Source organism: Pinus tabuliformis, chromosome 7 (assembly GCF_031772625.1).
Source record: "Pinus tabuliformis cultivar Carrire ecotype Pingquan chromosome 7, CPIR1, whole genome shotgun sequence".
In the NCBI taxonomy this organism is placed as follows: Eukaryota; Viridiplantae; Streptophyta; class Pinopsida; order Pinales; family Pinaceae; genus Pinus; species Pinus tabuliformis.
The window spans coordinates 1430074835-1430198983 of record NC_142293.1 but is presented as its reverse complement, the minus strand read 5'-3'; the positions used below and the strand labels follow the sequence as shown (position 1 = coordinate 1430198983).

Sequence of the window (124149 nt, the reverse complement as noted above, 5' to 3'; positions counted from 1 at the left end):
AATATGGCATAATACATTACTATTTTTGTGCCTTACACTTGGTTTGCAGTTAATTGCAGTTACAATCGGCATTGAAGCACACTGATAATAGGTCTTTGAAGCACAAATAACAAGTGTTTTAATATTCACCAAAAACTTGATAAAAATATTCACCAAAGACTTGATAAAAAGTGTTTTGATATTCAATGCTTTGTAGTTAAAATCTGCGCTTTGTGCCTTACACTTTGTTTGCAGTTAATTGCAGTTACAATCGGCATTGAAGCACACTGATAATAGGTCTTTGAAGCACAAATAACAAGTGTTTTAATATTCACCAAAAACTTGATAAAAATATTCACCAAAGACTTGATAAAAAGTGTTTTGATATTCAATGCTTTGTAGTTAAAATCTGTGCTGAAGCACATTGATAACCAGTGTTTTGATATTTTTGTGTGTATTAAGCCTTTTGTGATCACTTTTAACTTTGGAGTGTTGGAGTGTTAGTGTATTGATAACAAGTGTTTTGATATTGTGTCTATCGAGGGTTAGTGCATGGATAACAAGTGTTTTGATATTGGTGTTTATTAAACAAAATTAACTTTGGAGTGTTAGTACATTGATAACAAGTGTATTAAACAAAATTTAAACAAAATTAACTTTGGAGTGTTAGTGCATTGATAACAAGTGTTTTAATATTGTGTCTACGGAATGTTAGTGGATTGATAACAAGTGTTTTGATATTGGTGTCTATTATTAAACAAAGTTAACTTTGGAGTGTTAATGCAATGATAACAAGTGTATTAAACAAAATTAACTTTGGAGTGTTAGTGCATTCATAACAAGTGTATTAAACAAAATTAACTTTGGAGTGTTAGTGCATTGATAACAAGTGTTTTGATATTGGTGTCTATTAAGCTTTTTGCTGATCACTATTTAGTGGATATTAACTTGCTTAGAAATATTAAAGTTTTTTGTTAATTACTAAACTTTAGAAACTTTGGAGTGTTTAGAAATATTAAAGCTTTTTATTTAGAAACTTTGGGGTGTTTAGAAATATTAAAGCTTTTTGTTAATTATTTCTAAAGCCTTTTGTTAATTTATATTTACATTGCATGACATGAACTTCGGAATGTAAATAAGATGTTCATTGTCATGATTAATATCTGATATGGTCATTGTCATCATTAATCTTTGATATTAGAAATGTTAATTACTATCCATTGGAGATAGCTATATGGTTTTTAGCCACTTTCTCTGTTTATTTTGGCAGGATATGAAGTGTTCAATTTTTCAATGTGATATTGAAATAAAAATTTACCTTAATACATTATTTTCATACAATCACCTTCCTTAGTTTTACAAGTTTAATTTGTTTATAATTGCCAACGACAATTTATCAGAAGAGTGCAACTACCCATATATTTTATACCATGGGATTGAGTTTTATATGTCAAAATTTGAGTCACTGTGTCTGCTAAGAAGGTTAAAGGCCTGCGTTTGTAGAATAACAAATCAATGAACTGTCTTCTGGCTCTTCCAGTGTTCAAACTATTACATAATAGTATGTTCTTTTGTTTGATGGTTTGTTTAATTTAATTTCACTTAGATGTTGCAATTCTTTTGTTTGGTTAGTCTTCAGTTTAAGTTTGCAGGATTCGTTTGGTTAACCTTCAATTTAAGTTTGCAGGATTCGTTTGGTTAACCTTCAATTTAAGTTTGCAGCGTAGTATTTACAAATTCAAGGGTTGTTCTCTTTTGAATACTTGAGTGAATGTATTGGCATTTGCAAGATCAATACTTGAGTTGGGTAAATGTATTTGCATTTGCGAGATCTGGATATTCAAGAAATGTTTATACTAAAGTTTTGGGGAAATGTATTTAGTTATGGGTATTTTTAGCCTCACATCCATGTTATAAAATTTAATAACAACGCCTTATGTTTTAATGTGATTCAATAACCATGATTTTAACTCCTCGTGTGAATCTTTTAAAGCCATTGTTCAGCGTAGCTATCCGATTTGCTTAATTTAACTGTGGTAAGTTGTGGTCTTTTTAACTCGCTGTTCTAAGTTTGTAAAAAAACTTAAAACAACTTTCCAATTTTGAAATCAAACTGTGAGTGTACCTGTCATGGCATGGACATGCAACCCATCGATAAGTATGCCTTGCCTAGCGCATTGATAAGCGGGCGAGCCTAGGCAAGGGCATGTCTCATTCATATTTTTATTATGGTTTTTGATCACAGTGTCTGGACATGGTAAGAGAGTGAACATTTACTACAGAGCAGTTTGCCAACAAGAGTCAAGTATAAACACCAGTCAAACAATTCATTAGTCCCAACACACGGATCAGGATTGGCCAGGCGCCTCGATAGAAAGGTTTCTGTAAACGAATCAATGCGGCAACCATGTTCCAATTCCACTTGGATGTTGCACTAAAAAGTTTCTGTAAACGAATTAATGCGGCAACCATGTTCCAACTCCACCTAGATGTTGCACTGGAGCGTTAATTTAGAGTGATGACACTCTTTAGAGGACTTTAATTTCCTTCTGAACAAAAAACATGACAATTTTAGTTCTACATATCACTGATCCAAAGTTCAGGTGCAGCGTTGTGTGAATAAACTGTGAACAAACATGTTGGCCATCGTTCATTATTCCGACCATCTGCGCATAAACTACAGTGATGACTCCACATGCTATTATCCCACATTGTTAATACAAATATTTTGTACCACTTTATAAACAATCACACCCAACACTGATGTGTTCCCAGAGAAGAGGGTTCCAATGTTGCCAAGTGGCGCTCGCGCGTTGGATCTGGCCAATCAAGTGATTAACATGTGGCATCTTAGCAGTCGTCGGATCTAGGCGTCAGATGATTGACACGTGGCATCTTAGTCGCTGTCGGATTTGGGTGTCAAATGATTGACACATGGCATCTTAGCAGCGATCAGATCTGGCCGTCGATATTGACACGTGGCATCTTAGCAACCATCAAATCTAGCCGTCATATATTGATACGTGGCATCTTAGTAGCAATCGGATTTGGGCGTTGATGATTGACATGTGGCATCTTAGCAGCCGTCGGATGATTGACACGTGGCATCTTAGTGGCCGTCGGATCTGGCTGTCATATGTTGACACGTGGCATCTTAGCAGTTGCCAGAGCTGGCTGTCATATGCTGACACGTGGCATCTTAGCAGTTGTCGGATCAGAGAGTTGAGAGGCTGCCAAGTGGATCCCAAGCCAGGGCGTTAGCTCGCTGCCACTTGGCATCTTCTCAGAGCTCGGATCTGGGCGTCAAATCGCTGCCACTTGGCATCTTCTCAGCGCTCGAATCTAGGCGTCAGATGATTGACACGTGACAGCCTCTCAACCCTCGGATTTGGGCATCAGATGGCCGCCACTTGGCAGCCTCTCAACGCTCAGATCTAGGCACCAGATGACTGCCACTTGGCAGCCTCTCAGCCCTCGGATCTGGGAGCCAGATGACTAACATGTGGAAGCCTCTCAGCCCTCAGAGTTGGGGTTGAATGATTGGCACATGGCATCTGCTCAGCGCTCGGATCTGGGCACCAGATGACTGACACATGGCAGCCTCTCAATGCTCGGATCTGGGCTCCAGATGACTAACACGTGGGAGCCTCTCAATGCTCGGATCTGGGCTCCAGATGACTAACACGTGGGAGCCTCTCTGCCCTCGGATCTGGGCGTTAAATAAATTGATAAGTTTACCTACTTATAAAGTGATACTCTTACATGATTATAATATGATAAGTTTTACCTTCTCCGAACAAGATTTCTGAAGTCACTCCGAGCTAGATTGACTAGGGTTCTTCCTTTAGTCCCCATCCTTTCCAACTAATAATCTACATAATAGAAAGGAGACGTAACCAAATGTAAAAGCAGTGGGTTTACCAGCGAATTCAATTCATGGGATACACGCGTTCTAGCTTTGAAGGTGAAATTATCTAAAATCTTCAATTATTTTAAATCCCACTATTTACTTGATAGCCGCATTGAGGAATTTAATTTCAATGGAATGTCAATCTCTGAGAAATAAATTTCATAGTAAGTCGCATTTTAAGGTTGAATAACAATGAAAAAGAAAAAGCCATATGGCAAACAAAATAGAACAAAAAAAACATGTATAGCAAAAACCTGAAACCATTCAGATGGATGATTATCCATGGAGGCCTTGACGTTAAAGAGGCTATTACTTGTTAAATACTACATATATGATTTTGTAGTGGAAAAGCTAAGCATTTAAAGACAAAAGTATCCTTGCACAAATCGATTACAATGAACACAGATGATGAAGATACAGACGTCACAGTGCAATAACTCCTTATTTCGGAACCGAACCGTAAACCTGTAATGGCTTGCCAAGAGGGATATAGGGTATCCAGAATTGCCAAAGCCGGGCCGGTTGCAGAGATTAAACCATTCCGCAAAAGAAGAGGTTGGGGAAGGGTATTGCTCGCTTTCTTTCTCACATAATAATTCCTTCAAAGCTTAAGGCCGTGACTGGCACTGCCGGACCTCCTCGAGTGGCAGGGAAGAATAGCCGTATTTCAGCCTTCGTATATATCCCACATCTATCCATCGACACACTAAATATCAACATTTGACTTCAAACAGACAAAGTTCTAGCGACCTGCCACGTGCGAGATTTAAACGGTCCAGATTTGACTGCTACGTGGCGCAATATGGAAGGCTTAGATCTGGCCGTCAGATGCCTGCCACGTGGATAAATATGGACGCCAAGATCTGGCCGTCAGATGCCTGCCACGTGGATAAATATGGACGCCAAGATCTGGCCGTCAGATATTAGCCAAGTGGCGCAATATGGACAGCCAAGATTTAACTGTTGGATGCCCGCCACCTGGCGCAATATGGACGGCCGAGATATAACTGTTGGAAGACCACCACGTGGCACAATATGGATGGCCGAGATATAACTGTTGGAAGAGATATAACTGTTGGAAGACCGCCACCTGGCGCAATATGGATGGCCGAGATATAACTGTTGGAAGACCGCCACGTGGCGAAATATCCACGGCCGAGATCTGACCGTCAGATGTTTACCAGGTGGCGAGCTCTGCACGGTTGAGATCTAACCGTCAGATGCAAGACACGTGGCGATCTCTGGACGGACAGATATGGCTCTCGTATTCCTGCCACGTGACGCAATAGGGACGGTTCAGATCTGGCCGTTCATATGCCTGCCACGTGGCTTAATATGGATGGCTCAGATCTCACTTGTCGCGCCTACAATGGCCCAGATCTAGCCAACGGATGGGCCCCACTTGTCGCGCTTACAACGGCCCAGATCTGGCCACCAGAGGGGCGCCACTTGTCGAGCTTACAACGGCGCAGATCTGGGCATCGGATGGGCACCACTTGTCACTTCCAAAATGGTCCAGATCTCCCCATCGGATGGTCGCCACGTGTCACGCCTTCAACGGCCCAGATCTGGCCATCGGATGGTCGCCACTTGTCACGCCTCCAACCGCCCAGATCTCCACATCGGATGGTCGCCACTTGTCACACCTCCAACGGCCCAGATTTCCCCATCGGATGGTCGCCACGTGTCACGCCTTCAACGTCCTAGATCTCCCCATCGGATGGTCGCCACGTGTCATCCCTCCAATGGCCCAGATCTCTCCTTTGGATGGTCGCCACGTGTCACGTCTTCAACGGCCCAGATATGGCCATCGGATGGGCGCCACGTGTCACACCTTCAACGGGCCAGATCTGGCCATCGGATGGGCGCCATGTGTCATGCCTTCAACGGCCTAGATCTGGTTATCGGATGGGTGCCACGTGTCATCCCTTCAACGGCCCAGATCTGGCCATCGGATGGGTGCCACGTGGCATCCTTTAACGGCCCAGATCTGGCCACCGGATGGGTGCCACGTGTCATGCCTTCAACGGCCTAGATCTGGCCATCAGATGGGCGCCACGTGTCACGCCTTCAACGGCCCAGATCTGTCCATCGGATGGGCACCACATGTCATGCCTTCAACGGCCCAGATCTGGCCATCGGATGGGCGCCACTTGTCACGCCTACAACGGCCCAGAGCTAGCCATCGGATGGGCACCACTTGTCCTGCTTACAACGACCCAGATCTAGCCATCGGATGGGCGCCACTTGTCACGCTTACAACGGCTCAGATCTAGTCACCGGATGGGCGCCACTTGTCGCACCTACAACGGCCCAGATCTAGCCACTGGATAAGCGCCACTTGTCGCGCCTACAACGGCCCAGATCTAGCCACCGGATGGGCGCCACTTGTCGCGCCTACAACGGCCTAGATCTAGCCACCGGATGGGGGCCACTTGTCACGCTTACAAGGGCCCAGAGCTCGCCATTGGATGGGCGCCACTTGTCGCGCTTACAACGGCCCAGATCTGGGCATCGGATGGGCGCCACTTGTCGTGCTTACAACGGACCAGATCTAGCCACCGGATGGGCGCCACGTGTCATCCCTTCAACGGCCCAGATCTGGCCCTCGGATGGGTGCCACGTGGCATAACTTTAACGGCCCAGATCTGGCCACCGGATGGGTGCCACGTGTCATGCCTTCAACGGCCCAGATCTGTCCATCGGATGGGCGCCACGTGTCACGCCTTCAACGGCCCAGATCTGTCCATCGGATGGGCGCCACATGTCATCCCTTCAACGGTCGAGATCTGGCCATCGGATGGGCGCCACGTGTCACGCCTTCAACGGCGCAGATCTGGCCATCGGATGGGTGCCACTTGTCACGCCTACAACGGCCCAGAGCTAGCCATCGGATGGGCGCCACTTGTCCTGCTTACAACGGCCCAGATCTGGGCATCGGATGGGCGCCACTTGTCGCGCTTACAACGGTCCAGATCTAGCCATCGGATGGGCGCCACTTGTCGTGCTTACAACGGCCTAGATCTAGCCACCGGATGAGCGCCACTTGTCGTGCCTCTAATGGCCCAAATCTAGCCAGTGGATAAGCGCCACTTGTCGCACCTACAACGGCCCAGATCTAGCCACCGGATGGGCGCGTTGCGCCTACAACGGCCCAGATCTAGCCATAGGATGGGCGCGTCGCGCCTACAATGGCCCAGATCTAGCCACCAGATGGGCGCCACTTGTTGTGCCTACAACGGTCCAGATCTAGCCACCGGATGGGCGCCACTTGTCGCGCCTACAACGGCCCAGATCTAGCCACCGGATGGGTGCCACTTGTCGCGCCTACAACGGCCCAGATCTAGCCACTGGATGGGCGCCACTTGTCGCGCTTACAATGGCCCAGAGCTCGCCACCGGATGGGCGCCACTTGTCGCGCTTACAATGGCCCAGAGCTCGCCACCGGATGGGGGCCACTTGTCGCGCTTACAACGGCCCAGATCTGGGCATCGGATGGGCGCCACTTGTCGCGCTTACAACGGACCAGATCTAGCCATCGGATGGGTGCCACTTTTCGCGCTTACAACGGCTCAGATCTAGCCACCGGCTGGGCGCCACTTGTCGCGCCTACAATGGCCCAGATCTAGCCAAAGGATAAGTGCCACTTGTCGCGCCTACAACGGCCCAGATCTAGCCACCGGATGGGCGCCACTTGTCGCGCCTACAACGGCCCAGATCTAGCCAGTGGATAAGCGCCACTTGTCACGCTTACAACTGCCCAGATCTGGCCACCGGATGGTCGCCACTTGTCGCGCTTACAACGGCCTAGATCTGGCCACTGGATGGGCGCCACTTGTCGCGCTTACAACAATGCAGCTCTAGGCATCGGATGGGCGCCACTTGTCACGCCCTCAACGGCCAGATCGGGCCATCAGATGGGCGCCACTTGTCATGCACTCAATGGCCCAGATCGGGCCATCGGATGGGCGCCACTTCTCACGCCCTCAATGGGCCAGATCTGTTCATAGGAGGGCCACCACTTGTCACGCCCACAATAGCCCAGTTCTGGCCCATTGAGGACGTGACAAGTGGAGGCCGTCCGATGGGGAGATCTGTGCCGTAGAGGGCGTGACAAGTGGCGGCCTCTCGTGCCCGATCTATGACAAGTGGCAGCCTGTGAGACGTCGGATCTGGTTATCAGATCTGCGGCAAGTGGCGGCTAATATGGCCATCAGGTCTATGACAAGTGGCAGTCTCTCTGGCTCCGGATCTGGCCAACCGATTTGTGACAAGCGGCGCTCTCAGAGTCACTTGATTTGGCCAACAGATCTTCGACAAATGTTGGCTTCTAACCCGCCCGATCTGGTAATCGGATGGCTGAAAAGTGTTAGCCTCTCCGACAAATTAACGCAAAACACTATATTTTCATTGCACCGACGATTTATAAAGAGTCGTTAATCATATAGTAATTCTCATGTGGGATATATCATCTGCATGGTTAATTTCATTATTCTCCTGCAACAACGTAACGTATATCGACGTATTTATTTGTTGATTTGTTGTTCCAATAGATGCATCAGGAGATGAATCCACTGGGGTTTTGGAATGGCAAGGACGTAGATATGCTACTCTACAACTACCCCCATACAGCATTGGTAGTTGTTGATCGTTGTCGCGGTTAACTTGTAACGCATACGCAATTCATCCGCAGGAGTGTGAAAATAAAACTTGGGAAAATATAGAGTGCAATTTGAGTCCACGCCCTCAGTTAAGGAGCAAAACTGGATGACCACAACTCAAGTCTGGTGACTTACCCTCAATCGAAGGATCCAGAGTTTAGCGCCTTAACCGTTTGAAGAGAATAATGCACGAGAAATCAACTTTGGCCACTCGACCATATTAACTGAAAATTAAATTATAACTCAACTCTGGCAACATAGAGCACTGAGGTGGATGTGTAGTAAAATGGAATTGTTTTATATCTGTAAATTTAATAATCTCTTGCAACTTGAGCACTAAGGTGGATGTGCAGTAATGTGGAATTGCTTTATGTTTGAAAATGTAATAAAAACAATGGCTATATATTAGTTAGTATTCGCAGCTTTTTAATGGATAATAAAAATAAATATTTCATTTTATTAATATATATAATGGTATATAGTTAAATTTACTAAAATATGTTTTTAATATAATAATAAATCATATTAAAGTGAAAATAGGTGAAAAAATTATAATTCATGAAAATAAAAAAATAGAAAAAAATAAAAAAAAATAAATAGATAAAACTAAAAATAACTTGTCTTGACGATGAACCACATTTGTAGGTTCGAAACGCGTTGACAAATGTTTTATTATGTGATTCCACCAAAGGCTCTTCTAAAAAAAACTTACATGGATCACAAAAGCCTAAATTCAATAAACAAAAATTAGTAACTAACAGAAATGGAAATTACTAAACAACCAATAATAAGAGCTCAACCAATCACCTTACAAATAAATAAATTTCACTAATAATAAAATTTGAATTTCTAATGTTAAACTATGGATAAGCGTCTTAATTTTTTGGTCAAAGACAAACTAATACCTAGTCGAATGTGTTATACTAAGAAAAAACAATGCCGAATGCGTTGTACTACGAAAAAACAATGCCAGGAGTGGATTGAACCTGTGCCCTCCGTCTAGGAATATCGGACGCCTGAGAGGTCAACACTTGTCACAGATCGGGCACTTGAGAGGCCAACACTTGTCAGCGATCTGATGGTTAGATCAGGCTCCTGAGATGCCGCCACTTGGCACAAATTTGATGGTTTGATTCAGAGCTTGAGAGGCCACCACTTGTCACACATCCGATGGCCAAATTGGCCACCTGAGAAGCCGCCACTTGTCACACATCTGATGGCCAGATTAGGTGCCTGAGAGGCCGCCACTTGTCACAGATTTGATGGCCAGATCCAATGCCTAATAGGCCACCACTTGTCATTGATCGGATGTCCAGATCGGGTCACTGAGACACCGCCACTTGTCACAAATATGAGAGGCCAACACTTGCCATAGATCGGCCCCTGAGAGACCGACACTTGTCACAGATCGGGCCCCTGAGACGCCAAGACTTGTCACAGATCGGAATCGAGCGCCTGAGAAGCTACCACTTGTCAGCAATCGGTGGACCAAATCAAGTGCCTAAGAGGCCACCACTTGTCAGCGATCGGTCAGCCAGATCAAGGCGCTGAGAGGCCACCACTTGTCACAAATCTAATGGCTAGATCAGACGGTTGAGAGGTCCCCACTTGTCAGCCATCAGTGGGCCAAATCAGGTCAAGTCGTTGAGTGGGGCCACTAGTCACAAATCTGATGGCCAGATCCGACAGTTGAGTGTCAACGATTGGTCATCCAAATCGAGTGCCTGAGAAGCCACCACTTGTCACAAATATGATGGCCAGATCCAGATCTTGAGAGTCTGCCACTTGTCACAGATCCATCAACTTGATCGGGCGCTTGAGAGGTCGCCACTTGTCACAAATTCGAAGTCAAATTGGGTGCCCAAGAGGTTGCCACTTGTCACAAATCTGTCAGCGAAATCAGGGGCCTCTCAAACTGCCACTTGTCACAGATTTATCGGCTAGATCGGGCGCCACTTGTCACAAATTTGATGGCCAAATTAGGCGCCTCTTAGAGCACCACTTGTCACAAATCTAATGGTCAAATATGGCGCCTCTTAGAGCGCCACTTGTCACAAATCTGATGGCCAAATATGGCACTTCTCATAGCGCCACTTGTCACAAATCTGATGGCCAAATCTGGCACCTCAGAGCGCCACTTGTCACAAATAGCGCATAGGAGGCCGCCACTTGTCATGCATCAGAAATTTAGATCCGTTGCCTGAGAGGTCGCCACTTGTCATGCATCGGGTGTTTAGATCAATTGCCTGAGAAGCTGTCACTTGTCACCGACTCATTGGTTGAAACTTGTCGTTGAGAGGTCACCACTTGGCACAGATCCGTTGGCACTGAAAAGCGGCCACTTGGTACGATTTTGATGGCCATATCTTACGTCAAAGAGACCGCCACTTGGCAGAAATCAAGTGGTTGGATCTACGTAGATTAGCTAGACACCATCGGATGCTTTACTCCATGGCCAAAGTTGCAGGTTCTACGTAGAATAGCTAGACACCATCAGATGCTTTACTCCATGGACAAAGTTGCAGGGTCGTCAATGAGAAGGGGGATTCCAAAGGACAATACTTTGCTTCGTAAGTGACGCCTTTTCCATCATCCCCTCGATCATCCTCAACTCATTATTACAACACTCAAATGGTCAATTGGCCAATGTAATACTTGATCTATAATAATAAAATAATAATAATAATAATAATTGTTTAATAAATTTTATTTTATTATATAATATCATTTTTATATGATTTTTCTACATGTTTTATTCGTTTAGGGCTTAAACCCGTGTCAAAAAATTCAAATGTCAAAAGCTTGACCAATCCTGTTTACCCTAAAAACCATTATTCCAGTTTATCCATAGTAAAAAAAATAAATATATTAAAAATCAATAAAATAAATTAAATTACATTACATTACATATATTTCACAGTAAAAAAATAAATAAATCTATTAAAAATCAATAAAATTACATATAGATTCATTATATATTGAATAATTTGAAATTTAATATATTTAAAACTATATTTCTAATAATTTTGATTATTCCATAATTTTTTACATACAACATTGGATTTTCTTATAATTTTGATATGATGAATTTTCTATAATTTTAATATGATTATTCCATTATTTTCTAAATACAACATTAGGTTTTCTTATAATTTTGATATCATAAATTTTCCTATAATTTTGATACATAGATAATTAAATGTGTGTAAATTTAATGACTAGAACAGATCTATTTCAAGTTCAAATTTAATGAATTTGAAAAAGTAATTATTACCGAGCCAAAATCTACTTTTTTTTTTTTTCTTTTTTTTCACATGTGGTTCACGGATACCCATGGTCAATGGGCAGCCGCTACGTCCACGGTAAGAACTGGGTAGCTCATACCCCGAAGGGGAGCACACCCTCGGCCTATGCTGACCTGACCCCAAGAGCTTTCGGGAATTGACCCTGTGACCTCCCGATTGGCGAGGCATGATTTGACCGATTGAGCTAACTCTTGGGGCTCAAAATCTACTTTTTATACATCTTTTCTTATAGAAATCATGAATTTTTTATAATTTTGAAACTTAGATATCAATTCTACTTTTTACACATCTTTTCTTATAATTTTGACATCATTAATTTTTCTATAATTTCGAAACCTAGATATCAATTAAATGTGTGTAAATTTAATGACTAGAACAGATCGATCGATTTTAAATTTAATGAATTTGACATCATGAATTTTTCTATAATTTCAAAACCTAGATATCAATTACATGTGTGTAAATTTAATGACTAGAACAGATTGATTTTAAATTTAATGAATTTGAAAAAATAATTAATCACTAGCAAAAGTCTACTCTTTACACATCTCCAAACCTAAAAAATATAACAAAGTTTCAAAGGTTTATTTTTACATATAGATACATATAAAAAAGAAACCACCAATCATCAATACAAATAATTTTTTACATGATTTTTTTTCAATAATAATATGCCTTTCATTGAAGAAAAAAAAAACAATAGAACAAAGTTTCGAAGATTTATTTTTACATATAGATACATATAAAAAAAATAAACCATCAATCTTGAATACAAATCATTTTTTACATGATTTTATTTCCATAATAATATGCCTTTCATTAAAGAAAAAAAACAAACCAAATGCTCTGCTCTTCCAAGTGCCCAGGTCACCTAACCACACGTTACATATATCAAAGTTTCAGAATTTTTATAAATAAAAAGGTGTGCAGACAAAACAAATCATTTTTTACATGATTTTATTTCCATAATAATATGCCTTTCATTAAAGAAAAAAAAACAGACCAAATGCTCTGCTCTTCCAAGTGCCCAGGTCACCTAACCACATGTTACATATATCAAAGTTTCAAAATTTTTATAAATAAAAAAGTGTGCAGACAAAACAAACAATACACATACACTATCTTCTTCTGAACTAGGTAGACAGAAAAAAACACACTTTAAATCATTCAAATTCAGGAGACTATAACACAGTATAAATTTTCACATCTCTGCCACTGCCCTGGAAGTGTTGAAAAGAATCTGCAGAGTAATAATTTACTGTTTGCAGACGCTACAATAGTATAGTTTTAAAATTCGGCCGATTCGAAACGGAAACGACCGAGTTGATCCGTTTCAATGCCCAGAATTGTGACTCAGTGGAGGAAACAGTTCATAACCTGCGGCCCGTAACCCCATCAAAACAACGATTTGTCATTTTTTTTAATGAAATTTTGAAGTGTTTGTTGATTGGTTTGGACTCCAAGGTGTTTTCTAAATTAGTTAAATGCTATTTGGGGTCCATTCCCCTCTCCTAGTATAGATATGCTATTCAAATTTCATGGTAATGTTAAATTCTTAAAGTAAAAGGATATCTTTTTACTTAAATTTTTAACATTACCATGAAATGACTCAGGATGTTTGAGAGTGGTTCCGGCCTCATTGGATTTCATATGGAGAAAGTAGAATTTTAGATTTCATTCAAAATCCAACATACTTATCAGAGTTTCAAGATTGGAGGATTGCAATGTTTCCATTGAATTTTGTCATGTATTAAGGTATGGAACTCGTATATAATCAAGAGCACCAATCCCTCTATGTACCTTGATGTTAGTGACATTGGTTGTTGAACTCCTCTGGGATTCGCTCCCAAACCAGAAGCTTCTAAAAATGTCGCTCCCGCTCCCGTTTTCGCTCTCGCTCCCGCTCCCAAGTAATACTGAGCCAGATGATGTTGGCAACTCTAGCAGTAGCCAGTAGTACTGGTCACAGACTTTTGTTGTAGAGGCCATTTATAGCCTCCTTGGTTATGTGTTTTTGTTTTGATCTCTATATCATCATCGTGTATGTATTGGACAGTGCACTATATTCATGAGCCTACTTTGATCATATGTTGTCTTTTATCTATATTCTAATGCTGTGTGTTCAGAAACATGAATGACAATCTTTAAAATTATTTGTTTTTATAAAAAATAAATATTTAATGTATTTTTTACAATGACCGAGTCATTGAAATTGAGCCGGCTGAGTCGATACGGAGTCGGAGTTTTAAAACATTGTACAATACATGACCATAAAATCAAAAGAATAAAACATTGTACAATACATGACCATGAAATCAAAAGAATGAACGAATCACTGTGTACCCAAAAGCAGCATACAATAATATATATTGTATGACCATAAAATCAAAAAGAATGACCGAATGACTGTGTACCCAAAAACAGCATACAGTAATAGTAATATATTGTATTGTATAGTTATTATATGATATCATGTATGAGGGTTTTATACATGTGAGTCACAAAACCAAAAAAATCTAACATTATCAAATGATAAAATTTAAAACTATTAAACCCGAAATTAAATAATAATAAACCCAGAATTCAATTTAAGTTGAAGATAGTACCCAATCTGATCAACGAGAAGTGGAACCTCTCTTTCCTCCAATTTAGTTCATTCATAATACAATTTTAAATGAATATGAAGTTGAGTTCAAGACGAAAGATTCATTGTTAGGCATGGTAATTGATCACCCCATAGCATTCATCTGTGATCTTTTTGAAATCACAGTTTTTATAGCCTCCAATTTAGTTCATACAATTTTAAACGAATATGAAGTTGAGTTCAAGAGGAAAGATTCATTGGTAGGCATGGCAATTGATCACCTCATAGCATTCATCTTTGATCTTTTTGAAATCACAGTTTTTATAGCAAATAAGGGGAAAATATCAGTATCCTTTATAGGAAATAAGGAAAAAACTACTCAGCTAAACCAATTGCATTATTACATGTTACATTTCTTGCTGTTAATCAATCAATTTGTTAATACTTTGAATGTAGCGATGTTAAAGCATAATCCATTTTTTCTAATTATTGTTGCTATGATATCATACGTCCTATATCTACTGCTGTGGAGTGACAAAATTCAGGTTTTATTTCCTCCAGCTGATGCACAACCTCATCCATATCTGGCCTTGGCCTTGCAAAAGGTGCAGGGTCCACACAATGCATAGCCAGTTGCAAAGCGTTAACTCATCTCCATAATTGGAAAAAAATTTCATCAATTCCAGGTCAAAAGCTTCAATAGTCCACTCTTCTTTCACAATGGAAGCAACCCAATCAGGAAGGTCCATCTCACTGTCTGCGGTCATGGGTTCTCGTGGTGCCTCGCCAGCCAGAAGCTCCAGCAAGACAATCCTAAAGCTGTATACATCTGTCTCGGTGGTGGCTTTCTTCAGTTTTGTGAGTTCAGGAGCCCCTGCTGTGGTAATCACATTAGAATTGGCAGCAGTTGTCATCAACCTAGACAAGCCAAAATCTGCAATCTTGGCAATCAAGTTTGCATCAAACAGGATGTTGCTGGAAGTGACATTTCCATGAATGATGTTCTCATTGCTGTGTAGATAAGCAAGTCCTTGCGCCGCACGAATTGTAATTTCCATTCTGGTGTGCCAATTCAAAGGTATCTCTGTGCCTCTTGCTGCCAAGGAGAAGAAATCATTATTTCTGAGTAATTTTGAGTGATATAAGATCCAAATCGTTTACGGTGCATTTCCTCAGTATTGGGCCATATACCGATAAAAGGTGAACTGATTTCATTTACATAAACCACATTTTAATGTAAACCTAAGTTTATCAAACTGTGCTCTTATTTGGGTAAGAAAAATACCATGAAGGAATGCTGCAAGGTTTCCACTAGGCATGAAGTCAAATTAAGATGCCTGATCTTCCCAAGAGCATTAGCTTCTGTCTCAAATTTTCTTTGATTCTTTGCTATTCGCTCCCTCAGCTTCTTCACTGCCACTTGATTCCTGTCCTCCAAAGTAGCCTTTTACACAGTTCCATAAGTGCTCTTGCCCATTACTTCTGCAGTTGCACAAAGTCAGTCATCCGCTGTGGTATTGCTGTGAATACCAGAAAACCATCTGTTGTGGCAACTACATTGGAATTGGCAGCAGTTGTCATCAACCTAGACGAGCCAAAATCTGCAATCTTGTCATTCATGATTGCATCAAGCAGGATGTTGCTGGAAGTGAGATTTCCATGAATGATGTTCTCATTGCTGCGTAGATAAGCAAGTCCTTGCCATGCACCAATTGCAATTTCCATGAATGATGTTCTCATTGCGGCGTAGATAAGCAAGTCCTCGCCATGCACCAATTGCAATTTCCATGAATAATTTTCTCATTGCTGCGTAGATAAGCAAGTCCTTGCCATGCACCAATTGCAATTTCCATGAATGATGTTCTCATTGCTGCGTAGATAAGCAAGTCCTTGCCATGCACCAATTGTAATTTCCATCTTGGTGTGCCAATTCAAAGGTGTCTTGTCCGTGAGCCTCTTGCTGCCAAGGAGAAGAAAACAGTATCAATCAGAGATTTCTGAGTAATTTTGAGTGATATAAGACCAAATTCGTTTCGGGTGCATTTCTCTGGATTGGGCCATATACCAATAAAAAGTGAACTAATTTCATTTACATAAACCACATTTTAATGCAAGCCTAAGTTTATCAAACTGTGCTCTTATTTGGGTAAGAAAAATACCATGAAGGAATGCTGCAAGATTTTCACCAGACATGAAGTCAAAGACCAAGAGTTTTTCATCTTTAGGTCCCCAGTCATAAGCTCTCAGAAGCAAGCTAATTAAGATGCCTGATCCTCCCAAGAGCATTAGCTTCTGTCTCAAATTCTCTTTGACTCTTTGTTATTCGCTCCCTCAGCTTCTTCACTGCAACTTGATTTCCCGTCCTCCAAAGTAGCCTTATACACAGTTCCATAAGTGCTCTTGCCCATTACTTCTGCAGTTGCGTAAAGTAGGTCATCTGCTGTGAATACCAGACAACCATCTGCTGTGGCAATCACATTGGAATTGGAAGCAATTGTCATCAACCTAGACAAGCCGAAATCTGCAATCTTGGCATTCAATGCAATCACATTGGAATTAGCAGCAATTGTCATCAACCTAGACAAGCCAAAATCTGCAATCTTGGCATTCATGTTTGTATCAAGCAGGATGTTACTGGAAGTGACATTTCCATGAATGATGTTCTCATTGCTGCGTAGATAAGCTAGTCCTCGCCCTGCACCAAATGCAATTTCCATCCTTCTGTGCCAATTCAAAGGTGTCTCTGAGCCTCTTGCTGCCAAGGAGAAGAAAACAAGAAAATAGTATCCATCAGAGATTCCCAAGTAATTTTGAGTGATATAAAACACAATTCGTTCGGGGTGCATTTCCTCAGGATTGGGCCATATATCAATAAAAAGTGAACTAATTTCATTTACATAAACCACATTTTAATGCAAACCTAAGTTTATCAAACTGTGCTCTTATTTGAGTAAGAAAAATACCATGAAGGAATGTTGCAAGGCTTCCACCAGGCATGAAGTCAAAGACCAAGAGTTTTTCATCTTTAGGTCTCCAGTAATAAGCTCCCAGAAGCAAGCAAATTAAGATGCCCGATCTTCCCAAGAAGCTAATTTGCCTGATCTTCCCAAGAGCATTAGCTTCTGTCTCAAATTCTCTTTGACTCTTTGCTATTCGCTCCCTCAGCTTCTTCACTGCAACTTGATTCCTGTCCTCCAAAGCATCCTTTTACACAGTTCCATAAGTGCTCTTGCCCATTACGCATGTAGTTTCACAAAGAAGGTCATCTGCTGTGAATACCAGACAACCATCAAAGTGTATAAGCTTTCCTCCTTCGACCACAGCAGCAGTGCCCTTCTCTCCCGCAGCTTTGCCAATAGATTTCCGACCCAAGAAACAGAAGAGGAGAACTAAACCAATGATCATCATCAAGCCAAGAATGCTCCCAGTAATAATTAAAATGAGCCATATAGTTTTAAGTATTCTTCCCTTCTTTCACGGTTAGTTCGATTGAGATACTGCTGGAGACCCACTTGGTGATAAGGACTGATTACAAGGGGTTGTAATATTGTATCCACACAGACCCAAATTCCCTGCAAAAGAGGTAGCATTGGATTTTCTTGCCAAGTACGATGGGGCAGGACCATGAAGCCGGTTGTCAGAGACATTGAAGCTCTTAAGATTGCTCAGCCTTACTAGAGTAGATGGAATGACGCCATTCAGCTTGTTAATTGATAAATCAAGTAATGACAGGCCAGTGATATCTCAGACACAGGGGTTACCATTTTCTGAAGATTTCCTATTTTGCTGGGAATGGTATCGCTAATTATATTGTGACCTAAATCTAATTGGTTAAGAGAAGTAGGATTGTTGAGGTGTTCACTGAAACTTCCATTCAATCTATTATAGGATAGGTCAAGGGCTTGGAACTCTTTAAGATTGCCAAGCTCATTCGGAATGTGTCCTTGAAGTTGATTGTGACTCGGGTTAAGTTGCTGAAGCTTTCTCAGATTTGTCGGTGAGGGGGAATGCTTCCAGCAAATGCATTGTTCTCGATATTCAAGTACTGGGGCTGGTACTCCTGCTTTCCTTCACCCTGTGTATTAGGCAATGAGCTCTCGAGATCGTTATTCTGGAGGTTTCGAAATGTCAGAGAAGGATTATGGGCCAGGTCTGTAGGAAATGATCCAGTGAGGTTGTTGATGCTCAAGTTAACTCTATATAGGTTGCTTGAACTTCCAATCCCAAGAGGAATAGCCCCACTGAATAAATTGTTACTCAGATCCAGATCTTGAAGGGAAGGAGAATTACAAATCCCTCGTGGAATGGTACCAGAGAGCTTGTTGTTAAAGAGTTACACCCGCTTAGGTTCCTCATAACAACCAGGGAACTTGGCACTGCACCGACTAAGACATTGTCATGCAGATTCAACTTTCTCTGTGTAGTGAGCTAACCCACTTGCTCAGTAATACGACCTCCCAAACCCATAGTGAGCTAACCCACTTGCTCAGCAATACGACCTCCCAAACCCCTCCATGGAATCTGTATAGAGATCACTTGGCCATTAACACATTTGATTCCAAGCCATCCTTCAGAGCATGCTCCAATCCCACTGTCACTCCAGCTCTTCAAAACACCTCGAGGATCATCAAGGGCATGCTTGAAGGCCCCAAGAGCCTGATGATCCTGTTGTGTGACAATCATCCCATCATAATGCCATCATCCCATCATCAGATTTCCCGGTGAGGGGGAACGCTTCCAGCAAATGCATTGTTCTCGACATTCAAGTACTGGAGCTGGTACTCCTGCTTTCCTTCACCCCATGTATTAGGCAATGAGCCCTGGAGATTGTTATTCTGGAGGTTTAGAAATGTCAGAGAAGGATTCTGAGCTAGGTCTGCAGGAAATGATCCAGTGAGGTTGTTGATGCTCAAGTTAAGTCTATATAGGTTGCTTGAACTTCCAATCCCAAGAGGAATAGCCCCACTAAATAAATCGTTACTCAGATCCAAAGCTTGAAGGGGAGGAGAATTACCAATCCCTCGTGGAATGGTACCAGAGAGCTTGTTGTTAAAGAGTTACACTCCCCTTAGGTTCCTCGGAACAACCATGGAACTTGACACTGCACCGGCTAAGACATTGTCATCAAGATTCAACTTTCTCAGTGTAGTGAGCTAACCCACTTGCTTAGTAATACGATCTCCCAAACCCCTCCATGGAATCTGTATAGAGATCACTTGGCCATTAACACATTTGATTCCAAGTCATCCTTCAGAGCATGCTCCAATCCCACTGTCATTCCAGCTCTTCTAAACACCTTGAGGATCATCAAGGGCACGCTTGAAGACCCGAAATGCCTGATTATCCTGTTGTGTGACAATCATCCCATTATAATGCCCTGAAACACTCGGCAAGCCTGATTATCCTGCTGTGTGACAATCATCCCATTATAATGCCCTGAAACACTCAGCAAGCCTGATTATCCTGCTGTGTGACAATCATCCCATCATAATGCCCTGAAACACTCGGCAAAAGTGCGAGGAACCAACATCACCAGCCTACCACTGCTAGTTTCTTCCTCTCTTTTCCCATAGTCCTCCCAAAAGAGCTTCAAGCACTATAGCTCCACTAGACCCTTCAGGGACAATATGCAAACCTACAAGCACAGATTAAGAAATTCACAGCTCCAACCTGCTTTACAAAAACAATTCAAAACATGAGATCAGCTTTATAGCAACACCAACAATAACAGCTAATATAGTAATATGTTGTCTCTGTTAATCCCTCCATATCCAAAATAAATCAAAATGAGCAATGCATTTTCCTGTCTTCAGAAAGATATTGCTTGAGCATTAAATACATATACATTGCTTCTGCAATACATTGATCACAAAAACTAAATCATGTACTGCTTCTGCAATACCAATCTAGTCATTCTATACCAAAAATCAAAACACCATTTCTTTTAACCGAAGATTTGAAACTTCTTGGGCATGTGGATTAGGTGATTCTCAGGTTAACCCCCAAACCCATATAGCAATGCGCTGAGGATAGAACCTGGGCCAGTTGTGATAAACTCCCACGCTCTCAAATTTGGACTAGATGTGGTAAACTACAGATCTAGCCATTGGTTGGTGGGTGAACGATCTTGGAATAATGTACGTTGAAAGTATTTGTCGTGTTTACATTCTTGAGATTGCCTAGAAATAGTATTGGGCAGATTTCAAGTTTCTTGAAAGATCATTGAACAAATTATTTTCAGCAACAAGGATTAAAAAATCTACTAGAACCATGACCTCATAGAGGTGAGGTGTACATTTTAGATTGGTAAAATTCAATAAATTTCAACATATTTGAAAACAAACACTGCTTTAACAACTTTACATATTGCGCACAGGCCGAATTTTCAGATTTGATACTCTGGAAAGCTTCTCTAACTAGTATAATATTGATGCTCCTCTAAGTTTCCACAAGTTTAGTAAGTATTTCAGAGTGAGATTGTTACTCCTATTAGTGATCCTGGAACCCCAGGCGTTAATGATCTTGGTGCACAACTTTCATAAGCATTAGGCACTGTTTATATTCTTTAAAGTTGCAGCAATTTGGCATTATCTGAGATATATGTTCATAAGTTCACTTTACATTCTAAGCAAGTGCATTTGTAGTTGAAGCATTATTGTCAAATGGATTGAATTGATGATGCATTAAAGTTATTGAATACTCTAATTTATTCCACTATTGATGGGATGGTAAAAGTCAGTTAGGGAACTCTTTTTGACATCAAAAATTGTCTACAAAATGCACAAGAAAACATTGATTTTTTGCAGCTGGAGTCTCAGCTTCAACGAGATGAGTTATAGTAGAAAAGGCATCCTTGTGAACTTGTTTTTGTTCAGAACAATCCCCTATTTGACTTCGAAACAGGATACTATCAGCAACAACCAAGTCATCAAGTTAGTAAAGTTGAGGTTGATTTAGATCAAGTGCCCATTTTAGAAGCAGATTTGCATACAGGTGTGGATATTCAATGTTCACTTCCCAAGCCAATCATCAGTCCTTGGAAAGAGCTTGTACATAACAAGCACAAAATTGGTCTTGGATATCACAAGGATGTGTCCTTTCATATTCCAGATTACTCAAAGCCCATCCAGTTCCATAGTGCTGGGTTTATTCATGACAGTTCACCTTCAGTTGTTCCAGGTTTTGGTCCTCTTCCACAATAGCCACAACAGATTGTTAAATGTCAACATTGTGATAGAGTTGGCCATATGAAATATCATTGTTTTGATCTTCATCCATGTGAGCACTATCATAAAACCACTCATTCTTCAAACAGATGCTTCAAAAACAAGCCTCTTGCAAGAACAAAAATTCATCTTGGATGGATCGCTTCTTGGCAATGGGCTTCAACAACCAAGAAGATATTTCAGTCATATGTCAGAACTTGTTCTAGAGTATTGAACAGTCTTGCAGTTGAGTTTTCTCCATATTCTCACCTTGTCTCTGACAGGGGGGAGTGATGGTCATATACAAGCTTCAAAGCCACATCAAGCGAGCATGAGCCACAACTTTCCATACCATATTCAGAGTTGTAGCCAGAGACAAAGATGCCCTTGAGCATACCTTTGGTTGGTGGTTAGCCTTAAACCATCTATGCGGGGTTGACACCTCCCTTCTTCCAAGTTGAAAGTCTCCCTCTCCAAAGCATTAGGGACACTTCAAGTTGAGACCTCCCTTTTCAAGTTGAGCTTCTCCCTCTTCAAATAATTGGGGACACTTCCTCTAGCATAAGACTTCAGCTTCTTTCCATTTCTGGAAGAGTTTCATGAATTGCATTAAGCATTCTAGAGTTGGTGGTCATCCTTAAACCATCGCGGGTTGTAGACCTCCCTTCTTCCAAGTTGAAGGTCTCCCTCTCCAAAGCATTAGGGACACTTCCTCTAGTAGAACACTTCAGCTCTAAGTTGCATGAAGCGCCAAAATGTTTCAAAGTTTCCAAAATGGGTATGTTTAGAAACGTCACCACCCAAAAATGGAAACATTGGCTGAAACGCCATATATATATATATATAAAGTGAATAACATAATATTTTGCAAGAAAAAAGGGAATAAGACCCATAGATGGCAATCTAAAAGGAAAACCAAGTCTATATTGATTCTCATATATGATTAAATTATGGTCGAGTTTCAGAGCTTCAAGTACGGGTATGTCTCAAGAGTCAAAACGTCGGGTTCCTAGAAGTTTTGTGCAACATAGCTTCAACTTCTTGCCAGATTTGGAAGAGTTCCAGGAACTGCACTAAGTGTTCCAATGTTGGTGGTCATCTTTAAACCATCACCTTATGCCAACATTTCAGAGAGCACATTCAGCCTAATGTTGCCATACATTTTTGCACATTTTGTATTACAACTCTCTTCTTGGACTCATACATACCCCTTCAGATTAAGGGGGGGAAATGTTGGATACGTAATCTTCTAAGGGTTGGTGTGGAAGTTGAACAGTTAACGGGAGTCCAAGAGACCACTTGGAATGTGAAATCAAGGGTCACTAGACTTGTATAAATATGTATCATTGTGAATAATAATGCATTCAAGGCTGATTCTTCATATCTTTTGTCTTCGCCACTGTTGTGTTTAACAAGATCAAGTGGAGGGAAAGGGAAAATGGAGGGAGTCTGTATTTTGTTGAGTCTTATACGAGTTTTATATGGGTTGTTCCCAATTCTTATACGAGTCGTTGTGTCAATAGCCAGACGAGTCTTATACGAGTACATGCAACATTGGATAGTACCATCAAACCATGACATTGTGTGAACAACAAATATTTCAACAGGTTGAAGGAAAATATTATTTATGAGAAAAGCATGACTTACCCATCCTATCCACTACATTTACACAATGTATAAAGTATCTTCACCACCTAACTTTCTCACACTGTACAACTATAGTCGCTCACTATACAAAGTGAACAAATATATTTTAGTATGAGACCAAAAATAAAAGATATAGTACACTAAATCATAAACAAATGGAATGACGAATTAACCATGCATGCCTCCCTTCTCATGACCATTTCCCACGCCCATGGAATCATTAGCCATAGAGAAAAGTAAGTGAATCATTAGCATACTAATTGATTGGTTAAAGCATTAGTATGGTTACTTTCTCCACATTTATGTTCACATTCATGCGACAAGTTGTGTGGCCGTGTGTGTAATGAAAGCTGGATAAGTCTATCTTGTCTTGTCACACCTTGCAATGTAGGTGGCATACCATTGTTGTATTATATTTGTCATCGTTGGTCTAATTTTTTGATTCATGTGCTATAATTGTCATCATTGGTCTGATTTTTCTCATGAATCGAGGAGGAACTTTAAAGGTTGTTTTAGTACGCTAATTTATTGGGACAGCGAAGTTGATCCCTATGTTGTTGTAGCGATAGTTTTAAAACCGGTCGGCACAAATAAGAAACCGGCCAAACTGACCAATTCATTAGGCAATCAAGTCGAACCAGGCAAAAAACTTGGTTTAAGGGCTAACTTCGCCAAAAAATCACAAAAACCAGACCAAACCGACCGGTTTTGACGGAACTAGTCGATTTATGTTCAAACCGGATGGTTCTGTCATAAACCGGATAGCTCATTACCAAGGTCACGACGGACAGTGACAGACCCACACAAACTCTTTTTGGAAGCTTCTTGGGTGTTTTGGAGGGAAAGTAAGGGTTGTTTCCCTCCAAAAGCACCCTCTCCAAGCCTTTAAAAGGAGATCACCCCCCTCATTTGTCTCACACATCTCATTTGGAGTTTTTGTGAGTTTCATTGGGAGCTTGGAGAGTGTTGAGTTTTTTCTAGAGTAGTGGAACAACAAAGATTTTGAGCTAAGTACTAGCCACCATGCCTCCAAAAGCCAAGAATATTGTATGGGCTCATTGTGATATGATTGATGGAAAAATGACCTACAAATATTGCCAAAAATCTATTGAAGGAGGGGGTATTAACATGCTCAAGCAACACTTGGCTAGGATAGGAGGCCATGTAAAGCCATGTGGAGCACCAAATGAAGTAATAAGGTAGAATAACTTCAGAAGTTTGAGACTCAGGTCACTGAACTAGCAGAGAAGTTTGTGACTCAAGCAATTGCAAAGTTTGGGAGTAGAAACTCAACCAATTGATTTTGATCATGATGAGAAGTTTCAACTTTCAAGTGATAATGTTGATCACTAATATCATATATGTAGACTTGTAGTAGACTGTAGGCCAATGGTCCCATAGCTTGTAGCATTGATTTTGGACTTTATAGGCCATTTAGAGCCTCATTGCTTATGTATTTTGTCGATGATATGCATTGCACTGGGTGTCATTTTGATATATTCACGTTTACATGGTATATAGATGAGAAAATTTTGCATATTTTGTCTCTATTGGTTTAGAATCATGGTTTTAATTTTTAAATCTTAAGTTTTTTCATTAAAAATTAATTATTTCATGTTTTTTTTAAAATCCGGTTCATTGAGATCTGACCAGTCCCGGTTTGACCAGTTCCGGTTTGAAACCTGGTTTATTAGGTGGACCGGTCTGGTCACCGGTTCCGGTTTTTAAAACTATGGTTTTCAAAGATCTGAATTGTCAATATTATATTTCCGTTGTAATAAAAGTAATTTTCAGATCTGTGTATTAAGATAGAACTTTCCCTAAGGGGCTCCGGAATAGTGTACGTGTAAAGTCTTTGGCGTGCTTACATTCTTGAGTTTTCCTAGAAATAGTATTGGGCAGATTTCAAATTTCTTGAAAGTCCATTGAACAGAGATTTCCTAGAAATAGTATTGGGCAGATTCCAAGTTTCTTGAAAGTCCATTGAACAAATTTGTTTCAGCACCAAGGATTAAAATTTTTAGACATATTTGAAAATGAACACTGCTTTAACAAGTTTACATGGTAATTTTCAACCTCAAACAATTAACCAAATGATAATACTCACGGATCATCATGGATTTATCAACATTATAGCAATGACAACGATGAATAATAGACCCTGGAAATGTGAACCCCAATTAATTTTTTTTTTAATCAAAGTTCTAGGAGAAGCAATAATATCACACCCACTAACAACATGATATACCATGAAACCATGACAAAAGGATAAATCATTGTGCGAAAAACAGATATTTCAATGGGTTGAAGAAAAAGATTAATTATTAAGAGGAAAGCATGACTTACCCATCCTCTCTACTACATTTTCAAAGTGTATAAACTATCTTCACCACCTGACCACCTTACATTGTACAACTGTAATCACACACTATACAAAGTAAACAAATATATTTTAGTATGAGACCAAAAATAAAAGATATAATAAACTAAATAACAAATAAATGGAATGAAAAATTAACAATGCATGCTTCCTTTCCCCGGACCCTTGCCCACTCCCATCGAATCATTAGCCATAGAGAAAAGTGAATTACATGGAACATAGGATAAATCACCTTCATGTATGAAGTTATGAACAATAACACCCATCTCACCTTGTTCATCTCTTTCAGCTTCTCCACGTACCACTTTCCTTTCTCACCCAACAAACCAAACCAATACCAAACAACCACAAATTATTAAAAAAAAAAAAATTTAAAAAAATAAATAAATATTTGCAAAACCAAAAAAAACAGGTATAACACAACAAATAAAACAAAGCATGGCCATGCTCAAATTCAACAAAGAAAAACAACAAATGATAACAAAAAAATGCAAACGCAAACATCATCTCTCTGTACATCATTCTTCTTGCAATATGGTCCCTTCCTGTGGAAAAAAAAAATAGGCAGAAACAAGTTAAAATAAATAGAGGAATAGCAATGGTAAGCATATTTCCAAACGAAAAATTATTTATAATATGAAACATTCGTCCACTGGATGCTTTTTAAAGATGGGCAATGCATCTTCTATTTCACTTACTCATGCTCACATAGGTGGGACATCTGTAGTAGACACATAATAAAATATTAGAATTGTAATACAAGTTAAATTAAAAAGTTGAAGGTAATAATTATTCATGATATAAAACATACCTCCATTAGAATTGGTTTTATAAAAAAATGAGAGTCCATTTTGTCTTTCACTTAATTCTGCTCATCAGAATAGGCCATCTATAATAGATACATAATAAAATATCAATATTGTAATACAAGATGAACTAGGGGGTTGAAGGCATGAACTTCTAATCAACTTGCTTCAAGTCACATTTATATTCTTTGCCATATTTGAGATGATAAAATTTTTCTAAAATCAATCTACTATTTTTAGAGTCAATACAACCAATTTTTCCATAAAGCAAAAAAAAAAGGTTCATTTATTAACTTGGAATGCGTGGGGCACTAGGGAATGTTGCCACCTGCCACACAAAGAGGTTGCAATCCATCATTTTCGAAATGCATTCAAGTAAATTGAATGATTCTTTGTTCGCCTTTCTACTGATTTGCATTGTCTAAGGGGCCTTCTCCTCTCAAACTTCTTAGACTCTACAACGATCACTCACTGCACAAAGCAAATTTATATATGAGACCACGAATAAACCACAGTAGCAATTAAATAACAGAAAAAAAAGATAGATGAATTAATGACACATACCTCCTTGCTCTTGGTCATTGCCAACTCCTACAAAATAACTTCATTTCCGTGGTCATTGCCAACTCTTATAGAATCATCATACACTGATAAGATTATTGCAACAACAACCATGAGCACTAATATATGAAGAAAAAAAGTGGACAGAATTGGGTTATAATACACAGGAATAATAATGGCAAAAATATCTCAAAACTAGCAATCATTCATAATAGGAAACATACCTCCCTTAGAGTTTCTTTTACACAGATGCATGGTCCATCTTGTATTTCATTTACTCAAGTTCACCAAAATAGGCCATCTACAATAGATACATAACAAGACATTAGAATTTTAATACAAGTTAAACTCGACAATCCAAGGCAATAATTATTTATAATAGAAAACATACTTCCCTCAAGGATAAAAATGGAGATTGCATTTCTAATTTCATTTACACTTGAGGTGGTAGTCAGCACATTTGTGATGGTTTGACATCTTTTTCCGAGGCACACTTGTTGAAGAGGATGTGTTCTTATTATCAATGTTGCGAACATTGGCATCGGGATAAAATCGGCAAGGGTCTTGAAAACCAAAAAATCGTAAACATTGGGAAAATATCAGTAAAAATCGGCAAACATCGGAAAAATCAAGTTACTATAAAAATATCTGTAAAAATTGGCCAGCCAACATCGACTATGCCAAAAAATCGTGATTACGAGATAAAATCGGGATGTCATCGAGATGTTTGCAACACTGCTTATTACACATGCATTAACCCCCTTGGACGAGGGATTTATGCTCTTAGAGCTTGCAGACAAAGGCACTAATTGCATCGGAGCCATCTAGCACATCCGTCAAGAAGGACTGCTTGAAGTGAGGAGCCATTGATTGGTGGGTGCACCATGTTGGACGACCAACACACATGGACAACAAGACAACTTGAGAAGTGCTCCATTGGGGGTCTCGATAGTTGAATTAGCCTACTTAGTTCCATGTTTGGTATTGGGGGTTTCGATAGTTGAATTAGCCTACTTGTTACACAACAATTTGTCACCGTCCTTGTTACCCCTCTCCCATCCACTGGAGGACTCATTCCGGGACCTGTGAGAAGTGACATGACCTGAAACCACTTGCATCATATTCCTCTAAGTATGAGCTTCATTTGCCCTGAAGACATCTCCTGCAAAATCTCCATGAAAACAACTCTTTTTGCATTAGCATGGGTCCTCAGATCACTGCCCGCGCCAATGAGGGAAATCCTCTAAAAAGGGCGCGCTATTGGCGCTCTGTCTCAGAGTCGCACTCACGCCAACCGAATTGAGTAAAGTTTTCAACCACCAAACTCCCGAAGGTTCTCTTCAACCCATTCACCAACTGAATCTATGTTGAGATAGGATGGTTTGGCTTCGAATCTCCATAGAAAGGAAAGTGGTTTGCCACCTTTCATGGAAGTTTCCAAGTGATAAAATTAATCCCATGAATAATGTGGTTGATCCTATCTCTTTCTTCTCTATCTATAAAAGCTTGCCTCTATGCCTTGAGCAAGCTAGTCATAGTTACAGTAGTTCTGGTCCCAGCATAGTGATAGAGAGTTTGAAGCTGCAAGAGCCTTCTTTGCACCCATAAGGCCAATCTAAGTAAGGAGATTCTTGTCACCCAAAGAGAGAGAGGCTTGTTCCTCATCCCAACAAGCTTTGCAAGACTTGTGTAGCTGACTACCCAGCCAAAGGAGGATTTGACGTCAGAACAATGGTTGTATTCTTCTTTGTTACTTATTAATAATAGATGACTATCATTATGGTTCCACTCTCATTGTCTTATGTTTGATGTTGAGTTATATCTTTTTTGACTGATATATAATTGCATCTACTAGATTTTATGCTTGTTTTCGTGTTGTTCTTTGCATGTGCAGGTGTCCAATCACGGAGATCGTGGGGATCGTGACCGGCCAAGGCAAAGAAACGAGGGCGACATCTCTTCTACGAACACTAGCGTTGGAATCCAAGTAGGTTCTTACCATCTACTTTGTATTTGCAATTAGGAACTTGCGTGATAGCATTGTGTGATTGTTGCTAGACTCGGTTTGGGCTAGTAGGGATCGTCTCTGTCCGCAGAGAGGATTTACCTGCACAACAATTTGGCGACTCCGCTAGGGAGATCTTGTTGTTTGATTTGTAAACTTTAGACGGAGCCTGAAGTACGACCAGGTAGCCTTCGAAACGCTATTGCTTTGCATTAACGAAGTAGATCAACGCCACTTCAGTCAATCTCCGGTTTGGTTTACGGGCTAAACAACTTGGAGTTTGTCTTGTCTCTTTGGTTTTTCTTACTTTGATTGCTTAGATAGATTTCTGGGTTGGATTTCTTGTTGTTTCTTGCTTCCTGGTTTGCCTAGATACTGTCTTCAAGCCCTGAGTCACTTGCTTTTGTTTTTGATTTAGAAAACTTGATTAGCGCGCTTTTTAGCCCTACAGTCGCGCCAATTGGCGCAAGTTGCTCAAAAACAACCCGCGCCAATCCTATAAAAGCGCGAGTTGCTGCCTGACAGTCGCGCCAGGCCTGTCAACTTTTCAGTTTGCTTGTCCTTAAGCCCTCTGAGCTTGGATTTTGTGTCTTGCTGTGTCTTTTTCAATTACTGGAGTGTGTTTGATCTTGGTTTGACTGGTTTTAGACCTTCATCCTTCGGGTGTTTGCCTTTTTCTATCGATTACACCTTTTAGCCCTAGGGCATCTAGTGGCTTGGTGCATCGAGCCTTCCGTAGGAGTCTTGGGTTCTTTGATCGTCCAGTTGACTTTGTGATTACCTTTTGCATTTGCTCGGTAGTTGTTAAAGTTTTTTTTCAAGTGATTTGTTCCTTTTTCGCTTGGTTTTCACTTGGCTTCGTTTGGGCTTAGATCACATAGCTCATAGAGGTCTTTGTGTTTTCTTCTTGGTTTGAAGGACTGTTTTGGTGTTTTGGGGATTAAATTGTGTCCTCATTGGGTGAAACTGATCTTTTGCTCGGTGTTACTATCTCTCAAAATTTGTTTAGTGCACTTTTCCATTGAAAGCAAAAACGAATAATCTCTTTTGCGTTGTATTGGTTAATTGAAATTAGAAGCTTTTCATTGATTAAGTGATTTAAAACAAAGAAAAGTTTCGTTTATTTGTCATTAGCTGCATTAGAGTGCTTCATGATTGTGATCATTTTGTTTGAAAAAATTCTCAACTCTCTCGTAGTTAGTATTCATCGAACAAAATGATATTCTTTGGCATATAGCTTGCATTTAAGGAATTGTGAGAGATCACATACGGTAGGGCCTGGAAACTGAAACTTAACTAAAGATCAACCATAAAATGAACTGAATGAACTTAAAAACGCATTGGAACATAACGCTCACTAATTAGAGGTCTAGGCTAGAGACGTGCTCCGGCGTCGTTAAACCTAGTCACTGTTGTTTCACACTACGGTTGGGTAATTCCTCCTTTTATGACTCGATAGTGGTCTAGCACGGACTTGGTCTCCCATGTACCGTCGCGTATATAGGGGAGACCCCACTAGGTTATCATCCTTTATCCATAGGAACCTGTGTCTGCCGCCTTACAAGCTGTAACGCACTGAACACAACATTCGGGAAGATTGACAGCCGTACGGGAAGTCCTTGGTTTTCATATGATTGCCAAGGTGTATATGCAGTTTTACGGATTTGTTTGGTAAACCCTTTTGCCTAGTTCTCCAAAGTAGTCACTTTTGATCCTTTTCAGACTCCTTAAAAGAAAAGGCTCACTTGAGCAGTTTGTCACTTCGGGCTCACAAAACATTCGAAGGCGACTAGAGTCACCTTTTTGTCCTTTTCTAACCAAGGCCAGCCACCTTATGTGCAAGCCCCCCAAGGGCAGCAATATTATGGCCAGTCTTACCCAGGACAATCTGGGGGCCCACAAGGACAACCCTATCAAGGACAACCTTCGGCTGCTGGTGGTCCATCGTTTACTTATCTGAGTCAACCTTCTGGTTATCCGGGGCAACCTAGTACCCAGCAAGGTTACCTGTCTGGACAACCAGGACAACCTTACATCCAACAAGGCCAACCTGGTATCCAGCAGGGTTATCCCTCTAGACAAGCTGGACAAACTTATATTCCACAAGGTCAATCGGCAGTCCAACAGGGGTATCCTTTTGGGCAAGGGGGGCAGCCTTACGTACAACAGGGTCAACCCACTGCTCAGCCTAGTCATCCTTCTAGACAAGCGGGCCAGCTTTCCGCACAACAAGGCCAACCCACTGCCCAGCTTAGTCATCCTTCTGGACAGGCTGGTCAACCTCAAGGTCAACCGGCCGTCCAGCCCGCTCAACCATATGTCCCGCAAGGACAACCCTTGGTTGCCCAAGGACAACCTGGTACCCAGCAAGCTCTTCCTTCTGGGCTAACGGGTCCGTCCCAAACCCAACCAGGCCAACCTTCCGGCCAGATGGTCCAAGCTCAACCTGTTCAAGGACATCCTTCTGGGCCCCAAACTCAAATTGGTTATCAAATGCAAGGTGGGCCATGACCCCAACCTTCTTACCAAGTGCAACCTTCTTATCAGGCTCAGTATGGAGCTCAGCAAACGTATGGCTACCAGCAACCCCAGGGGCAAACTCAGTTTACCCCTTATCAAAATTATCAACAGATGCAGGTCACTCCTTACCAGAATTATCAGCAGCAGTACGTTGCACCTGCAGGTCAAGTTGCTAATCCATGGGGTGCTGGGGGGCAGACCCAGGGTCAACTGTCTGCATATGGATAGAATCCATATGGACAGAACCCCTATGGACAAAATCCCTATGGGCAGAACCCTTATGGGCCAGGCCCATCCGGACAAAGTCCGTGGGGGCAACCACCACCTGGTTGGAACCCTGGTACTACCTCTCTTCCACAGCCACAAATGTCCTTTAATCCTCAGTTGCCCTTCTTAGCGACGTTGGAACTTCCAGATGTGTCCAAGTTAACGAATGATCCCATCCTTCATAATCCATATTGGCCACCAGTTCCAACTAAGATACCCGGTGATTGCCCGAAATTCGATGGCAAAGCTGGTGAGGACCCTCAAGCCCATGTCATGACCTATCACCTTTGGTGCTCATCCAACTCATGGCTTGATGACTCCATTCGGCTCCACCTCTTCCAAAGGACTCTCACCGGCTCGACCGCTAAGTGGTATATTGAGTTGAATCGCGGAACATTTCAAGATTTCAACTCGCTGGCTATGGCATTCCTAACTCATTTTCAGTTACCCATTCGGTATGAGACAGGGAAACATCTCCTTACGTCTCTCAAACAGGACACGACCACGCATATATCCGATCATATACATGAATGGAGACGGCGCCGTCGCTTGATCAAATTCTGGATTCCTAATCAGCTCCTGACCGATTGGTTCACGACTTCCTTTGTCCCTGCAATTTCACGAGACATCGCCATGGGAGCTTGTGTAACTGAAGAGCAAGCTATCGCGCGTGCTCAATACCTTGACTTGGTATATTCTCAGTCAGGTACTTTATATGATTATTTTCCAGACGCCTCGAGACCCGGAACATCCAAAGCTCCGCCAAAACCATCTGTTGACGGTGTTATTGGCTCTGTAAACACGTCTTCAAAGAAATCATCCGCGAACCCTGGGAAGCAAAAACAGAATGCTTCTAATGGAAATACTTCTCAGGGTCAATCTAATTCTGGAAGTACCTCCGAGGTAAACGCCGTTCAGTCCACCACGACGGATAAATCCTTGAAAGGGAAAAAGAAAGGGAAAGCCAAGAATAAATCCGAACAGCCCAAACAGGACTCCCCTAAACCTCCACCCGAGGAAGGAGCCAAACGTAAACCTAAGTATCCTTGTCTTATCTGTGATGAGGATCACTACACTAAAGACTGCCCCAGGCGGTCCGAAGTTAGTCGATTATTGAAAGGTGCTCCTGGGACTCCTGCTGTGCTTAAAGAACCTTTCCCTTCTCAGCAAACTCAAATGGTGGCAGATCCATCGCAACCCTCTTCTTCATTCGGCTCTCAAGTCTTCATGGCTGGGACGATTCCCATCCATGTCACCACTCGAGCGAAAGAATATCCATCTCATGCTGGGAAAGAGCTGGAGGTCCCCTCCAGCGCTCCTCCGTCTAGTTCTGGTCCACTCCACATCGAACGACCCAGCACTGAGACGATGATCCGACCCCCTCCAAAAGGTGTACTCCGGAAGTCTTCTTACAACCCGAATGCTCGCACTGCTCAGCACTACAACATTGTTAAGGACTTAGCCTAGGCTCCGTCTGCTATGTCCGCTCTAGAAGTCCTCCAGAGCTGCCCCTCCCAGAGGAAGTCCTTGCTATCGGCCATCAGTGGCATAGACCCAGCTGACTCGGATCTGATTTCTTTTGATCTCGAGGGCTATACACCGAGACTGCCTCACCAAATCGCTTTCCTTATACAAGTCATCATCAATGGTAAAACGATTCATCGTACAGTCATTGATGAAGGTGCCTCAACTTGCATCATGTCTGTTGCTTGCTGGAAAGCTATTGGTTCTCCAACATTGAGCCAGTCTCCTACGACGTTAGAAGCCTTTGATGGAATAGAGTCCCGTCCATATGGTATCCTCCAACGCTTGCCCATCTCCTTGGAAGGGAAGACGGTAGAAGTGGAGGTCGAAGTTGTTGACGCTAATCTTACCTACAACCTCCTCCTCGAACGTAGCTGGACATACGCCATGCAAGCCGTGGATTCCTCCCTTTTCCGTGTCATTCGTTTCCCTCATCAAGGGAAGATTGTCACGGTGGACCAGCTCTCCTTCTTCGCCTCTTCTTCCGAAGGTAATGTGCCGTTCGTGGAGCATACCTCTAAATAATTCGAGAGTGTGGGAGCCGAACTCTTTAAGGATCCTGCCCTAATGGGTGTCTTTCCACTCCCACCTCCGAATCTCGCCCCTATTAACATGATTTCCATACGTTCTGATCCGTGGGTTCTTCCTCCCGCTAATCAGATAGACTCCTGGGGCGATATGATGCCGTTGAGTCCCGCCGAGCTCAACTACGTCGAAATCGTTGCTGCATCGGCTCCCCCTCCCGAACCTACTCTTCCGAGCGGTGTTCCCGACTCATATATTCACTTCCTTTGGCTTGGAGATGATGCTACTTCGGATCCATTAAATGAAATATTTCCTTCCGATGAAGCCATCATAGAGACCATGTCTCTTGAGGAACCCCCTTGGTTGGATCATCACCACCGTTCCTCATTTCTCCCTGCCCATCAGGGAATGATCGCATGTCTCGAACGGTTTGCTCCGTGTATCCCATCCTCGCCCCTTCAAACACCTATTCAAATCTACCAAGTATCTTCTGAGGGCAATATGGGAAACATTACGCAAACCCAACCCGTCGACATCTCTGTGAAACCAGGGATTGTCGAGCACATTTATATTGGAGTCACGTGCACTCCAGAGGAAGTTCAACTCTACACTGACCTATTTCGCGAATTTCGTGATGTCTTCGCTTGGTCCTATGAAGAGATGCCTGTCATCGACCCTAGTATAGTGGTGCACGAGATACCTATGTATCCAGGTGCTAAGCCTGTTCGTCAGCGCCTACGCCCTGTGCACCCCCGAAAGGCCGCAGCCATCAAAGCAGAAGTCGAAAAGCTTCTCAAGGCTGGTTTCATTTATCCCATTTCACTGACGGATTGGGTTTCTAATATAGTCCATGTGAACAAAAAGCAAGGCACTATTCGAGTCTGTGTTGATTACCGTGATATCAATCGCTCCTGTCCTAAGGATAACTTCACTACACCCTTCATCGATCAACTTATTGATGAATGTGCAGGAAGTGAAATTTACTCGTTTATGGATGGTTTTTCTGGATACAACCAGATCAATATTGCGCCCGCTGATCAACATAAGACCGCTTTTATCTGTCCTTGGGGCACTTTTGCCTATAAGAAGCTCCCTTTCAGTTTAAAGAATGCCGACGCTACCTTCCAACGTGCAATGTCCTATGCCTTTCATGACATTCGTCACATTGTACAGCCGTACCCGGATGATCTCCCAGCTCATTCAGTCAAGCGTCAGGACCATCCTTCCCATCTTCGCGAAATCTTTCTCCGCTGTCAGCACTACCGTATTCGGTTGAATCCTCATAAATGTGTCTTTTGTGTTGAATCAGACCGACTACTCGGGTTTATCGTCTCCCGAGAAGGCATCCGTCTGGATCCCCTCAAAGTCGAGGCCATTCTAAATCTTCCTCCCCCTGCTTATTTGCAGCAATTGCAGAGCTTGCAGGGCAAAGCAAATTTCCTCAGATGATTCATTTCGAATTATGCCGAGGTGGCTAAGGGCTTCACACGGTTGTTGAAGCGAGATACACCCTTCCATTGGGACGCTATCACTCAGGAGTCTTTCGAGCGACTCAAGGGCCTCCTTGTCTCTGCTCCATTATTGAGACCTCCGAACTACCATCGTGATTATACTCTCTATCTGGCCGCCGCCGATACCACTATCGGCATGGTTCTAGTGCAGGATGATGATGACGGCAATGAGCACGTTATCTATTACCTCAGCCGCAACCTCCTGGATACGGAAACTCGCTACGCTTATGTTGAGAAGTTGGCATTGGCCACTGTCTGTGCCGTCCAACGTTTCCGGCATTATATCCTCTTGCGCACCACGACCGTGATTTCTGACTGCAACCCGATGACGTACATTTTGTCGCGTCAGTTGCTGGGGGGAAAATACTCGAAATGGATCGTAATCCTCCAAGAGTTTGACTTGGAATTTACTGCTGCCAAGTCTAAGAAGTCTCTGGTCTTTGCTGAGTTACTCTGTTCTTTGCCATCTCCTTCTGCACCCTCTCTTTCAGAGGATCATATCCCGGACGAAACTCTTTTTCTGATCAGCACCCTCGATCCCTGGTACGGGGATATTATTGTTTATTTACAAACGTCCTCTTTCCACCCCGCTGTATCCAAAGATGCTCGGCGGCGGATCCGCCATCAATCTCAACCCTATCGGATCATAGGGGACACCCTGTACCGTCTCGGCATTGACTCTGTTCTTCGCCGATGTCTTACCCTCGAGGAGGCTGAGAAAGTCCTGAATGACTGCCACTCTGGCGCCTGTGGTGGCCATATGTCCAGATATGCCACAACTCAAAAAATCCTTCGCGTTGGCTATTTCTGGCCCTCCATCTTTAAGGATTGCATTCTTGCTGTCTGCTCATGTCATGCATGCCAGATATACCAGCGGAAGATGCGTGCGCCACTGGCCCCATTGCACCCTGTAGTGACCGTAGGCCATTTTGCAAAATGGGACATTGATTATACAACCTGTAAGCCTCGCTCGGCCGGGGCATGGGTTTATTATCATTGCCGTCGATTACTTTACAAAATGGGCCGAGGCGATGCCCACATTAACTGAAGACGATCATACAGTGGCGCAGTTTTTGTTCAATCATGTTATTACGCGGTTCAGAGTTCCACAGGCCATCGTCACAGATCACGGAAAACATTTCCGTAATCACATGATGACTGAATTGACAACCCAAATAGGCTTACGGCATGATAGTTCGACCCCGTACTATCCTCAGTCTAACGGCCAAGTTGAAGCCGTGAACAAGATTTTGGTTACGATGCTTCAACGTACTGTTGACATGCATAAGTCTAATTGGCATCTGATGTTGTTTCCTGCCTTATGGGCCTACCGGACCTCTGTGAAGGATGCCACCAGTTTCACTCCATTTCAACTAGTTTATGGACTGGAGGCTACCCTTCCTATCGAATGTGAAATTCCTTCGTTGAAAATAGCCGTCGAGTTGCTTCACAACACCACTCCAGTGGAGGAACGGCTTCTTTATCTAGAACGGTTGTACGAGACCCGTCGCCTAGCCTCTCTAGCCATGGAAGCTCAAAAGAAGAGAGTCAAGACTCATTTTGACCATACCATTCATCCTCTTTCCTTTGTTGAGGGAGACCTTGTCCTGCTATACGACCAAGCAAATGACAAGCTGGGGGCAGGCAAACTTGAGCCCATGTGGCTAGGCCCTTACATTGTAAAGAGAGTGTTGCAAAAAGGGGCGTACGAGCTAGTTGACTACGAAGGTAGTCCTCTTGATAAGCCCCGCAATGGGCTGTACTTGAAAAATTACTATGCATGATTCATGCGCTTCGATTTGTACATGCGTGTGTGTGTGTGTGTGAGTTTTCATGTTTTCGGTTTGGTGTGAAAGCGTGATTTCCCCTTATTGTGTCTTTTGCTTCTTGTGCAGATGTCGGGTGCACCTTACATTGGTTTTGCTGATGGTGCCTGCCGCAACACTCATAATTTTTCCTTTGCGGCGTGGGTGATCTACGATCCTCACGGTGAGTTGATAGATCTTCAAGGTGTCTGTTTAGGCCGTACTACAAAGAATGTTGCTGAATATAGCGCTGTTATTGAATTATTAGCCGAGGCAATTAATCTCGGTATTCGTACATTGCTTGTTAACCTAGACTCTCAACTTGTTGTCCATCAGCTCAATGGGCGATATTCCATCAGAGACCGTCACATTTTAAGGTTGTACTTACGTGTTAAATTGTTAGAAAGGAATTTTGACTTTATCACATATCAACATATTCCACGATGATTAAACACATTATCTAATGCATTGGCCAATCATGTATTAGATAGACATTTGCGTAATTTATAATCATGGATGGTGGCGATATCCACCTTAGCACTGTTTTTCCCAAATTGTGCCTCTGGGCACACACGAGCCTTCACTTCACCTATCTTCTCCCCGTAAGGCCTGCTTCCGGTCAAAATAGGGCTCGCCCCTCTCCGTGACAGCCCAGTAATGAAGTACACATCAAATACATCCAGATCTAAGGTTTGATCCCGTAAGCGGAATACTTGGTCATCAACATCCCAAGCATCCAATATGAACTGTAATAGCTCCGGTTGAGCTCGTAGATAAGAGGTGAGGAAGAACTTTTTGAGACCACAGTCTCTCAAAGCATTCATACATCCCTCATCCGCTATGGCTAAGGCATCTACGGCATCGTGCTCCTGTTCTTTCCATTCCACCACCATTTTTGCTTGTTTCCTGCACCCACAAGGATGAATTCATTATTAATGAAACACTGGTAAGCTTACAAACCGGACAAATTTCAAAAATGATGGGTAAATTCAAATAAAAAATTAGGTCGCGTGGTTGGCGCGACTGTTTCTAAAACAGTTGCGCCAATGGCACGGCACCTTTGGGTAAATCACCCCATTGGCGCGGACCCGTGCCGGATACCCGCACCAATGGGGCGCAACACTAAATTTGAAAATCCCCCTTGCCGAGGCTCAATTCAGGAACAAAATGCATAAAACAAGTATGGAAATGGAGCTGAAGGAAGCGCCTCTTACCTGGAACTAGTGGAATTTCAAATGGTTGCCCGGATTGGCGGTAATCGCTGCTCGAAGTTTGCGCCCTAAATGGATCACTACCACTATGCAAAAGGTAAAAGGTAAAAGTAATTTTGTTTTTTACATTTTCACCATATTTATAGACTTTTTGACTTGTAATTAGGGTTAAAAAAGTTGTTTTTTGAATATTTTAATATATTTTTGGTCGAAAATGGATTTTACGCTTGCTATTGGTGCTATGACAGGTCTTTTTTGCAACTTCGATGGTGAAACAAGTTATATTTTATACTTTTTCGGACTCGGTAAATACGCGAAAAAGTCACTATGGAGTCATCTTTCAGCTCTTTTCTGACTCGCTAAAAGTGAAAAGATTGCCGGGTTTCCCCTCTTGACTCGTTAAACATAAATAAGAGGCGGTCGTCTTTAAACCCTTTTCCGACCGTGTAAAAACGAAAAGATCGTCGGACCCTTGTCGTTTTAGGTTCGTTAATGGTTACGAAACGACGTGATGTTGATCGCTTTTTTAATTTTTCAGATCGATATCACTACTCATGAAAAGTACTCCTCGATCGTAATGATCGGGCGGTTCTTTCGAGCATTGTTTTATACTTTTTTGGGCTCGAGAGACACAACTTTACGAAAAAGGACCCCCCTGGAGTTTACTTTTCTGCTGTCTTTTCAGATTCTCTAAACAGGAAAAGATGCTGAGTTCTTCCTTTGTCAGACTCGTTAAAACTTAATGACATCGGATTCCGTCGTAATGACGCCCACAAGCATATGCTATCCCCATCAAGCTTGTTAAAAATAACTGGGGTACTTGCCAGTAATGGTGGGGAAAATGGATCCATAATCATTGTCGTGTTGGCAATATGTCGCTCTTGAACATGGCACTAGTCTGCATTCGTGTCTGGGTGGGGACATCTCATCTTGTTTTACACTAGCCTCCGTGGGTTTGGGTTATCCTATTTGACCTCTCATCTGCTCATTGCCTTGTCACCATGACGTCTACTCATTTGATGTCAAATACTGCCAAGTCCACTATCGTGCCGCCGATATGTTCAAGAGAAGTTGACCTCTGCAGCAATACAACCTCTCTCTGATACCTCACATAATTCTAAATCACCACAACATTCTTCCTCTGTCTCGTGTCAATGATGTGGGAAACACTATGGCCCACCTTTGATCAAGGTCACTTCCTATCGACTTCAGCTCATTATCCAGGAAGCTGATCTAGAGACTCCCTTCCGGTGCCTTGGAGTCTGCATGCCTCAATGGCAGTCTCTTCGTGTTTGACGAGAGGTTTTCATCATTGGCCTTGGATCGAATGATTCTACGGGTGTTCGATGCCAGCTCATTGATTCACACGCCGTAGATTGTACCTATAGTACCTTGAGGACCATTGTCATTATTGGTGGTACCTCTCGCGTCTGTTAACAGTTTTCATCATTGACTGGTAATCAGACGATGTTCATGCATGTTCGACTTCAACTCATGTATTCGCATGCTTGAACTTGTACTCCGTTCGGGTCGAGATGGAGCGCAAGACCCTGGATTTTGTCTATTGGGATCCAAGGTGCGATTTGTGGCTTATTATGATCATTACATGACTCACTCACTGGATGGCTGCGACCATGCCTGAGTCTATTTATCAATCCTCTCTGGATGGCTGCGTACATACCTTGGATCTAGATCGTTATGTACTCTATTATGGATGGCTGCACCCATACCACATACATCATGTACTTGAGCTATCAGTTGTACTTCTTTACGCAGGTTCTCCGGCGGCCGTGTTTTCAGTCACGCATGTTCTTGTAAAGCTTTTCACCCCTCTCTCTCTCGGGCCTCATGCTTTAGGGGGCATCTGTTACACAACAATTTGTCACCGTCCCTGTTACCCCTCTCCCATCCATTGGAGGACTCATTCCGGGACCTGTGAGAAGTGACATGACCTGAAACCACTTGCATCATATTCCTCTAAGTATGAGCTTCATTTGCCCTAAAGACATCTCCTGCAAAATCTCCATGAAAACAGCTCTTTTTGCATTAGTGCGGGTCCTTAGATCACTGCCCGCGCCAATGAGGGAAATCCTCTAAAAAGGGCGCGATATTGGCGCTCTGTCTCAGAGTCGCACTCACGCCAACCGAATTGAGTAAAGTTTTCAACCACCAAACTCCCAAAGGTTCTCTTCAACCGATTCACCAACTAAATCTATGTTGAGTTAGGAAGGTTTGGCTTTGAATCTCCATAGAAAGGAAAGTGGTTTGCCACCTTTCATGGAAGTTTCCAAGTGATAAAACTAATCCCATGAATAATGTGGTTGATCCTATCTCTTTCTTCTCTATCTATAAAAGCTTGCCTCTATGCCTTGAGCAAGCTAGTCATAGTTACAGTAGTTCTGGTCCCAGCATAGTGATAGAGAGTTTGAAGCTGCAAGAGCCTTCTTTGCACCCATAAGGCCAAATCTAAGTAAGGAGATTCTTGTCACCCAAAGAGAGAGAGGCTTGTTCCTCATCCCAACAAGCTTTGCAAGACTTGTGTAGCTGACTACCCAGCCAAAGGAGGATTTGACGTCAGAACAATGGTTGTATTCTTCTTTGTTACTTATTAATAATAGATGACTATCATTATGGTTCCACTCTCATTGTCTTATGTTTGATGTTGAGTTATATCTTTTCTGACTGATATATAATTGCATCTACTAGATTTTATGCTTGTTTTCGTGTTGTTCTTTGCATGTGCAGGTGTCTAATCATGGAGATCGTGGGGATCGTGACCGGCCAAGGCAAAGAAACGAGGGCAACATCTCTTCTACGAACACTAGCGTTGGAATCCAAGTAGGTTCTTACCATCTACTTTGTATTTGCAATTAGGAACTTGCGTGATAGCATTGTGTGATTATTGCTAGACTTGGTTTGGGCTAGTAGGGATCGTCTCTATCCGCAGAGAAGATTTACCTCCACAACACTACTTAGTTCCATGTTTTGGTGTCGGGGGTTTCGATAGTTGAATTAGCCTACTTAGTTCCATGTTTTGGCGTTGGGGGGTTTCGATAGTTGAATTAGCCTACTTAGTTCCATGTTTTGGCGTTGGGGGGTTTTGATAGTTGAATTAGCCTATTTAGTTCCATGTTTTGGTGTTGGCATTCCTCCCCTTACTGCTTACTCCATAAAAAAATAGGGCTATCTCTTTACGAAGCCCAACTACTTTGCATCTTAAAGATGGATGGTTAGGGAAATGCTAACTACTTGGGAGTTTAGAAGATTATATTACTTCTTTTTTAAGCAAGAATACTACTGCAAGGGTCCTTGGCTTGTGCGATGCAAGCAGGGAGTATTATAGCTTGTGGGATGCAAGTGTGTAAATCTTATTTAAAGGTTTGTGTGATACTAGTGGAAGATCTTGGGATTTCACAATTTATGTGATGTTGGATTGTTGGAAGCTCCAAAGATTGGTTTCTAGACTTCTATCACTCAATAAGGCTTGCAGTGATTGTGGACACCCCAACAAGGGTTTGCTATGGATCAAAGAATGCTTGCTTTGGATAAGGCATGTAAGAAATTGATGTGCCATCTATAGGGTATTGTGTTTACTTTTCATTACAATGATAATATAAGGCTTATCATTTTTGTGCTATCCTCGTCATCATTGATCTGATTTTTTTCATGAATCGAGCAACTTTCATGATTCTTTTAGTACGTTGATTTATTATGACAGGGAAGTTGATTGCTATGTTGTTGTAGCATGCTTAATGATGCCTTCAAAGATCTGAATCATTGATATTATATTTTCATGGTAATAAAAATTTTCAAATCTATGTATCCTTATCAATGTTATCATGACCGGACCAAATCAGTCTACACTGGTTGGTCCGACCATTTTGAAACAAAAATCTGTTTGTACCAGTAACTTGAATTGTTTTTGGCCGGTTCAGTATGGTAAAGTCGTGTAGAACGCAACAAGTGGAGTTTGTTTTGCATTTTGTCATTTTTGTCTTAGTTGGGCACTAGCCCACAATAGGTGTCCAATATTCATGCCTATGGCTTTACTATTGATATGAAATTCATGGTAATGTTAAATTCTTAAAGTAAAAGGATGAAAATGAGAGACTTCAAAATTTGCATACTATGTGTTTTTGGTTGACCGGTTTTTTGGTCTAGTTTTTTTATCGGTTTCGGTCCAATTTTGACTAGTTGCCGATCCTGGGGGTTTACCGATTCAATAATCGGTCTGGTTCTAATAACATTGATTCAGATAATATTTACTTAAGGGCCTCTAAAATAATGTATGTGGAAAGTCTTTGTCGTGTTTGCATTTTTGAGTTTGCCTAGAAATAATGTTGGGTAGATTTCAAGTTTCTTGAAAGTCCATTGAACAAATTAGTTTCAGCACCAGATAAAAGAATCTACAAAGTAGATTCATGACCTCATAGAGGTGAAGCGTATATTTCAAATTGGGAAAATTCAAGAAATTTCGACATATTTGAAAATGAACACTACTTTAACATGGTAATTTTCAACCTCAACGAATTAACCAGATCATAATACTTGGAATCGTCATGGATCCAACAACGTTATAGCAATGACAACCATGCACAATAAGCCCTACAGATGTGAACCCCAATATAATTTTTTTTAATCAAATTTTTGGGAGAAACTCAAATATCACACCCATTAACAAGATAGAAACCAAGAAAAAAAAAAAACCATCAAACCACTGACGAGGATAAACCCTTTCGTGAACAACAAATATTTCAACAAGGTAGAATGAAAAAATTATTTATTAAAAGAAAAAATGACTTATCCATCCTCTCTGCTACATTTGTGGAGTGTATAAATATCTTCACCACATGACATTTTTACATTGTACAACTATATTCGCTCACTATACAAATGTTATCAGAACTGGACCGATCATTGAACCGGTAAACCCCTCAGACCAGGAATCGGTCAAAACCGGACCAGAACTAGTAAAAAACCGGACCAAAAAATAGATCAACCAAAAACACAAAATATTAAAATTTTAAAGAAAACCACATGTATTCATGTGCATCCATATTAATTCAAACCATTTATAAACAAATAAGCAAAATTTCTCATTTATAGAGCATGTAAAATATATAAGGGAATAACATAATGTTTTGCAAGAAAAAATGGAATAAGACCCATAGATGACAATCTAGAAGGAAAACCAAGTCTAAATTGACTCTCATATATGATTACATTATGGTCGAGTTTCAGAGCTTCAAGTACGAGTATGTCTCAAAACGTCGGGTTCCTAGAAGTTTTGTGCAACATAGCTTCAACTTCTTGCCAGATTTGGAAGAGTTCCAAGAACTGCACTAAGTGTTCCAATGTTGGTGGTCATCTTTAAACCATCACCTTATGCCAACATTTCAGAGAGCACATTCAGCTTAATGTTGTCATACATTTTTGCACTTTTTTATTACAGCTCTCTTCTTGGACTCATACATACCCCTTCAGATTAAGGGGGGGAAATGTTGGACACGTAATCCTCTAAGGATTGGTGTGGAAGTTGAACAGTTAACGGGAGTCCAAGAGACCACTTGGAATGTGAAATCAAGGGTCACTAGACTTGTATAAATATGTATCATTGTGAATAATAATGCATTCAAGGCTGATCCTTCATATCTTTTGTCTGCGCCACTATTGTGTTTAACAAGATTAGGTGGAGGGAAAGGGAAAATGGAGGGAGTCTGTATTTTGTTGAGTCTTATACAAGTTTTATATGGGTTGTTCCCAATTCTTGTACGAGTCATTGTGTCAATAGCCAGACGAGTCTTATACGAGTACATGCAACATTAGATAATACCATGAAACCATGACATTGTGTGAACAACAAATATTTCAACGGGTTGAAGGAAAGGATTATTTATGAGAAAAGCATGACTTACCCATCCTATCCACTACATTTACACAGCGTATAAAGTATCTTCACCACCTAACCTTCTCACACTATACAACTATAGTTGCTCACTATAAAAAGTGAACAAATATATAAAAAATAAAAGATATAATACACTAAATCACAAACAAATGGAATGACGAATTAACCATGCATGCCTCCCTTCTCATGACCATTGTCCACACCCATGGAATCATTAGCCATAGAGAAAAGTAAGTGAATCATTAGCATACTAATTGATTGGTTAAAGCATTAGTATGGTTACTTGCTCCACATATATGTTCTCATTCATGCGACAAGTTGTGTGGCCGTGTGTGTAATGAAAGTTGGATAAGTCTATCTTGTCTTGTCATGCCTTGCAATGTAGGTGGCATATCATTGTTGTATTATATTTGTCATCATTGGTCTAATTTTTTGATTCATGTGCTATAATTGTCATCATTGGTCTCATTTTTCTCATGAATCAAGGAGGAACTTTAAAGGTTGTTTTAGTACGCTAATTTATCAGGACAACGAAGTTGATCCCTATATTGTTGTAGCCATAGTTTTGAAACCGGTCGACACGAATAAGAAACTGGCCAAACTGACCAATTCATTAGGCAATCAGGTTGAATTAGGCAAAAAACTCAGTTTAAGGGCTAACTTCGCCAAAAAATCACAAAAACCAGACCAAACTGGCCGGTTTTTGACGGAACCAGTCGATTTATGCTCAAACCGGATGGTTCTATCATAAACCAGATAGCTCATTACCAAAGTCGTGACGGACAGTGACAGACCCACACAGACTCTTTTTGGAAGCTTCCTGGGTGTTTTGGAGGGAAAGTAAGGGTTGTTTCCCTCCAAAAACACCCTCTCCAAGCCTTTAAAAGGAGATTCACCCCCCTCATTTGTCTCACACATCTCATTTGGAGTTTTTGTGAGTTTCATTGGGAGCTTGGAGAGTGTTGAGTTTTTGCTAGAGCAGTGGAACAACAAAGATTTTGAGCTAAGTACTAGCCACCATGCCTCCAAAAGCCAAGGATATTGTATGGGCTCATTGTGATATCATTGATGGAAAAATGACCTACAAATATTGCCAAAAATCTATTGAAGGAGGGGGGTATTAACAGGTTCAAGCATTATTTGGCTAGGATAGGAGGCCATGTAAAGCCATGTGGAGCACCAAATGAAGTAATAAGGCAGAATACCTTCAGAAGTTTGAGACTCAAGTCACTGAACTAGCAGAGAAGTTTGTGACTCAAGCAATTGCAAAGTTTAGGAGTAGAAACACAACCAATTGGTTTTGATCATGATGAGAAGTTTCAACTTTCAAATGATAATGTTGATCACTAATATCATATATGTAGACTTGTAGTAGACTATAGGCCAATGGTCCCATAGCTTGTAGCATTGATTTTGGAATTTATAGGCCATTTATAGCCTCATTGCTTATATATTTTGTCGATGATATGCATTGCACTAGGTGCCATTTTGATATATTCACGTTTACATGGTATATAGATGAGAAAATTTTGCATATTTTGTCTCTATTGGTTTAGAATCATAGTTTTAATTTTTAAATCTTAAGTTTCTCATTAAAAATTAATTATTTCATGTTTTTTTTTTAAAATCCGGTTCATTGAGATCTGACCAGTCTCGGTTTGACCAGTTCTGGTTTGAAACCTGGTTTATTAAGTGGACCGGTCTGGTCATTGGTTCCGGTTTTCAAAGATCTGAATTGTCAATATTATATTTCCGTTGTAATAAAAGTAATTTTCAGATCTGTGTATTAAGATAGAACTTTCCCTAAGGGGCTTCAGAATAGTGTACGTGTAAAGTCTTTGGCATGCTTACATTCTTGAGTTTTCCTAGATATAGTATTGGGCAGATTTCAAATTTCTTGAAAGTCCATTGAACAAAGATTTCCTAGAAATAGTATTGGGCAGATTCCAAGTTTCTTGAAAGTCCATTGAACAGAGATTTCCTAGAAATAGTATTGGGCAGATTCCAAGTTTCTTGAAAGTCCATTGAACAAATTTGTTTCAGCACCAAGGATTAAAAATTTTAGACATATTTGAAAATGAACACTGCTTTAACAAGTTTACATGGTAATTTTCAACCTCAAACAATTAACCAAATGATAATACACACGGATCATCATGGATTTATCAACATTATAGAAATGACAACAATGAATAATAGACCCTGGAAATGTGAACCCCAATTAATTTTTTTTAATCGAAGTTCTAGAAGAAGCAATAATGTCACACCCACTAACAATATGATATACCATGAAACCATGACAAAAGGATAAATCATTGTGCGAAAAACAGATATTTCAATGGGTTGAAGAAAAATATTAATTATTAAGAGGAAAGCATGACTTACCCATCCTCTCTACTACATTTGCAAAGTGTATAAACTATCTTCACCACCTGACCACCTTACATTGTACAGTTGTAATCACATAATATACAAAGTAAACAAATATATTTTAGTATGAGACCAAAAATAAAAGATATAATAAACTAAATAACAAATAAATGGAATGAAAAATTAACAATGCATGCTTCCTTTCCCCTGACCATTGCCCACTCCCATCGAATCATTAGCCATAGAGAAAAGTGAATTGCATGGCACATAGGATAAATCATCTTCATGTATGAAATTATGAACAATAACACCCATCTCACCTTGTTCATCTCTTTCAGCTTCTCCACGTACCACTTTCCTTTCTCACCCAACAAACCAAACCAATACCAAACAACCACAAATTATTATTATTATTATTATTATTTTTTAAATAAAAAAATAAAAAAATATTTGTAGAACCAAAAAAAACAGGTATAACACAACAAATAAAACAAAGCATGGCCATGCTCAAATTCAACAAAGAAAAGCAACAAACGATAACAAAAAAATGAAAATGCAAACATCATCTCTCTGTACATCATTCTTCTTGCAATATGGTCCCTTCCTGTGGAAAAAAAATAGGCAGAAACAGGTTAAAATAAATAGAGGAATAGCAATGGTAAGCATATTTCCAAACGAAAAATTATTTATAATATGAAACATTCGTCTACTGGATGTTTTTTAAAGATGGGCAATGCATCTTCGATTTCAGTTACTCATGCTCACATAGGTGGGACATCTGTAGCAGACACATAAGAAAAATTAGAATTGTAATACAAGTTAAATTAAAAAGTTGAAGGTAATAATTATTCATGATATAAAACATACCTCCATTAGAATTGGTTTTATAAAAAAATGAGAGTCCATTTTGTCTTTCACTTAATTCTGCTCATCAGAATAGGCCATCTACAATAGATACATAGTAATAATCAAAATTGTAATACAAGATGAACTAGGGTGTTGAAGGCATGAACTTCTAATCAACTTGCTTCGAGTCACATTTATATTCTTTGCCATATTTGAGATGATAAAATTTTTCTAAAATCAATCTACTATTTTTAGAGTCAATACAACCAATGTTTCCATAAACAAAAAACAAAAAAAAAGGATTCATTTATTAACTTGGAATGCGTGGGGCGCTAGGGAATGTTGCCACCTGCCACACGAAGAGGTTGCAATCCATCATTTTCGAAATGCATTCAGGTAAATTGAATGATGCTTTGTTCGCCTTTCTACTGATTTGCATTGTCTAAGGGGCCTTCTCCTCTCAAACTTCTTAGACTCTACAACTATCACTCACTGCACAAAGAAAATTTATATATGAGACCACGAATAAACCACAGTAGCAATTAAATAACAGAAAAAAAAGACAGATGAATTAATGACACATACCTCCTTGCTCTTGGTCATTGCCAACTCCTATAGAATAACTTCATTTCCGTGGTCATTGCCAACTCTTATAGAATCATCATACACTGATAAGATTATTGCAACAACAACCATGAGCACTAATCTATGAAGAAAAAAAGTGGACAGAATTGGGTTATAATACACATGAATAATAATAATGGATTTGAGACTTCTGTAATCTGCATTATGTGTGGTTATATCTTCCGGATCCATCGCATTTTGTTGTTTATGCATAAGCAGAGGTTGATAGAGGTTGGAAGCAGTTGCAGAGAATAGAGTCAACATTCATTCTCAGATTAGTATATCAGTCTTTTGGAGACCAAAAGATTTTTAGTGGGAAGGCATGATCAGAAAATGATCCTAGATGACTTTTCACTTGAAAATGAAAAGTCAAAGGATGCTTTTGAAAATAGTCCCATTGCATAGATCTTTTCATTCTGATTCTACTGCAATTTGAATGGGCTAAAATGGACTTCGGCTGAAGAAGTTATCGCAGAAAGAAGTTTGCCATGGTCCTTTGAAAAGGAGGAAAATTCTTATAAAAATGGCCTAAAAGGCTCATTGAAGAAACCACATCAGGAAAAGCCAAGGGGAGGACTTAAAGTGAAGGCAAAAGAACCCACGTTTGCGACCTCTGGCTTATCGCATAAAGGGTAGGCCTTCGCCTGATATCGGGACCCCAAGCATAGCGACATGTGATTATGCGATTGCGATGATAGATTACAGCCATTGGATCCGGACTGGAATGGACGGTTGCGACGGAGTCGGTGATCGAAGGAGAAAGGTGTGATATTGGTGATCAGCGGATCAGTGAATCAACGGATCGGTAGTCGGCATAACCAAAGGGAAGACCCCCGGGGCCATTGCAACAACGATATTGTGATATGCGATAAAGCAATGGGCCAATGTACGATCACACACCAACGATCGGATGGATGAGCAGGATCAATGGTCAGGATCTGATCGGGGTGATCGGTGAATCCCCAATACAAAGGGCCATTACATGTGTTCGTGACTTGCAATTGCGATATGCCGATAAGGGGCGAACCCGATGGAATTATAGACCCGATTTCATAAGTTTTGAAATCCGGGAATTCTAGATTTTCAATGTATTCCTGTGTATTGAGGTTTTTTTGACCTCTCGCCTATGCGATTCGATATGTCGATTAAAGGAGGACCCAATAGCGATTATGAGCATGATTTCATAGATTTTGAAATCCAAGTTTTTGCACCCGATAATGTATTTCTGGTTTTATCTCTGTGTATTGGAAATGTGATTATTTTTAGAATTAAGGCAGAGAAAGGCTACTGATTCCTTTGTAACTGCATCTGATCATTGTGCCACACTGCAAGTAGGCATTTTATAACAATAATGTGTTTGTAACACGCAAAGCCACAGAGCCAGAAGCCATAAGGCTAGCCGAAGAGACAGAGGAATGATCACGCACAAAGAAACATATAGGAAGTTGCAGCACCGGAAGGAGACCTCACAAAAGATAGAGAGCATGATTGAGAGACAACACAGAGAGTTTTGGAGTCGCTTGGAGGTCGAGCGAAAACCAGAGAGCTCAGAGAAACCAGAGCCAGAGCCAGAGCCAGAGTCGAGAGCAGAAGTAGAGGCTGACAGAGGTTGGAGGAAGTTGCAGAGAATAGAGCCAACATTCATTCTCAAGTTTCCAATAGTCAAGGTGACTATAGGGGACCACTGAATCCATTGAGATGGACTTCAGAAAATCCTAAAGACTTCTAAGAGCCATGGGATAGTAATGAAGCTTTAGAACAACAAAGAGATCAAATGATCCAGATGTTGCTGGTGTTCAAAGTGTGCTGAAGATAGAAGAAGGCATTTCAGAGAGAATGATAGAATTCTGGAGTTGGTGCAAGCTAGAGCTCAAGACAGCTTAGAGCGCTGATTGAAGGAGTCTAGTCCATAGAAGCCTAGATCTGTCTACAGAGTATGGACAACTAGTGGGACAAGATGGTATTCTAAACCCATAGGTTCAGTTGTAAACCAATGGAGTTGAGCGTGGAGCTTGTAAAAGAATTTATGCCATAATCCCAGAGAGCCTAGTTGAGTTGACTAGAGCTCAAGGAGACGTAGCCCAAGAGGTTTGGGTGAACTCCATATTATATTGTTGTTATGTGTGATGCTTATTTGCTGCACTGTTTCACTGTTATATGTTTTTATATTAGTTTAAGCAAATCAACTTAAAGCACATAACCAGTTTAAAAACAAACACAAGCATATACCTATTTTCAAGCACTTTTTAGTTCCACAATTGGTTAATCATAAGGTCTTGGAAATATATGAGCTTTAGAGTGGGAGAGGTTCTTGTAAGCTTGACAAGAAGCATTTAGTGCCCCATTTCAGATCAACTCTGAAGCACGATATTTACATTAGGGTCTTCCTCGCACGCCTCAGATCTCATCATTTGCAGGTTCTGAGTTGGGGGAGGTTGGAGTGCTTCTTTATCGCGCAACCTCGCTATCAGTGTGGGACAATCCTCCATCTCATGATCAAACAATGTACAATACAAGCATGATGGTTGCGTTGGATTCGTAAAATCACAGGCATAATGCCTTGGACCTTCGCAATTGTAATAGATCAACTATCCGCGACCTCTTCCTGGTCACCCTTCACCTCGGCCTTGTCCGTGCCCCTAAAATCCAGTGAGTACCATTCCTGTGTTTTGATCGAGGGGTCATGTTTCGGCTTGAACTCTGTAGATAGGAGTTCGATCCATCATCAGCTCATAACTTCTATAGGTGCTCTCATCATGTCCTGCTAATTTACAAAAATTATAGAACAACGGCTATGAATTATGTGTATACTTCTGTAATAGATGGCGGTTATCTGTAGCATGCTTTCCTCCTATCTAAGAAATTGCGCACCATAGTGCAGGCGCCGCGCTTGACCCTGCTTGTGCCTTCGGTCTTAGTGGCATTGGCCCTCCTCCCGCAAGGTAATTCGTGAACTCTGGGCGTGGTCCTTTTCATGCTCCTAGCCCTTGCATTTTACGCAGCATACCTCATCGCGCATCTCTAGGAGAGTTGTCCTATCTTGTTTCAAACTCTGCATCTCCAGGCACAAGTTTTTCAATTGCGTGTGAATCTGCTAGACTCCCAGGTTAGGATCTTGTATCGGGGTCTTGTCCAATCTCATCGTAACCTCCAAGGCCTCGGCTTGAGTGGTTAGCCTCTATTGTGACAACGCGTTCCATAGATATGGCGCTAGCGATGCTACAAACCATTCGCGGTGTTGCCCATCTGTTAATGTCATGTTCGCTTCGCGAATTGAGCACTTCAGTCTTTGGTCCAACTCCCATGAGGTTTTTCCTAGTAGCGTTGTGATTTCCTTGAACCTAATGATTGACTGTGCCTCTGACTTCTGCTTGCTAAATTATTTGTTTAGCGCCACTTGGATATCTACAATCCCCGCATTCGAATTGTCATTGGAATGCTTAATGTACCAGGTCAGCGCGCGATCCTGCAGAGCATTGACCAATGTTACCTTCTTTATATTGTCATCCATGACACCCTGTACTTCCCATACAGCTTTTATCATGAACCAAAATTGGTCCGGATCTTCATTCCCTACTCCCTTGAACACTGGTAGCTTTATCGCACTTTCCATACTGCTTCATGGTGGTTTTGGGGGTGGTATGGGAAAAGACGGCGGTGAAGATGGTGAAACTAGTGGTGGCGTGGGTGGGGGTGTGTTGAGGGCCCCGAGGTCGGGTCAACAACAAGGGGGATACCCACCCGGTCTGGAACCTGGTTGACGGCTCCTTGCCCGTTTGGAGTAGTGGGTCCGACTAGGGGTAATGGGACCAGTTTCCCAATGTGATGGGTGTGTGTGTGTGCGTAGAGTCTGATGGTATTAATCTAAGGAAGGGGGGAAGGATTCTTCTAATCTAGTCTTAATTCTAACTGCTAAATTAACTCTATGCTAATGTAATCTAATGAAGAAAAATACATCTAATCTACGCTAACCCGGGGTGTTTTTCTTTTGTTATGCGATCTAGAAAGATTTCTAACAGCAGCCGGTAATAAAGATCATTCAACTGATATCAGAATATAAATCAATAAAGATGAACCATTCTGCATAAGAAGTTAGGCAGAGTAGTTGTGAACATCATATCGCATAATCAGTTTTGTATATGTTAAACATAAATAAATGACCCCACCGTACAGAAGTGCCAAATGGTAATACAGACATTCATGCAATAACATACAAAGAACTCAGCCACATATCACTTTAGGAATACTAGCAGAATCTAGCCAAGAGATAAAAGTACCATTTATGACTAAGTTCACTAATAAACTTCAAGTAACAATGATTTATTTCTACTTGTTCTAACATCTGCTAAGAGTACAGAAGTGAAACATCAGTAACAGATATTAAAAAGCAAACATAAATAAATCTCGATCCATCCATTCATCAAAAACCTCCTCTGAGGGTGCAGAAGTGCATGTTCTGAGGATAAGTTTTTTGACAAATTTCCGGACCCTTCTCCAAAAACCATGAGAAGGGTTAAATACTACTAACTAATCAATATTAATTACATGAAATTAGGGAATTGGCCTCAAATGACCGCCCTTTTACTAAAAGCAACTTTATTTCTAAACTTAAAATCTAATTTCTGACCGTTTCTGTATATTCTCTTTAGTGCTGTCAACAGTGTAATGCTTTCCTGGGAAGAGTCGGCTAGCCGCCTTCTTGTTTCACTCGGAAGATAAAAGTGGAAATAGCAGGAGCTGGCACTTCCTTCCGACAGACCAGAAGATATTTTCGAAAACCTTTCTCTAGCTGGGTGTATTCGCCGTGTGTATACTTAGCGTGTCCCAGTTTCTTCTCGAACTGATTTTGCTGTTGCCGTTTTCGGTTTTCGGTCGTGCGGTGGATTGAGTGGGTTAAGAGTCGTGCTGCATGGGCAACTCCCTGTTTCGAGAATTTCTTCCTTTCTTTGTTCCAGGTTTCCCTGAAGCGTTCTCCTTCTCATGCACTTCTTTCTCTGCTTCACTAAGTCTTAGCTTCAGGATCTTTTCTGAATATGCTGCTTTTGTGCGCCTTTGACGCTGAGTCCCGGATAGTCTAATTTCATCAGTGCCGGTTGGCTAATAGCCTGGAATCTGCGGTTCTGCTGCATGCGGCATCCATTTTGCGAAAGCATTCTCTCTTTGCTGATTGGCGCTTTCCTCTTTCCTTCAGATGTTTCCTGCATATAAACTTATATCAGTTGCGTGTCTTGCAGTCTACGCAAAGGAGAAATGAAATGAAAAGACTTGACGTGAAAGCATTAATCTCTAATGAATGCATAATTCTGACATCCATCATCACTTGACTCTTCGATAAATGTAACGCAATCATTCCTAGATACTTAAGCATGCGGTCATTAAATTCTTTCAAGGCGCGCGCTTAATGCATGGGTCTATCGTGTGGTAAGTCTTTTCAGATCGCAGGTCGCAGATCGCAGATTGCTTCCATCGCAGATCGCAAATCGCAAATATCGCAAGTTCTCGCTTAATGGTTACGTCGTATAATGTAATGCTTGCGATTTGCGATATCGCAAATCGACGATCGACGGCGCGTGTGAAGTATGCGATGCGATGAACTTCGCATCGCAATTTCGCAGTATTTGTTTTTCGCGCTCGAGTTATGCTTTGGATTTTCCTTGCGATGCGATTTGAGCCTTAGGGAGAGAAATACAAAAAAAAAACTTTAGAAAAAGTTTTTTTTTGAGATTTTCGTTCAGGGTCCCCTCTTCGCTTGACGTTATTGCTAATGTCAAGTGAAAAAAGGGGGGTTGTTGGTGACCACAACAATGGCGATTCACTATGAAGAACCAGTTATCTCTGCTTGTTCTATTGCATTTTCACTTCCAAAACAGAAAAGTTTTCTTATGCCTAAATTTTGTTATGGACAGATAGAGTATTACCTTTTATCCTGTCAATAATGCTTCGTCACAACTTCTTATTTGATTCTGATTGTTTGTTTCCCCTGGGTTATTTTTTTGTATTCATACCTAGTCATTACTCAGTCTCCTCAAAGACAAAATAAGGTCTTCTCTGCATACTGGCTTTGTAAAGTATGCTCATTTGTCACAGGTAGAGCCTCTGCTTCCCGCAGGCGTCCATAGCCTCGACAGGGTTACCATGTTATCCAACAATGATCCTTTTTCCTGCTTGAGGTCATTTACAACATTCCAGAGAAAAATCCTTTTGACACTTTTTCTTTCTTTTTTGATTTTTTATTCTCTAAAGAACAATGTCTTGGTTTGGTGGCCAAATTATGACACAGTCATTAACTTGATTTATACTTTTTGCTGAACAAGCTGGCTCGTGATGAGACCCCTTGTCTTTCGATTGCACAATCTTGAGTCGTTGCCCTGTTTTGGTAGACAGTAGTGGCAAAGTCAGCAAGTTATAATATCTGTGATCATGATAAGCCGGCTCGTGATGAGACCTCTTATTCTTTGAGATATAGTGTTTTCTTGGATTGTCTCTCTGGATGCTGCGATTTTCCTTAGCAGGGAGGAAGTCATTGTTTTTCCTTAAGAAAGCTCTGGATGACAATAATAGAGTTTTAAGAACAGCAGTTTTGCAGAGAATATCTATTTTGCTATCGATGATACCTTTCATAGCATTGGCATAAAACAATTTTTTCCAAAAGTTACTCTCATCCCAGGTTTCTTTGTGAAGTTTGAAACTAACATCATATTCAGGTTAAAGCTGACTCTATTTGTCAATAATAAAAGTCAGATTTTTCGAAAAGTTTTGCTATTTATACAAGTGAAATCAAAATCTGATACAGAAATGGTATGTTTCTTCATGAATACTATTTATGATCATTTACAACCAGCCCTATCTATGAAAAATGAAAACTAACATGAAAATTTAAAACTATCCTACAAAAACAGAAGGATGACCTTCTATGGGAAATACATTTTGAGGATTTGTCCGTTTACAGGCAGAGAATCTCTTCTGCCTGTCAAGTCCTGCAACACAAAAGTCGACGGGCCTATGACTTCTACGATTTGAAAAGGACCAAGCCATAGCTTCTGGAATTTCGTATGTTTGCCCTTTTCTTCGTGAGCCTTATCCCACTTCAAAACTAGATCACCCATCTGGAAGTTTTTTCTGGTCTTTATGTTCGAGTCAAAAGAGGATTTTATCAGCGCTTGGTGGTGAGCATGGGTTTTCTTGGCCTGTTCTCGTCGTTCTTCTAACTTGATTATCTCCATTTGCCTTAGTTGTAAGGGAGAAGTAGGTACTTCATCAATGTGTTGTACTAAGGACAAAGAGGGAATGAGTAAGTGGGTAGGAAGAACTGCTTCTCTCCCGTAAACCAAATTAAAGGGAGAAGTCCCGATAGAGGCTTTCTTGGTAATTCTGTCTGCCCATAAGGCGTTTACCAGCGCTTTGTGCCAATTCTTTTGGTTTTGGTCAACTGTCTTTTTGATAATCCTGATTAGGTTCTTGTTTGTTGATTCAGCCAACCCATTACCTTGCGGATAGTAGTTGGCAGAATACTTCAGTTTGAACCCTCTTTTGAGCGCGAACTCAGTCATGGTATTTCCAGAAAAATATGAAGCATTATCAAATATTAAGGCCGTCGGCAATCCAAACCTAGTAATGATAAACTGATCTATGAATTCAACAATGTTTTCAGAATTAGCTGTCTTGAGCGGAACTGCCTCTACCCATTTAGTAAAATAGTCGGTTGCAGTGAGGATATACCTATGATGTTTAGAGGAGTGAGGAACGATCTCACCTATTATGTCCAGGCCCCATTGGATGAACGACTGTTTGATGTTAACCGGCTGCAGTGGCATGGACGACTTCTTTTGTTTTCCTGCAGCAGTTTGGCAGACTTGGCATTTTCTCACGTGATTGTACGAGTCTTTGAACAGCGTGGGCTAGTAATATCCCGCACGTAAGATCTTGTGTGCGATGGCTTCTCCAGCATAGTGTCCACCTGCTGGTCCATCGTGGAGTTCCTGCAAAACCTTTTCGGCTTCAGTTTTCTCAAGACATCTAAGAAGCACAGAATCATAGTTTCTTTTAAATAAGACATCATTTACGAGTTGGTATTGTTTAGCTTTTAACCTCAGGGCTCTCTTTTTTATGTGATCCAGGTGAAATGGAGCATATCCGTTCTTTAGGAAATAAATGATGTCGGCATAAAATGATTCTGCGTCGTTTAGGCTTACCTCATACGTGTGTACCTCTTCAGGTGGCTCTTCGGGATTTGCGATGCTCCAGCTAACATCTTGCAGAAGCCTTGGCCTCTTACGATGTGTGCCGGCTTGATTTCCAGGTCGTATTCTTGCAAGGCGGTGATCCAATTCGCTCTCTTTTCGCCCACGTCTTTCTGAATCAGGAGGTTTCTTACCGCCGGGAATGGTACTATGACCTTGGTATGGGCCTTTAGCAAGAAGGGTCTGAAATATTTGACTGCTTTAAAGACGACATATGCCTGTTTTTCTACGTCCGAATATTTCAGCTCAGCACCTTGTAAGTTTGAGCTAAAGAATGCGATTGGGGCTTCTGCCTTTTCTTTGTTTGCCTGGGTCAAGATCGCAGCATAAGAATGCTCTGAGGCAAACGTGTATAAGACAAATGGTTCTGAAAAATTTGGGGTTGCTAGGGATGGAGCGTCGATGATGGCTTGTTTGATTAAGTTAAAGGCTTCGTGCTCGTCTAGACCCCATTTAAAGTTTGAATTCTTTTTTATCATTTTTTGTAAAGGAGAAATAATACGTGAAAAATCTGGGACAAATATTTTCACAAAATTGATCTGTCCTAGGAAAGATTGCATGGTCTTTTTCTTGTGGGGCATGGATATCTCGGAAATTTCTTTGATTCTGGCAGATTCGATGTGAATGCCCGATTTGGACACTATGAATCCTAACAATTTTCCTTCACTCAACGCGAAGAAAGATTTCTTCGGGTTAAGCGAGATTCCATACCTTAAACATCTTTGAAAGATTTGCTTCAAATCTCTGAGATGGTTGCTTCGTTTTTTGGAGTACACAGTTATATCATCCAGGTAAATCACTACTAATTTATTGATCAACCCTTTGAACGCAATATCCATAGCTCTTTGAAAAGTAGCGCCGGCGTTGATCAGACCGAACGGCATCTTTCGATACGCGTAGGTACCCCATTTAGTTCGGAAGGTGGTTTTTAGCTGATCGTCTGGGTGTACCAGCACTTGATTATATCCTGAAAATCCATCTAGGAAAGACATCAATTCTGAGCCTGCTACAGCCTGTAATATTTGCTCCATAGGTGGGAGGGGAAAATTGTCCTTCTGACAGGCTTTGTTGAGATTCCAGAAGTCGATGCAGATTCTAATATCTCCGTTTTTCTTCCTAACAGGTACCATGTTGGATACCCATTTGGAATGTCTGACCGGGAAAATTATTCTGGCTCTCAACAACTTATTCAGCTCAGTTTTTATCTGATTTTCCAGGTTGGGGTGGATTTTTCTGAGCTTTTGTTGGACGGGTTTCTCGTTATCGATCATAGGGATAGTGTGCTGAATGATAGAAGTGTTATAAGTTTTCAGCTCATCGTAGTTCCAGGCAAAGACGTTCTTGTACTGTCGTAGAAGACGGATGTATGCTGATTTTTCTTCAGGAGCTAGGCCTTGGCCTAGATTGACGTTTTGGGGTTTCTCGTTGGTTCCTAAGTTCACTGATTCGTAGTTCAGAGTTGAACTGTAAAGTTTGGCATTAGCTGACCTTTTGAACCGACTTTTTAAGTCATACAAATCTTCTAATTTGACCACTGATTTGGGTATATTGTTATCAGTGCTACTTTGTTGTATTTGGTGGTCATGACAGTCCTCGTCGATTATCTGGTTTGAGTAGGATCCTTCGGAGGTAAGGAAACTTACGATGTCTGGGTCGTCGTTGAATACTCTCCAGTTGGTGATGTTGTCAGGAATAGACGGTTTAAAAATTAATTCTATCGAAAACCTATCTGGACTAAAGTCTTCGGAGGGAATGAGTCTGGAGGCTACGTTTGCTAGCAGGTCTGAGCTTGCATTGTGAAGTCTTGGGATTGATGAAATATTAAATGCTGTAAAATGCGCAGTGAGATCTTGCACTAAAGATTGGTAGTGCTTTAAATGACTAGACAGGCAATGTATGGTGTTACGTACCTGCTTGACGACGATCTCAGAATCTCCAAAGACTTGAAGATATTTGACGTTGGAGCCGATTGCTTTGTATAGGCCTTGCACCAAGGCTTCGTATTCCGCTGTGTTGTTCGTGCAATCGAACTCCAGTCTGCATGTGAGCATGGTCTTATTTCCATCTGGGCTAATCAAGACGCATCCTGCTCCCGCTCCCTCGTTGGACTTAGAGCCATCAAAATATAATTTCCAAAATAAAGAAGTATTTACAGGGTTATCTAAGAAACTAACACATTTTGAATCATCAGTCTGGGAAAAGTTTTCTACTTGGGACACGACTGAATTTTCTAAATATGGTGATATGTGAGCATTGAAATTTCCAAGGAAAGAGTCTACCGAATAGTTGCCTATGATGCTGCTGTTGTATGTTATGGCTTCATTCTCTCCCTCCAGGTCCGTCATTATGTACTTTTGGTGCAGTTCTCGTTCAACCTTTATTTGATTTGGCTTCCCGTTGAAGGGTAACCACATGTGCGACCAGTCAGTCGAAAAATATCCGTGGAGCTTCTCGGACCAATCCCTGCTAAGAATTAGACCATAAAATTCAGGGATGTCAGCAACTAGAATATCGATGACCTGGCACACCTTGGGGTTGGACGATAGTCTTATATTCACTTGATTTAGTTCGCCTATCACTTCGACTTGTGATCGATCAAGTTGAACTATGCGTACTGCGGATTTTTGCGGTTGAACATTAAGTTTGGCACATATTGACTTGGGTAGAATATTGGTTGAAGCACCAGAATCAACCAAGCAGTTATGCACGTTTCTGTTAAAGATCTCGTAAGTGAGGAGGAAAGGGGGATTGTGAGATCTAGACCTCCCTCCAATCAAGGTGATGTCATTTGGATCGATTTTATTGATCGCATTGATTGGGGGTCTTCCTACATTATGAGAAGATATAGCTGTAGGTAGAGGCGCAGTAGGTACGGCGTGTAACTCTTTCATCATGATCTTCTGTTGGTGTTTCAATTTGCTCAGCTCGTACAGGGTGATATTAGCCCTAGTCTTCTTCATGTCGTCGATGATGTTATACTCCATTTCATCCGACACTATTAGTGTCTTTGATGGAGGCGATTGCTCTGATTGGACTGGGCTAAATGAGGTCGCTTTAGGGGTTGTCTTCTTTGTTGCGACCTTTTCTCTTGCTGGAGGGCTTGCGCCCTTCTGTTTTGGGGTAGCCTGGGGAGGATCAAGTTGATTTCTGCTTCTTGTACTAACCGGAAGTGCTTCTTGATCTTCTTCTTGTGGGAAGATGAAATCCCACATTCCTTGCAGTTCCACCACTTCTTCATCGTCGGTATGCGTTTCAGCGGTGTTCTCTTCTTCTTCTTCTTCAGATTCCACGTTAGAGACCACGCTAGGTGGCTTCGTCTCCATGGGAGGATTTCTCTTAAAACTCCTAAAAGGCTTTTTTGGGGACGATTCTGCTACTTGTTTCCTGATATCAATCATCTCATTTGACATGGCCTTTAATACCTTTTGTAATCCTTCCATGTCGAAAGGATCTTTCGTTTGCTTCTTCTTGGTTTCTTCTTTGAAAGAGATTTTCTTAGATTTACGCTCTTCGATTGTAGATCTCTTTTCTAGGGCTACTACGCGTCTTTCGACTGCTAATGCCTCAGCCAAATTTTCGACTAAGGTTGTCTTGCTTGCCCTATCTACGAAGATGGCCAAGTTTGAAGGTAAGGCGGTGATGTACCATTCGCATCTTACTTCCTCGCTGGGTTGGGAAGCAACGGGGATTTTATTGAGGATCTTGTTGAACCGTAAGTTAAAATCTTTAATGGGTTCCCGAGCCTCAGCTTTAAGATTGGACAGATCATTTATCAGTGTCGCTGTCGATCTATCATCGCCGAATTTAGTGAGAAATTGATTTTGAAAAATGTCCCAGCTGGTGATAGATCCGGAGGGTAACGAGAAGTACCATGACCAGGCTGTCCCTTGCATCGTATAGGGGAAGAGTCGGACCACGGCGTCTTCGTTGGTAACTCCGTTGAGATTAACAGAAAGCATGAAATTATTGATATGTTCTTCAGCTAGCATTCCAGTTTCTGGATTGAACTTTGGTAACCACTTCTTGGGATGGGCAGGTATTGGACTCAGGGGTGGAGGCATTAGAACCGCCCCAGGGTTGTTCCATGGAGATTGTGCCATCGATGAGTTGCTGGTTAGTAAAAGTGTAGAAGATGATCTTTGAGGTTGAGAAGATAGAGACGTTATGATCTTTGACGATTGTGGAGGAAGAGTTGCGGAAGATGGATGAGTGATTTGAGGTGGAGATGTGGGTGGTCGACTTCGCAGAGAGGGAGTTGAAATGGATGAGGTGGATGAAAGAGTCTCTCTGTCAGACTCTTGAAATGTTTTCCTTGCTCCTTTCCTAGTGGGGAGAGGGATTTCAGTTGGCTGAATGCCAAACTTTTCACTCTTCAATCGGGTCAGGGGATGAGCAGGGTTGTATTGCGAAGTCAAGTTGCTTTTAGATTTATCAGATTTCTGATTAAAAATAGAGAATCCCTGGAGTTTACGGATCAAGGTTTGAACTTCAGGGGGATCGACAATAAGTTGTTCTGATGTATCGGGATGTATAGCAGCGGTGGATGTCCGAGCGGCTTCCAGTTCCGAGTTTAGTCGTATTGGGGAAGTCGGGGAAGTTGGTGAGGGTGATTTGCTCTTAGAATGGTATTTGGGTTTTGAATTATGTGCCATTCATAGTTGTGGCCCTCCTTCTAGCGCCAGAAATGTTGAGGGCCCCGAGGTCGGTTCAACAACAAGGGGGATACCCACCCGGTCCGGAACCTGGTTGACGGCTCCTTGCCCGTTTGGAGTAGCGGGTCCGACTGGGGGTAATGGGACCAGTTTCCCAATGTGATGGGTGTGTGTGTGTGCATAGAGTCTGATGGTATTAATCTAAGGAAGGGGGGAAGGATTCTTCTAATCTAGTCTTAATTCTAACTGCTAAATTAACTCTATGCTAATGTAATGTAATGAAGAAAAATAACTCTAATCTATGCTAACCCGGGGTGTTTTTTTTTTGTTATGCGATCTAGAAAGATTTCTAACAGCAGCCGGTAATAAAGATCATTCAACTGATATCAGAATATAAATCAATAAAGATGAACCATTCTGCATAAGAAGTTAGGCAGAGTAGTTGTGAACAACATATCGCATAATCAGTTTTGTATATGTTAAACATAAATAAATGACCCCACCGTACAGAAGTGCCAAATGGTAATACAGACATTCATGCAATAACATACAAAGAACTCAACCACATATCACTTTAGGAATACTAGCAGAATCTAGCCAAGAGATAAAAGTACCATTTATGACTAAGTTCACTAATAAACTTCAAGTAACAATGATTTATTTCTACTTGTTCTAACATCTGCTAAGAGTACAGAAGTGCAACATCAGTAACAGATATTAAAATGCAAACATAAATAAATCTCGATCCATCCATTCATCAAAAACCTCCTCTGAGGGTGCAGAAGTGCATGTTCTGAGGATAAGTTTTTTGACAGATTTCCGGACCCTTCTCCAAAAACCATGAGAAGGGTTAAATACTACTAACTAATCAATATTAATTACATGAAATTAGGGAATCGGCCTCAAATGACCGCCCTTTTACTAAAAGCAACTTTATTTCTAAACTTAAAATCTAATTTATGACCGTTTCTGTATATTCTCTTTAGTGCTGTCAACAATGTAATGCTTTCCTGGGAAGAGTCGGCTAGCCGCCTTCTTGTTTCGCTCGGAAGATAAAAGTGGAAAGAGCAGGAGCTGGCACTTCCTTCCGACAGACCAGAAGATATTTTCGAAAACCTTTCTCTAGCTGGGTGTATTCGCCGCGTGTATACTTAGCGTGTCCCAGTTTCTTCTCGAACTGATTTTGCTGTTGCCGTTTTCGGTTTTCGGTCGTGCGGTGGATTGAGTGGGTTAAGAGTCGTGCTGCATGGGCAACTCCCTGTTTCGAGAATTTCTTCCGTTCTTTGTTCCAGGTTTCCCTGAAGCGTTCTCCTTCTCATGCGCTTCTTTCTCTGCTTCACTAAGTCTTAGCTTCAAGATCTTTTCTGAATATGCTGCTTTTGTGCGCCTTTGACTCTGAGTCCCGGATAGTCTAATTTCATCAGTGCCGGTTGGCTGATAGCCTGGAATCCGCGGTTCTGCTGCATGCGGCATCCATTTTGCGAAAGCATTCTCTCTTTGCTGATTGGCGCTTTCCTCTTTCCTTCAGATGTTTCCTGCATATAAACTTATATCAGTTGCGTGTCTTGCAGTCTACGCAAAGGAGAAATGAAATGAAAAGACTTGACGTGAAAGCATTAATCTCTAATGAATGCATAATTCTGACATCCATCATCACTTGACTCTTCGATAAATGTAACGCAATCATTCCTAGATACTTAAGCATGCGGTCATTAAATTCTTTCAAGGCGCGCGCTTAATGCATGGGTCTATCGTGTGGTAAGTCTTTTCAGATCGCAGGTCGTAGATCGCAAATCGCAAATATCGCAAGTTCTCGCTTAATGGTTACGTCGTATAACGTAATGCTTGCGATTTGCGATATCGCAAATCGGCGATCGCATTGCTCGAAGGTTTTTCTTTTAAGGGGCGCGTGTGAAGTATGCGATGCGATGAACTTCGCATCGCAATTTCGCAGTATTTGTTTTTCGCGCTCGAGTTATGCTTTAGCTTTTCCTTGCGATGCGATTTGAGCCTTAGGGAGAGAAATACAAAAAAAAAACTTTAGAAAAAGTATTTTTTTGAGATTTTCGTTCAGGGTCCCCTCTTCGCTTGACGTTATTGCTAATGTCAAGTGAAAAAAGGGGGGTTGTTGGTGACCACAACAGGGTGGTATACGCGGAATTATCTATCTTATCAGATTGATCGCATTTCTTGGCGAGACCTTCGCCAACTCTTCCTCGCCCCCTCATGGAGGTGAAATCAAGGGGCTTGTTTCTAGTTCTGTGCTACCCTTGTTTCCATAGATTCTCCCACTTCGCGTAGCCCCAAAAATCAATTTAGTTTCATAACCCGGTTTTCACATAGTAGCATTTTAATCAAGGTGTTTAAATATTTAACATACTTACCTCGCGGTCCTTTGAGGAAGTGTTGTTTTGCCTCGCTATAACTGACTGAAGTATCTACCGCAAATTTGGTGATGAATCCTCCTATGATTCAATCAATCCAGTGATCGATAATGCACATGATCTTATCTTCTGATAATTCCAGTCTGTGCACCAATTCTAGAGTCCACACAATCAGTTTTTCAAGTTTACACCTTCCTTGGCTATCTGCTAGCTTCGCGATCCACTCGTACAACTCCATGGGGAAGGATGCAAAGAAAATATCATGGATCTCTATATACAAGTAGTAGTCTAGCCACTCTTCCTTTGATAGCCACGAATTCCTATTTTCCTGTGCCACAAACTTGTGAATCTTCCTGTCCAACCAATCCTCAATTCCTTTCTTTGTCGGATTCCAGTGATACGAAATCAAACATCTCTATGCAAATCTTGGTTCCGGCAATGGAACCATTTGTTGGCCTTTTGGGCCCTTACCTATGTTCAGAGTTAGTTAGCCAAACAAATCCCAGTACTACTAGCCCTTTCGGCACCAGTCCGCGGAGCGCAAACTAAGGTCTCACCCGAAGTAGTATGGGAGGGTGCTAGAACTAGGTTTCCGCACCCTTCAGATGTCTAAGGGGTTCGATTGGTCCCACTGGGTATCCCTGCGTGAAGGTCACGCTGTGCACTTCCTTGTCCCTTACGCCCTGATACACTGCCTTCGTGCAACCCTAACCAGGGACTGTGGAGCTTATGCATCGCTAGAGTTGCACTCAGTGCGATCTTACTTGTCTTCTTATACCAGTTAATTACCTTTGCGTACTTGGATGTATTATTTTATAATTAGTTAAGCATTAAAATGAGTTTGCGCAACATATAAATAGTAACACTTGAAAATTATACCCAATCACATATATTAAACAGGAAAAGATGCACAGAAATATGGTAAACTTTCTCTTTATTTATTCTTCCAACGGTGACAGACTTGAGCTGCCCTGTGCACTCAGCTGCAGGGGTCCGCGCACTCAGTTGCAAACAATAGGCCTTTGTGCACTCAACTGCATAGCCTTCCCCTACTCTGCTACCCACAAACACACTTTACACTTCAACTCAATCACTTAGACCTTCCTTGTCCTTCTATTCTATCTTTTCTTCGTTTTTCTCATACCGTTAGAGCCTCGCTCTATTTATACAATTCCATGGTCCACGGACCATGGGTAGGTCTATCCAACAAACATTACATTACAAAAACTAGGGCGAACAACCCAATGACTCTATTATAACTTTGCACCCCGTGCCCACAATTCACGAAGCTTTTACAAAAAATTCGGTCAAAACTTGGGCTTTAAGCCCAAAAACTTGCCTTGGGGGGATTCCATGCCCAACAATTATTCTGGTGAAAAATAGTGTTTCAAATTCAACCATTGACTGGTCCACTTCGTAAGTCTATCCCATCTAATACTTTCAATAAAAATGCATATTTTCCTCTGTAACCATAAATAACATATAGGCATTTCTCGAGAAAGTCAAATTTCCCATGTTTTCCTTTGCCTTCTCTTCTGGATGCATTTTAGTACTCGATCACCTATGAAGAAATCTTCTGCTTTAGTTTTCTTATCAAAGATATTCTTGATTGTTTCTTGAATTATTGGGGATTTGATATAAACTTCTTCCCTGGTTTGGTGCAAATGAATTGTTTGGTTTATCCTCCTTTGGATGTCATTTGGTTCTCCTTGCAACTCTTGAATCATTTTCATTATTGGCACTCCTAATGAGGATGTAAAAACAACATCCATCCCATATACCAATTGATAAGGGGGTGTCCCAACATATTTCTTAGTAGTAAGTATGTTTGCCCATAAGGCATTCACCAACCTTTTATTCCATGTTTTATTGTTATCTTCTAATAGCTTCTTGATGATGTTGACTAGGCTTTTGTTTGAAGATTCTGCTAGTCCATTACCTTGAGGGTAATAGGAAATGGATTGGCCTAGGAAGATATGGTATCAACTACAAAAATCTACCGTTTTCTAGGATTTGAAGGCAACAACATTATTAGTGATGAATTTTTTTGGGCTTCCAAATCTAGAAAGGGTGTTGTTCTCAAGAAATGAAATAATGATAGAGTTTGTGGCTTGTCTAGAAGGGATGACTTCTATCCACTTGGTAGAGTAGTCAGTGGCTGTCAAAATCCATTTATGTTGGGCAGATGAGGGTGGGAAAATTTCCCCAATAAAGTCTAAACCCCATTATTGAAAAGGAATTTCTATTGAGATAGGTTTGAGGGGTAATGGTAAGAGTTTCTTCTTCCCTTCAAATATTTTGCATTTGTGACAGGAGGTCACATATTTTTTGACATCTACAAAAAGGGTGGGTGAGTAAAAACCTGCCCTCAAAATCTTATCAACAGTTGTTTTTCAGTATAGGTGTCCCCCACAATATCCTGCATGAAATTCCTGCATGAATTTTTCAGCTTCATCTTTTAATAAACAATTTATCAGGATGCCACCATGATCTTTCCAAAAGAAAACATTGCCTAAGATACAATATTTTATTGCTTTCATTTTTAGGAATCTACTTTTAGTTCTAGATAAAGTAGGAGGAGCTTGTAGGTTGAGTAAAACGAATATAATGTCTACATACCAGGATGAATCTATAAAAGCTTCACTGATTTGTGGAATCACCATCTCTTCTTGATCATCTATGGCAGCAATGAAATTTATGTCTAAGGCTCGACAGTTTGATTCAGCCATGAGTTTGGCTAAACCTTGGCCTTTAATCAATTTTGTTGGCTTGATCTCAATGTCATATTCTAGTATGGTGGCAATCCATTTGCCTCTTTTTCCATTAGGCCCATTCTGAGTTAGAATGTCCTTTACCACTGAGTTTGGAACATATTCTATTATGTGAGAGTATAGGATATATACTCTGAAATCTTTTATGGCTTTCACTAAAGCAAGATCTTTCTTTTCCATTATATTATACTTTAGTGTAGCATCTCTCAAAGTTTTACTGAAGAAAGAAATGGGTTGTTCATAACCCTCATAATTCTTTTGCTACAAGACTGTTGCAATGGTGTGCTCTGAAGCAAATGAAAAAAATATGAAATCTCTGTTAAAATTAGGAATTATAAGGACATGTGCTTTAGTGAGGGCTTTGATTGCTTCAAAATACTTCTTAGCCTCTACTATCCATTTAAGTGTTGAACCCTTTTTTAACATGTTACTCAAATCTCTAATTAGTTCTGCTAAGTTAGAAATGAATCTTCTAAGAAAATTTATTTTAATTAAGAATGCTTGTAATTTTTTAATGTTCCTAGAATGACTGACTGATATTTAGGATTGCTTCTATTCTAGTTGGATAAATTATTATGCCCTCTTTTGAGATTATGTGTCCCAGGAGTTTTCCTTCTTCTAATCCAAAAAGTGGTTTTTTAGGATTTAAGGATATGCCAAACTTTCTGCATTTTATGAATACTCTTCTTAGATGATCTAGATGTTGATTACCTGACTTAGAAAATAATGTGATATCATCTAGGTAGATGAATAAAAAGTCATGGATTTCCGTAGCAAAGGCTATGTCCATGGATCTTTGGAATGTTGCTCCAACATTCATTAATCCAAAGGGAATTTTCAAATACATGAAAGTTCCCCAGGGAGTGGTGAACGTAGTTTTTGCTTGATCTTCAGGTTGGACTAGGATTTTATTGTATCTAGAAAATCCATCAAGTAATGAAATTCTGGATGACCCTACCACCCTCTGGAGAATGTGATCCATTTTAGGGATGGGATAGTTATCCTTTAGTGATACTTTGTTCAAGTTTATGAAATCAACACAGTGTCTGATTTCTCATGTTTTCTTTCTAGTGGTGACCAAATTAGAGACCCAATCAGAATATCTAATGTGTGCTATGATCTAAGCATCATACATCCTTTTAACTTTTTTCTCTATTAATGGCATAAGAATAGGGTTAATTATCCTTAGCTTTTGTTTAAAGGGATTCTGATTTTCTTTAATTGGTATCTTATGCTGGATAATGTTGGTATCATAAGACTTGAGGTCTTCATAACTCCAGGAAAATATGTCTTGGAATTCCTTAAACAAGCTATTGTACTTCAACTTTTCAGTTGGGGGTAGTGTCCTAGATATCTTGATAAGCTTAGGATTTTCTTTTTTTCCTATGTTTCACTCATCTATATCTGACCTTAGAGGCTCCATTTTAGGTTTTCTAGCGACATTTTGGAGCCAAAGAGGTCTTCTAGTGGGGCTAATCCCTTAGGCAAAAGGTTGTCTTTGAGGTTTAAAACTTCTGATTCATCATTGATTAATTCCTCAATTTCTACTGTCTCCAGTTGTTCTATTTCTAGTTTAGTGAATTTAGTTGGTTCTATCATATTTACATTATTTACATCTATTTCATTATTTATGGTATAATATGATGTACAGTCAGTGTCTATATTACCATTTCGAAATTCTCCTTCAGAAATCATAAAATCACGAATTTGATTGTCATGTGAAAAAAATTGGCAATACTTTAAACTATCAGGTATGGTTGGTCTATGTCTTACCTCAATTGTGTATTGATGATTTTGCTGGAAGGGTAACCTGCATGTGCTAGAAAAAATGGCTAAGCTATGAGCTTTCATGTTTTTCTTCTTGGAATGAAATTAAAGTCAGTCTTAAGGAAACAATTTATCAAGTCTATGATGGTTTCTTTGTAATAGCTAAGTCCATGGTTATTAGTAATGTACTCCCCCTTGACTTGTTTTATAATGGGTTCTGAGTCTCCCATGATGGAAACTCTTTTAGCTCCCAATTTTCTTACAATTTGAAGGCCTAGCACTAATGCTTCGTATTCTGCCATGTTGTTAGTGCATTTGAAATTTAATCTGAAAGCATCTCCTTCTGAATGATCATTTTCTAAATTGTAGATCCATACTCTAGCTCCTGCTCCTAATCTATTTACAGAGCCATCAAAATCTAAATGCCACAAAGATTCATGTGTTATGTTTTCACTATCAATTTCTTTGTGTTTTTCTTCTACAACTATGATTTTATATTTGTCATTGTCCGAATTATATAAGATAAATGAGTCTAGATCAGAATGCATGGAATAAATAAGGTACTTTTGTGGTCTTTCTGAACTACTTACCATGAATTTCATCAATTTCCCTATAAATCTTTCTTTTCTGACCAAATACAGAAATGGTAGCATATGACATCTCTAATTGTAGTGACCTTGTAATTTTTCTCCCCTCCCCATGAGCGAGAAAAAAACATACCATATTTGGGAGGGATATCAGCAACTACTATTGCCATAACAATACTCTTTGTTGGGCAATAGACTAGAGTTACAAACAAATAGTTTATCAAGCCAAGGCATTTGACTTGACTAGAATCAAAGGAAAACTGGTCCTTGTAGGGTCTGGTGATAGAATCTAAGTTTAATATTTCCATGACTGCTTTAGGTAATAGGTTATGAGATGCCCCTGAATCTAACATAGCATTATGTAAGATTTTATCATGAACGTTTAAGCTAATATAGAATGGAGGGATACCCCCTTGTTGATGTTTTCCATTTACTTCTGGACTGAATAATAACTCAGGTTGATCATCATTAAGGTTTATAGCATCTTTTCCTTAACCTATATTTAGGGTTTCAGTGATTTGTGCTTTGTATGATTCATTTTTCACCAGCTCTATTAAAGGAACTGGTATTTTTAATTTGGTTATCTCAATTTTGATATTGAATGGCATTTGAGTTTTTCCCAATTGAATAATTTCGTTCTTAGAAATTATGGTTTTTTTTTGTTTTTGTCTTCTTTATCAACACTTGGTAATTCAATTTGTTTGTCAACTATTTTGTTTTCAATTTTCTTGTTTGGAATAGTTTGAGTTGCATCTGAAGTTTGAGTTGCAGTTGAAGTGATGTCTACAAACTTTGGGTTGGAAGCCTCCTGAGTTCCTCTAGGTAGAATTTGTAGAATTTTGGTCACAGGAGCTTCCACTCTTTTCTTAGTTTTGGTTTGGACTGATTTCTTAGGAGGAACTTCTATGTTCTTTTTGCTTCTAAGGCTATATTTTTTATGAACTTTGTAGATAAAAGTTTCATAGCCTTCTTTGTAGTCAAAGGACTCTATAGATTCTAATTGTAATTGTTGTAACACATATAATTTTTGTCCTTCTTGAGTAAGAGAAATGGAATCTTCATTGTTTACTCCCATCAAGTTTATCTGGGTGTCTTGGTCTTCTTCATGTCGTTGTGAACTTTCAACATAATTTTCCTGGAAAGGTGGTCTAAGCTGTTGATCGGGTACAACTTCTCTTGATTTTCGAGTATTGGGATTTTTCCTAAAGTTGGGGTTTCTAATTTGGGGTCCTTGTTGATTTTCCCACTGAGACTTTCTTTCCATATTCTCTAACCTATCCATTAGTGTTTCTACACTTTTAGCTAAACTATCTATCTTAAAATCTGAAGTGGATGGTTCTTCTTTAGTGGTAACTTTCCTCTCATTCCTCATCCTAACTCTTTTAGCCAATAAGTTAGCTTCCACACTCATTGCATCACTCTGAATTTGTTCTACAGTTGCAGGGTTTCTTTCTCTTAATTGATAGGACATGTTAGCATCACAACCATCTAGAAATTTAATCAGGGAAGGTCTGGTGGGGGTCTGATATTCACTGGAATTGAATTGTAAATGTTGTTAAACCTAGTATAGTAATCCTGGAGAGGTTCACTAGGATATCTCCTTATGTTCTCATATTCAGATAATATCTGGCGAGGGTTTTTCTTTCTTTCCCACCTATTTATGAACAATTGGTGGAAAGCAGCTAAATCAGCAATATGGTTAGGAGGTAAAGATTCAAACCACTTTTTAACATCTCCTGCTAGTGTTTTTGCAGATAATCTCATTTGTACATCAACTTCATGTAACTAAAAATAATCTGTCATTTTATTTACACGTTGTTGAGAAGTATACTGACCAATACCATCAAACTGCAAAATTTTACTTTGGTAATCTTGTAGCATAGCATGTAAATGGGCTTGTAAGGCCAAAGGTGCATATCTTTCTGCCATGGCTAAGATTTTAGCTTGACTCAGAGGTGAAGTAGTGTTGCTTGAAGAAACTTGAAACGTTAGGTTGGAGAGGAAGTTTAGGTATGAATGGCTTTGTGGAATGAGTTGTGGTGGATATTATAGGTGAGGTGGTACTGAATGAGGTTGTATTTATAGTTTCTGAAGATATTGTAGAGTGTTCCGGGGTAGCAGTAGTTAGGGCATCTAATTCAAATGACTGTTGAAAATAGGCTTTGTCTATATGCCTTATCAAAGTTGAGGTTAACACATCAAGTTTTTCAAAAGTATCCAGAACATGTTGATCTAAATCAGGATGTATAGAATCCTTCTTTGATCAATAAATTGAATAAAATTGGGGTCTATTACAGTATCATAGACTGAATTTTTATATTTGGTACGAAACAAAGAATGCTCAAATGATAAATCAAATTGAATATCCTCTAAGCTTGATAAATCTTTAGGAAGTGAATAGGCTTTGATTAACTAACTAACCCTTCCTTGACTTTCTACCTTTTTAGGTTTTCTTAAAATTTTGTTAGGATCATAAACAATTGTAGCAGGTTGTGGATCAGGATGAGCGCTTGTATAATATGTTCCTTTAGAAGCCATAATTTTAAATTACAATGATGATTTCGAACAACCCTTTAAAACCTTAATGTGAAAAATGAAGAGAATTGTTTCCTTTAAGATTGATTTTAACTAGGGAATGATTTCCCCAAAGTGGTCACCAATATGTTATCACTCCGAAATTTCCAAGGGTTGTTCAAAGTGTTAAAAGGGAAAATCAGAGGTAACCACATACCTACTTTGGAGCTTAGGATCTAGCCTTCCTAACCTCAGAGAGGGCTCTCTCTATATGATATAACTTTGTTTATTTTATGGATTTTAGGCTAGTTAGGTATGTTTAATTGGATTGGTTTTGATTGCTTGGTGGAATTAATGATCTAGATGAATAGGTGCTTTTCCATTTCCATTGGGCTATGGAGTCAATATGACATTGGAAACAGAAAAATCAACAAAATATAAAGAAATTATTATAGGGCAAGATAGGTGAGCAATATCAGATCTCAAGGCTGAATGGTGAAATGAATTTTTAATCGGGATCAAGGAACAATTAAGAATTCCTTAAACCAGATATTGAAGAAGGATGAAGAAAATCAATTGGGATCAAAGGGAAATTAAGAATTCTCTAAACCATATATCAGAAGAAAACATAGAAATGTATAGCAGTTAAAATTAGAGTGTAATGTTTAAGAAAATTTTGCAGTAAAACTCTTGTTATAAAACTAAAATTTAGAACACATGAAAGTTTATGGAATACTTAGAAAGAAAACATGAACAAATGAAATTTATACTTCATTGAGATAGCTCAACACATGAATCCTGTAAAGAAGTCTCTTTATAACTTGTTTCGTCTGTCAACTGGAAGTTGGTACAATAATCCTTAGGTAATAGATTAGCCAGCTACAGATGTATTGAAAAATCCACACCTAGATACTTCGAATGATGAAGTATTTATACAAAACTTTTACAAAAATATCCTGTCAACTAACTAGGATTTATTTAAGGAAAATAAATATCTTTATGCAAAAAGATAGTGACACCTATTTAACTGACTAAAATCTGTCCGTTTTTATTTGATTGTTGTTACACTAACTGCTTCTTTCATCTTCTTTTCTCTCACGCTATCTGCTTCTTTTACCATGTTTGTGCCTTTCACCCTTCTAGCAAATCACACCATTTTCCCCATGTTTCTTCATCTGGAAGTTTGTTTTTCATCATCCTTTGCTAAATCTCATCTGCTTTGGTATATTTGGAAAATGTAGGCTTATTCACAAAAAGGTGATTTACCTCATGCTGGAGGTAAAAGAAGTTTTCTAAAGTCTGGAGGACCACTTTGCCTGTGGGTACACCTTTCATGGATGAATTGTTGGAAGTCTCCTTGGCAACTTCCCTCATGTTTTTATCATAGTCTTGATGCCTCATTAGTTTAGCATTGATTACTAAATGATTAGGCAGACCCTTCTATCTTAATACGTCAAACTTGTCAAAAAACCTTGTTACTGCAAGTTTCATGATTTGACATTTCTCCTCAAGTTGTACCATCAGATCTCTTTTGGAAATCGTTTTCTTCTCTTCTAGTATAGTCTTTGCTTTTTAAGTTATCCCGAGATCTTCTAATTCATAATTGTTTTTAGAATTTAGGAATTTGATTATTTGGGAGGCTTCCTCTGGTGTCTGTCCAAGATCTACTTTTACCCTTTGAATTGTCTCGCTGGCTTCCTTCACCAAATCATTCTGCTCAAATATTACCTGTATAGAAGGCCAAATATCATTAATTGAGTTAATGATATTGGACCATAAATGTTGCTTTTCTTGGGCTAAAGGCTCTTTTAGTGACAACTCTTTTTCTAGCTGGTGGATTTTGTCACTCAGTCTATTGGCTTTTTGTTTTTCGGCTTGATGCATTATTTCTGCTAATTTCTTTTCCTCTTCTAAGCTCTTTACTTGTTCCTTGAGCTTATTAATCTTGTTGTTTGAATGGGCATATCTTCCATTGCTTTAATCAATTTTTTATCCTCATCAATGGGATGGGCTGTTGGTATTGTTGATGTTGTTGCTGTTGTAGATGATGTAGCTGCTGGAACTGATGTTGATACAGGTGCTGATGTAGATCCTATGGGAATAGAAGTAATGAGAATTGCTTCTCTTCTAACCTATTTTTCCTGTACAAGTTTATCCATTTCTATCTCCATTTCCTTTAGTTGAATTGTCAATTGGACATCATCTCATCCTTTTGATTAACTTTTTCTAAAACCTCCTTGGATTATGAATGCTCACTGGTTGGTAGCTTTAGATGTTTCTTCAGTGTAGCTATGTTTGCATTTTTCTTTTTAATGAGTTCTTTTGCTGCCTTGATTTCAGTTGGATTATAGTCAATTTTAATAACTAAATCTTCCAGTGACTTTATCATGTTATCTTTTGCTTGTGATGAGGCCCTTTCCAACCTTAATTGTGACTATATATTCTCAAGATAATTCTTCAATTTCTGGACACTTAGAGCTTTATGTGTCATCGTTGAATACAACATGTCTCCTACCTTCTTGTGAAATTCAATTTGGTCAATTGGATGTACATCCTTGGCATGAATTACAAAGGTTGTTTTCTTATAATTTTCTGAAGTTCTTGGGGCCTTTTCCTTTGGTTGTAGGAAGGTCATCTGCATTTTCCTTGTTTTGAGGTCAAACGCTGAAAGAAACCTACTCTGATCACTTGGAGTTTGCTTCTAGTATTGTGTACATATAGTAGCCTTTAATGATTCATTTCCGATTTTAATCTCTTTGTACTTCTCCATGATATCTTTAGATTTCTCAACTGGTTTACTAGATGATGAAACTTCTGCATTATTTTGATTTTGAATGATATGTGCACTGGAAGATGAGGGCAGAGGTGTTTCTTCTATATGTGTTGAGGGTGCATCACCCTTGATAATAATCTATTTCCCTTGATAATAATCTATTTTTCTATTTCAATTGTCCTTTCTATTACTGGATTTAGCTTGGTTTTCTTTATGCTCACAAGCTTGAATTTAGTATCAGAAGTAGTTTCTGCTGAGTAGGATCCTTCTTCTCTAGCCCTTTTTGAATTTATGTCTTGTGGGTCTGGGGTATGCAGGATGGAACTAGTATCAAACTGCTTATCCACCCCTTGTAGAGTGCTTTCCAACCATTCTCACTGGTTGGAATACTTTTCAATTTCAGGTTTTGACTCATGAATGAAAGTGGTCAATTTGAATTTGAATCTTAATTTACTTATGACACCCAAAGGGTCATAATGCCATTTGAAATTGTTGTTGAACTTGAAATCTTGTAAAAATTTGTTTGCTTCCTTTCCAACATTTCTATTGTTGCATATAAAAGGCCCTATTTGGTTTTTAATCTTGAACTGGGTCTTCTTTTTAGATGAAAGGAAACGGATCTCATCAGAATTCAAGATTTGTCTGATGTATTCCAAAGCAAATATCCTCATCGGGAGATATTTGGGAAGCTTGTATGGAACTAGTTGGCTTCCATACACTCTAATCTCTGTATGATTCCGGTATAAATACCAGTCTCCTGTTTTACTTTGATCTGACAACTGTAACACCTTCTTTATCTCTTCTCTGATTCTAGGTTGAATGCTACTGCTTAGCATATTGACAACTCGATTAAAAAATGAATTAATGAAGTCTTTATAGTTGGATTATGTGGAATCCTTTATGATCAAGGATGTCTAAGAGACAAAAAATTGGGGATCACCCTCTATGTCCATTTTTTGGAGGCTAACTGCAAACCTTTCTGATTAGAAATATAAAAACATATGGAACAAAACTGAGGAGTATTTGAACACTCCTTCTTCTGGCAACTTGACTAGCTGACCATGCATTGTGTCTGCCAGGAATTGAGCAAAGTTGAATGTTATAGTTGGAGGCTGGTCTAGGCTAAAGATAGAGAGGAAACCCAGGATGGATTCATCTACATGCTCATTAGTAAAATATCCTAGAATACAAGATAACATGGTTACAATTTTCCTGGTTTGTTCTGGGAACATGGCAGTAGAGTATGGTGGGTTTTTCTTAGGAATTTGAGCTGATTCAGGGAGGAAGGTTTGAAAGATTTGAGACCTTTTGGGAAAGTCTAGCTTTAGGTAAAGCTCATTAATGGTTTCAATGGAGAAAGGCACTCCCTTTGGTTGTGGTTGAATCTGTAGCATTTGATTAATAGATTGAGTAATGATAGTAAATAGGATTTCTTGGGTAGGGTGACTATGCCTCTCTCATCTGACAAATAGATGGTTTGGCACAGTTTGATGAGTTCATGGAATTGGTAGGTCCATGGAAAGGTATATTTGAGCAGGTTAGAGTCCCAAAAATGAATATCATCTGCCTTATCAACAAATTTTTCATGGCTCTAGCAATGGAGCTCCAAAAGATTGTTGTTAGTGACTGTGTCTATGATTTTGAAATCATTATCTGCAAGAGGAGTGTAGTTGATATTTAACAGGGGTGGCTATAGAGGGTTTACTGTTTGGACACTCTGGGAAGCCATTAATTTGATTCAATTTATTATTTAACTGGCATAACTTATGGAGGTGGGTACTATAATTACGTGGAAAACCAGAAAATTAGTTGTGTAAGTGGTCTAGATAGTAGCGGTGTCAATTCTGGTTCTCGCTCGCTTTTCCATGGAAATAAATGGAATGGGGGAGTTTTATTTATTTTTGAACATGGTGGTTTATTGCATGGTGCGAAGTGGTTTGGTGGTTTGGGTAGGAGAGGGTGCGATAAGATTTGGTGGTGCCGCGTGGCAAGGGAGGGTGTGGACAAAACCACCCATTTTGCACTTCTCCCTTACTTTTAAAGGTCGGACGTTGGGGATGCGAAAAGGGTTTTGGGATCTTGGATCTGATCAAGGATGATCGGAGGGTTGATGGGTATTGTGAAATCGGTCAAATGAGGTGGGGTCAGGTAGTATATAGGCAGAGGTTTGAAAATGAGTTATGAAATATATCAAGCGGGAAGGGGCTAAATGAAATGTAGTGGGGAAATGTATTAAGCAGGGGATATTTCATGCTTTGAAACTTTGGATAAGTGGGTTTTTTGTGCTTTTTATGACAAGGCGGGGTTAGTTAAGGAAAAAATAAAAGGATTTTTTTTAATAATGGTAACGGGTTTTTCAAAGGGGAAAAGAGTTTCTAGGATGAAGGGAAATGTTAGAAAGATATTAGTGACAAGAGATAAATCAAACGATGCTTTCCATTACTTTTGAAAGTATCCTACCTACCCTTTATTTATCCTAACATTTTTTATTTTCTTTATTGGGTGTATTTTAGCTTGCTAACCCTTTTATTTTCTTTTGATAAGAAAACTAACTTATTTCTAGCCTTATATCTTCAAATGGCTCAGATTAAACTTATGAGATCATTTTTATTCTCTACCTAACTAATGATCTGCCAAGATTAAATGGTTTGGTCAGATCTTTACTCACTAACTATCATGACATGAAATTTAATAGCATGAATAATCAAGGTTAAACGGTATGATCATCATGGATTGTGGCATTTTGGACAAACTGCACATAATTTTATTTGCAATAGAAAAGTAAATTAAGAGGAGTGGCATTTGAATGTGCAACACTTTCAATTTTTTTTTTTTTTTTTCATTTTGTGGGGTTCATATATATATATATTTTTAATCTTTCTTTCTTTTGGTCCTTTGATTATTCTTTTAGGACATACCCTCTTTTCAATTTTTTTATTATAGAAAACATTTGCATAAAGCAAAGGTATGTACAATATTACAAGACCTAACATAGCCAATTCAAAATTATGATCCCTATTATGATAGGAACCTAACAGATGCCAGGATATCCACATCATAATGGAAGATGGGAGGATGGGAGGAAGATTGACTACATGATACAATGGTGGGACCTGGTGCATCATCCTGAGAAAGAAGGTTCACATACACATCATCTGGAATGGTAGATGACGAGCTAGTAGATGGGAAATCAACCGATGTGGAGACCCAAGTTTCCAACGAAGGAGGTTCAATAGAAGCACGTGTAGAAACCGTAGAAAGGTTTTCCTGCGAGGAAATCAAGGATGACGACAGGTAAAGGATATGGACCATGGAGTCTGTCATCTTGACATCAGGGGGAGGGATCATGATGTTGGGACTAGAGTCCCCCTATTCTAGTGTACTAGTGGTACCAGAATCCATAATTAGAGGAGTAAATGATCCACTACAAGTGGCCTCAAAGTTGCGAAGGACTTGGAGGCAATCACAAAATTCATCGAGACAAGGGAAACAATGGGAATAATGACCATAATGATTGTACAAGGAACAAGGGTGATTTGTGCGCAATGTTTTAAGTCTCTTGGTTAAATTCGGTAAGTTAACTTCGACCTCAGGGATATTAGGCTCAGGAAACATTTCATGAACCAAAGGTTTGAGACGAGGAAGTTCAGGACATTTATTGGTTGCATGCCCAAAAACCTCACATAATGAGCATGGAGGTGTCATCTTTGGAGCTTTGGGAGATGGAGGTGGTTGGGGAGACTTGTCCTTATGTTTCTTCTTCTTGGCGTTGCCCCCTTGTCCTTATGCTTTCGCAATAGGGTTGGGTTCCTATTGAGGTTGCGGTGGAACTGGAGCAGTGATAGGGGTCATAGGGACCAGTTGAACCAAGGTCAAAACATGATATGGTTTGAGATGACTAGGCGGAGTGCTCACTAGGGGATCAATGGACCATACTAGGATCCCAAAAGTCATATTAGGGAGAGTTAATGAATCCATGACAGGGACAAAAAAGATTCCAAGAGGAGGAAAGAAGAGAGGTATCTGTGCTGCAGGGTAATGTCCTGGCGAAACAACTCATGGATGGTTGAGACCTAGTGGAATAGTTCCTGGTGGAAACAAAGGGGAGGCACCCACAAAATGAGGAGGTCCTGGGGGGATGGATCTAGATGGCTCAACTAAGATGGTAACGACAGGGTGCTGAGGAGTTGGTTGTTGGCCAGAGGTACCATAATGCATTTGAGCAGCCCATGACGCTTGTAACATGCAAATGCTCAAATAGCTAGGCTTAGATATGGGAGGGGGAGGACCAAGGAAAGCACCCAATAAGGTGGAATCTTTGTAGACTCCGAGTGAAACACTGGTGAGAGGGGTCGTAGACTTCTTGCCAGACATTGATGAGATAATGGGCTCATGGGAGGTTAAGGATGATGTCTCGTAATATTTCAACTGATCGATATTGATGATCTTCCCTTCATGGGGGAAGCACATCTTGCGGAAAACCGCAGATGCGACAACTGACATGGCATATGTGTAACTACCAACCAAGACAATTTTATAATCTACAGGGGCATTAATAACCTTAATTTATACATTGATAGTCCTACCAACAAGAGTCAGTGGAAAATTGTGATACATTCTGGATTTAAGTGATATGTGGTTTGTATCTTTTGAATCAGTTACCGGAGAATCCACAGTATGAACATTTTTATGCCAACGTTTCAAATCCCAACTGGAGAGGATAGGATGGGTGACCATCCCAATCACGCAAAGTGATGGTGGATGGGGCCAGTTCGGGTGACTTGAGTTGCTTCTAAACAACAACAGACATCACACAGGTGGATGTGCTTTCGTCAATAATGCATCGGGAGATGATGGAATTATGGACTCGAATTGGTATCTAGAAAACAAAAGATGGTGGTAATGGGGGATGTTCTGAAGCATCAATAAGAAAGAAAATCAACCAATCATCTGAAGGATCTTCTGTACCCAAAGAACTTAGTAGAGCTTTCTTCTGAGAAGGGCACAAATGGAGGACCTCCAACATTTACTTGGTGGCAGGTAATTGTCCCAAGTCATCTACTATACCGTACATGTGGGTAGCTCGGTCGGAAGTCGCATTACGACACAATGGCCCTTTGGGGATATTAGGAATTGACTCAACCTTGGGCCGAGGGATTTATAATAGACCATTTGGTGTCTTAAGCAGCTCAATAGATTCTTTTGTTTTGGTCTCAGTTGCGGATGAAGTCGATGGCTTATCGTATTGACGTGACCGAGTTTACAAGTTGACAGGTGGTATTGACCTCGTCAGAATTCATCATGAGGGTTTGGTAGTCACCAGGAACAGAAGGTTGGGGAGGGTGGGCTACTTGACCTTGCTAAGGTTGAGCAACAACAAATCCTTGCTAAAGGATTTGTAAGCACGACCAGTTGAGATGGCACGTGGTTGTGAGGCAGTTGCTACATGGGTGGTTGACATCTAGAAATTGATTGGGCTTCCCACATTTGGCACATCTGGGGTAAGAGGGGACACTCATGAGTATAATGGCCATGTACACCACAACATGTACAAGTCTTGTTCGTATGAATAACCTTGTTCTTCTTGGGTTGGTTTCCCTATCGCTGGTTGTTGGTGATAGTCTGGTTCCCCTGGGGTTCATTGGGTTGATTACCTTGGTTACCTTAGTTACCCTCATGACCTTTCCCCTTATTATTTCTCTTCAAACTTTGGGGATTGATTGCACTTTGCTATGCATACAATTAACCCTGATGGGGCGGTGGCTGCTAGGGTTGAGGATTGATGGAAGGTTGCGGCGCTAATGCCTGAGGAGATGGAGAACTCGATGGTGCATAGGTGTAATATGGTGAGGGGGAAATGGTTTGGTAGACAGGTTGAGTACTATCAAGCCTTGAAAGATGCTGATGTGTTTGGGTAAAAGCAGAAGATGTGCTTTGTCTTGAATACACATTGCTAGCAGGGGAGGATAAGTGTTGGAGGAGCTAGTGCCCCTCCGTGGATAGCCATAACTCTGCTGAGTATATGGTGAAGGATTTGAAATAGCTCCAATGATACCATCGGCAGCGTGAGATTCCCTCGATTCATTGGCACCACCAAGATGAGGGTGGTCTAGTATAACAACATATACATAACTGGATTGAGAAAAAATCATGATATATCTCAAAGCGGTCTGGAGAGCCTCTTCCTCTATCTAGGGAAAGCGAGATGCAACATGTTTGACAATTGGCGCTAAAAGAGTCCTAAGAAACCAATCGAGGTAGACACAGTCTTCGAAGGGTGGAGCATGGCACATGCTCCTCTTTCTACGCCATTCCTAGACATGATCAAAAAGATGGGTGGCAGAGGACTGACGAAATGCAGTCAAGAGCTTTGTACTGGTGTTGTATCGGAGAGGTAACTGAAATATGAAAGGAATGCTTTAGAAAGTGTCGTGAAAGTAGAATGGGAAGTGGTAGGCTAGTAAAAATACCACTTTGCAACATCTCTAGTGAGCATTTATTGGAACAATCGAAGATGAATGGAGTCATCGGTGATGGAATTATATGAAAACTACATATGAAAGGAGTGGACATGATTAGTTTGGTCCTCTCCAGAGTTACCCTGAAACTTGAAAATGTCGTAGGGAAGCGTAGTTGGCATAGCTAGCTAACAAGCATCATGGTGTATAGGGTCATTAATCAACTGGCTAAAATATGAAAGGCTTAACCCAGCCATGAAAGGTAGCATTGAAGCTACTAGAACTTCCTCTAACGGTTCCACTAGATGTGACTACTGGGGTAGAACTGGAGCCAACATCAAGTTGGTTTCTTGCACTTTCAATGGGTCCTGACATGATGACAGTATGCATTGAAGGAGGCTCGGAATCAGCTGAACAAAAAGAAGAGTTGGTATGGGGACTCGGGGGAGGATGAACTCGAACCCTACGGAGAGGAGTAATACGCCTAAGCGGATACTAGGGATGAAGGCCTAAGAGTCTCTGTGACAAATTCCTCAGTGGCGCAATGGTTGTAAAACACAAGAGACATGGAAATGGTGAAGGGAGATAAAAAAATGTCTTTGTTTATGTGTGGGGAGATAAATTAATTAAGTTAAGTCTTGGCTTGGTAGTGTACACAAAGTGCCCTTCAATTAAGGTGTGCTTCTGTGTGCAAGTGTTTTTATTAATTAATCCCATATCGTGTTTGAAAAAAGACAAATATTGCTGAAATAAACTAAAATTAAAAACATAAAATAAACAAAAAACCAATTGTCTAAACCCCACCCAAAATAGGTTTTTAAACACTGTGAAGGTTGGTGGCAAAATCAACTAAAAAAACACGAAAAATGCAAAGGGATCTAAGCATCGATGTGACTGGGATGAAATGACATTATGCTGCTGGAAAGTGGTGCAACAATAGCAAAAACCAATGAGGAAAATCGCTGCAAAAGATAGGGTGAGGGGTGTGAAACCTAGGGAAAACAGTGGTACCCTAAGGCAAACGACCAAACAAGGTTGAAGAGGGAACTTTGGATGGAAACAACCTATCTTTCAAGACCTGAAGGTAGAAGGTACAGATCTAGAAAATATGGCTAAAATATCTACAAAAACTCAGACTTCTTACTCATCTAAACTCCTCCTATAAAGGTGGAAGTGTACTAGAAGCCTTAAGGGGTGAAATTCCACTTTAATGAGTGAAACAAAGTATATCAAGGCCTAAGAGGGTTAAGACTATGGTCAACCAACCCAACAGATTGCTCTCAGAAAAACCTAGAAAAAGATCAGAAAAAATCCCCAAAACCCTAAAATCGCAGGTACTGACCTGTTTAGGGGAATATCACACTTTTTGGGCCAGAAAGTGCGTTTTGAACCTCTAGATCGCAGGTTTGGGGCAAAAAAGTGTGATTTCTACTCCCCAGTTCTTAGGTTGCAAGTCTCGGAAAAATTTGTCGTCTTTGTCATGGCTCATTCTTGTGAACTGTGGAAATATAACCAGGAAACTTGCAGAAGTTGGAAATTTGACTAATTTACGGTTAGAATGCTAGTAAACAATATTAAGGGGTTGAAAAAGAAAAGCACTGAGCTGAAAACTAAAGGTCACCCAGGTTTTTGAATCAGAATTAAAAATGTAGTATGTCGCCAATTTGTTATGTAGTATTCTTCTTGAAGGTGTACGAAAACAATCTACTTTAGGTTGTGGATGAAAAACAACCCTAACAGTAAAAATGTTTGTTAAACAATGTAGATCTACAACAAATGATAGAAACAAAGCCTCACAAATCCCTCATCTATGAAACAAAAATTACTAAACAATAGAATGGAATAAGAAAATAAGTGTAAATAACTCGAATAATCCAAAGGAAATGAGATATATAAAGAATATATTTTATTAAATGACACATGTGAAGGGAACAAATAATATTACCAGTCCCCCCCTATGGGATGGGTTCTTAGCTATCCTCAATGTCTTCAGCTTTTGTAGAGTCTCTCTCCTCTATAATGTGTAAAACCCAACAAACAAAATGTTTGATCTCAATGAGAACTCAAATGAAAAAGAAGATGGTGTGCAACAATGATAATAATCAGAGCTATAACAATGACTGCAACAATGAAAATGATCAAAAGTGAAGAATGAATGTAAAACCCTTCTATTTATAACAAAATATTATGTTATTCTTGAATAATGAGAAAATAAAATATTAGTAACCAAATTCTAGAATTAACCATTTGGAATATTTTATTATATTTCATTGGAGGGAAAAAAATTAAATTAGTTAAATACTTTAATTAGAAATAATAAATAAATAAATGATTTGTTTATCATCTCAAGAAATATCGTTAAGGAATAATAAACAAATAATGATTTGTTTAAGTATTCCTAGAGGATTTAGTCAAACTTGGCAAGGAATAATAACTAAATAATGATTAATTCATTATTCTTAGAGGAAAATAAGAAAAATAATGACTTATCTAATTATTTCTCATTATTGGGTCAAATATGGCGAGGAATATTAGTTAAACAATGGTTTAATTAATTATTCATAGAATATAATTAAATAAATAGTGTTTTATTTATTTATTCTTCATGGATTTAATTATAAATGATTTAACAAATGTGGTTTAATAAGTAATTTCTTACAGTGAAAGCAATTTCACTATGGTAAAAATGGCCCTACATGGTGTACTTCAATACATCTATTAAATTATGGCTAGATGATCAATTTTTGGTGATAACAACACCGACACAAGTACGTAGCTTTATTGGTTATGCTAGCTATTACATGCAGTTTATAGAGAATTTTTCTAAGACAACATTCCCACTTTTTCAATTGTTACCTAAAGATGCAGAGTTTGTGTGGACACATGAATGTGAAGCAACCTTTAAAGAAATTAAATAACTAGTTTGTAAACCTCCAATATTACGAGGTCCTCACTAGAAGCTCCCATTTCACATCTCTATAGATGCTTCTCAAATAGCAGTAGGGGCGATCCTAGGGAAACATGAGGATAAGAAACCTTCTGTGATCTATTATGTTAGTACGAACTTGACTCATGTTGAAATGAACTATACGGTAACTGAAAAAGAGTTCTTGGCTATTATTTATTCTATTAATAAGTTTTGGCATTATATTATGGGGTATCCTACTTTCATGCACAATGGTCATACAACTATCAGGTATCTGATGATTAAACCAATAACCCCTAGTCGTATTACAAGACGGTTGTTGTTAATTCAAGAATTTGATATTACCGTTGTAGATATTCCAGGGAAAGATAACATGGTTGTAGATTCCTATATAAGATGGATACTAGTGATGAAGGTACCCCTGTAGAGGCTAGTTTTCTAGATGAACATCTTTTTGCAATTTCTACTCACACTCCATGGTATGCAAATATTGCTAACTATCTTGCTGCAGGGAAAGTGCCTCAACACTTACCTTATAAAGAACAGTGAAATATTATCCATCATAGTGCCCACTATTCATGGATAGAAGGATATCTCTTTTGCATGGGACCCGACCAACAAATACAACACTACATAAGTGAGGATGACATCTGTGATGTCCTGAAAGTGTCTCATGATGGCCCTTATGGGGGACATTTTGTAGATAAGTGGACATGTCATAAGGTGTTGTAAATGGGGCACTATTGGCCCTCTATTTTTCGTGATGCAAGGAAATGTGTTCAAGGGTGCGATAGTTTCCAATAGATGGGTCAACCTAGTCAGGAAAATGGGATACTGCTACAAACTCAACTAGTTCTTGAGCCCTTTGAAAAATGGGCTATTGATTTCGTTGGGCCATTCAATTCGCCTTTACGTCAGAAATTTCACATTCCGGTTCGCACGGATTATGTGACAAAGTGGGTAGAGGCCAAGGTTGTGAAAGAAACAGAACAAGTTATCTTGGACTTCTTATTTGAAGAATTTATTTCTCGTTATGGAGCTCCTAGAGAGATAGTTTTAGATGGAGGGGTGTAGTTTACATCACATATGATAGCAGGACTTATGAAGACATATGGGATCATGCATAGGGCAATGTCTCCGTATCACCTTTAGGCGAATGGCCAAGTCGAGAGCACAAAAAAGGTATTGGAAAATATTCTTACGAAGATTGTAGAAAACCATCACCGAAATTAGGCTGAAAAACTTCCTGAGGCACGGTGGGCATATAGAACAACATGGCGAAACACAATAGGATGTTCACCATGCAATCTTGTCTATGGGAAATCCCCTTTATTTCCGATGGAATTCGAAATTAAGATTCTCAGGACAACCCTTAAATGAGTTGGATGAAATTCGTTTGGTAGTTGTCCAGAATACTGTTGCAATTCAACGACAACGAACTAAATGGCATAACAGATTTATCAAGAAAAAGGTGTTTCAAAGGGGCGATTGGGCATTACTCTATGACTCTCGGTTCGAAGACTTTAAAGGAAAAATTTGCTCCAGATGGATGGGACCATATGAATTTGACACGGTGTTTGATAATGAAATTGTTATACTCATAACAATTGATGATTCACATACTCTTTTTCTTGTAAATGGACATCACCTTAGACTATACCACCATCCATCTTCTAAAGAATACTTTATTAAACATTTCTCTGATAATTTTGGTTTTGAAATTATTAGTGAAGAGAAATCTTCCTCTGCATCTCTGATCTAAAAAACAATTATATATATATATATATATATATAATAAAATGTTGTTACTACTCTATCATTCATTTTCCTGCAGGTATCTCACTGGTGTTGTTGCTCGTCCATTGTTGTTACTCTGATCATGGCAATTTTGTCTAAGTATTTCATTGGTGGTGTTACTCCTTTGGTGTTATTACTCCTCTGGTGTTGTTATTCTCTGGAAATTTTGTCTAAGTACTTCCCTTGTGTTGTTACTCCAATAGTGGTGATTTTGTCTAAGTACTTCACTGGTGTTGTTACTCCTTCGGTGTTATCACTTTGATCATGGAAATTTTGTCTAAGTAATTCACTGGTGTTGTTACCTTGTGGTGATTTTCTCTAAGTTCTTTAATGGCATTGTTACTCCTCCGCTGTTTTTACTCTGATCATGGTGATTTTGTCTAAGTACTTCATTGGTGTTGTTACTCCTCCTTTGTTATTACTCCGATTGTGTTGATTTTGTCTAAGTACTTCACTGGTGTTGTTACTGCTCTAGTGTGTTACTCCTCCAATGTTGTTACTCCATGGCAATGGTGATTTCTTATAATTACTATAGTGTTTTTACTCCATGGTGATGGTGATTTCTTATAAGTACTCTAGTGTTGTTACTCCATGGAGATGGTGAATGCTTATAAGTGCTCTAGTGTTTTTACTCCTCTATTTTTGTTACTCCTCCAACGTTGTTACTCCTCCAGTGTTGTTACTCCATCCGTGGTGATTCTGGCCAAGTTTTCAAGCAGTGCTGTTACTCCTCGGGCATTATTACTTCCTCGATGTTGTTACTCCTCATGTTGTTACTCCCTTCGATGTTGTTACTCCTCCGTTGTTTTTACTTCGTCAAGGTAAGTCTCCAGGTACACCCCCAACTGACATTGTGGATTTGATCAATAATTCATTTGACATCATTCGATATGGCATTGAACAATCATCCCCTTAGTTGTGGGGGGGGGGATATTATAATAAATATGAAGATGCCATAATTAAAATTAAGTAATGACTTGTTGTATCACTATTGAACCCTGTTCTAAGTGTGTACACTCGACAACCCCCACCATACTTCGTACAATTATCCGTATGTATGTGCAGGTTGCGGTCTCTATAGCTGCGACACTGCGGTTTCTGCGGCTGCGGCTCCAGGTCTCTGCGGCTGCGGGATATTAACTTAGGTTTACAATAGGATAAACAAATATCCATTCAATACATTTTTTTTATATGTTTCCAGGTTTCCAGGTCTCTGTGGCTCCAGGTCCCTGTGGCTGCGGATCCAGGTCTCTACGGCTGCGGCCAATTTCATATTATATTAACATTTTTTACATTTTTCTTTCTGCCGCTACGGCTGCGGCTCGAGGTCTCTGCGGCTTGAGGTCTCTGCGGCTGCGGAGAAGATATATGTAAACATTTATTTACACCTCAGTAAAAGCTGAGTAGAGATTATTTACTCTCCATAGCTCGGTAAATAGCTCGGTACTCTACAGCTCTAGGTCTTTCTGCGGCTGCGGAGAAGATATATGTAGACATTTATTTACACCTCCGTAAAATCCGAGTAGAGATTATTTATTTACACCTCTGTAAAAGCCGAGTAGAGATTATTTACTCTCCATACGTCTTTCTGCGGCTCCAGGGCTTTCTACGGCTGTGACTCCAGGGCTCTGTGTGGATCTGCGGCTCCCGACATCTTTTCATAGATTGTGAGAATCTTTTCATAGATTGTGATTTGCGACACTCTCCATAGGGTTTCTTGCAGATTAAAAATCTTACTGAGACTCTGCTGCTGGGTTCTAGATCTAATCTTCTGCCGCTAGATCTAAATCTAGATATAATATTCTGCCTTATTTCTTTGTGGGTGGGCTTTAGATCTAATATTCTGCGGCTGGGTCTCGGCTTTGTACTGGAAAATATGGCTCCCAGCTTCGCAAAAATAGCTGCTGGCTCAGTTCCGTCTGCTTCTAGAGGGCAAGCTCTTGCCCATATCGTTAGTGAAGCCCCAGCTCCCACTTTCCAGGTGGTCCAAGCCTCACTCGATGAGGCTTTGAAGTTTTCCGAAAGTGCCCTAATCTGTCGGTTCAATGGTTTTTGGCCGCGGCTGATAGCTCTCCACAATTGGATCTCGGAGGTATGGAAGCCTGTCATTTCTGATGAAATTAATATCTACCCCTGTGCTAGGGGTTTTTTTATAGTATATTTTGAAAATCCTGAAATCAGACAATGTATTCTAGATTCCGGCCCTTGGTTTTGGGAAAACTTAGGCCTATTCATGAAGCCATGGAACCCATCATTCGATCCCTCAACAACAGTCATAACCTCAGCACCAGTTTGGGTGAGATTGCCAAGCCTACCCTTGCATCTCTGGAATCTCTCCTCGCTAAAAGCCATTGGAAATGCAATTGGGAAATTTTACTGCAGGTGCCCAGAAACAGAAGAATATGCCAGAACCACCTATGCACGCATCTGTGTGGAAATGGACTTCAGCGCTGGATTCCCAGCGGAGATAAACCTAACAAGTAAAGACTATGTGTGGAACTAGAAACTCGATTATGAAAGTGTCCTCTTCAGATGTCGATCCTGCTTTGAGATGGGCCATCTAGCCAAAAATCGCCCAAAAGCCTTCCAGAAAAATTCTGCTAGAAAAAACCACCACAGATCTACTTGGTGGGAAGGAGCACAAAAAGAACACTACACTGTTATCAAAGAAGAATACTCTAGAGAAAACTCTGAATCACAAGAAATCAGGCAAGAAAGAAACAACTCTCAAGACAAGCAAGGAGAAAACCCCACTCAGCAACAAAAAAGTGAACTCGACAACCCCTCAAGCATCAACAGTTATGAGGATTTGAATACTGCACAAAATAAATCTTCATTTAACAGCAAAGCAGATCTCTTAGACCAAACTTCTTCTCCATCTATCTTCAAGAGGACGAACACAATAGATCGCGAAGCTAAGACACCAATGTCCCAAGAACCAGAAGAGATGAAGGAGATGCAAGATAAAGGAATTTGGAAGACCGTAGAGAAAAAAAAGAAAGCTACAACATCAATCTCGCCAAGAAATACGAGGAGCTAGACAATTAAAAACTAAGAAAATTATAGGTACGATAGACCAATTTGGTCTCAGTGGACGTTAACCACTATCATCATCATCATCATCAAGTGAAATTGTGTTAATGGATGGTCCTTTCCAATGCTGTGAAATTATTACCATAATTATTACTCATTATATCCATAATATATCATGGATTTTTATATATTTTACCATTATGTTTTTGGATTTCACTATCACTGCACCCTATCACCACCACACCCCTGTCATTGCAATTTTCCCTACTAACAGTCCTCCTTAACAGTCTTGTTGTTACTCCAATGTATCTACAGAGCAACTGCAAAATGGGAGGGCAATCCGTTAGGCATGAACCAGAGAATATAGTGCAGGTCTGAACCAATCCAGACGTATGGCGGGTCTTTTTATATGCAGGATGGCATGTGTATTTTAAGAGGTTGTAGGGATTTGATGAAGCCATCATAGTTGAATTCATGTTTAATTTGGATGGAAATCATTCCAGAGTTCATGGATTGGATATTCCTGTCACAAAGGAAGTAATTTCTGTTGCCATTGGATTTCTACAAGGAGGGCATAAATGGTTTTCAAGGAAATATCCCTTGCTAGAGTTCCCATAATTGTTCTTGCATGCTAGAGAAACAACAGTCTAGAAGGTTAGGGGTTATGTTTGAAAATTTTTGTTGCCCCCATGGGCCAATATTGCATATTTTTTCATGAGGTACATTACTTGTGAAGGTCGATTTTCTACTTTGTTTAAGTATCATTTTAAGCTTCTTGCATGCCTTCGGTTTTCACATGCACTAATTCATTCTCTAGATATGCCATATTTTATATCGAACAATCTTCAGCTAATGGCACAGTCTTCTCGTCGGCCTCGAAAAGCATTATCTATCCTTACAAATCATGGGTCGGTTAAACTATTAGTGGTGTATTCTCTGTCTCAAAATTTTCTTGCTTGGCCACAATTCACTGATCTAGGAGAGGAATAACTTGCGGCTATGATTCCTGCAAGTGAGGATGAGGAAGAATTGATGGAAGAAGTAGAAGAGGCCACAACTGACATTGTTCCACAAGAAATAGCATCGTTGTTGGCACAAAAATGTCATCATGAAAGACCGTGGGTTCAAGCACAAGGGGTCAATAAGGCTCTGATGTAATCTAGGACAACACTGACATTTTCACCTTACCCAAAGAGTAAGGAGTCTCACCTGAGGCGTGTCATGACCGAAACTAAGAAGGATTAGAGGGATATCAAGGATAATCTAGACATTAACTCATAAGTATCTTAAATAATACGTTCATCACAACATCATATTGTTATAGTTACCATGTTCAACCAAGAAAAGGCCATTCATATACAATTTTGCACAGGTCTATAAATTATAACAATGCACTTAATCATAATGACATGAGAACTGGTTCATTCCTTCATTCATATTAACTCATAGGAATACTCAATACAATATATCAACGTAAAGCCTTAATCAAATACATAAAATACCATGGCCACAAGAATCCTTAGACCTCAGTCCAAGCCTAGATTTGGCCACTCCACAACTGCTCAGGTCCTCGGGATGCTGTTCCTTTGTGCTTCTGCCTCCTACTAGATACCAACCCCTTCTATGTGTTGTCTTCTCCTTTTATCTTCTCTTATGTTGTTCCCACTACGAATTATATTCGGTTGTCTTTTCCCTCTGCTGCTTCCTTCTCTCCTCCTTGTCCACTCAATTATTTCTTCTTGGTCTCGACACCTTTCCGCAACTACCCATCTACTGCATGGTCTTTCTTCCTTGCCCGATTGTCCTCTCCACAACTTGACCATTACTCTAGCCACCCGTTTTCTACCTTAATTCCTTTAAAACTTTCAAAATTCAAAATGAAGGCCCCAACAAGCCCCAACCATAGTTCTTTGATTCATCCCTGAGTTAATCTATCTCAAGCGTTGTGGGTCTTGTTGCTTGTTCTATGAGTATTTCTACTTGTTGCTCCTCCAATCCTTCTTTCTATGGGGCTACTATTTCGGCTGCTTCTGCCACATGCTGGCCATATTTTCCAAATGAAGGCCCCAATTCAGGAAAAACTATGGTCATTTCTTGCCTAAAGTTGTTGTAATCATTGAGTATTGTTTGCCATGCAATCAATATTGAGTCAGTCTGCTTGATGAAGTCTTTCGCCATGCTGGATATTGGTTGACTCGACCTGCTACTTTATGGTATGCTCCACTATGCTTCATTGTTATTGCAGACCTCTTTGAGAGCAAGAACATGTAGCCAGACTAGTGGTCTAAGGTCACATATTTTATTTTTAGCTTTTGCAGACTCTTCCTCTATCTGTTGGACTTCTTCCTCAGTGGAGGCAATTTCTCCATCAATATTCTGCAACTAAACTAAGCTTGTGCATGTCTTGTTGTTAGCAATTAAACTTTGTAACTATTTGTGAAGAGCATAGAAAGGCTAATTATTTTGAGCGAGCTTTCATGACTAGTTATGCACTTTCTACATTAGGGCATAACCATCTGCAAGTTATTTAGAAAGGGACTATTTTGTAGTGGTGATGGTGCTGATAATTTCGTCGATTGATCGGGCGTAAATCTCAGTTAGATTAGGTAGCACCGAACTGAATGTCTCCAAATTATTTTTCATATCTGCATTTGTGGCTATCAAGCCTGAACACGCTACCTGAATATGTTCACAGTAGTTGACCTATGCATAGGATGTAAAATGTTCGGGGGCTTCAATGACAAGGTCTGATATTGTTGGCCAAAGGGTCTAAAACGTATATGTAACCTGATCTATTTGTGCTTGTAAATCATTGTTGGCTTGTCTGAGTTGATCCATTTCTTCCGTGACTGCTTGCAATTGTCTTGTGTGTTGCTCATGTTCACGGACGAGGTCATCATGTATTCTCTTTGCTCTTTGTGTAGCTTGTTGGATGAATCCAAATAATTGTGATGATAACCAGTGCTACAGAGTATTTTCATGCATTTTGTTTAGATCTGGGAGATTACTTTGAATGGGTAGGCCATTGGCAATGGAATTTTCTGAGTGGGATGGGAGTGAGGTTATTGGCTATGAAGGTGGGGTGAACTGAGGAGTGGGTGGAATGATAATTGGGTTTGGGATTAACAGGAAATTTATTGGGAAGGCAGTCTGGTAATGTTCACTTCCTGTAGACTACGATGTGGACGCAATCAACTCTTCTCCTAGTAGTGGGCCTGACTCTAGAATTAGGGTTATTAGTGAGGATGTGTGACCGCCATTTCCCTGGAGGGATGCGTTGTACTACTATGTGGAGTCTACTTCCATTTATTCTGTTGCAGACAGGGTTGCGGAGGTGGAGGTTGTATGCGGCAATGGATCCCATGACCCTGGTGAGACTATGGATGTGGATGGAGGATTCTCTTTGACTATGGGTGACGTAGATACTAATTGACCAACCTTGCTAGTGAGGTCGACAATTTGAACTATAGGGGTTGCCCTGGGTTTCTTAATGGCTGGATTTTTAGTTCCTCTTTTTTGTTTTGGCTTAGGAATTGTTAACTTTGGTTGTGTATGAGGGCCAACATGAGGAATTGCTACAGATAAAGGTGTGGTGATCATTGGATTAAACAGTGTAGATCCTTGAAAAGATATGGATTGTGTTGTCTTACCTAAGGGTTTTGTGAAACTAGAAATCGTCTGCTTGAGGGAAGACATTTGTTGCTCCATTTGAGTAAACATAAGCTCCGGATCGTCCTCTGCTTCTCTCTTCTTGCTGCTTCCTTTTGCTTCCCCTGTTGACAGTTGTGGTTGCATGCCTTCAAATAGGTATCTGTATTTTCCCTCTATGATCTCACACGCAACCCATGGCCATGAACCAACTTCAGTGTTGAATGCTGCTTCTAATGCAATCTTTTGTGGCCTCATTTGGAACCTTTCTGGATGAACACATCTTCACATGACATATGTATGCCCATGGGTAACCCCAAACCAAATATCCCATGAACACTCATCCAGTAGCTCTTTGGGTATTCGCTCTGCCTTTCTAATTGTAATTAGCATCATTTCATACCAATCGCTCAAGGTGGCTTCATTAACTTCTTTGCTACTAGGGTCCCCTGAGGTTCTCCATGGGTCATACCTGAGTGCTATAGGTTGATCTTTTCTAATTTTAACTAGGTCCCTTCCTTTAGGTGGATGCCATTTCAACATTTCTAGCATCATAAGTATATATCCAAATATAAAATTCTTGCTTCAGTTATATATGTCTTCACAAGCTTCGAAGAGCTTGTTTAGTAGGAAAGTTGACCAGTTGAGAATCTACCCTTTACAACATTGTTATGCAAACGATATTGCATCCAGGGTACACTCATTCCGGAAAAAATGTCTCATTATATTCCCTTCTATGATATAGAAAGTGAATTTTATTTCTTCCTTGCTGAAGAGGTAAATCTTTGCACCTTTAACTCTATGCTTGGTCTTGTATTTTTCATAGTAATCTTTGTCGCCTTCCTTCTTTGCTCACTTTGTTCCTCCCTGGAACACGAAAGATATTGCATTTCCTACTGCTGAGAGTCCTATCAACTGCTCGATATCGTCGACATGAATCGGGTATTCTTTGTTAAGCCATATTGATTTACCATGCATCCTTCTAGAGAGGATCTTAGTGCATTGCATCACAACCAATTGCATCCCAAAGACTGGTAGACTTCTAAGATTAATCAATGTTGATAGCTGGAAGCCTCTGAAATCATCTTTAACTTTTGTGGTTGTTGGCTTGAGGGGGCTTGACCCAGGTTTAGCTTTAGTTAGCCAAACAAATATCTACACTACTGGCCCTTTCGACATCAACCTGTGGAGCGCGGACTGAAGTCTCACCTGAAGCATATGGGGGGATACTCGAACCAAGTTTCTGCACCCAAAGATGGTTGTGATGTCGGTTTACTCCAGCTACACCCGCCTTCGTGCAGGTTGCTTAGCCCTCTGTTCTACCCTTCAATATCTTCACAAAAAGGTACAATTGGTTTTCGAATAGCCCTAACTTGCGGCTCAGGGGCTTTTGTGCTGCTAGGGCAGCAAATTGCGATATCTCCCAAACTAGGCTAAGTGTCTTACTTATCTTATTAACCAATATTAGTTAGCTTCGTGTAAATAGATGTTCTTACTTGCGTTCACTTAACCAACACATTTACATACATTTTCACATCATATAAGCATTATAAGTGAAATTCATACCCAACATAACAAGATGCATAACCAGGAAATAAAGACGCAAAAATTGTAGAATACTTCTCTTTATTGATAATTTCGGATGATTATAGACTCAACCCACCCTGCGCACTCAACTGCTGGGGTCCGTGCACTCAACTGTGGACTTCTAAGCATTTTAGTGACCTAAGAAAAGAGAGATCAACGCCTTGGAATTCAACCTCTTCGAGGGGGCAACCTCTTTTACATTACACAAATAAGCAATTCCTCGATGATTCAAATGACAAAACCTCCTTTCTATATATAGGAGTCTAAGGAGACACAATATAACCCGGCCGACCTAACAATAATAATATAAAACCACAAAAATAACAATAGAGGGATTCTATGGGGCACAGTAATAACAATATGGGGACAATAGGGGCACAACAATATTAATAAGGGATACAACTAAAATAGTAATGGGGTAATCACTAGTATTATAGGGACCCAACATGCCCCTCTCCTTCAAAAAAGTGTTGTCCTCAATGCTTGAGTAGTTCTGGATGCTTCTATATAAAATTCTCATCCTCCCATGTGGAATCTTCAGCGGATGAGTTCTTCCACTAGATAAGATACTCCGAAATTGATCAATTTCGTAACCGTCGAGTTATTGTTTCTGTGACTGCTTCTGGTTCCAATATAATTTTTCCTTCCTCATCAAGTTCTGGCAATATTGTCTGAACTGGGAGCTTGTCACCTATAACCTTCTTTAAACATGAAACATGGAAAACTGGGTGCAATTGAGAAGCTGTAGGAAGCTCCAATTTGTATGCCATAGTACCAATCTTTTGTAACACCTTGTACAGAACATAATATTTTGGTGATAATTTATTATCCTTCTTAGCTTGCTTAAGGGACATTTTCTTATATGGTTGTAGCCGTAGGAATACCCAATCACCTACATCAAAACTTCTTTCGCTGCGATGTTGATCTGCCTGTTGTTTCATTCTATTCTGTGCCAACACGAGGTTATCCTTTAAGAGTTGGAGGACTTGTTGTTGATGTTCGATGTGATGTTCCACTGCTTGAACCTTAGAATTTTCTCTCAAATATGATGTGATGGATGGTGGCAGATATCCATAAAGTGCCATAAATGGGGTCATTTTTGTTTTTGTATGGAAGGAAGCATTATACCACCATATCAGCTAGAGGCAACCATTTGACCCATTGTGTCTGTTTATCAGATACAAAGCAACAAAGGTATCCTTCCAAACATTTGTTTACTATCTCAGTTTTTCCATCAGATTGAGGATGATAAGATGAGCTATGAGCTAACTAAGTACCAAGACAAGAAAATAATTCTGTCCAAAAATTTCCAGTGAAAATGGGATCTCTGTCACTTACAATAATCTTTGGGTTTCCATGTAGATTTTGAATTGTTTCCATAAATGCAGTAGACACTGTACTAGCTTTAAATGGATGTGATAATGCACAAAAGTGTGCATACTTGGTAAGTATATCAACTACCACCATGATGACACTCTTTCCCTCAGACTTGGGTAAACCTGTGATAAAATCCATTGAAACCTCATCCCAACATTGGCTTGGAATGGATAAAGGTCGTAATAGACCCGGTGTCTTAATTGTTTCAACTTTTATTTTGTTAGCAAACCAAATATTCTGCCACAAACTTTTGAATATCTGATTTAAGGCCCTCCCAAAAAAATTCCTTCTTAACCCTGTGGTAAGTTTTTAAAAATCCTGAGTGCCCTCGTAAGGGAGAAGTGTGCAATTCCATAAGAATATTTTGTTTTAGCTGGGAATTCTGACATAGGTATAAGCAATCTTTGTACCATAACGAATCATTTTTCCAGATAAATGTATCAGACATACTGGAGTCTTGTTGTAACTTTCAAATAAGTGCCCACACTTCTTCGTCATTCTTCCATTCTCCCTTGCTTCGTTTATCCAATCTGGTTGGATAATAGAAATGGCGCACAACAATGCTTCCACATCCTCATCCTTTCTTGAGAGTGCATCTGACACCACATTTTGCTTCCCTTTTTTGTAGATGATTTCAAGGTCATAACCCAACATATTTGTGACCCACTTTTGTTTCTCTTCAGAAAATAATCTGTGTTCTAAAAGGTATTTAAGGCTATCATGATCCGTTTTTACCTTGAAGTGTCTTCCCATTAGGTAGGGTTGCCATTTCTTAAGTGCATGGAGTATTGCCAACATTTCCTTCTCATAAATAGCTTTGTGTAAAAACTTTCCCTTGATTGGATGACTTTCAAAAGCAATGGGTCTTTCATCTTGCATTAAAATAGCACCAATTCCATTTCCTGAAGCATCACATTCCATAATAAAGGTTTTTGTGAAGTCTGGTGTAGCTAAGACCGATGCTTGGCACATTGCCTCTTTAAGATGCTCGAAGGCCTTTGTTGCTTCCGGAGTCCATGAAAATGCATCTTTCTTCAATAATGTTGTTAGAGGTGCTACTATTCTCCCATAATTCTTAACAAACTTATGATAATACCCTGTCAACCGGAGAAATCCTCGCAGATGCTTTATGGATGTGGGGATTTTCCATTCCTTAATGGCTTTAATTTTGCTAGGGTCTACCTTAACTCCTTCATGAGATACAATATGACCCAGATATTCCACCTCTTGCACTCCAAAGAAACATTTGGATCTTTTTGCATATAATTGTTTCTCCTCCAATAGTTGTAGCACCCTATCAACATGTTCAACATGATCCTTCCAAGACTTGCTGTAGATTAGTATATCATCAAAAAATACTAACACAAATTTTCTAAGGAATGGTTTGAAAATGGAATTCATCAAACCTTGAAATGTTGAAGGTGCATTGGTAAGGCCAAAAGGCATGACCAAAAATTCATAATGACCCTCATGAGTTCTAAATGCTATTTTCAGAATGTCTTCAGTCTTCATTCTGATTTGATGATATCCTGAACGAAGATCCAACTTGGTGAAGTAAATTGATCAATGCAATTCATCTAGTAATTCATCAATGACAGGAATGGGAAACTTATCTTTAATAGTGAGCTTGTTGAGCTCCCTATAATCCGAACACATGCACCATGATCCATCCTTCTTGTGCACCAATACTACTAGAGCAGAGAAAGAACTTTGACTCAGTTGAATTATACCAGCCTCTAGCATTTCTGCAACCATACGTTCAATTTCACTCTTTTGGGCATAGGGATATCTGTATGGCCTGATGTTTGGAGGAACACTTCCTGGAATCCGATGAATAGCATGATCATGATCACCAATAGGTGGGAGACCTTTGGGAGTCTCAAATACCTTAGAATGATTGTCCAAGACTTTTTGGAGATCTAGAGAAATAGATGATTCCAATGTGGAAACATCTAGTGAACATAATTGTGCAATTACACCCCTTTGTTCCTTTTTTAGAAGCTTTGTCATACCGTTAGAGCTGATTATCTTTCCCGGTTTCCCTGCAATACCCCGTAATTCAACTTCCTTCCCTTTCACGGAAAATTTCATGAAAAGTTATTGAAAATTAAAAGCTATTGTACCCAAGCATTGTAGCCATTGGACTCCTAGTACAACATCAACACCTCCCATTGGAATGGAAAGCATTGGGCTAGTCAATACATATTCTCCCATGGATAGCTTGATATTGTGGCACTTTCTAGAGAAATTTGTTGTTCCTCCATTTGCAACAACCACTTGACACTCTGGTGCTGGATATAAGAAGCAATTCAATTCTTTTTCTACCTTACAATGAATAAAATTGTGGGTACTTCCTGAATCAATCAACACTATTACCTTTTTCTTCTTGATTTGTCCTTCTATCTTGATGGTTTGAGGAGTGGTAATTCTCGCCAATGCATTACAAGATATGTTCGGATTCATTTCTTCTTTATCTAGGCTTTGTTCCTGGAGTATATCCTCTTCTTTTGACCTTTCTTGCTCCTTTTCTTCTTCCTCTTCACAATCTATGTAGAATAATTTCTTCTCAGCACACTTATGACCTTTAGTGTATTTGCTATCACAACTATAACAAAGCCCTTTTGCTCTTTTTTCTTCCAATTGTTGTGGTGTAAACCTTATAGGTTGTGGAAGACTACGGGCAACAACACTTCCATATTTATAGTTGTGAGTGGTATGCTTCCTGGTTGCCATAATTTTGCTTTCCATTTTTCTTGCTAACCTGAATGCCTTCTCTAATGAATCAGGTTCCCAAAGGCGAACATCATGTTGGATATTATCCTTTAAAGTCCCTATGAACACATCAATCCTATGCTCCTCTGGAATATTTTTTACCCTTATGTTTAATTTTTGGAACTCCTCAATGTGCCTCATTATTGAACCCTTTTGTTTGAGACTTATCAATTGGCTAAAAAAAGTGTTTCTTTTTGTATCCTCATAATGTGCTCTCAATTCTTCCGTAAAAATTTCCCAAGTGATAATTTATTTACGAGAGCAAAGCCATTGATACCATACAAACTAATTTGGTTCCAAGTATAAAGTTACAATACGTACCTTTTGTGTGTTTTGCACATTATTGAGATCGAAAAATTTCTCCATCTGTAATATCCATGTTGCGGGATCCTTGCCATCAAACTTCCTCATATCGATTTTTGGAATATGGTGGGTCTTCGATCCAACATTAGAGTCTATGGAATCATGATTAACTTTTCTTTTGTTCTCATCATGGGTTTCCTTTACTACCCTTTCACCATTAGTGACCATTTCTTGTAGCAACTTATTCATATTTATCTTCAATTCTTCCATCTTATCATCCATGCCATCAATTTTAGCATCCATGCCATTCATCTTAGCTTCCATTCCATCCATATTAGCTTCTACGCCTCTCTTTAAACAATCCATCTTAGCTTCTACACCTTTCTTTAAACCATCCATCTTAGCTTCTACATCTTTCCTTAAACCATCCATCATAGATTCTGTTGCTTTTTGTGCAAGTGACACTTGTTGCACTTGGTCTCGTAATTTTGATATATCATGTTGCATTTCTTCCTCTTCTTCATGAGTCATGCTAGAGCTTTTAGGTTGCTTGCTAGGTGTTTTCATTTTCTTTCCTCGGGGCATCAATTACCGATTCAAACTAATTTTTCAAACCAATCTTATGCAAAAATTTAAAAAAAAACCTACACACCTTTTTTCACTTTGTAGAAGCTTGATATTGAATCTAATGTATCTCTGCAATTTCAGATCATCCAGTTCTGAAATTGTGATCTGTAGTATCCCTCTATGTCCTCTTTCCAATTCCACCAGTGTGATCCAAATTGGATTCTCCAAGGAAGAGTTATGCACAATCTCCCAAGACGACCTGATTATAGACTAGTTCAGTAGAGCGAACTTGTACGACATGGCATGAGTCACTGTTTCAACCTTTGGATATAAAAAATTTATAAAAGAAAATACAGTGTGTCCTCTTTCTGCAAATTCTTACGAAATTTCAATCCGATGCTCAGAGAGAAAATTATGACGATTTTCCCCAGGTCACCTGTTTGGAATGTAATTCAGGAGTTTGCAAAATGACCAACTTCCTCAGATCATATCTCCGCAAATATAATGCAAAAAGCTCTAAAATTTGGACCTGAGATTCAACACGATTTCTTCTCAAATGGGTTTTTTTTTAGCTTCTGAAACGTCGCAGAAAAAAGTTGTAGTGAAAATTCCACGATGACCTGTTTGAAGCAGCGAAACCCTAGAATCCAAAGCTTTGATACCAAATGTTATGAAACCAGCTTACAAAAAGATAGAAAAGAGAGATCAACGCCTTGGAATTCAGCCTCTTCAAGGGGGAAACCTCCTTTACATTACACAAATGAGAAATTCCTCGATGATTCAAATGAAAAAATCTCCTTTCTATTTTTAGGAGTCTAATGAGTCACAATATAACCCAGCCGACCTAACAATAATAATATAAAACCACAAAAATAACAATAGAGCGATTCTATGGGGCATAGTAATAACAATATGGGGACAATAGGGGCACAAGAATATTAATAAGGGATACAACTACAATAGTAATGGGGTAATCACTAATATTATAGGGACCCACCATATTGCTTCGCGACTGTATGCCATTTGGAACGATGTTTTCTTCTGTGTCTATTTTAATGTTGTTCTGTAAGCCCACAATTTTACTGGCACCCGCTCATCCCAGTCATCTCGATTTGTTGAAACAATTTTTTTTAGGTGCTTCTCGAGTATCTTATTGAAGGCTTTGACAGTTCCATTAGCTTGAGGATGGTACGGGCTGCTCTTTTGATGTTGGATAAGAAATTTCTTTAGGAGAGAAGCGACATTTTCATTAATGAAATGAGCCCCTTGATCACTAGTTAGGCTCTTCAAACATCCAAATCTCGATATTATGCTTTCAAAGATGAATCTTGCTGCTATATCGGTTGTATAGTCCTTGACTTGCACTGCCTATGTCCATTGAGTGAGGTACTTTGTAGATTTTATGATGTATATGGCATGGGAATGATGCGCTAGAGGCATAATTGGGCCGATAAAGTCTACTTCTCATTTCTCGAAAATTTGTACTATGTGTACCACATGTAAAAGAAATTCATCTCAATGCGATGGCTTCCCAATTCTTTGACAAACATCAAAACTCTTTGCGTACTCCTTAGCATCCTTATGGAGGTTACGCCACCACAACCTGACTTGTAGTATTTTCCTTGCAGTAACTTTTCCCTCGAATGGGCCTCCCGCAACCCGAGCGTGACATTCCCATAACACGTCTCACCTCTCGTGTTGAAGGAGATAGCATCACATAACTTGATCAAGTCCCAATTTGTATATATGTCCTATAATAAGTTGATAATCTGCCACTCTCACTATTAGGTGTCTTTTCTGCATTGCCATGTATCCCTCTAGGAAGTGTCATGTTGTTAATAACAAAACAATCTCCTCTATAGTCTTGTATGGCTTCTATTCGGAACAAGTCGGCATCTAGTAGTTGATCATCTAGTGGTCCTTAATTCTCTCTTGAATCCAACCTAGATAGGTGATCTGGACCCACATTTCACCTTCCTTGTTTTATAACCACTTCAAATGTGAATTCTTGGAATAGTAACAACAATCGACAGATCCTTCCTTCCAAGACTGGCTTGTTTACCTGGTATTTTAAAGTTGAATGGTCCGTGAAGAACTTGAATGGTGCTCCCAGTAGATAGTGCTTGAAATTTTGCAAGGAGTACACCATGGAAAATGCTTCTCTTTCTGTTGTGTTATAGTTATTCTCTCTTGTTTATAGTTTCCTACTAGCGAGTAAATTGGGTGGTCCATGTTTCTTTCTTCGGGTTGTGCTAGTACGGCTCCTAGTGTAATTCCTGATGCGTCAATTTGTACATCGAACTATTTATTCCAATATGGGTATACAAGGATAGGAAAAATCACCAATTTTTCCTTTAATTTGTTCAACGCTACTTGACAGGCCTCTGTCCACCTGAAGGCTTCCATCTTCTTTAGCAGTTTCTCCATGGAAGCCATAATTGAGGCATAATTGTGGATGAATCGGTGGTAATATCCTATGTGGCCCAATTTTGATTGCAGTTGCTTCACATTATTCGATGGATCCACACTGCTGTTCTCACTATTAGGTGTATTTTCTATGTTTCCGTGTATCCTCTGGGTAGTGGCTTTTTGTTAATAACACAACAATCTCCAATCTCCTCTAGGTATTCTGGTATGGCTTCCATTCGGAACAAGTCAGCGTCTAGAAATTTATCATCTAGTGGTCCTTTATTCTCTCCTGACTCCAACCTAGATAGGTGATCTGGCCCCACATTTAACCTTCCTGGTTTTATAACCACTTCATATGTGAATTATTGGAATAGTAACAACCATTGACAGATCCTTCCTTCCAATATTGGCTTGTTTACCATATATTTTAAAGATGAATGGTCTGTGAAGAACTTGAATGGTGCTCCCAGTAGATAGTTCCTGAATTCTTTCAAGGAGCACACAATGGTCAATGCTGTAGAAATTTTGAATAATATGACACATATTCACAGAGATTATCCTGATTATACACTTATAAGCGGAACATGCATAATACATAACCTCCTCTACATTTATCATCAATTTACAGAAGCAGAAACATTCACAGGCACACATAGAAGCATCAATCAAACTCATTAACACAGTATGTATCCCGGGGAAAGCATCTCGCTAAAAACCCCAACTATCTGTATATTATATTGATTGAATCATGTAACATTACAAAGTACAATGCTTATCACAAGCAATCCAGTACCAGCTCCACCTGTTACACACAATACAGCTCAGATTTGATCTCCAAATCTATTCCACTGCTTGCCTGCCTCTCCAGCTCAATACCTGCTCAAGAACTGATGAGAATGGCTTCCCAAACTCGTATTTCACCTTAAAATAATCACTCACACTTTGTTGGACATGAGCAAAGGCTAAAATACTGGGCAAATACGTGAGCAAACTCATTGGCATACTCAATCCCTTGATTGTGCAAGATCTGGTGCACAACTATAGTCACAACTGATAGCAATCTGATTCTCTACCACCTGTCCCTGTTGAACTGAACATGCACTGACATGCAACTGAGTTAACTGATGTATTCTATAGTTGCATTATGAGTTAATAACTTGTGAATTAATTAATAACTAATTCACCCAACTCATCTCTAGTCTATTGATCAGTTAGACTAAATACAACTAGTTTAACAAAGCTAAACTGAACACAACTCCATCAACTGCACCTCCAGTCCACTAAACTCAACTCACTTGAGTTCTAACTGAAGTCATGCATGCAACAACTCAACTGACTCATAAGAAAAGCGTATTTCCTTTTGACAGCTGCATGTGCCACCTCTGTAGCTCAAACTGAAGTGCTCCAAGAGAAAAATATCAAGTTTATAGTCCAAATATTATTATGAGACAATAATATTTGACTTTTCTATTTTTGACAGCCAGTCTAAAAATAGACTTTGATCACTCACACTGTGATCACTCACACTTTGATCAAAAATAGAAGTCCATCTATTTTTCCCAACTTGACCAATCATCCATAAATAGCAACCTGCAATCCATAGACATGATCCATATGTCTAAAAATAGACATAGTCTAAAAATAGACTTGCGCCAAAAATAGCCTGCGGGCTCACTTAGTGAAGGCGACTCTTTTCACTAAGCTCCATCATCTTGTTGCACTCTCAACAAGCATTTCTTGTTTCACACTTTTCAACACTCCCTCTCAATAAGAAAGGCTTCATCTCAAACCCGATCCTGTAACTCTGGAATGTTCTCCATGTAACACATCTGGCCGGTCCATTTGCTCTATCATCAAAGTCTCTGACTGCTATTGCCTCTGTCAACTGAAACTCTGCATCTCTGTGCTCTTCAGTATCTGACTACTCTAGCCTCTGTCACTTTGATCTCTGACTGCATCTATGCTGCTCCTGGTTCTATCTCCCAGCATTGCATCCACACTGCACCTCCCAACTGACCTCCCTGTTGGGATAGAAACATCCTCTGATGCTGAAGCTCTACCTGCTGCTGACAAGTGCTCCCTCTCTGACATCTGCGCTACTGCAACATCTCCATGCATCTCACACCATTGCACACCTCTTTGTGCCACCTAGCACTGTATAAAACACTTGTGCCTCTCGCATTGCTACAGCCTGCTAGCTATGCATTGTCATGGGATTCCCTGCACTGTCGCTCTCTCTGCAGCTCCATCCGCATCTGTCTCTACCCAATCAGTCAGTTCCTACTACTACACATTGGGGCTCCCGTAGCAAGGTCTCATCCAAGAGGTTGGGTACCTCAAGGATCCTGCCCCTCCTCCTTGGGACAATCAATCCACATCACCCCACCTCTTACCTGGAGGTATGGCTGCATGCGATCCCTTAGCCCACCTGGCTCGAAGTTTCCCCCTACTGGAGGTCTCTGGATGAGTAGATGTCTCTACTCTATCTCCTCTCAGCTTCCCTTGTTTTAGCTGCTCCACAACCTCCTAAAGCTGCTGCACCAATCGTGGCTCCTCCACAATCGTCTGAGACTTCTTCTGGCTCTGCATGTTGAGAGGTAATATATGCTCCCTCTCAACCACCAAGTCTCCATCAGTTGCCTCGCTGCTCAAGGCTTTGCATGCATCTTGAACCTCAAGAGCATACAGGTTCTTGACTCGTGAACCAATCTCATGACAACGAAAGCATCTCACCTTCGACTTTTCAACCTTCTTCCCATCATCGGAAGAACTGGATTTGGAAAGAGAAACCTTCTCCTTCCCCTTCTTTGCCTTACTCGCTAAGGCACATTTCTCCTCATCCCGCATGGATGAAGAACTGTATCTAGTGCTTCGTCTAATCTCCTCCTGCACAAGATCCGACCAAAGTCTCTCCCATCCTGGCAGTTTCTCCCTTCCATTCACCGAGTCCTGGTAGCTATACCAACTCTTAGGAAGGTCAAGGAGTCCTAGACTCACCATCCTCATCCGACAGTCACCCCCACACTTACCAGCTCATCCTGGCATTGGTTGAACTTCGTGAGATACTGGGGCATACTGTCTCCATTCTCACACTGAATGTTTCTGAGTTGTATCTCTTGCTTTGGAATTAAATTCAAATTCCACCAGCTCAAAACTCAACCGCTTCTGATCTAAGATTCGTGAGAACACAATATTTCTCGTACAGAGATTGACTGTACGGGCATTCACCAGATATCTCACCTTCCAAAGGAAGGATGAATCCAAATGCTACCTGGCCCGATTACAGACTCTGCCTAAAGAAATAGAATGTAAACACTTCTCGAATAGTAGATCTGATGATCAATCCTCGCTTGATATCCTGTAAAAATCTCTTCTACAAATCAAGCAGCTCCGATACCATGTAGAAACTTTTTCTACAAATCATCTAGCTCTGATACCATGTAGAAATTTTGAATAATATGACACATATTCACAGAGATTATCGTGATTATACACTTATAAGCGGAACATGCATAATACATAACCTCCTCTACATTGATCATCAATTTACAAAAGCAGAAACATTCACAGGCACACATAGAAGCATCAATCAAACTCATTAACATAGTATGTATCCCGGGGAAAGCATCTCGCTAAAAACCCCAACTATCTGTATATTATATTGATTGAATCATGTAACATTAAAAAGTACAATGCTTATCACAAGCAATCCAGTACCATCTCCACCTGTTACACACAATACAGCTCAGATCTGATCTCCAAATCTATTCCACTGCTTGCCTGCCTCTCCAGCTCAATACCTGCTCAAGAACTGATGAGAATGGCTTCCCAAACTCGTATTTCACCTCAAAATAATCACTCACACTTTGTTGGACGTGAGCAAAGGCTACAATATTGGGAAAATACGTGAGCAAACTCATTGGCATACTCAATCCCTTGATTTTGCAAGATCTGGTGCACAACTATAGTCACAACTAATAGCAATCTGATTCTCTACCACCTGACCCTGTTGAATTGAACATGCACTGACATGCAACTGAGTTTACTGATGTATTCTATAGTTGCATTATGAGTTAATAACTTGTGAATTAATTAATAACTAATTCACCTAACTCATCTCTAGTCTATTGATCAGTTAGACTAAATACAACTAGTTTAACAAAGCTAAACTGAACACAACTCCATCAACTGCACCTCCAGTCCACTAAACTCAACTCACTTGAGTTCTAACTGAAGTCATGCATGCAACAACTCAACTGACTCATAAGAAAAGCGTATTTCCTTCTGACAGCTGTATGTGCCACCTCTGTAGCTCAAACTGAAGTGCTCCAAGAGAATAAAATCAAGTTTATAGTCCAAATATTATTATGAGACAATAATATTTGACTTTTCTATTTTTGACAGCCAGTCTAAAAATAGACTTTGATCACTCACACTGTGATCATTCACACTTTGATCAAAAATAGAAGTCCATCTATTTTTCCCAACTTGACCAATCATCCATAAATAGCAACCTGCAATCCATAGACATGATCCATATGTCTAAAAATAGACATAGTCTAAAAATAGACTTGTGCCAAAAATAGCCCGCGGGCCCACTTAGTGAAGGCGACTCTTTTCACTAAGCTCCATCATCTTGTTGCACTCTCAACAAGCATTTCTTGTTGCACACTTTTCAACACTCCCTCTCAACAAGAAAGGTTTCATCTTAAACCCGATCCTGTAACTCTGGAATGTTCTCCATGCAACACATCTGGCCGGTCCACTTGCTCTGTCATCAAAGTCTTTGACTGCTATTGCCTCTGTCGACTGAAACTCTGCATCTCTGTGCTCTTCAGTATCTGACTGCTCTAGCCTCGGTCACTTTGATCTCTGACTGCATCCATGCTGCTGCTGGTTCTATCTCCCAACATTGCATCCGCACTGCACCTCCCAACTGACCTCCCTGTTGGGATAGAAACATCCTCTGATGCTGAAGCTCTACCTGCTGCTGACAAGTGCTCCCTCTTTGACATCTACACTACTGCAACATCTCCATGCATATCGCACCATTGCACACCTCTCTGTCCCACCTAGCACTGTACAAAACACTTGTGCCTCTCGCATTGCTACAGCCTGCTAGCTATGCGCTGTCCTGGGATTCCCTGCACTGTCGCTCTCTCTGCCGCTCCATCCGCATCTGTCTCTACCCAATCAGTCAGTTCCTGCTACTACACATCGGGGTTCCCGTAGCAAGGTCTCATCCAAGAGGTTGGGTACCTCAAGTATCCTGCCCCTCCTCCTTGGGACAATCATTCCACATCACCCCACCTCCTATTTGGAGGTATGGCTGCATGCGATCCCTCAGCCCACCTGGCTCGAAGTTTCCCCCTACTGGAGGTCTCTGGATGAGTAGATGTCTCTACTCTATCTCCTCTCAGCTTCCCTTGTTGTGGCTGCTCCACAACCTCCTGAAGCTGCTGCACCAATCGTGGCTCCTCCATAATCGTCTGAGACTTCTTCTGGCTCTACATGTTGAGAGGTAATATACGCTCCCTCTCAACCACCAAGTCTCCATCAGTTGCCTCGTTTCTCAAGGCTTTGCATGCATCTTGAACCTCAAGAGCATACAGGTTCTTGACCCGTGAACCAATCTCATGACAACGAAAGCATCTCACCTTCGACTTGTCAACCTTCTTCCCATCATCGGAAGAACTGGATTTGGAAAGAGAAACCTTCTCCTTCCCCTTCTTTGCCTTACTCGCTAAGGCACAGTTCCCCTCATCCTGCATGGATGAAGAACTGTCTCTAGTGCTCCGTCTAATCTCCTCCTGCACAAGATCCGACCAAAGTCTCTCCCATCCTGGCAGTTTCTCCCTTGCATTCATCGAGTCCTGGTAGCTATGCCAACTCTTAGGAAGGTCAAGGAGTCCTAGACTCACCATCCTCATCCGACAGTCACCCCCACACTTCCCAGCTCATCCCGGCATTGGGTGAACTTCGTGAGATACTGGGGCATACTGTCTCCATTCTCACACTGAATGTTTCTGAGTTGTATCTCTTGCTTTGGAATTAAATTCGGATTCCACCAGCTCAAAACTCAACCGCTTCCGATCTAAGATTCATGAGAACACATTATTTCTCGTACAGAGATTGACTGTATGGGAATTCACCGAATATCTCACCTTCCAAAGGAAGGATGAATCCAGAGGCTACCTGGCCTGATTACAGACTCTACCTAAAGAAATAGAATGTAAACACTTCTCGAATAGTAGATCTGATGATCAATCCTCGCTTGATATCCTGTAAAAATCTCTTCTACAAATCAAGCAGCTCCGATACCATGTAGAAACTTTTTCTACAAATCATCTAGCTCTGATACCATGTAGGAATTTTGAATAATATGACACATATTCACAGAGATTATCCTGATTATACACTTATAAGTGGAACATGCATAATACATAACCTCCTCTACATTGATCATCAATTTACAAAAGAAGAAACATTCACAGGCACACATAGAAGCATCAATCAAACTCATTAACACAGTATGTATCCCGGGGAAAGCATCTCGCTAAAAACCCCAACTATCTGTATATTATATTGATTGAATCATGTAACATTACAAAGTACAATGCTTATCACAAGCAATCCAGTACCAGCTCCACCTGTTACACACAATACAGCTCAGATCTGATCTCCAAATCTATTCCACTGCTTGCCTGCCTCTCCAGCTCAATACCTGCTCAAGAACTGATGAGAATGTCTTCCCAAACTCGTATTTCACCCCAAAATAATCACTCACACTTTGTTGGACGTGAGCAAAGGCTACAATACTGGGAAAATACATGAGCAAACCCATTGGCATACTCAATCCCTTGATTGTGCAAGATCTGGTGCACAACTATAGTCACAACTGATAGAAATCTGATTCTCTACCACTTGTCCCTGTTGAACTAAACATGCACTGACATGCAACTGAGTTAACTGATGTATTCTATTGTTGCATTATGAGTTAATAACTTGTGAATTAATTAATAACTAATTCACCCAACTCATCTCTAGTCTATTGATCAGTTAGATTAAATACAACTAGTTTAACAAAGCTAAACTGAACACAACTCCATCAACTGCACCTCCAATCCACTAAACTCAACTCACTTGAGTTCTAACTGAAGTCATGCATGCAACAACTCAACTGAATCATAAGAAAATCGTATTTCCTTCTGACAGATGCATGTGCCACCTTTGTAGCTCAAACTGAAGTGCTCCAAGAGAATAAGATCAAGTTTATAGTCCAAATATTATTATGAGACAATAATATTTGACTTTTCTATTTTTGACAGCCAGTCTAAAAATAGACTTTGATCACTCACACTGTGATCACTCACGCTTTGATAAAAAATAGAAGTCCATCTATTTTTCCCAACTTGACCAATCATCCATAAATAGCAACCTGCAATCCATAGACATGATCCATATGTCTAAAAATAGACATAGTCTAAAAATAGACTTGCGCCAAAAATAGCCTGTGGGCCCACTTAGTGAAGGCGACTCTTTTCACTAAGCTCCATCATCTTGTTGCACTCTCAACAAGAATTTCTCGTTGCACACTTTTCAACAAATGCTTCTCTTTCCGTTGTGGTGTAGTTCTTCTATATTGTTGATAGTTTCCTACTGGCGAAGAAAATTGGGTGGTCCATGTTTATTTCTTTAGGTTGGGCCAGTACTGCTCCTAGTGCAATTCCTGATGCTTCAATGTGTACATGAAACAATTTAATCCATCCTCGATATACAAGGATAGGAGAAATCACCAGTTTTTCCTCTAATTTTCTTAGCGCTACTTGACAGGCCTCTGTCTAGCTGAAGGCTTATATCTTCTTTAGTAGTTTCTCCATAGGAGGCATAATCGAGGCATAATTGTGGATGATTCAGTGGTAATATCCTATGTGGCCCAATGATGCCTGTAGTTGCTTCACATTATTTGGTGGATCCATATTTACAATTTCCACAACTTGTGTGAGATCTATACAAATTTCATCCTTGCAAACAATATGCCCCAACAATGTTCTGAATGGAACTGCAAAGATGCATTTCTTTAAATTTAAGGAGATTTGTAGCTGTTTGCACTGCTCAAAGATCACCCAAAGGAGACTAGTGTGTTTCTTTTGCAAGTTGTATACTGTCAAGTCATCCATATATACTTCTAAGAATCGATGAATGTAATCTCTAAAGGAAGCTATGACAATCCGAGAGAAAACATCAGGTGCATTCTTCAGATTGAATGGCATGTCATGATAGGCATAGGACCCCCATTCTGTGGTGAATGTTTTTTTCTTCTTATCTTCTTTCACTATGCGAACTTGATGATATCTTGAGAATCCATTGGTGAAAGAGTAAGCATCATTCCCCACAACGTTATTCAAGACCTCATCATTGAATGGCGTTGGAAATGGGTCATGTACACATGCACATTTTAAGCTCCAGTAATCTACACAGATCTTGATTCCCATGGCATCCTTCTTATTTTATATTACAATTGGGCTGATCCATTCACTTCATCTGCTGGGAATATAAGTCCTACTTATAACATCTTATCAATCTCTTTCTTGACCTTCTCCTTTACCCTCGTGTTTAGCTTATGTGGTTTGTGCTTTAGTGGTCACAAGCATGGCTTTATAATAATCTTCATCTCCCCAATGTCCCCTTTTATTCCTTTTTATTTAGCAATGGAGGCTAGAAACAAGTCTTCGTATTTATGCAGAAAATCAAAAATTTCCTTAGTTGTTTGCTCATACCAATAATCCCCAATGGATTCCATCTTAGGTTTGTAGTTGTTTGCTCATTCCAATAATCCCCAATGGATGCCATCTAAGGTTAGTTTTATGAGCTAATGTTTTTCTTCTGCAACTTTACTGGGAGAAAATGTGGGGTGCCCGCTAAAGGGCCCTCTTTAATATTTCTCTATCCTTCATTTTCTTGAAATGTCAGGTGTCTGAGTCCTTGCAAATCGTCCTCCTCTGGATCCACGTTAACTTTTGCACAAGACATGAACTTTGGATACCCTACCTCATAGAATTACTATAGGAATTTCTCATCAACGCATCCCTCCCATAGTTGTCCTAGAGTAAATAGGATTCTTTTAATAGCATACAGGGTCTTAGTTAGGCATCGGCCACTATCTTTGAATGTGAAACTGATGCTGAATTGGTTAGCCATAACATCCCAGTCTTTGATTTGTCTTTGAAATTCCTCCTATATATACCATGCTTGGGGAATCGTACCCAAGGTATGTATGAACATGTGCACCCAAAGTTCCTTTGTGACTTTCTCTTTTCTCCATGTCTCTATGTAGTTTTCTAAATGTTTTCGGAGATCATAGTTTCCTATATATTCCACCTTCTCCTACGACCAATCTTCCTCCTATCTAAATATCTCCCTCATTGCCCGCTAGATAGTCTCCCATTCACACAAGGTGTTGTGATGCACTCTCTACCACCTTTTTGGGGTGGCTTGTAATGCAATATCCAATAACGGGATCCTATGACTTTCCGTTATAGTTATATCCACCTTATTCAGAAAAGTATCTACTGATTCTATGCTATGAAAATTTGGGTAATTAATTACCTCCACCTCAATCTAGTTTACTCTGCATATCTTGGCATAACATCTGGTATCAACCTCATATCCTCCTTGTTGCCATGCATCCCAAGCGGCTTCCGAGCTAGACTATGAGCTTTTTATGCTTCTCCAACTGAACGATCCTTTTGTTGTGGGATTTATGTAGTATTCTATTTTTCCTGCAGTTAGCCTATACAACTGATCCAGTATCCTAGCTTCATCTTGATCATCTACAGGTTTGGTGAACCTTAGTCCCTGATATCGATCTAGTGGTTCTATTACTCACATCCCTTCTACTTCAAAAATCATCAACTCCTTCTTTATATTAATGATGGTATAGTTCTCATATGCCCAGTCGATACCAAGGAGTGTTGGGTAAGGGTCCTTATCACCCATTATATCTATTACTTCAATTTTGGCATGAGTTTTTACCCCTGCCACATCCACTTCTACGTCTTCTAGCATTCCGATGGGAAAGATGCAATACTAGTTTTCCATCCACAATTGGATTGGTGAATATTTTAGTTATGAGTTTCCCATCGCTTCCCATGTTTTTTTAGGAAAGATATTTACATTAGATCACAGTTCTAACATTGTATATTTAATCTGAAATCTTGCAACTTGAGAACGAACCTGGAATTCCCTACCGATTCTTTTCTTGTTCCTTTGTATCCTCCTTGAATGTCTTTCGGGTAGATTTGTTGATAATGTTTCTCCTTTCTCTTCTTCTTCTGGTAACACTGCTTTTAGACTCCTATGCAACTCCTTTAGCATATGTTCATTATCAACTATTTGCAAGAATAGACTAAACCATTCTTCAATTGGTTGAGAGTTTGCAGTTATGCCTAAGTCTTGTTTCTTTTCTCCTTTTGTCTCTATTAAACTATCGAACAATTTGGTTGCTTCCTGATAGTATGATTTCTATTGGGTGTGGTTGTATGACCGCTTTGGGGATGCTACCTAAACAATTGGAGGTTGATCTACCATACCCCGATCATCTCCTCTCTTCTTACCCCCTCTGGAAACTATGTTTATATTAGTTACTGGAAGCGTGTTAGTTGTTCATGGTTCTGTGTTGAACAAATTAGTTCCCCTCCATCTGGTTCTTTCTTCCCATTTTACAATCAGCTCGGGACAATCTTACATGGCATGCGCATTGACCCGACATTGTGAGCACCAAGGTCTTCTTAGGAGTGGGTAGTCTCTGGTGACATGCCCCTCCTGATCACTATTGTAGCACCTTACGGGTCCTCTACCCCTTATTATTCCTCCTCTCATAACTCCTCCACATCCTGCATAATTAGAATGTTAACATGTCTAGCCATTCTACTAGGGCATCTAATACTCGGCACTGATTGTTGCGGTGAGTTGTGGATGCGCAGAACTCATAGTAATTGTTGTTGGGTACATTGGAGTACTTTCTTAATATTGGAAATACTTGCGGAAAATGTCCATAATTTCTACAGGCTTCATAGTAGTCTTGCAAATTTCAGCCCATGAAAGATCCTTGTGACGCCACTACTGCAACACCTACTATTGGCGGGGCCCCTGATGATCCTGCAATTCCCACTAAACTATTTGTGCATCCCAGCATTGGGTATTCAGTAGCCACATGGCCTTATATTAGCTAGTGAGTACGCCATACATTAGTTTTCACTAGTTGAATCAACTGTAGATATTTTAATTTCTCTGTTAGACTGGAAAGTTAATTTTGGAGGCCCATGATCGATGGGTCTTGTGATAACATCTCTCCCCGCTACTCATGTGGGTATCCTGTCATCGCTTCTATGCGCGATGCTTTCTCTAGGGCATCTTGGAGAGTTCTGATCTTCTGTTGCATTAACAATGTTCTAGTAACGGATAGGAGTGCTTTAATGAACCAATCCCTCTGGTGATTAGGATTTATTGTATAGTTTAGCTTTCTGATAGCATCTTTGAACCTCTACATTAATTCTCAAGCAGTATCTCCTTCCTTCTGCTTGATATCCCATAGTTTTGACAGTCCTTATTGATCTATTTGTGGTACTTTGAACTCTTGAATGAAGCCTTTCTTGATGTCATCCATAGAGGGATTATGATTAAGCTCTACCCATTTTATAAACCACCTTAAAGATATCTCCCTCAACGTAGTTTGGAAATCAATCAATTTCACATTGTCCTGTGTTGGGAAGGCACTCCATATAGCTTCACATAGGTACCAATGTTTCTCCACACCTTCATTCCCTCTACTAGCAAAATCTGGATCTCCAATAACAGAGCCTACCATGTTGGTTCAAGTATGTGCTAGGAGCACAAATCCTTAGTTTATGGGTTGTTGAGATCCTTGCAATCTTTGGTTACTAATACTACTAGGCGTGCTATTATTAGATGTATTATATCTTGTATTATATCTATTAGGCACACTGTGTACTCGTATCACTTTAATCAACTTAGCAACAATTTTATCGGGGTTTTTGTAATGCACGAGGGGAAGGTTGAGTTGACCATTACCTAAAATTTGGGGATTCTGTTGCCAAACTTCATCTGATGTATCATCCTCTGCAAACAATATTCTCATCACATCACACATCTCATCTTCCATCTCTTCCTCGTAAATGCCACGATTTCTTCCTTTCGGTATCTTACCCGCAACCTCAGAGGGAGAGTCCCTGTCATTCTCCTGGCCCCTATCTATCCATTCGATATCCCACTCTTTCTCTGCATCCTTTTCCATCTTATTTCCCTCTTTTAGACTCCCTGACACCACTCCTACTTGGTGGGTTCCCATATGTCTCTTCTTCAGCGCATGTACTGCTCTTTCCTGTCACTTTTATACTAGTAGCTCTCTCCTTTATGCTATAATATCTCTAGCTCTCCATGATCCTCCTATATCCATTCCTTCAGCAACATCTAAGTTTCCCCAAATGGCAAAATTCTCCCCTTAGATCCTTCCCCTAGTACTAGGTCTTTATGCTTCCATAATTACTTTGTGTAAAGGTAAAAACCCTTCCTCCACCATCAACATCTTAATCCATAAGAGCATCTCATTCACTAGTTTCCCTCTCAACCCCGATATGAACACCACATCCACTTTCAAGAAAGACTGATCATTCTCTGCTGAAAAATCAACTACGTACCCCTTTATGGTAGTCTATACCCAGAAATATATTGCCCTCTTCATTTCACTATCCAATCATTGGAGCGTTACAAGGTCTGTGAGAACCTAGTTGTGATGGGCTGGCGTAGGTCCTTCTGGTTGGTTCTTCACTTTTAATCTCCTTAACCAGTTATACAATTCTTACAGGAATTTACACCAGAAGATCTCGTACTGATCACTCGTGGCCTCTGAGTAAAAAATTTCTTGGTTTACCTTAGCAGTAGGTTGGTTTCAACGAGTAGCCTTCTCTCACATAAATCGATCTACTCGGTTATCCCACCAGTCCTGTATCTACTTCTTAAATATCCTTGATACCATATTCCAAACCACTTCTTGTGATTTTGGGTCCCGACAAGGGAACCATTTTTTGGCACAAAAATGTCATCAGGGAAAGACCCTAGGTTTAGGCACAAGGGGCCAACAAGGATTCATTGTATTGTAAGACAACACTAGAATTTTCACCTTATCCAAAGGGTAAGGAGTCTCACCTGAGGCATTTTGTGATCGAAACTAGGAAGGAATAAAGGGATATCAAGGATGATCCAGACATTTTTTATAAAGCAAAATGGCTCCCTGATCAGATTAGAGGGGAAAGACATGATAGCTGAAGAAAAGACCAAGATCACAAGCCTTGTTTCCACACTAACGTTGGCTATACACTGACAACATGCTTTATAAAGCTTCTATGGAAGCCTAAGGGAGCGTTAGTGACCCTACTAACTCTACTTGTTGGTTTAGGGATAATGTTAGTGGATCCTAATGAGCATCTAGAGGTCAAAGGAGTGAATTGACTCATAAATATCTCTATATTCCCTCCTAAATCTACTCAGAAAAGCAAGGAAACATCTAAAGTTCGACCTATTTGTGGGATTTCTAATCCTAATGAAGGAGGCAAATGGGAAAGAGCTCAAAAGCATGGCAACATCATTGATTTTACCTTAAGAGACTCATGGAGGAACTTGGCAACCCTAACTTGATTGCTACATAAGAAAAGCTATGGCTATGGTGATAGAGGTCAGATAATTTGAAATGATAGCTTACTTGATTGTCGAGCATAGTCTCAAATCGAAGCATGAGAAGTTGGTAAGAAGGGAGAGAGAGAGGAGCTATAAGGGTAAGGGAAGGCTAATGCAAATGATGGTTGTAATCACTCTTTTGACATTAATATAGGACTGTAGTTGTACTGTCTACTCCATGGGGTTGGCACTATCATTCATTTAGTTGTTTGTCCAATACCTTTTAGCATGAGTAGCTTAGTTATGTGTAACTAGATGTCTTTTATATATTCATGTATTAGTTATCAAGGTTGTATTCTATGATTATGCTTGTCTCTTCTATGTGCAGGACTTGATCTGGAGCCAGCTTAGGGGACTTCCACCTAGCTACATTGTGCTCTCTAGCAAATCTACACAGAGGCTTGAGGTAATGAATTTGTCTTGCTTTGATAGTTAGTTATTGTTTATGGACATGCATGTAACTTTGTGACACCTGCAGACAATCTTACAGTCTACCAAGGGTCCTGGGAAGACCCTTGAGTGTATCTCCATTCTCCATACACCATGCATTATATCCTATAGCAGAATTGGTGACTCCACTGGGGACTATACATTAGTTCCCAGTTCACCCGGATAGTTCCTAGTTTCCACCTCCTTCTAAGACCTCCCTATACTTATGCATTCCTTTTCTGGCCCATCAAGACCTTGTTTCATTCTTCCCTCATATGTTCAACCCTAAATTGGATCCTCAAAGCCCTGTCTTAAACTCTTTTCCCACACTAACGTAGGTTAGCAGAGAAAAAAAAGCTTTATAATGCTCCGTGTCTGCACAAATAGTGGGTTAGTAGACAAGTAACTCTCTGTGGCCTCTACTACAGAGCGTTAGTCACCCAACTTTTGACATGCAGCAGTGTCTGTAAACTCAAAGGGATGGGAAACCTGCTCATGGACTTAAAAAGGATCTACAACTGTACTTTGTTAGCAAATTCTGTGTCCTAAAAGAATTTGTTTTTAGGAAATAGTTTTTTTTTCTTTCTTAAAAAGTTTTTATAAAATAAAAATCAACATTTTTTATTCATTCTTCTGCTTAGCTAGTTAAAATCTGCTTTATTTTGGTTTCAAATAGTTTTTAGAAAGCATTGGAAAGATTTATGTTTGTTATGCATGTGTTATAATGACAAGGATGCATGGAAAATATATGAATGTATGAAAGACTCTCACTTGTAGAATATAGTTTATTTCATCGAATTTAATATTTTCAAACATTGTCTTTTGCATGATTTTGAGTCAAAGTCCCACCAAATATCATACGTCAACACCCCTACCAAAGACACTAAAAAAGTACACATAAAATCTACCTAAAATCAATCAGTAACTCTTTATAGAGCAAACAAACATTAGTTCAGGCTAGGATCTTGGGATAGGCAGTGTGAGTAAACTGCCTAAGATCAGAAACCAAAACTAGTGTCACTAAAAGAGAGAAAATTTCTTCTACCCTCATACTACCGGGACCACTCCAGTCAAAGCAGAGCTAAATACAAGACAAAATTGGACTATAAATGAAGGTAGCCTGCCTTCTCTTACAACTCCTTTGGGTATTCTATGTATTGGGGATCCCTTTAGGGATTCTAGAGCTGAGTTGGGGACTCAGGTATCCTGCCCACATAGCATACTATCTGCGACTATGTCCCCCCTGCAATAGTGTCTGTGATCTAAGGTATCCTTAGTGGCCATACTTTTAGGGACTTACACAAGGTCACTGGGGTGGGCTGCCCTAGTACTTAACACATACTAACCTACTCCGTCTTTAGTTTTTGGGAGGGTGCTTGTCTTAACGAGAGTACTTGGCCCCTTAATATGAGGTTTGGGTGAAGCTCCAGAGTAACCGTAACTGTACATTTGGCCAACCCTATCTATTATTCATTGTGATACTAGGTCTCATCTCTAGTGATCGGTGCTTATTAGACATGGTCATTTCCATCTATTTTCTTATTGATTCACTTAGTGTATTTTTTATTTTTTAGGCGCCCGAGTGTTATCATTGAGACTTTAATAAATATCACGATAAAATTTATTGATAAAAATTATCGATCACCGTGGCTACATCTGACCCTCGTCGTCAATCTAGATGATTGTTAGGACTTCCTCCACTCATTGTGCAAGGTCCGCCGAGCACTAGTGAACCGGATTCCACATCTTTGGGAAATCAGTCTCTAAGATCTCACACGAAATCTGTTTGGACGACTGATGATTCAAGCTTACCAGAGGATTTCTTTACCTCTGGATTTCTTCCTCCCTATAACCCTCTAATCACGAATTCGTTGGACATGTTAGCGCTCAAATCTGCCTCGGGTTGAGGAAGGCAAAACTCAAGGCCACATCAAACCAAGCTCAGCCTCATAGCTAGCCCTATGAGGACAGGAGAGGGCTCTCTCCAGTCAGTCTCGGCAAGAAGGTCTTCAAAGGGGCTGAGATGACCTATATTAGATACTGCTTTTAGGCTAGTAAATTGATAGGAAAAGGGGTTTTAATGAATGATGGGGTTTTCTGGGCAACTTGGGATCAAGAACAACGTGAGCAGGGAAATTAAATGAAAGATGCAGATTATTACATAAGGCAAGATAGGCAAAAAGCTTAACATTCAATTTGAATCTATATGAAATGTGAAGAATGTTTGAGAATGCTGAAAAGGGCATGGATTCATGAATCCTTTGCAGACGGAGGAAAACATAGAACTTGAATACTTTCCCAAGGCAGAGCAGCAAACTGAATTCTGACCTTCACACTTAAAAGTATTCAACAATCAATGATTATGAATGAAACAATAAAAATCACAAGAAACATATGAAAACAGAGAAAAACATAATGCTAAGTTATTACCATAGGGATCGTATGAAACAGAGCTACAAACTTTTAATTAAATCTCTGTCAACTGTACAATAAAACTCTATATTTCTCCCCACACCTCTGCTAGAACTCTCCCTCACCAACCTTTACAAATGATTTTTAATACAACATATAAGCCTAGAGGTGGGATAACAAATCGACCTAAATAAGGAATGGTTTAATTATCATTTAACAAACAAGGTTGGAAAGCCAATCATTTTTTTTGAAAGGAAACAACATATAATATGAAATCTGTTCGATGACCAATGAATAGGAAAAATCTGGAGCGTAGACCATCTGAAATGCAACTGAGGTCAAAAATAGGAAAATCGACCCTATTTCTCTGCTTATGGTTGGTATTCTGCGTTTAATTTGGGTTTGACTGTCTATTCACTTCCGTTACCGTTATACCACCCTCCCAAAATGTCACGACATGTGTCTCTGCTGAAGGCACATTTCCATGCTGCCACATAGATACCCATTGTTCCAGATCACAACCCTGAAGACGTACATTCACCTTCCAAGTTTCATCCTTTGCAAATACATCACTTTAAAGTTTCCCCAATATATAGTTAACACCTCAAGACTCCTAAGAGTACGCAATGCTTCATGGACAGGAACATCCAAAAGAGAACCTGGAAAATGTAGTTCTACAGCCTTTATATACCTACGACACCGTTTAGCCACTTGCTCTGTAATAATTCAACAATTCTAAAAATTTAAAGATCTCCAGAAGTCTTCATGAACACTAGTAGCATGCCAATGTCTACACACTAGACCAGCTTTAAAACGTAGTCCAAATCATCATAGTTAAGCATTTCCACATTATCCATATCATCGTCGACATTCTCAATATCCTTTCAGTTTGCAGGCAAATGCAGTAATTTGGCACGAATCTGGGTGAATAAGAGAAATTTCTTTGGCTCTGAGACTGTATGGGTAGCGCGCCTACCCAACGCGTAGCAAGTGCGTAGTGCACTTGATATTTAACACGGGCTGGGGGTGTTATACACGTAGTGCACCCTATATGGGTAGCGCGCCTCCTCTGTGTCGTTTACCTTTTTGAAACGCTGGCGTTACTGCGCTGGATTTATAAAACAAGTTTTGTTCCCGCATAGAATCGACCTCATGCTTAAATCTTTTTATTTCAGTTGTATCTGAAACAATGGAAAGACAAATTGGTGGCAACTGCACACAATTACCACTCAAGCTTGTCTTGCTGCTATCTATGACCTTAGAATGTTGATGTCTTGTGGTAACCTCCTCTTCATTTTCAGAATCAGCCACATTTCTGTTTCTTTAGTTGAAGATGATGAAGGGCACAAGGTCGTTTCGAAGGTAAATGCACTACAGTCTCCAGCTACAATCGCTTCAACTACTTTATCTTCACTCAATCTAGCGATTTCCTTAATGTAACTGAATCCATTAGAGTCAAGTCCTAAGTTCTCTTTTGTGCCCTCTACTAGAACTATCAAAACTTCACGTTCTCTTGATACACCTGCCTGTGTACTTGAAAACCTTTTGGAAATTTGAATATCAGTAGCCCTAGCAACTTCCAGCATAAGCTGCAATTTATCCTTGTAATGGTACAAATGAAATGGCCCAACAACAAATGTGGTTCCACATAAACATGCTTCTCGATGTTTTGGATCTGCAATTTTGACTTGTACAGAAACTCGCCCACATTTTAGTGCCATGGAAGGAAGAAATCTCAAGCAGTTCGGAATCTCTGAAGGTAAAGATGTTTGCCCCACCATGGCTTGAATAGCTTCCATCACATCATTTGTTATAGGAGAAGAATCTTCAAAAATAAGATGTGTACACTCTGACATCCATTTCTCTGTTGCGTAGGCTCCCATTGATGACACAATGGTACATAAACCATGTTTCCGGTTCAATTTTTCTAGAGCTGGTATACAGAATAAGAATGGAACGAAGTTCAACCTGAAATTTGAATTATTTGTTCCAAACGTTATCAAGTCCCCGTTACTTAGGGTTGTCTCCTTATTTGCTAAAGAAAACACGGGCTTTGAGAAAATTTCCATGCTGACAAATGTGCCAAACTTTGAAAGATCATTCAGGTGAATTTCTGGTGAAGGGACACTTGAAAAGCACTGCAAGGCCTTCTAAGAAGAGGCTGCCTCAACTATGATCTCTGCATGCACACTTGAGATAGTTTTATCAATTTGAATTGCCATTGCACAATCTTTCCGACCAACTTTGTATGTTCCTTGAGATATCAAATAGTAATTAAAACAGTAGACCCATCAAACACTGTAATGGCCAAAATCAGCTTAGACAGATTTTTCTAAACAATGCCCCACACAGGCAGAGTTTGCTAGCTTTCGATTTCACATACCATTTCAATAGCTTTTAAGGTAATTGCTCTACAAAATCAATGTCAAAATCTTATATATGTGAATTATAATTTGAATCCAGCATGAATTGAGACTACTCCGCCTGAAAGGTCTCATATTCAACTTTCTCAAATCCTGCTTCCTTAATCATTTCAGTTAACTTTTCCTGAGATGGAAAATTGCGTACGCTCTCCACTAAATATTGGTAAGACACCTGATCCCCAACAACAATTTCTCCAATAGATGGAATAACTGAAAATGAGTAAAACTCATATAATTCTTGGAAACCAGGGATGTTGACATGGCTCAACTCAAGACACAAAAATCTTCCACCCCGCCTTGAGACTCTGTATGCTGCGCTCAGAGATTTTTCTATATGTGTTTTTGAATCATGTTTAAAAGACCGATAGTACACTAGAAAAGATGATGTTTCACAATGCTACGCCAGGGGCTTCTAATACCTTCAAAGTGCAAGATTTTGAAAAAAATGTTTCCCTCTAAAAGTGAAGTTTCTTTCTATGGAAATCCTTTAGATATTCCAAGTTTATTCATCTCCAGAGGTATCTGCTCTTCAAGTTTTCTCTAAGCAACATACAATATTTATGTCATCCTCCGTTGAATAAGCCACATGGTACATTCTCTAACTTCATATAAAAGAAACACTATATTCTAATCGGTGGAGTTCTTCTTAGTTCTGTCCTTCCAACATCTGACATGGCTGCAGCATTATCCTGTAGATCTCCAGCTTCAGCAGAATCAAGAATATGCCATCTTATTTATGGAACTTTCAATACTTATGATAAGTCTCCCTGTTTACATAGACTGATGGGGCTATTGAACCTAGCAAGATAACCAGGGCCTGTATTTCGAAGTACTCCATGATGGAAGGCTTTAAAATGCAAATTTATTACAAAAACAAATTTGTCTATTTCTTCTCCAAAACAGAGTTTTGGAGAAGGATAATTTTCGAGCATTACTGATGATAAACTCTTGAAGTAAGAGGCTTTTTCAACCTCCCTCTGGCCTACAAGCGTTATTTCACATTTCTAGAGACAAAACCCTGGACTCAAAAAGTAAAATGACTCTTTTCTGGACCACAGTAACATCAGTGGCTGCAAATGACAAGAAATGAACTTTGGAGAATTAGATTCTGACAAGGGACTGATAGGACCGAGTCTAATAGGACCCACTCTTGGTTTGCGTTGCACCTGTACCCCTTGTGTCTTCACTTGGAACATTTCCATCTATCCCATCGACGACTAATGGGTCGTGGAACTTTTTGGACACTTTTGGTCCCCCACCACTTCCCTAGTCGACAGTCACTACCACACCATTGATTGCGAACCCTACTATCCCATTTGTCCCAGGTACAAACCCTCACATGACACCCTCCATGATTGGAACCCAACCTATTCCAGGTTCCACCCCTTTAGTGTCAAACTCTATACCTTCGACAAGTGCTACATACAACGCTCCTTATAATGCTCAATATAGCACAGTTAGCACAGGTCCCTTCAACCAAAAATATGGTTGGCATCCATTGTATAGTTCTAACACTCCCAATATGCACATATTGGTTGGGAATGTAATAGTTCCCCCTCCATTTTCAGGCATGCATGGTCAGTCACTGATTAACATGAGCACTCCTTATGTTAGTCAAGGACATATGGTTATTTCTGTGGCGGGCGAGAATCCTCAAGGAGGTCCCAACCAATCCATGGGGGCACCCTACTCACAACCTCAAATGAGTTAAGGGGGCACTGCTTATCCTGGGGGAAATTCTATACTCTAGCATCACAATCCCCATGGAAATCCACATTACAATGCCATACCCCAAGGCAACTACTATACCATGCAACTTATGTATAATATTGGGATTCAAACGATGGGAGGACCATAAGGATCCTCAAGTCATATGTCATCACCTTGGTCTGAGTCGGGGACATCCCACACTCTGCTTTCTTGGCAATGTTGGATATCCCTGACTTGTAGAAACTTACCAATGACCCCATCTATCATAACTTACTCTGGCCCCAAATCCCACATAAAATACTGAGAAACATCCCCAAGTTTGAAGGGAAACAAGGGGAGTATCCAGGTGCCCATATCACCACCTATCATCTTTGTTGTGTTTCTAACTCCATGGTGGATGATAGTATCTAGTTACATCTTTTTTCCTGCACGCTTACTGGCAACGCAACCAAGTGGTACATTGAGTTACCACGTGCGTCAGTAAATACCTTTGATGCTCTAGTAATGGAATTCTTAAAGCACTTCTAGCTACCCATCCACTATGAGACTGGGACGGAACTCCTCACTTCATTACGTCAAGATACTGCCACCAAAATCTCTGATCATATACATGAATGGAGATGTAGGTGGAGGTTTCTTAAAGCTCCCCTCAAAGACTATCTCTTAGCGGACTGCTTCTGCAAGTCCCTACTCCCACAAATTGTAAAGGATTTTTCCTTAGGTGGTGCGGTCACAGAAGACCAACACATATGTCGTGCCCAGCACTTAGATCTAATATATTCATAGTCTAGCACTCTTTACAATGTAATCCCCAATGCCCCTCGCAACTCCAATGCGTCTGCTACTCAGCACCCGAGAGCACACACCGATGGGATTATCAGCACAACCTCTGAGGCTGTTGTAAACCAACTCAACGGTCACATTGCTCAGATGTCAGTGGACCCCTCTACCAAATAACTTGCTCTTCCTACCACCGCGATAAACTCTATGCAGTATACGCAAAAACCCAATGGTAATAACAAGAAGAATAAGAAAAATACCACTCCTTTTGAGGAGCAGTCAACAAAGTAGCAAAACCCAAAGTAGAAGGTCGTTGTGCCTCCTAACGATGGAAAGGATAAACCCGCCAGATTCCCTTGCAAAATTTGTGCTGAGGACTGCATGATCTATCGCTGCCCGCGTCTTCAAGAATGCACAGATTTCATTGCTAAAAAGGATACTGGTGGGACCCCCGCTGTCCCTAATAATCCTTTCCCCACTCAGTAGCAACAACACCTCATTGCAAACCAACCCCAAACCCCACAAGGTGGAAATGGTGGTTCGCAACATCCTTCAGTTGGTGAAGGACCATCTACCATTTACACATTTGAAACGATAGATCTACAAACAAGAGCCAAATCATATGGAGCTCTTGTCACTCATGTAGAGGAACCTTCCTCAAGTCAAAACCCACCATCGCCCAATGATTTTCTTATCGAAAGGCTGGTTGCTGACCTTGTAATTCGCCCCCCTAAAGGGGCACTTCGACACACAATGCACAATACCTCTACACATGCCTCCCAAAACTATAGCATTGTAGAAGACTTGGTGCAAGCGTCGTCAGCTATGTCGGCACTAGAAGTATTACAAACATGTCCAACACAAAGGAAAGCTCTGCTTTCAGCTATTGGTGGTATCGACCCACAGGATTCCATGCTTGCAATTTTCGGCATGGAAAAATGTAAACCTCCCCTTTCACACCATCTTGCATTTCAGGTGCATTTTCGAAAGGTAAAGGTATACATAGAACTGTCATCGACGAAGGTGCTACTACCTACATCATGTCAGCTTCATGTTGGCTCACTTTGGGTTCTCCAACCCTATCCCGATCGTCGAATTCCCTAATAGCTTTTGACAGCCACACTTTCATCCCAAAAGGTTACCTAGCTAGCTACCCCATCACCTTGTATGGGAAAATGGTAACGGTGGACATAGAAGTCATAGATAAAAAGCTCGACTACAATCTCTTGCTGGGTCGCAGTTGGATGTACGCTATGACGCCCATTGTGTCTACTGTCTTTCGCAACATCCTATTTCCATTGGATGGAAAGGTAGTCAGAGTGGACCAACTATCCTTTTGTACCCCTGACTATTCCTCATTACCAAGCGGCTCTGTACCCATAGTAGGTGGTGTACATGACTCTTATGTCAGTATCGGTACCGGTCTACTGAAGGCTTCTTCCCTGATGGGTTGTTTCCCTCTTTAGCCGCCCGAGGTTTCACAAATGATCAATATGATTTCATCCATTCCTCATGAACAGATCGATCAACGGATCCTACTGGCTCCTTCAGAAATTGACACTTATGAAGAAAAAATGCCATTGTCACCAACTGAATTTCCCTAACAAGCGATTCAATATGCATCCGAATCTCCGGTCACTTTTGTTACAACCAATGGTACCATCGCCCCTCCCATAACTGCTCCTTCTTTCGATCCAGTCAATCAAGTCCTACCTACAGACAAAGGTATTCAAGAAATCATGAGTTTAGAAGAGCGACCTTGGGAGGAATCGAACCATCATGTTTCAATATCTGATTCGGACATGATGCCTCTTCAAATCCTCTCAGCTGACACACCTGAAATCGTTTCCTCACCATATACGACTATCCAAACTTTGGACTCGAAAGGAAACATGGGAAATCTTTCAAAGACATTTCTCAT

At 40.2% G+C, this 124149-nt stretch overlaps 1 pseudogene; it reads right to left on the bottom strand.

Annotated features, from left to right (window-relative positions):
* Window positions 1–14934: 14934 nt before the first annotated feature.
* Window positions 14935–113035, bottom strand: LOC149253048 (putative leucine-rich repeat receptor-like protein kinase IMK3; annotated as a pseudogene).
* Between the last annotated feature and the right edge of the window lie 11114 nt (window positions 113036–124149).